Source organism: Oncorhynchus nerka, linkage group LG15, assembly GCF_034236695.1.
Source record: "Oncorhynchus nerka isolate Pitt River linkage group LG15, Oner_Uvic_2.0, whole genome shotgun sequence".
Classification (NCBI taxonomy): domain Eukaryota; kingdom Metazoa; phylum Chordata; class Actinopteri; order Salmoniformes; family Salmonidae; genus Oncorhynchus; species Oncorhynchus nerka.
The window spans coordinates 31,108,533-31,252,711 of NC_088410.1; the positions used below are offsets into that span (position 1 = coordinate 31,108,533).

Sequence of the window (144,179 nt, forward strand, 5' to 3'; positions counted from 1 at the left end):
ATCCGAGTAGGGGCAGTGTGGGAAGTGTTGGATGAGAGCGAGAGGGAAAAGGATACAAGGTAGTGGTCGGAGACTTGGAGGGGAGTTGCAATGAGGTTTGTGGAAGAACAGCATCTAGTAAAGATGAGGTCGAGCGTATTTCCTGCCTTGTGAGTAGGGGGGGAAGGTGAGAGGGTGAGGTCAAAAGAGGAGAGGAGTGGAAAGAAGGAGGCAGAGAGGAATGAGTCAAAGGTAGACGTGGGGAGGTTAAAGTCGCCCAGAACTGTGAGAGGTGAGCCGTCCTCAGGAAAGGAGCTTATCAAGGCATCAAGCTCATTGATGAACTCTCCGAGGGAACCTGGAGGGCGATAAATGATAAGGATGTTAAGCTTGAAAGGGCTGGTAACTGTGACAGCATGGAATTCAAAGGAGGCGATAGACAGATGGGTAAGGGGAGAAAGAGAGAATGACCACTTGGGAGAGATGAGGATCCCGGTGCCACCACCCCGCTGACCAGAAGCTCTCGAGGAACTTAAAGCCGAACTTAAAGCCAAATTTCTTCTGCCTCCTGAGGTTGAAGAGGCGCTGCTGCGCCTTCTTCACGATGCTGTCTGTGTGAGTGGACCAATTCAGTTTTTCTGTGATGTGTATGCCGAGGAACTTAAAACTTGCTACCCTCTCCACTACTGTTCCATCGATGTGGATAGGGGGGTGTTCCCTCTGCTGTTTCCTGAAGTCCACAATCATTTACATTTAAGTCATTTAGCAGACGCTCTTATCCAGAGCGACTTACAAATTGGTGCATTCACCTTATGACATCCAGTGGAACAGTAGTGCATCTAAATATTTTAAGGGGGGTGGTGAATGGGATTACTTTATCCATATCAATCATCTCCTTAGTTTTGTTGACGTTGAGTGTGAGGTTATTTTCCTGACACCACACTCCGAGGGCCCTCACCTCCTCCCTGTAGGCCGTCTCGTCGTTGTTGGTAATCAAGCCTACCACTGTTGTGTCGTCCGCAAACTTGATGATTGAGTTGGAGGCGTGCGTGGCCACGCAGTCGTGGGTGAACAGGGAGTACAGGAGAGGGCTCAGAACGCACCCTTGTGGGGCCCCAGTGTTGAGGATCAGCGGGGAGGAGATGTTGTTGCCTACCCTCACCACCTGGGGGCGGCCCGTCAGGAAGTCCAGTACCCAGTTGCACAGGGCGGGGTCGAGACCCAGGGTCTCGAGCTTGATGACGAGCTTGGAGGGTACTATGGTGTTGAATGCCGAGCTGTAGTCGATGAACAGCATTCCCACATAGGTATTCCTCTTGTCCAGATGGGTTAGGGCAGTGTGCAGTGTGGTTGAGATTGCATCGTCTGTGGACCTATATGGGCGGTAAGCAAATTGGAGTGGGTCTAGTGTGTCAGGTAGGGTGGAGGTGATATGGTCCTTGACTAGTCTCTCAAAGCACTTCATGATGACGGAAGTGAGTGCTACGGGGCGGTAGTCGTTTAGCTCAGTTACCTTAGCTTTCTTGGGAACAGGAACAATGGTGGCCCTCTTGAAGCATGTGGGAACAGCAGACTGGTATAGGGATTGATTGAATATGTCCGTAAACACACCGGCCAGCTGGTCTGCGCATGCTCTGAGGGCGCGGCTGGGGATGCCGTCTGGGCCTGCAGCCTTGCGAGGGTTAACACGTTTAAATGTCTTACTCACCTCGGCTGCAGTGAAGGAGAGACCGCATGTTTTCGTTGCAGGCCTTGTCAGTGGCACTGTATTGTCCTCAAAGCGGGCAAAAAAGTTATTTAGTCTGCCTGGGAGCAAGACATCCTGGTCCGTGACTGGGCTGGATTTCTTCTTGTAGTCCGTGAGTGACTGTAGACCCTGCCACATACCTCTTGTGTCTGAGCCGTTGAATTGAGATTCTACTTTGTCTCTGTACTGACGCTTAGCTTGTTTGATAGCCTTGCGGAGGTAATAGCTGCACTGTTTGTATTCGGTCATGTTACCAGACACCTTGCCCTGATTAAAAGCAGTGGTTCGTGCTTTCAGTTACACGCGAATGCTGCCATCAATCCACGGTTTCTGTTTAGGGAATGTTTTAATCGTTGCTATGGGAACGACATCTTCAACGCACGTTCTATGGAACTCGCACACCAAATCAGCGTATTCGTCAATATTGTTATCTGACGCAATACGAAACATATCCCAGTCCACGTGATGGAAGCACTCTTGTAGTGTGGAGTCAGCTTGGTCGGACCAGCGTTGGACAGACCTCAGCGTGGGAGCCTCTTGTTTTAGTTTCTGTCTGTAGGCAGGGATCAACAAAATGGAGTCGTGGTCAGCTTTTCCGAAAGGGGGGCCTTATATGCGTCGCGGAAGTTAGAGTAACAATGATCCAAGGTTTTTCCACCCCTGGTTGCGCAATCGATATACTGATCAAATTTAGGGAGTCTTCTTTTCAGTGTGCACAAGCATGTGTCTGTGATATCATGTACTGTATCTATGTACAGCAACTAAAAGAGACCATGTTGAAGGTTTGGCTGTCAAGATTTACCACATACTGTATACAGTAGTACAGCTTTTATACAGGTTCACTTTGGCCAAGACACTGTCATTGTGTCCTAGACACTGTCAGACTGGTGAAAACCCTATCAGACTGGCCAATACAATTTCAGACTTGCCAAGACACTGTCATATTGGCCAAGGCAATGTCTTGACTGGCCAAGAGACTGTCAGACTTGCCAAGACACTGCCAAACTGGCCAATAGACTGTCATTCGCTCTGTGCTAAGAGGTGATGAACTTTACCTTGTGGATACATGACTTAGTGCTTTTGATGTATCAGTCACAGAAATATGCTCATGTTCACTCAAAATAAAATCACCTCCAGATATGACATTGAATATTTTTATCTAAAAGATATCAGTCATATGGACAATGATAAAATAAAGCCCATTTATTATTTCCCTTAATGACAAAGGCATAAGATTTAAGATGGCGCTGGAGAGGATGGCTGACGTTCTAAATACTTCTAACCAACTGTGCTATTTTGTTATTTTTTTGCATTGTTTGTAACTTATTTTTTTACTTATTTTGAACACAATGACCGAAAATAACTTCTGGACATCAGAATAACGATTACTCACCTCGTACTGGAAGAAGCTATTTCCTTTTATGAGTCTGGCGAGAAGGATATACTGCTTTCCCAGGAACAGGCCCAAATCTCTGTCATTTGCGTGAATAAAAGACGGAGAAAAAGGGGGTGGAGGTCGGGCTGCTTCTGAGAATCCGTAGGCGAGCGAGTAAACTCCCATTGCCATCTGTTCTATTGACCAACGTGCAATCATTGACCTACGATCAAGATTATCCTACCAACGGGACATTCCACCATAATTTGCAAATAAATTCATAAAAAATCCTACAATGTGATTTTCTGGATTTTTTTACTCATTTTGTCTGTCATAGTTGAAGTGTACCTATGATGAAAATTACAGGCCTCTCTCATCTTTTTAAGTGGGAGAACTTGCACAATTGGTGGCTGACTAAATACTTTTTTGCCCCACTGTATATTATTCGTAGCCGTCTATTTACCACCACAGACCGATGCTGGCACTAAGACCGCACTCAAACAACTGTATACAGCCATAAGCAAACAAGAAAATGCTCATCCAGAAGCGGCGCTGCTAGTGGACGGGGACTTTAATGCAGGCAAACTTAAATACGTTTTATCAAAATTCTGTGCAACCAGAGGGGAAAAAAACTCTCGACCACCTTTACTCCACACACAGAGATGCATACAAAGCTCTCCCCCGCCATCCATTTGGCAAATCTGATTCCTGCTTACAAGCAAAAACTAAAGCAGGAAGTACCAGTGACTCAATACGGAAGTAGTCAGATGACGCGGACGCTACGCTACAGGACTGTTTTGCTAGCACAGACTGGAATATGTTCTGGGATTCATCCCATGGCATTGAGGAGTATACCACCTCAGTCATTGGCTTCATCAATAAGTGTGTCGATGACGTCATCCCCACAGTGACCGTGCGTACATATCCCAACCAGAAGCCATGGAGTACAGGTAACATCCGCATCGAGCTAAAGGCTAGAGATGCCACTTTCAAGGAGCTGGACACTAATCCAGACAATTATAAGAAATCCTGCTATGCCCTCAGACGAACCATCAAACAAGCAAAGCGTCAATACAGGATTAGGATTGAATCCTATTACACCGGCTCTGACGCTCGTCAGATGTGGCAGGGCTTGAAAACTATTACAGACTACAAAGGGAAACCCAGACACAAGCTGCCCAGTGACGCAAGCCTAACAGACGAGCTAAATGTCTATTATGCTCACTTCGAGGCAAGCAACACTGAAGCATGCACAAGAGCAGCAGCTGTTCTGGCTGAATGTGTGATGATTCTCTCAGTAGCCGATGTGAGCAAGACCTTTAAACAAGTCAACATGTACTCAAAGTATGCGCTGACCAACTGGAAAGTGTCTACACTGTCACTGATATTTTCAACCTCTCCCTGACCGTGTCTGTAATACCTACATTTTTCAAGCAGACCACCATAGTCCCTGTGCCTAAGGAAGTGAAGGTAACCTGCCTAAATGATTACCGCCCCGTAGCACTCATGTCAGTAGCCATGAAGTGCTTTGAAAAGCTGGTCTTAGCTCACATCAACAGCATCTTCCTGGACACCCTAAACCCACTCCAATTCGCATACCGCCCCAACAGATCCACAGATGGCGCAATCTCAATCACACTTCACACGGCCCTTTTCCACCTGGACAAAGGGAACACCTATGTGAGAATGCTGTCCATGTGACTACAGCTCAGCATTCAACACCATAGTATCCACGAAGCTCATCACTAAACTAAGGACTAAACACCTCCTAAACACCTCCCTCTGCAACTGGATCCTGGACTTCTTGACGGGCCACCCCCACAACAGTGGTAGGCTTAATTACCAACAACGACGAGACGGCCTACAGGGAGGAGGTGAGGGCCCTCGGATTGTGGTGCCAGGAAAATAACCTCACACTCAACGTCAACAAAACTAAGGAGATGATTGTGGACTTCAGGAAACAGCAGAGGGAACACCCCCCTATCCACATCGATGGAACAGTAGTGGAGAGGGTAGCAAGTTTTAAGTTCCTCGGCATACACATCACAGACAAACTGAATTGGTCCACTCACACTGACAGCGTCGTGAAGAAGGCGCAGCAGCGCCTCTTCAACCTCAGGAGGCTGAAGAAATTCGGCTTGTCACCAAAAGCACTCACAAACTTCTACAGATGCACAATCGAGAGCATCCTGGCGGGCTGTATCACCGCCTGGTACGGCAACTGCTCCACCCTCAACCGTAAGGCTCTCCAGAGGGTAGTGAGGTCTGCACAACGCATCACCGGGGGCAAACTACCTGCCCTCCAGGACACCTACACCACCCGATGTTAGAGGAAGGCCATAAAGATCATCAAGGACATCAACCACCCGAACCACTGCCTGTTCACCCCGCTATCATCCAGAAGGCGAGGTCAGTACAGGTGCATCAAAGCTGGGACCGAGAGACTGAAAAACAGCTTCTATCTCAAGGCCATCAGACTGTTAAACAGCCACCACTAACATTGAGTGGCTGCTGCCAACACACTGTCATTGACACTGACCCAACTCCAGCCACTTTAATAATGGGAATTGATGGGAAATGTTGTAAATATATCACTAGCCACTTTAAACAATGCTACCTTATATAATGTTACTTACCCTACATTATTCATCTCATATGCATACGTATATACTGTACTCTACATCATCGACTGCATCCTTATGTAATACATGTATCACTAGCCACTTTAACTATGCCACTTTGTTTACTTTGTCTACATTCTCATCTCATATGTATATACTGTACTCGATATCATCTACTGTATGCTGCTCTGTACCATCACTCATTCATATATCCTTATGTACATATTCTTTATCCCCTTACACTGTGTATAAGACAGTAGTTTTGGAATTGTTAGTTAGATTACTTGTTGGTTATCACTGCATTGTCGGAACTAGAAGCACAAGCATTTCGCTACACTCGCATTAACATCTGCTAACCATGTGTATGTGACAAATACAATTTGATTTGATTTGATTTGCTAAGGGTAGGCAACAACACGTCTGCCACGCTGATCCTCAACACTGGGGCCCCTCAGGGGTGTGTACTTAGTCCCATCCTGTACTCCCTGTTCACCCACGACTGCATGCCAAACACAGTTCCAACACCATCATTAAGTTTGCTGATGACACACTGACAACGATGAGACAGCCTATAGAGAGGAGGTCAGCGACCTGACAGTGTGGTGCCAGGACAACAACCTCTCCCTCAGTGTGAGCATTACAAAGGAACTGATCGTGGACTGTAGGAAGGGCGCGATGAACAGTCCCCCATTAACATCGACGGGGCTGTAGTGGATCGGGTCGAGAGTTTCAAGTTCCTAGGTGTCCACATCACCAATGAACTATCATGGTCCAAACACACCAAGACAGATGTGAAGAGGGCATGACAATACATTTTACAGCTCAGGAGACTTGGCATGGGTCTCCAGATCTACAGCTCTACAGCTCTCCAGTTCTACAGCTGCACCATCGAGAGCATCCTGACCGGTTGCATTATCAACTTATGTCAGAGGAAAGCCCAAAACATTGTCAGAGACTCCAGTCACAAACTCCATGATAATGTTCTGCCTTTATCAGAGCGGAAATCTGACATTCAACTTCGAGGCCAACAATCATCAAACAGACCAGATACAACTTATCCATATGTGCTACATGCAAACCAATTGTTATGCACACACACAATAGTAACTGGCATCATCATGATCATCCTGTTATTTATCACTGGCTTGGTACCAGATCTGATCCTATAGTTAAACCATCAGTAAATAAATAGTGGTCCCAAGTCATGTTCCACCTTATTAGGATCCTGCATGTGGCAGGCAGGCGGAGCCATGTTCCTCCCAATAGCAGTCTGTGGTGGCAGGCAGGCTGAGCCAGGCAGCTGGTAGTTAGGCCGGGCAAGTCTCTTATCACTCCGGACAGTGACATAAAATGCCACTGGGTGAGCTCAAGCTGCACCCATTCATCAGGCCAATGACATTTTTATTCTAAAACTCAGAGCTGTCACAAAGTGAGCTTCATAGTTTTCCACTCACGTCAATAAATCAAAACACCTGCCCGGATCCAGAGTCACTGATGAGGCCTGCCCGGCGATAGCCAAGAGACTGAGAGAGGAAGAGCTGTGCTGGGAAACCTGTCTAAATGGTGGTTGAAGGATTGAGGATAACATTCGTTGGTTCCACTCATCTATTCATGTTGACGGATGATTTCAATTTAAATCTATATGGCGGGACGTATGTCATTGTGTTATGAGGCTTGTTTAGCTGTGTACTTTAGAATGCAAAATGCTGACACGCTCTGCTGAATTTTAAAAGTAGAACATGTGGTTTACCAGGAAAGAGAGACGGAAAAAGAGAGTCATGATTGTGCCTAAACTAGGTAGGTAAATAATGCAAGCTTTTGAGAACATGTCAAGCAGACTACCGAAAACATCTGATTATGTACAAGAACAAAAACATCACAGGGCATGAGGGCGTCGCACAGCATGTGTTGTGTCTTCATCTAAAGAAGAATTTATTCTAATGTAGATTAAGGGAAAACACAGAACCTTATGTACAAACATTATAGCTGATGCATATGGTGCGTTGCGGCCCCAAAGTGTGGGCATCCAGCAGTCTGAATCACAGTCAAGGCTCAAAGATCTTATACAGGCCTTTTTTCCAGACAACAGCTTTTATATTGTCTGAAGCCAGCCAGTGAGAACGTTTACAGCTATCAAATCATATCAAACTTTATTTGTCACATGCGCCAAATACAACAAGTGTAGACCTAGCTGTGAAATGCTTAACCCTTCTTTGAACTGCACTGTTGGTTAAGAAAACATTTACCAAATAAACTAAAGTAAAAAATAAGATAAAGTAACACGATGAAATCACAATAACAAGGCTGTATACGGTGGGTACCAGTACCGAGTCAATGTGCGGGGGTACAGGTTAGTCAAGGGAATTTGTACATGTAGGTAGGGTGAAGTTACAAAAAAAATAAATAGCGAGTAGCAGCAGTGTACAAAACAAATGGAGGGGGGGGGGGGTGTCAATGTAAATAGTTCGGTGGCCATTTGATTAATAGTTCAGCAGTCTTATGGCTTGGGTGTAGAAGCTGTTCAGGAGCCTTTTAGTCCTGTGCGATATCAGAGAAAACGGTCTAGGACTTGGGTGACTGGGGCCACTGACTCTGTCTGTAGGACTAAAATAACAATACAAACAGCCAGCAGGAAGCAACATCAGTAGCATCAATTAGTGTAATGGAACAAAATGCATCCTGTCATTATGCACCCAGGAAGTGGAAAATATAATTAGACCAATTAAATTAGGCCTTTTGCAGTACTACACCTGATCGTCAACAGGGCAATATATTTATTTTTGGACAAGTATGTTCTTAATTTACAGTAGCATTCTGGATTTGTATTCTTCCTCTATAGGCGTTGGTTTCCATTTGTTTGATACAAAACTTGATATACTGTATAAGCACTCCACTTCATTTGGTCACCAAGAATCCACCAAAGGTTTTGATGTTCGAGGAAAAGCAAACAATAATGTTGAACCTATTTTGCAGCGAACATATTGGACTTGAAGTGCTTTATCTATACCTCGTGCTAATTTACAATGGGAAAAGGAAACAGGATAGGGCATATATGTAATTTGGGAGCCTATATGTTAACATGAATGGTCTGAGTTATAATGATGATGTCAGTTTAAGGTAATGTCAGCCTATCTAAAGTGTCACGCTTTATTGCCCTGGGTACGCTCTTCCCTAGCATTATCCTGCCATGACTCAAGCCCACTGTCACTTTACTTCCTGTCTTGTTTTAAGTAGACTGATATGTTCTCTATCCACTCACGTCTTTTCTTTCTCTTTTTTATGTTCTTCATCACAGTTGTACGCCTCCATGGACTTTGGGAGAAAATGGCAGCTGGTTCATGAGCATGTGAACAGGTTCTACTGGTGAGTCATTCGCTTGTCTTCTTTCTTCTCATCATCTTTCGCTTCCTCTCGTCCTCTCTGTTGTCCTGATCTTTTCCTTTGTTTACTCAGACTCTCCTCACAAACTGTATTGGAGCATCACTAGCAGTGTGTGGAACATGTTGTTTGCTTTCTGCAATGCAAGAGTCTGTGAAGGATATTGATAATACGTTTCAACAAGATATCTGGATGACTGAGTGTTGCTGGTGGGAAATTCTGTGTACCATTCGGCTCATTTCCACTGTTGATATGATTGGACTGTGATAAATCTACATCCACAGTGTCACCATTTCACATTCTGTCTCTCACATGTCACATTCTGGTTCATCTTAACAATCCTTACTTTTTCATTAGGGGTTATCCATACGTGCTGTACATTCATAAAATAGGAAGATACTGTGTAATAAGTTGCCTCTCATCTAATCACGTCGGCCATCCCCATTCTGCGGAAGTACACACTCATCACAAATGTAGCTCTGAATTTATTCTGCCTCATTGCTTTCCTTCCTAGAGATGTGTGTGTGTGTGTGTGTGTAAATGTCGAGCTGCTTGACAGCTTTGCCCACAGCAACTTGCATAAATCATCTAGGTAGCCTAGTGGTTTGAGCTTTGGGCCAGTAACTGAAAGGTTGCGAGATCGAATCCCCGAATAGAACAAGGTAAAAATCTGTCATTCTGAACAAGGCAGTTCCTAGGCTGTCATTGTAAATAAGAATTTGTTCTAAACTGACTTGCCTACTTAACAAAAACAATATTTTCTATTTAGTCCACTATACCCAATACAATTATATAATACAGTTCGGTGATTCTAACTTTAATTATGGGGCACATCCTTGCCGGTGTACAGTGCCAGACAATATAAATACCATATGTAGGTTGTTGTGTATTTACACTTTTGTGACAGATACCACTTTTTGGTAAAATAACAAACCCACAGCGTCTGGTTGTTGCTGTGCGGGTTGCTAAGGGTAATGTGACATTTTGTCACACATCCCTGGGGAGAACGTCCTCACATGGGATTGTATTGCTATTTTATTGCCATCAATGTTGAGACAACGCTTACACGAGACGACTATATCTGGAGTGGAATACCTCTGCTGAGACTCATCTTCTGTTGTCTTTTTCCCTCCTTCTCTTCCCTCCTCCTCTCCTCTTCATCCCTCCTCCTCTCCTCTTCATCCCTCCTTCTCTTCCCTCCTCCTCTCCTCTCCTCCTCCTCTCCTCCTCTCCTCCTCTTCCCTCCTCTCCACTTCTTTCCTCCTCTCCTCTTCTTCCCTCCTTCATTTCCCATCTGCTCTTCTTCCCTCCTCCTCTCCTCTCCTCTCCTTCCCTCCTTAACTTCTCACCTCATCTTCTCCTCTCTTCTTCCCTCCTCCTCCTCTCCTCCTTCCTCTTTACTTCACCCAATCTTCTCCCATCCTGTTCTTCCCTGCTTCTCTTCTCCTCTTCTTCTCTGTCTTCCCTCCTCTTCTTCCCTTTACTTTACCCCTCCATCCTCTTCCTCCTTCCTTCTCTCCTCTTCTTTAATCCAGGTCTGTAACGGGTCTAGACAAGGAGTCAGATCTGGTTCACATGGAGGCACACACCCCCAATGGACGTGAGTAGCACTACACACACACCCACCCACACACACACACACACACACACACACACCTCTCTTTTTCTTTCTCTCTCTATGTAACACACTGCAGAGAAATGCTCCCACATTTGCAGTCCAATTATCAGCCCTCAAACGATAGAAGAGAGTGAGAGTCTGTCAAGGAATAAATTCCACCCTGGGTTTAGAGCGTTGTGTCCCAGGGGAGAGACAGTGGATTTACCCCACTGATAAATGCAGTGCATGATACTTGATTAATGTGGCCTTTCCCTCTCATCCCTCTCACCCTGGGAGGGTCAGCTCTATAACTCGCCACGGCAACGCCACCCAAGGTCATCCATAGGGGAAATTGTGAGATTATTTATTCTAGCTATCTGCTGCTGCTGTTGTTCGACCCCCGGAATCAGAGACAGTTTTGTTTTCTGTACACAGAGAACGATCATAGTTGATCATGTTGAATAGTGACAAATCTACAACTTCACATATTGCATGTATGAACCAATCACCATTATAGAATGCAAATCACAACATACTGGTCAAATTACAATTATATACATACACAGTCAGTATATTGTCACAAGTGTAATGCTGTCTCCTCTATTGCATGTCAATCACAAACCATGCAAAAGTTCCCTCGAGTTCAATTCATACAGACATATAGCCTCGGTTTCCAGGCATCCTCACCTTCCCGAGAATAGTTGGCCTGATCCTGTGGTGGAAATTCTAACCAAAAGGAGAGAGACTCTGTATTCTTCAAAACAACCTTACTATAAGATCTGCAACAATGGAGCAGTTCATTATGCACTTCAACAGTTGTTGCAGTTGAGGCCCAACGAACAGTGTCCGGTCCCAGCTTTTATACAGAGGTACATCCTTTTTGTACACGTGGCAGTCAGCAGATAGTGTGTAAAAAGGCAATTAGTTGTCTGTGCAGATTTAGATAGCACGAGGTTGACAGCCCGAGGGCTCAACCGTCTAACTGCATTCACAACAACAAACACTATAATGTGCTCCTCTCTGCAAGTTTCTGTACAAGTGACTTCCTGTAGATAGTAAACCCACAGGATGCCACATGCTGTGTTCGCACCCATATGGATCTTACGTTATACGCCCAGTCTTATGGCGAAGTCACACAAAGACAAGTTTGTATCAGGTTAGAAAAACACTAGCATGTAAAAAGAGACTATTCTTATGCACTTAAACACAGGATAGAATGACTAATTATGTAATTTTCCACGATAATCCACAGCTGGATGAATCCAGATCTCCAGTAATCTCTATCTCCTCATCTGGCAGGTATACAGTATGTAACATGCCAGGCTCTCACTTGCTCAGAGGCCAACAGAAACTACCCCTTCCCTGGGTACATCGACATCAGCTCACTGGTGGTCCAAGATGACTATATGTTTATTCAGGTAATGCTCTGTCTGAGAATAATATATTGTACCATATTGTATGTAGACCATGATGCATTGCATAGGATAAGCATCGTTAGCCTTCAATATTATGGGCATTTGTTATGTGTTACGCACAACTTGGTTTAGCTAGGACTGGGAGGGGATTTGCATATTTTACAGCACCACATGCAACAACTGGTTGATCCGCAGGTTTGAGAAAATGGTATGATAAATATTAATATTTATGATTAATTGTTATGTTGACACATTGTATTAACGGCAGTATGTTCTTGATTAGGATAGATATGGGGAACATTGATAATTGTTGATTTTGCAATCAGACCCATTGACTTTTTTTTCCCACATGTTGGTACGTTACAGCATTATCCTAAAATGTATTAAATCATTTTTTCCCTCATCAATCTACACACCATAACCCATAATCACAAAGCGAAAACAGGTTTTAAATTGTATTTGCAAATGTATAAAAATAAAAAAAACAGATAACTTAAACACATAAGTATTCAGACCCTTTGCCATGAGACTCGACATCGGCTCAGGTGCATCCTGTTTTTATTGATCATCCTTGAGATGTTTCTACAACTTGATTGGACTCCACCTGTCGTAAATTCAATTGATTGGACATGATTTGGAAAGGCACACACCTGTCTATATAAGGTCCTACAGTTGACATTGCATGTCAGAGCAAAAAAGAATAAGTGAGGTCAGTTATCCGTAGAGCTCCGAGACAGGATTGTGTTGAGGCACAGGTCTGGGGAAAAGTACCAAAAAATGTCTGCAGCATTGAAGGTCCCCAAGAACACAGTGGCCTCCATCATCCTTAAATGGAGGAAGTTTGGAACCACCAAACTCTTCTTAGAGCTGGCCGCCTGGCCAAACTGAGCAATCGGGGGAGAAAGACCTTGGTGAGGGAGGTGACCAAGAACCTGATGGTCACTCTGACAGAGCCCCAGTGTTCCTCTGTGGAGATGGGAGAACCTTCCAGAAGGACAACCATCTATACAGCACTCCACCAACCAGGCCTTTATATTAGTGTGGCCAGATGGAAGCCACTCCACAGTAAAAGGCACATGGCAGCCCGCTTTGAGTTTGCCAGAATACACCTAAAGGACTCTCAGAACATGAGAAACAAGAAAATCTGGCCTGATGAAACCAAGATTTAACTTTTTGGCCTGAATGCCAAGCGTCACGTCTCGAGGAAACCTGGCACGTCCCTATGGTGAAGCATGGAGGCGGCAGCATCATTCTGTGGGGATGTTTCTCAGCGGCAGGTATTGGGAGACTAGTCAGGATAGAGGGAAAACCTGCTCCAGAGCCTCAGAAGGGGGGCGAAGGTTCACCTCCAATAGGACAAAAACCTTAAGCACACAGCCAAGACAATGCAGGAGTATGAATAATTATCCTTCCAATCCAGTCAAGTACAAAAAACTTTTCCATCCAAATTTAACTCCAAAGGCTGTATTTCTATTAGAACATGAGTTAGGGCCAGAAGGTTTTCCAGGTCAGGTCACATGGTCAGGGAAAATTCCTGTTCCTAACTATTTCAATTAGAGCCAAGAGTTTCCCCTTGAGAAAGGGGCTTGGCCAGGAAAATTCTAGGCTCTAGTATTCTATGTCAGGAGTTCCGGAAGAACTCCCAGCCCTAATCCTGATGCCTTTGAAAAACTCTGGCGTCTTGTTACAGCCTACGCAGGGCCAAGACCTCTTCAAAGTCAAGTCACATTTTCAGGTAAAATACAGGTTCTACACATGATTGGCTTCATTCTGCCAGAATAATGGAAATTAAGATTTCTGGTGTCTTGCAGTGCTTGAGGCGTCACTACAGACACGGGTTCGATCCCGGGCTGTGTCACTCCCGGCTCTTTCCGAGAGAACCATGAGGCGGATTTCCTTGTCCCATCGCGCTCTAGCAACTCCTGGAGGTGGGCCAGGTGCCTGCACGCTGACTTAAGCCGCCAGTTGTGCGGCGTTTCCAGAAACAGTGGTGTGGCTGGCTTCCGGGTTAAGCTGCAGTGTGTCAAGAAGCAGTGCGGCTTGGCAGGGTCATGTTTCGGAGGACGCATGGCTGTCAACCTTCGCATCTCCTTCGCATCTCCTGAGTCTGTACAGGAGTTGTAGCGATAGGACAAGACTGAACTACCAAAAAATAAGTTCTGTGGTCTAAGAGATCCCTCAACTATGTTTGACCACACTCATACGTTTCCCTAATTAAACCCACAAATACTCAACCTAAACCTCCGACCGCATCTTCAATTCAGGGAAACTACAATGTTTTCTCGCGTTGCGTCACAATTGAATGAATTCTATGAAAGTGGGTAAGGAAAAATCAATCATCCAAATATCTTTTTCAGTTCAAAACTCCCTCCCTCCCTCCCTCCCTCCAATTGAAGTGCACTTAGAAGCACACTAAGAGGCCTGATTAGTTCTGTATTATAATAATGATCCTATTTCACCTCCCCCATTTCCAACCCAGAAAGCCAGCAGCTTGTTTTGTGGATGAATTCTTGATTAAAGACAGTACTGTGCAGCCGTCTTCATCTGGCCAAGGCTTTCGACTCTGTCAATCACCGTAGTCTTATCGGCAGACTCAACAGCCTTGGTTACTCTAATGACTGCCTTGCCTGGTTCACTAACTACTTCTCAAATAGAGTTCAGTGTGTCAAATCGGATGGCCTGTTGCCCGGACCTCTGGCAGTCTCTATGGGGGTGCCACAGGGTTTAATTCTCGGGCTGACTCTTTTCTCTGTATGTATCAATGATGAAGCTCTTGCTGCTGGTGATTCTTTGGTCCACCTCTATGCAGACGACAACATTCTGTATACTTCTGGCCCTCCTTCCTTGGCCTCCAACTGCTCTTAAATGCTAGTAAAACTAAATGCATGCTCTTCAACCGATCGCTTCCCGCACCCTCCCGTCCGACTAGCATCACTACTCTGAGCAGTTCTGACTTAGAATATGTGGACAACTACAAAAACATAGGTGTCTGGCTCGACTGTAAATTGTCCATCTAGACTCATATTAAGTATCTCCAATCCAAAATGTAATCTAGAATCGGCTTCCTATTTCTCAACAAAGCCTCCTTCACTCATGCTGTCAAATATACCCTCGTAAAACGGACTATCCCTCCGATCCTTGAATTCGGCAAAGTAATTTACAAAATAGCCTCCAACACTCTACTCAGAAAATTGGATGCTGTCTATCACATTGCCCTCAGTTTTTTCACCAAAGCCTCATATACTACCCCACCACTGCAAGCTGAATGCTCTTGTTGGCTGGTCCTCACTACATATTCATCGCCAAACCCACTGACCACAGGTCATCTATAAGTCTTTGCTAGGTAAAGCTCTGCCTTATCTCAGCTCACTGGCCTTTGGCCACCTTTCCTTCCAGTTCTCTGCTGCCAATGCCTGGAACAAATTGAAAAAAAAACTTCCACAAGACGGTTGAGCTAACGTAGGCTAATGCGATTAGCAGGAGGTTGTAAGTAACAAGACAATTTCCCACGACATAGACATATCTAATATTGTCAGAAAGCTTAATTTCTTGTTAATCTAACTGCACTGTTCATTTTACAGTAGCTATTTCAGAGCTCTAATTCCAGGTTTCTAGGACTTTCTTCCCTGCTCGTGGTGTTTGTACTGCATAGGCTAACAGCAGCTAACAGCTCGAGTGTTTGCTTGCCGAGGCCCTGCTATCATTAAGGATGACTTTCCTAAGACAGGCCACTGAGCATTGCTTGGGAGAGTTAAAGATTTCTCTTGACAGAGAATAATGAGGCTATTGATTGTCCTTACCAGATATTTACCCAAGTCTAACTCCAAAACCACAAAAAGCATCGACAACAGGAGAGGATGTAAGAGGAGCAGTTTCTGCTGTATGCTAGCCAAGAGATTTTATTGTTATTTTCTCAATAGAAACAACTGTAAATAGGCATTTAAATACCTCATGCTTCAATGTTCCTCTCTGACAATAAAGTATACAGTGGGACAAAAAATTATTTAGTCAGCCACCAATTGTACAAGTTCTCCCACTTAAAAAGATGAGAGAGGCCTGTAATTTTCATCATAGGTACACTTCAACTATGACAGACAAAATGAGAAGAAAGAAATCCAGAAAATCACATTGTAGGATTTTTAATGAATTTATTTGCAAATTATGGTGGAAAATAAGTGTTTGGTCAAACTTTGTTATATACCCTTTGTTGGCAATGACAGAGGTCAAACGTTTTCTGTAAGTCTTCACAAGATTTTCACACACTGTTGCTGGTATTTTGGCCCATTCCTCCATGCAGATCTCCTCTAGAGCAGTGATGTTTTGGGGCTGTTGCTGGGAAACACGGACTTTCAAGATTTTCTATGGGATTGAGATTTGGAGACTGGTTAGGCCACTCCAGGACCTTTAAATGCTTCTTACGAAGCGACTCCTTCGTTGCCCGGGCGGTGTGTTTGGGATCATTGTCATGCTGAAAGACCCAGCCCCGTTTCATCTTCAATGCCCTTGCTGATGGAAGGAGGTTTTCACTAGAAAATCTCACGATACATGGCCCCATTCATTCTTTCCTTTACACTGATCAGTCGTCCTGGTCCCTTTGCAGAAAAACAGCCCCAAAGCATGATGTTTCCACCCCCATGCTTCACAGTAGGTATGGTGTTCTTTGGATGCAACTTAGCATTCTTTGTCCTCCAAACACGACGAGTTGAGTTTTTACCAAAAAGTTATATTTTGGTTTCATCTGACCATATGACATTCTCCCAATCTTCTTCTTGATCATCCAAATGCTCTCTAGAAAACTTCAGACGGGCCTGGACATGTACTAGCTTAAGCAGGGGGACACGTCTGGCACTGCAGGATTTGAATCCCTGGCGGCGTAGTGTGTTACTGATGGTAGGCTTTGTTACTTTGGTCCCAGCTCTCTGCAGGTCATTCACTAGGTCCCCCCGTGTGGTTCTGGGATTTTTGCTCACCGTTCTTGTGATCATTTTGACCCCCACGGGGTGAGATCTTGCGTGGAGCCCCAGATCGAGGGAGATTATCAGTGGTCGCTCTGGATAAGAGCGTCTGCTAAATGACTTAAATGTAAATGTAAATGTCTTGTTGTCTTCCATTTCCTAATAATTGCTCCCACAGTTGATTTCTTCAAACCAAACTGCTTATTCAGTCTTCCCAGCCTGGTGTCCTTTGACAGCTCTTTGGTCTTGGCCATAGTGGAGTTTGGAGTGTGACTGTTTGAGGTTGTGGACAGGTGTCTTTTTTTACTGATAACAAGTTCAAACAGGTGCCATTAATACAGGTAACGAGTGGAGGACAGAGGAGCCTCTTAAAGAAGAAATTACAGGTCTGTGAGAGCCAGAAATCTTGCTTGTTTGTAGGTGACCAAATACTTATTTTCCACCATAATTTGCAAATAAATTCATTAAAAATCCTACAATGTGATTTTCTGGATTTTTTTTCTAATTTTGTCTGTCATAGTTGAAGTGTACCTATGATGAAAATTACAGGCCTCTCATCTTTTTAAGTCGGAGAACTTGCACAATTGGTGGCTGACTAAATACTTTTTTGCCCCACTGTATATCTTTACATCATAAACAAAGGCATGCATGTTCACTTGGGTGAGGGTTGCAGCATGAGTAATGATCGATAAATCTATGAAGGTTTTACATTCATCCAAGTAGTTAATTCATGTGATGTGTACTGTAGCATGGACAAATTATACACTTGGAACAAAAAGGGAATACTCAGTGTCTTGGCTCAATGTGTTCCAGGTTACTACAGCAGGACAGGCCAGCTACTATGTGTCCTACCAGAGGGATCCATTCCTCAAAATCAAACTGCCGAAATATTCTCTGCCTAAAGTAAGCAACATTCACTTTTACAGTGATAAACACATGCCTCCGGATACACAGTTCATGCAGTAGATCAATTATTCAGATGGAATACTTTTTTTATTCTTACTTTTCAACTCTGCATTGTTGGGAAAGGGCTCGTAGGTAAGCATTTCACGGTAAAGTCTACACCTGTGGTATACATAGAATGCGACAAATCCAATTTCATTTGAAGTAACTAACAATTTCCCCCCTTGTTTTCTCCCTTCAACAAAAGGATTTAGCTCTCAAAATATCTGTAGCACTACTACACAACGATGTGTAGTCTCATAGTGTGTATTCTCACTCTTCTATTGCAGCTGTTAAAAGACACTATATGTTGTGTGGAGAACATTGGCAGCTATAGTGTTAAATATTCAATACGCACACCAGACCTGATCTTGTGACACCCAACACGTACTCAGCGGCATGTTACAACCCCAACCCATAAGATCCGTTATCTCTTTATAAATCCTCGAACCTCTCCAACCATCCCATCTGCTGTCACCAGGACCTCCACATTGTCAGCACAGACGAGCACCAGGTGTTCGCGGCAGTACAGGAGTGGAACCAGAACGACACATACAACCTGTACCTCTCCGACACCCGGGGCATCCTCTTCACCCTGGCCATGGAGAATGTCAAGACCACCCGTGGCCTGGGGGCAACCAGATGCTGGACCTGTATGAGGTAGGTGTCCTCAGCGTTCTTGTGTGTGTGTGTGTGGGGGGGGGGGGGGGTGTTGTTATAGCCTTGTTAGTAGGTCTCTATGTCATTAAGATTTGTTGCGGATCGTCCCCCCTCCTTTTTCTCCTTCTTTCTCAGGATGAATTCCCGATTTATCACCCAGACACTGGCAGGTGTGATGGAGGGAGGCAGGGGAGTGAGATATGGGTCTGATCTTCAGAGTCAGCAGTCATTAACAATGTTACTACTACTGCTGTTCCTTCTAACATGTGTGTTAATGGTTTACAAAAACGGAATTAGTATTCAAATGAATGGTCATACCCAGTGGGTAAAACTGGTTAAAGTTACACCAATCCAGTTTTGTATGATGTTGTTTTAACTATTTTTTATACTTTTATACATGCATGTTCTAGTCACAAACTATTGTAAACTGAAGTTATGCTGTATGTATCACTTTAAAGTTTCTCTTCTTTTTTTTTTTTTGAAGAGGCAGACTTTTGCTCTGAGTTCCTCTGAAAAAGACTGTAGATATAACTATGACCAAAGTACTTTGTAGGAGTCCCAAGTAATGTTGTAACAAACCCTGGAGTGTTGGGTTTGAAGGCCAATGGCCTCAAAGACTTGAGTGAGGAATCATTCACTAAGTACTTTGAGCTCAACAGGGAACAGAGAGACTGAGTGAACGCAACAGGCTTTTACTCTTCTCCTTGGATTGTCAAATAATGAATTGCCTTTCGTCAGTATTCTCTCACTTTCTCTTTCTCAGTCTTTCTCTCTCACAAATCAATTATTTTATTCACTTGAATAAAACAATTTTTTTTCCCACTTTAGACTGATGGGAGTAACTTGAGTGTCAGTTGGATTCAATCTGGACAGTCTTCCCTTCAATCAAAAAGTTTTCCTCTAACTCCCAGTCGAGTTAATCAGCCATTTAGTGTTAGGTTTTTTGATTCAATCCATCTCCCAGAGGAATGAACTTCCACATTGAATATTACAGAATATCCTAACTTGCCTAACACAATTAATACTCAGAGTGGTAGGCCTACAAATCAACAACAGCCCAATTATGAACTCCCTGATTCCCACCTTACTCAGAGCTATACATACCTGTAGCTTTTGAATGAGTGACTGGTACAGTAGGAGGGAGAGAAGAAGAGACAGAGGGCTGGAGGGAGGGAAGGATAGCTAGATGATTTAGGTAATGTAATGGTTATGATGATGATGCTCCTTTCTGTTAGCCTAGCATTGTGTGAGTGTGTGTATTAGCTCTCTGACAACTCTCTTAATCCCTCCCTCCATTTCCCCCCTATTCGGAGCCTCTGATTCTCTGATTCAGCAGTGGATCCATATTTCTAATATATTGCAGAAAGCTTCATTAATCCATATTGAGAGATTGTAAAAGGCTGTCTGCAGGGAGACCGAGTGCATGTACTGGGGGAAGTCTGGTATCTCAGTGATCGTTTATCATACTAGTCTCTACTGTGCTGAAAGTTGTTGTGTTGTTTGTTTTGTCTTTGTAGATGGATCCACATGCATTCATCAGTCTATATTTAATATTACTGTCGTGGACGATAGATAACTACCGCTGTGATTGACATGTCTGGTCAGGGGAGGGAGGGGCCCCGTCCTGCCTCACTAGCCGTGTCCATCCCGGGTGGACGTTTTTCTATGACCATGTCAAATGTGGCGCCTATTAGTGCCACTTATACTGGTAAGGTGATACAACTGAGGGCCCTCAATGTCTGCTGCAGTATGGGTCTTATTTAAAGCACAGTCGTCAGGTTTACCCCCATCACACTTCCATCCTGGATGGGTTATCACAGGAAGACAGTTTGACTAAGGAGGCAAGGAGCCATGACACTCTCTCTCTCTCTCTCTCTCACTTTGTGAGTGGGTGTCTCGTGGATGTGAAAGTTTATCAGTTTTAACGTCCAGCGTTGTAATGTAGTCACAACAGTGGTGGGCAGTTGATCGGGACGCAATTCAAGGGAGATAATTGAAGGAAAAGGAGACTGGTTTGTGACCAGTCTGATGTCTGTCAGCATAGCCGTGGCAAGATATATGGGGTTTGGAGGTGCTGAGAACTTTTTGTCGACTGTGGGGTTGCGGGGATTATTTTTGCCTGCGCTACAGACAGTTATAGCAGCCAGCTAATACAGTACTATTAAAGGCCCAGTGCACTACTTTTGTGAGAATAAAAAACAATATATATAATTATAATTTGCCCGCGCTACAGACAGCTACCTCAGTCCGCTAATACAGGACTACTAAAGGCTCAGTGCACTACTTTTGTGGAAAAATCCAATTTTATATATATATACAGTATATATACACTACCGGTCAAAAGTTTTAGAACATCTACTCATTCAAGGGTTTTTCTTTATTTTTACTATTTTCTACATTATAGAATAATAGTGAAGACATCAAAACTATGAAATAGCACATATGGAATGCAGAGGGTAATTTCATTTCAGATACCAGCCTCAGAAATTCCAGCAGAAATAAATGCTTCACAGAGTTCAAGTAACAGACACATCTCAACATCAACTGTTCAGAGGAGACTGTGTGAATCAAGCCATCATGGTTGAATTGCTGCAAAGAAACCCCTACTAAAGGACACCAATAAGAAGAAAAGACTTGCTTGGGCCAAGTAAAATGAGCAGTGGACATTAAACTGGTGAAAATTTGTCCTTTGGCCTGGAGTCCAAATTGGCGATTTTTGGTTCCAACCACCGTGTCTTTGTGAGTCGCGGTGTGTGTGAACGGATGATCTCTGTATGTGTATTTCCCACCATACAGCATGGAGGAGGAGGTGTGATGGTGCTTTGCCGGTGACACTGTGATTTATTTAGAATTCAAGGCTCACTTAACGAGCATGGCTACCACAGTATTGCATGCAGCAATACACCATCCTATCTGGTTTGGGCTTAGTGGGACTATCATTTGTTTTTCAACAGGACAGTGACCCAGCACACCTCCAGGCTGAGTAAGAGCTATTTTACCAAGAAGGAGTGTGATGGAGTGCTGCATCAAATGACCTTGCGTCCACAATCCCCCAACCTCAACCAAATTGAGATGGTTTGGGATGAATCGGACTGCAGCGTTAAGGAAAAGCAGCCAACAAGTGCTCAGCATATGTGGGAACTCCTTCAAGACTGTTGGAAAATAATTCCAGGTGAAGCTGGTTGAGAGAATACCAAGATTGTGCAAAGCTGTCATCAAGGCAAATGGTGGCTTTTTGAAGAATATATTTTATTTGTTTAACACTTTTTTTCTTACTACGTGATTCCATATGTGTTATTTCATAGTTTTGATGCCTTCACTATTATTCTACAATGTAGAAAATAGTAAAAAATAAAGAAAAACCCTTGAATCAGTACATGTTCTAAAGCTTTTGACGGGTAGTATATATATTTGTATTAGTATATATATATTTTTTTTCTGGGTTGTTGCAGCACCCTCAACACCCCTACTTCCCGTAGCTATGTTGGTCAGGGGGCATTTTGGGTACTGTTTAGTGCTTGAAAAATAAATTTAAGAAAATCATGTAATCTGTTTTGGTGGTTGGATTTGGCTAGTTTTAGTGTCTGTTTTCGAATTTCTTCTCTATTTCTCCCTAGGTAGCAGGTATCAAAGGCATGCTGATCGCAAACAGGAGGCTAGACAACCAGGTGAAGACCTACATCACCTACAACAAGGGTCGTGATTGGCGGTTACTACAGGCCCCGGCGACAGACCTGGCTGGCAACGACATCCACTGTATACTGGTGAGTTATACTGAAGCTAACAGGGAAGGCTCATCGTTGTGGTGATCATACATGATCTAAGACTGCCTGAACTCTTTGATGTGCTTTCCTAGACCCAGATTAAGCCTTGTCCAGGAGATTTAAAAAAACATACCCAATAGATAATCTCCAATGACAGTTTATTTTAATCTAGGAATATTTGTTCAGTTCCCTTCAAGTTATGTACATCAATGATAACAGTCGTGTTACGTCACACACTCAAGGGAGTTTGCTTACTCATCTTAACTGAAAGGGAATTACTTTACGTAATCACATTTAAGCTATGATATCAAGATGAACTGTGTACACACTCCTTGTCATCTACAGTTCTTATTATTTTAGGTGCCCTATCTCTCCTTTCATCCCACGTAAAGGATGACTATGTAGACAAATAACTGTGAGACATTAGCAGTAAGTGTTCGTACTGTTTCAAAGCCAAGGGAGGCAATTGTGGGGGCTGCACGCTGTGCGCTGAGTGGGCTACAGGTTGAATACGATTGTGCATTTATGTGATATTTTAATTACAGATTCTATTTGATTACCATGTTAAATCCCATTGCCCTTGGTGTCCTTACAGCAATGTCATACTATGAATTGGCAAAGATGAAAGAGCAGATTTCTTTGGGGGGGGGGTTCTGTGAACAGATATAATTGACTTTTGTTGTCGGCCCCTGAGACTTGTTTCATTACTTTCTTTTTTGTTTAACCTTTTTTTTAACTAAGAAAGTCAGTTAAGAACAAATTCTTATTTACAATGACGGGGGCTGGGTACATTAAAAAAAAATATATATAAGACAAAACACACATCACGACAAGAGAGACACCACAACGCTACAGAAAGAGACACCTAAGACAACAATATAGCATGGCAGCAACACATGACAACACAGGATGGTAGAAACACAACATGACAACAACATGGTAGCTACACATGGCAGCAGCACTACATGGATGCAGCACAAAACATGTTGCAAACATTATTGGGCACAGACAGCAGCATAAAGGGCAGGAAGGTAGAGACAGCAATCCATCACACAAAGCAGCGACAACTGTCAATAAGAGTGTCCATGACTGATTCTTTGAATGAAGAGATTGAGATAAAACTGTCCAGTTTGCGTGTTTGTTGCAGCTCGTTCCAGTCGCTAGCTGCAGCGAACTGAAAAGACAAGTGATATGTGTGCTTTGGGGACCTTTAACAGAGTGTGACTGGCGGAACGGGTGTTGTATGTGGAGGATGAGGGCTGCAGTAAATATCTCAGATAGGGGGAGTGAGGCCTAAGAGGGTTTTATAAATAAGCATCAACCAGTAGGTCTTGCGACGGGTATACAGAGATGACCAGTTTACAGAGGAGTATAGAGTGCAGTGATGTGTTCTATAAAGGGCATTGGTGGCAAATCTGATGAGAGCACCCTTACCTGCCGATCTATAAATTATGTCTCCGTAATCTAGCAAAGGTAGGATGGTAATATGAATCAGGGTTATTTTGCAGCTGGGGTGAAGAGGAGCGATTATGATAGAGGAAACCAAGTCTAGATTTAACTTTAGCCTGCAGCTTTCATATGTGCCGAGATATTCTCTCAAGTACTTGTATGAGGTGACTACCTCAAGCTCTAAACCCTCAGAGGTAGTAATCACAACTGTGGGGAGAGGGGCATCCTTCTAACAAAAACACATGACCTTCGTTTTGGAGGTGTTCAGAACAAGATTAAGGTTAGAGAAAGCTTGTTGGACACTAAGAAAGGTTTTTTGTCTAGTGTTTCACACAAAATCCGGTGAGGGGGCAGGTGAGCATAAGACTGTATCATCTGCATATAAATGGGTGAGAGAGCTTGCTACTGCCTGAGCTATGTTGTTATTGTAAATTGAGAAGAGCGTGGGGCCTAGGATCGAGCATTGGTGTGCTCCCTTGGTGACAGGCAGTGGCTGAGACAGCTAACTGTATACACTGCACTCCTTGAGAGAGGTAGTTAGCAAAACAGGCCAAAGACCTTCAGAGACACCAATACTCCTTAGCCGGCCCACAAGAATGGAATAGTCTACCGTATCAATAGCTTTGTCCAAGTCAATAAAAATAGCAGCACAGCATTGCTTAGAATCAAGGGCAATAGTGACATCATTGAGGACCTTTAAGGTTGCAAGTGACACATTCATAACCTGAGCGGAAACCAGATTGCATACCCGAGAGAGTACTATAGACATCAAAAAAGCCAGTCAGTGGATTATTGTCAAGTTTTTCCAACACTTTTGATAAACAGGGCAAAATAGAAATACGCATAAAATAGTTAGGATCAGCTTGATCAACCCCTTTAAATAAAGGACTCGCTGTGGCTGCCTTCCAAGCAATGGGAACCTCCCGCGAGAGGAGAGACAGGTTAAAACGGTCAGAGATGGGCTTGGCGATTATAAGGTAGAAAGATAAAAATAGAAAGGGTCTAAACCATCTGACTCGGATGTGTTTTTGGGGTCAAGTTTTTAAGGAGTTCCTTTAGCACCTTGGACTCAGTGACAGCCTGCAGGGAGAAACTTTGTGGTGGGGCCGGGGAGAAAGAGGAAGGAGTATCGGGCCTAGTCGCATTAGTTGGGGTGGGAGATGTGGAAATGTTGGACGGGCAGGGAGGCATGGCTGAGTCAAATCGGAATCCTGACTTAATGAAGTGGTGATTAAAGAGCCATGTGCTTCTTGTCAGTAACAACCACATCATCTGCAATAAGGGAGAAGGCAGCTGTGAGGAGGAGGGTTTATTCTGCAGGTCATTTTCTTTATGGGGGCGTGTTTGTTAACAATACCACTGAAAATATCTAAAATGAAGGTCCAAGTGTCTTCAACAGAGGGGGATCAAGCTGATTCTATTCCAATTTACAGAGGTCAGGTCAGGTCATGAAGTAAGGCTTGCTTATTACATTTTTTTAGCAAGTGTACAGTGCCTTGCGAAAGTATTCGGCCCCCTTGAACTTTGAACTTTTGCCACATTTCAGGCTTCAAACATAAGATATAAAACTGTATTTTTTTGTGAAGAATCAACAACAAGTGGGACACAATCATGAAGTGGAACGACATTTATTGGATATTTCAAACTTTTTAACAAATCAAAAACTGAAAAATTGGGCGTGCAAAATTATTCAGCCATTTTACATTTACATTTAAGTCATTTAGCAGACGCTCTTATCCAGAGCGACTTACAAATTGGTGCTTTCACCTTATGACATCCAGTGGAACAGCCACTTTACAATAGTGCATCTAGGTCTTTTAAGGGGGGAGGGGGTGAGAAGGATTACTTTATCCTATCCTAGGTATTCCTTAAAGAGGTGGGGTTTCAGGTGTCTCCGGAAGGTGGTGATTGACTCCACTGTCCTGGAGTCGTGAGGGAGTTTGTTCCACCATTGGGGGGCCAGAGCAGCGAACAGTTTTGACTGGGCTGAGCGGGAACTGTACTTCCTCAGTGGTAGGGAGGCGAGCAGGCCAGAGCTGGATGAACGCAGTGCCCTTGTTTGGGTGTAGGGCCTGATCAGAGCCTGGAGGTACTGAGGTGCCGTTCCCCTCACAGCTCCGTAGGCAAGCACCATGGTCTTGTAGCGGATGCGAGCTTCAACTGGAAGCCAGTGGAGAGAGCGGAGGAGCGGGGTGACGTGAGAGAACTTGGGAAGGTTGAACACCAGACGGGCTGCGGCGTTCTGGATGAGTTGTAGGGTTTAATGGCACAGGCAGGGAGCCCAGCCAACAGCGAGTTGCAGTAATCCAGACGGGAGATGACAAGTGCCTGGATTAGGACCTGCGCCGCTTCCTGTGTGAGGCAGGGTCGTACTCTGCGGATGTTGTAGAGCATGAACCTACAGGAACGGGCCACCGCCTTGATGTTATTTGAGAACGACAGGGTGTTGTCCAGGATCACGCCAAGGTTCTTAGCGCTCTGGGACGAGGACACAATGGAGTTGTCAACCGTGATGGCGAGATCATGGAACGGGCAGTCCTTCCCCGGGAGGAAGAGCAGCTCCGTCTTGCCGAGGTTCAGCTTGAGGTGATGATCCGTCATCCACACTGATATGTCTGCCAGACATGCAGAGATGCGATTCGCCACCTGGTCGTCAGAAGGGGTAAAGGAGAAGATTAATTGTGTGTCGTCTGCATAGCAATGATAGGAGAGACCATGTGAGGTTATGACAGAGCCAAGTGACTTGGTGTATAGCGAGAATAGGAGAGGGCCTAGAACAGAGCCCTGGGGGACACCAGTGGTGAGAGCACGTGGTGAGGAGACGGATTCTCGCCACGCCACCTGGTAGGAGCGACCTGTCAGGTAGGACGCAATCCAAGCGTGGGCCGCGCCGGAGATGCCCAACTCGGAGAGGGTGGAGAGGAGGATCTGATGGTTCACAGTATCGAAGGCAGCCGATAGGTCTAGAAGGATGAGAGCAGAGGAGAGAGAGTTAGCTTTAGCAGTGCGGAGCGCCTCCGTGATACAGAGAAGAGCAGTCTCAGTTGAATGACTAGTCTTGAAACCTGACTGATTTGGATCAAGAAGGTCATTCTGAGAGAGATAGCGGGAGAGCTGGCCAAGGACGGCACGTTCAAGAGTTTTGGAGAGAAAAGAAAGAAGGGATACTGGTCTGTAGTTGTTGACATCGGAGGGATCGAGTGTAGGTTTTTTCAGAAGGGGTGCAACTCTCGCTCTCTTGAAGACGGGAGGGACGTAGCCAGCGGTCAGGGATGAGTTGATGAGCGAGGTGAGGTAAGGGAGAAGGTCACCGGAGATGGTCTGGAGAAGAGAGGAGGGGATAGGGTCAAGCGGGCAGGTTGTTGGGCGGCCGGCCGTCACAAGACGCGAGATGTCATCTGGAGAGAGAGGGGAGAAAGAGGTCAGAGCACAGGGTAGGGCAGTGTGAGCAGAACCAGCGGTGTCGTTTGACTTAGCAAACGAGGATCGGATGTCGTCGACCTTCTTTTCAAAATGGTTGACGAAGTCATCTGCAGAGAGGGAGGAGGGGGGGAGGGGGAGGAGGATTCAAGAGGGAGGAGAAGGTGGCAAAGAGCTTCCTAGGGTTAGAGGCAGATGCTTGGAATTTAGCGTGGTAGAAAGTGGCTTTAGCAGCAGAGACAGAGGAGGAAAATGTAGAGAGGAGGGAGTGAAAGGATGCCAGGTCCGCAGGGAGGCGAGTTTTCCTCCATTTCCGCTCGGCTGCCCGGAGCCCTGTTCTGTGAGCTCGCAATGAGTCGTCGAGCCACGGAGCGGGAGGGGAGGACCGAGCCGGCCTGGAGGATAGGGGACATAGAGAGTCAAAGGATGCAGAAAGGGAGGAGAGGAGGGTTGAGGAGGCAGAATCAGGAGATAGGTTGGAGAAGGTTTGAGCAGAGGGAAGAGATGATAGGATGGAAGAGGAGAGAGTAGCGGGGAGAGAGAGCGAAGGTTGGGACGGCGCGATACCATCCGAGTAGGGGCAGTGTGGGAAGTGTTGGATGAGAGCGAGAGGGAAAAGGATACAAGGTAGTGGTCGGAGACTTGGAGGGGAGTTGCAATGAGGTTAGTGGAGGAACAGCATCTAGTAAAGATGAGGTCGAGCGTATTGCCTGCCTTGTGAGTAGGGGGAAGGTGAGAGGGTGAGGTCAAAGAGGAGAGGAGTGGAAAGAAGGAGGCAGAGAGGAATGAGTCAAAGGTAGACGTGGGGAGGTTAAAGTCGCCCAGAACTGTGAGAGGTGAGCCGTCCTCAGGAAAGGAGCTTATCAAGGCATCAAGCTCATTGATGAACTCTCCGAGGGAACCTGGAGGGCGATAAATGATAAGGATGTTAAGCTTGAAAGGGCTGGTAACTGTGACAGCATGGAATTCAAAGGAGGCGATAGACAGATGGGTAAGGGGAGAAAGAGAGAATGACCACTTGGGAGAGATGAGGATCCCGGTGCCACCACCCCGCTGACCAGAAGCTCTCGGGGTGTGCGAGAGCACGTGGGCGGACGAAGAGAGAGCAGTAGGAGTAGCGGTGTTGTCTGTGGTGATCCATGTTTCCGTCAGAGCCAAGAAGTCGAGGGACTGGAGGGAGGCATAGGCTGAGATGAACTCTGCCTTGTTGGCCGCAGATCGGCAGTTCCAGAGGCTACCGGAGACCTGGAACTCCACGTGGGTCGTGCGCGCTGGGACCACCAGATTAGGGTGGCCGCGGCCATGCGGTGTGGAGCGTTTGTATGGTCTGTGCAGAGAGGAGAGAACAGGGATAGACAGACACATATTTGACAGGCTAGAGAAGAGGCTACGCTAATGCAGAGGAGATTGGAATGACAAGTGGACTACACGTCTCGAATGTTCAGAAAGTTAAGCTTACGTAACAAGAATCTAATTGACTAAAATGATTAAAATGATACAGTACTGCTGAGGTAGGCTAGCTGCGTTGTTGACACTACCCTAATCAAGTCGTTCCGTTGAGTGTGAAGTTTCTACAATGCTGCTTTTCGGGGGCAAGCTGGCTAGCTAGCAGTGTTGGTTACGTTACGTTGCGTTAGGAGAACGACAATAGCTGGCTAGCTAACCTAGAAAATCGCTCTAGACTACACAATTATCTTTGAAACAAAGACGGCTATGTAGCTAGCTACGATCAAACAAATCACACCGTTGGGACTGTAATGAAATGAAATGAAAATATGATACTACCTGTGGAGCGAAGCGGAATGCGACCGGAATGCGAAAGTTCTATTCAGTAGACGTTGGCTGGCTATTGGCTAGCTAGGAGTGTCTCCTACGTTAAGGACGACAAAATAGCTGGCTAGCTAACCTCGGTAAATTAAGATAATCACTCTAAGACTACACACTCTAACTACACAATTATCTTGGATACGAAGACAGCAAAGACAACTATGTAGCTAGCTAACACTACACTAATCAAGTCGTTCAGTTGAGTGTGATAGTTACTACAGTGCTACGGTAGACGGTGAACGTGTTGGGCAGATAGGAGACGACGAAATACGATAATTACGCAATTATCTTTGATACAACTACGACTATGTAGCTAGCTAAGAAGAAATTGCTAAGATTAGACAAATCAGACCGTTGTACTATAATGAAATGTAATGAAAAAGTTATACAACCTGCAGACCGAAGCGCGGATGCGACCGGCTCGCTCCAACCCGGAAATAGAAGTGCCCCCTTAAGTTAATACTTTGTAGCGCCACCTTTTGCTGCGATTACAGCTGTAAGTCGCTTGGGGTATGTCTCTATCAGTTTTGCACATCGAGAGACTGACATTTTTCCCCATTCCTCCTCGCAAAATAGCTCGAGCTCAGTGAAGTTGGATGGAGAGCATTTGTGAACAGCAGTTTTCAGTTCTTTCCACAGATTCTCGATTGGATTCAGGTCTGGACTTTGACTTGGCCATTCTAACACCTGGATATGTTTATTTTTGAACCATTCCATTGTAGATTTTGCTTTATGTTTTGGATCATTGTCTTGTTGGAAGACAAATCTCCGTCCCAGTCTCAGGTCTTTTGCAGACTCCATCAGGTTTTCTTCCAGAATGGTCCTGTATTTGGCTCCATCCATCTTCCCATCAATTTTAACCATCTTCCCTGTCCCTGCTGAAGAAAAGCAGGCCCAAACCATGATGCTGCCACCACCATGTTTGACAGTGGGGATGGTGTGTTCAGGGTGATGAGCTGTGTTGCTTTTACGCCAAACATAACGTTTTGCATTGTTGCCAAAAAGTTCAATTTTGGTTTCATCTGACCAGAGCACCTTCTTCCACATGTTTGGTGTGTCTCCCAGGTGGCTTGTGGCAAACTTTAAACAACACTTTTTATGGATATCTTTAACAAATGGCTTTCTTCTTGCCACTCTTCCATAAAGGCCAGATTTGTGCAATATACGACTAATTGTTGTCCTATGGACAGAGTCTCCCACCTCAGCTGTAGATCTCTGCAGTTCATCCAGAGTGATCATGGGCCTCTTGGCTGCATCTCTGATCAGTCTTCTCCTTGTATGAGCTGAAAGTTTAGAGGGACGTTCCACTTCATGATTGTGTCCCACTTGTTGTTGATTCTTCACAAAAAAATACAGTTTTATATCTTTATGTTTGAAGCCTGAAATGTGGCAAAAGGTCGAAAAGTTCAAGGGGGCCGAATACTTTCGCAAGGCACTGTATATGCCCTTGATTCTAAGAACATATTGTACAGCAATTTCAATCAGGTAACATGAATAGAAAGCCGACGAGAGGTGGTCAGAAGAGGACAAGAGGCCAAAAGTCTGTGTAACCAATAGAGAGTCAGAGTCCTGAGTGTGGGAACAAACATAGTCTGTCCCACGGTTGGGCAAACAAGAAAGTTCACAGTCAACAAAGCATGCAGGAGGAGTCATGAGGCAAATAGAAAAATAGCTAAATGCACAAGAAAAAAAATATAACAACTTGGGGCTAGCCATTGTAAGTTCAGAGTCATTTGCCCCAACAGTACGTGTGAGGTGGGGGTACCTGTACCAGACAGGGGAGACAGGCCAGGGCAGACGGCGAACAGATCGCCAGGTAGAATCCAGGCAGCAGTGCAGCAGGTAGTGGGAGTAGATGTCACACCCACTTGGGAGAAGCCTTCATTTCTGGAGGCAGATTTCTTGTAGAAAATACCAGTGGATGATCTCTGAACAGCGGGAGGGGGCTTCAAAGGCATCTGGATGTAGGTGGGATAACCTGTGAGACTCCTGACATTTATTGGGCTTAAAGGCTTTGACACCTCTCACTTCACACCTCAGTGCTCATTGAAGTTGTTTCTGGTCCGTCTCAGTCCCAGGGCAGATGGTCTCTGCTGTTTGTTTGCCAGGGCACTCTCTGTACAGCTTGGAAAGATGAATCATTGGTTGTAATAATCCTTCCAGGAAATGTTGTCCAAAATTAGGTTGTAGGTTTGGAGTTTTGCATCTGGAGTGAAGGTTATGCTGTGGAGGGTAGCATCCTGTATAGGTCCCTGAGAAATAATCCACGTTTGTGTAACTCCAAATCGATCTTTTTTTGTAAAAAACATGTTGACAAATGTGAGCGCTCACATGCAGCCGTCTCCTTCTCTCTCCCTCTCTCTCCCTCTCTCTCCCTCTCTCTCCTTCTCTCTCCTTCTCTCTCCTTCTCTCTCCCTCTCTCTCCTTCTCTCTCCCTCTCTCTCCTTCTCTCTCCCTCTCTCTCCTTCTCTCTCCCTCTCTCTCCCTCTCTCTCCCTCTCTCCTTCTCTCTCCCTCTCTCTCCCTCTCTCTCCCTCTCTCTCCCTCTCTCTCCCTCTCTCTCCTTCTCTCTCTCTCCCTCTCTCTCCTTCTCTCTCCCTCTCTCTCCTTCTCTCTCCTCTCTCTCCTTCTCTCTCCCTCTCTCTCCCTCTCTCTCCCTCTCTCTCCCTCTCTCTCCCTCTCTCCCTCTCTCTCCCTCTCTCTCCCTCTCTCTCCTTCTCTCTCCTTCTCTCTCCTTCTCTCTCTCTCCCTCTCTCTCCAGCTCTCTCCTTCTCTCTCCCTCTCTCTCCTTCTCTCTCCTTCTCTCTCCCTCGACTTAATGATTTTATGTCAAGTCCCTCCCTGTATTAATGACTGATAACGACAATTAAGATAAACTATGGAGAGGCAGTACGTTTTTTTTCAGAGTGAGGCTGTGGGAATTGTCTTACTTGTGTTTAGTTTGATTCATGTTTTGTTAACCAAATAGAGTTTGTTGTATAGTTGACTGCCTATGTTAGCGTTGCTATTAGAATTTGGTGTTAATGTAACTCACTGGAAGACTTCAGAATTCAAAAAGATTCTATTAAGCTCTATCTTCAGGCTTTCTGAGATGAAAGCTTAATAAAGACCGCATGGCAGCTTTTCTTTTCCTTATCTAAAGGACCTTCTCTTGAAATCAAAAGCACATGCTTTGTGTACCTTTTAAAGATCAACTCTGTAGTGTTCTATGTAACACTGGGGATTTGATTGACCAGTGTATAATGGCTCCGTCAAATATAATGGACTGTCTGTCATTTCTCAGCCCTTCTGTTCGCTCCATCTCCAACTGCAGACGTCTGAAAACCCCTACCTGTCAGGCAGCATATCAACCAAGGCCTCAGCACCGGGAATCATAGTGGCCACAGGTGAGAGAATACAGAACGAACATTTGATAGATAACATTAGATTAGATTACCTTATTGTCCACTTATGTGAAAATGTATTTGGCTGAATAGAGAGACATCTGTTCAATTTAGGTAATGGTACAAAAGGAGAATAGCTGTCTATCCTTTCCAGGTCAGTTCTAAAATTGCATTTGATTGTGAATATTATGATGGCTATCCAATCCCTAACATTACTGATAGGAATATGCAAGCCCTGCTATAAACAACTCATCTGCAACTGTGTGGGAAAATATTGTATCTTAGCAAAAACCACAAAAATGGCCTACATCCATGAATCTGCTTTCTTCATCTCTGTCCTCAAACAATATTTGCTCTGTCACCAAAACAATAGTTTGTCCCCTCCATGAAACTCTAATCTCTTACTGAATCTGTGAGATCCCTAAGCCACTGGGAGCCTGTATAAATGTACTGAATCTGTCCAGAGACACACTATAGCACTTTTGATGTTGTCCTTACTGACATTTTGGTGATACAAAGTCACCCGGTTTATTTAAGTGGGCCAGTGCAGACCGAGGACACAACATATTATGTTTGGTGACCCTGACAAACACGATGCAGCTCAAAACTCACGCCTGACACTGAACAGTTGATGGGAGATATCACAAGGCATCAACAAAGTGGAGAGATATGCTCAGAGATTAACATGTTACATCATTGCTTAAGAAAAACTGAGCAACATCCATCTAAGCATGAATGGTTGTTCTTCTCTGCTCTGCATCTATTCTTCATTGTAATTGACACCATCTTCACATTTTCAGCATCATTTGAATATTTAACTAATGCTTTGTTGCATTTTTATCACAGGGAATATTGGGTCTGACCTGTCGTACAATAACGTTGGAATGTTCATCTCATCTGATGCTGGTAACAACTGGAGACAGGTGAGTTTAGGCTGAATTTGGGGGTAAAAGCTAAGGTATTCTCTTCTAAGGCATTCTAATATTTTTATTTATTTGTTACCTTTATTTTACTAGTCAAGTCAGTTAAGAACACATTCTTATTTTCAATGACGGCCTAGGAACAGTGGGTTAACTGCCTGTTCAGGGGCAGAACGACAGATTTGTACCTTGTCAGCTCGGGGATTTGAACTTGCAACCTTTCGGTTACTAGTCCAACACTCTAACCACTAGGCTACCCTATATTTGAATATTGTAGTTTGGAGAATAAGTATTTTGTACTGCTGTCTCTGCCTTTTGATCAAAAGGTGTTTTGAGACTCAGTATTCAGCTAGATGTGTACAAGGTAACTGTATGTAAATCATATATTATATTGAATTGCCTGTGTGTCCTCTTTCAGATATTCGAGGAGGAACACAACGTCTGGTTTCTGGATAAAGGAGGGGCCCTTGTCGCTGTGAAACAACCAACAGTCCCCACTAGACATTTACAGTAGGTTTAAATCTAATTCAGTGTTTGTATCTCTGTAAACTGGTTGCTATAACATGTTGGTACTTCTATTGATGTCAAGAGAACTTTTTAAATTTATATATGATTAAAGGCAGTATTCAAGGTTTGAACAACTTGCAAAGCACACAAATATGCAATAAAGATACAAACATGCTGTCAAAAAAACTAAATTGGGGGAAAGTGTTTTTCTTCACCAAGTCCCCCTGTTAGTACTTTTAAGACTGACCATTCTATTGTAAATTGGAGCACCCACGTTTTGCGTCAGTTTAGACCAACACAACTGAAACCACATCTCTATTCTTATATCACTTTAGAAAAACATTTAGAAGGTACTTTTAGCACCAAGGTGTGCAGGATTCCTTCCTGCCTGGTTGTGTCTCCTAGATGATTTAAGTGCACCATTGGAGGAAAGGAACACAGTAGAAGCCCTCATATCAAACCAGGTTTCAAATAGTATTGTTTTCTTTCAGCATTTAATTGAAACATTTAATTGTCTCAGACGGATGGGGTTTGCACTTTTGGGCCAATTTCATTGGAACCATTAGGCCAGGTAACGGGCAGCTAAAGTATTTGAAAGATGGCAAATGCTATTTGAACCCAGGCAAGCGCTGTAGGAACCAATCCCCCCTCTCTCTCTCTCTATCTCTCTCTGTCTCTCTCTGTGTCTCTGTCCTCTCGCTCTCCTCCCAGCTAGTGTAACATTTCCTGACCCTGGTATCCTCCTAATAGAGGCGTATAAATGCTTTGTCTGTTGTCTGAGTTTACAGCCAGATGAAGGCATGCTGACTGACGGAGGTTTAGATGGAAGCTGCAACAAGCGGGCTGCTGCTTCTTGCATCTTAGAGCAAGACTGTGCGTTGTTGAGTGTTGTTCCCAACCTTGTCACACACAGTACTCCAGTGTTCTCACATCTGAAGTGATGTTGATGAGATGTCAGAATCAATAGAGAAGAGGCCTGGAGGATGAAAGTTGCCCAATCTCTTTTTTTATTTTTTTATTTGTCTCCCCACACCTGTTTTGTAGTCGTTAGAACATGAAACAGTTCTATTCTGTTTTGTTTTGTGTGTTGTGTTTTTTCTTCTACATCACTTCACTGTAGACTGTAAGTAAACTCAAGACCTATGACGTTGTTGTTTTCTCTTCAAGTTGTTATACCTCCACGCTTTGATAGTCAAACACAGTTCTGTTGTTTTCTTCTTCTTCTATTCAACAGAACGTTTGTTAACTGTAGTCAATTAGACCCAACCTGAGATTCAGCGGCTGACTGTCTATGGAGACGACTCACTCCAATGATCTTCCATGAACCCAGTTGACACACTGTAATTGAGAGCATCAGGGCTCGTATTCAGGGTAGCTATACTGATTCAGGATCAGATCCCACCGGTCTGTATAATCTCATTCCTTATGATCTAAAAGGTCAAATTGATCCTAGATCAGCACTCCAAGTCAGAATTACGAATATGGGCCTTGTTGTTACTGCCAGTCTGAGATGTGAATGGTTGCATTACAAATGACACCCTTTTTCCTAGTAGGCTTCAGTACTATAGACCAGAGCCCTATAGGCCCTGGATGCCATTTGTGATTCATTCAATGTGTTATTGTGTTGTGACTCTGTTACAGGATCAGTTTTGATGAGGGGCGGCAGTGGACCAGACACAGCTTCTCCTTGGTGCCTCTGTTTGTGGACGGGATGCTGGTGGAGGCCGGGACAGAGAACCAGATCATGACGTGAGTCGGGACAATAGAGTAATCGAGGGAAGACGCGCAGTGATGAATGATCTATAGACGGGGGATGGCATTCTTTTGCCCTCTGTAGGAAGTCTTAGAGAGATGGAGAAAAGGAGGGATTTAATTTTTCTGTCTTCCATTGCTTTGGGACTCTGTTCCTTTTGGTGAAGGGGATGAGATGGGTGAGATGAATTTGTCTCCTTCTCGTTCTCTTGGGAACCCTGTTCCTCTTGGAGGGAAGATATGAGGGGATGGGGAGGAATTTTAATTCAACGAATGCTGATGTCTCGTCTTTATTAACAGACGTTTAAATGGGAGAAAATATTTGATTCATAAGGGTTGTCAGTTTGTTAGCTTAGGACTGATTTCCACATTTGATTGACATATTTAACTATGAAAATGTAATTACTCATAGACTTAACGTAATTGGTGAAAACTTGAAGCGCTGAAAACCCTTGTCGAGTTATATTAACTTGTGTATCCATCCTTTGGTTTCTCAAGGTTTTTTGGACATTTCAGCCATAGGTCTGAGTGGCAGCTTATCAAGATAGACTACAAGTCCATCTTCAACAGGAAATGTACAGAAGGAGACTATCAGACGTGGCACCTTCACAACAAGGTAAGAGCTCTTAAACAGGAGTCGGTCCAACTTATCAATATGTGACCTTGTTACCAAATAACAATGAATTTACATGGTAGTTAGGGACTGTACATTATTTATAATGACAATACCTGGAGAAAATCAGACCTCTCTGAAATGAAAATGGATGGCCCTTCCTTCAGTAAAATATATTTTTACCTGACCCTCCCTTAATGGTAAAAATAAAAAACGAGGCCCTCCCCTATACCCAAAATAATAATAAAAACATAAAGTGGACAGCAGAGAACATGACAACCATTTAACATCACTCATAGGACAGAACAGAGCCTTTGTATTGCAGTTTTAGAAACCGTTCTTCATTTTATTAGATGGCAAAGTAGCTAGAAAGTTGTGCGTTCAAAGACTACCGCGGACAAGGGTAGTGGTGAAAATATATCAATTAAATTAACAAAAGCACTGAATGAATCTATCAACTTATTTGCTTTCCCCCAAAAAAACCTTTTTATTAACACATTTCATGCAATTCTACATACTTTTACATGACTGGAGATGATTAAGGTCTTTTTAAATAGTAAAATAGAGCATGACAGCGAATGAGCGCATGCTGCAGCACCACAGATGTTTTGATTTCTCTACAGGCTATTGTTAAAAACAGAGGATAGTCCATGTCTGCAACAGTGCTAAAGTTGTCTATCAACTGTCAAAATTGAGCACAACAGAACCAGTTACAACTGAAGTACATGATCATCAATTCATTTGAGAAAAAGCCGTTAGTTGTTTAACACAGCAAAAAAATACATATATTTTGGGAAACAATCATTTTCTATTTCATTCCATGATATTATCAGGAATCTTGGTAAGACCTAAGTGCAGACTGTGTGAGGGAACAATGTTCATTGTAACAACAGGGGCAGGCAGACGACAGGTCAAGGCAGGCAGGGGTCGATAATCCAGAGTAGAGGCCAAGGTACAGGACGGCAGGCAGGCTCAGGGTCAGAGACAGGCAGTGGTCAGGCGGGCGCGTACAGGGTCAGGACAGACAAGGGTCAAAAACCAGGAGGATGAGAAAAAGAGAGACTTGGGAATAACAGGAGCTGAGACAAAATGCTGGTAGGCTTGAACAAACAAGATGAACTGGCACAGACAGACAGAAAACTTAGGTATAAATAACCAGAGGATAACTGGGGAAGGTGGGCGACACCTGGAGGGGGTGGAGACAAGCACAAGGACAGGTGAAACAGATCAGGGAGTGACAGATATTGTTGCTGCAAAATAGATTTGTGTAGACTGTGATTAGGGCATGGGAGTATAAGAGCATCTGCTGGGCTAAATTAACAAACTAGGCATGCATACTGTAGCTCACCTCATGATCCTCAAACCACAGACTAGTCAAACTCGTGTTTCTATTTCATTTATTTTATTTCATTTTATACAGCCTAAATCAAAATGTACTATATAGGCATTTTGGTGAAGTGCTGTTGTTGATGTGTTGTTAAAATGCTGTGCACCTGCCAGCGTGTAGCGTGTCACAAATGTTTCTCAAATAATTTCTTAAATGGCAGGCTAAAGCCTGGAAATAATAATAATTTAACAATAATACATTATTGATCCTTCTTAGGCTGCCTGGCTTGCTGCTGACTGATTTTAGAGTTAGTATGTTGTAGCCTGTTGGAATGTAGAACGTCAATTGATGGACACAATCACACATTACTTCCCAAAGAAAGTACATTTTTGGTCTCCACGGTTGTAGAAGGTAGCAGGCTCTACATGTCATAGAGACAAACCAAAGATATCCCATATGCATCATGCATATGCATGTCTCTTCTTTCCCCAGCATTTTACAGCTTGTTTCTAGCATAAAGAATTGTGGATTAAAGTGTCCTGACAATATCACTTTATATAATCAGGTCCATACACGTTTATTTCCAAAGTAACAAGCTAACAAGGGGGTAGGCCTATGCTTTTAGCCATTTTCTTTAATTAACAAACGCCACAATACCCTCAAATACCTCCTGAATTCGAGCCCTGGTTTTAACTTAACATACCAAGCTCTCCACTGACATATTTTAAAGAGTGTAATGGTGTCTGAAGGAAATGGCTGACAAAGTCTATGGAAGGTAGACTATAATTTCATCTGTCAGGCCTACCTCTTATTTCTTGAATAGGAAGAAATAGGCTCCAACACAAAACCCTCTTGTTGTTAGAAGCCTAAAGTCAAATTAAACTGCTGCTGCATCATAGTAATGTAAGTTACGTAAATGACTTGAATATGGCTTATTGTGAGGTCAATAACTCTGATAAATAGCTTCATTATGGGCAACAACATGTTTTTTTATTAAAATCAAATCTATCAGTAGCAAGTTCACCTCGGGTCTTCCTTTTCATCGTCGTTCTCTCCCTCTCAAACTGAACAGGGCATCAGTAGACCTAGTCTGCAGGCACATATATATACTCTTTTGGACAAAAAATAAAAATAAATGGAATAAGTCTTTGACTCGCCTCCTGAAGTGCCACCTTACACAGCACAGTCATTTGTTAGGCAGCACAAAAGTGTTTACATCAGCAAGAGCAGGGCAGGCCGGGGCTCATGATTGGGAACGCCTATCCATTGCAGTGTGTAATGCAGTCTAACCTAGTTTTTTTATACACCATCCCAGCAGCTCAAAAACTCAGGAGGGAAGTACATTTTCTAAGAAATATAACTTTGCCCTGTGCTTCTCCTAGCATACTCTTCATATAGCCTAGGCTTATAGCATAGAGTATAGTCTGTGGATCATTTTATTGAGACCACAGTAGTGCCACTTGATATTGCCCGCCTAGCAGAGAATCAGGGACGAGGGGCATCATTGGGCACACATTGAGATAGTATAATAAGCAACTAATTCTCAAAACCTGAGCAATTTGACATTTAATCAATTACAAATTACCTGACCCTCCCCTGGCCAAAATTTAAAAAAAACACAAGAAACCCTCCCCCTGACTGATATTAAAAAATGACCCTCCCCCATGACCCTCCCCCATTTTCCTCCAGGTACCAATGTTTTTACAAGGTAGATGCAGTGTACTTACAGTGTTTGGGTAGTTCCAATAAGCTCAATAGGTTAACATAATAATGGTTTGACTTGCTGTTCTATGTTAATTTGACATTTGAAAATGATATAATGTAATGCCATGTGCGTTCACTATATGGATTAATATCCTGTATGTGTTTCACAGGGCGAGCCGTGTGTGATGGGCCAGAAACAGATCTATATGAAACGCAGACCAGGAAACTATTGCATGCTGGGAAAAGACTACGCCAAAGTCCTCTCTGCTGAGTCGTGTATCTGTCGGGCCCACGACTTTGAATGGTAATTATAGTATACTAGTATAATAACTAACAATTGCAGTAAAATAGAAGACATGAAAACATGTCCTTTTATCTCAAAACTAAACATGAGTAGATCAACAGATGTTTCATTGTCCATAAAAGAGAGATACATGTTGTATGTTGTCCCATTTAAGTCATTTTTGGATTTATTACACTATTTCAGGATCCCATTAATTTGGTTCATTTTCTGTGTCGGTGCTCCAATTATCAGATATTTTGGGGAATCATTTTCTCCCAACGTCTGTCTCTCTGGCTGAGCTCGTTTTGCTATGTTTATAATAAAGTAGAGAAGATGAGGGGTGTTAATAGGACTGTCGGTTGCTGTTGTTTTTTGTCTTCTAAAGGCAGGGAAGAGAACAGGAAAGATACAAATGTATATAAATGCCAGCGGTGTCAGGTAAAACTGTATGAGTTTTAATTAGAATCCATTCATCTCCAGGGATAGTTGTTTTTAATTATTTTATGATACAGTTCACAAATGTCCTGACCACGTGGCCCCTCTCTCTCTCTCTCTCTCTCTCTCTCTCTCTCTCTCTCTCTCTCTCTCTCTCTCTCTCTCTCTCTCTCTCTCTCTCTCTCTCTCTCTCTCTCTCTCTCTCTCTCTCTCTCTCTCTCTCTCTCTCTCTCTCTCTATATATATATATATATATATATATATATATATATATATATATATATATATATATATATATATATATATTTCTACAGCTGGTGACAGAGACAGTGAAATGCAAAAATTAAAAAACAATCTCTTTAAGAAACGTCAACGTTCAGAGTGAACAACAATAAAACATTTCATTAACTTTGAAGTGTACACAAAAGTCAAGGTCTGAAATGTTTACTGATTCCCTATTGCATAACAGGGTGACACTGCACCGGCGTGTTGTTCTGTTGGGCTGTGAACAAAAGGTCCAGGGGTTGATTCCAAAGTGGGACAATGACGAGACTGAAATCAGAAGTTATAAACAGCAAAAATATGAACGCAACATGCAACAATGTCAAATAATTTACTGAGTTGTAGTTCAAATGAGGAAATCAGTCAGTTGAAATAAATTCATTAGGCCCGAATCTATAGATTTCACATGAAGCATCTGTTGGTCAGATAACTTAAAATAAATTGCCCTCACAGTGGGCCTCAGGATCTCATCACGGTATTCACTTGTCAGGTGGATGGATTATCTTGGCAGGAGAAATTCTCACTAACAGCGAAATAGTATTGTTGTACCTATGGAACATTTCTGGGGATCCTTTATTTCAGTTCATGAAACATTGGACCTACACTTAATGTGTTGTATTTGTATTTTGTTCAGGGTAGATACATAGATATAACACTTGATATGTTATATTAATAATAAGTGAGGAGAGATTAGTATTAATGTGTAACCAAAACACGCTGGGAGTCTCCACGACTATAATGTACTAAACTGGACACCATACTTTTCTGTGACTTACTGGAAAGAAATTTGATCTTTGCATTACCAAAGCTGTGATTCAGTGGTGCTGTAATGTCCTTAACTGGATACTGTACCCTCATTGGACTCACTTGGTCCCTTATAACTATTATCCCGACCAACCATAACACCATAATTTCACTTGACAGCCTGTCAATAAATTGGGGGAGGTTCCTAATCACACTGAGGCCAGACCAGGCCATAGGGAGTCCTAGACGGACCTCAGGCTTTGTTGCATCCTATTAGTTCTGGCTAGGTAATTAATTGATAAATCAATGACAGCGTCATTATTAGAATGGGCACTTGCCTAACCTGCTTTGCCCGATGTAAATCACTTGATTGTGATTGGGAGGTAGCTAACATCAGCCGTTGGAAGTCAGCCAACCCTGACCTGGCTGGCTGTGTTGACATGGAGTCCCCCAGGGCTCAGTCTTCCTACCTCTGCTGATCTGGAGCTTTTGTCAACCGCAGCCCAATCAATATATAATAATTATGGGTTGCAATGCAAAGAATATCTATTATATGTATCGTGCTGAGGGGATAGGAAAAATTAGCTGTAACATAACACAGTAATACCGTATATCCTTTGGATCAAAATGAAATCAAATTGTATTTATCACTTGCTTCATAAACAGCAGGTGTAGGTAGACTAACAGTGAAATGCTTACTTTACGGGCCCTTTCCAAAAATGCAGAGAGAAAAAAATAGAAAAAGAATATTAAATACACAATGAGTAACGATAACTTGGCTATATATACAGGGTACCAGTACCAAGTTGATGTGCAGATGTATGAGGTAATTGAGGTAGATATGTACATAAATGAAAAGCCAACTGACATTTATTCCTGAGGTGCTGATCTGTTGCACCCTCTACAACCACTGTGATTATTATTAGATGACCCTGCTGTTCATCTATGAACATTTGAACATCTTGGCCATGTTCTGTTATAATCTCCACCCGGCACAGCCAGAAGAGGACTGGCCTCCCCTCATAGCCTGGTTCCTGTCTAGGTTTCTTCCTAGGTTTCAGCCTTTCTAGGGAGTTCTTCCTAGCCACCGTGATTCTGCACCTGCATTGCTTACTGTTTGGGGTTTTAGGATGGGTTTCTGTGCAGCACATTATGACATCAGTTGATGTAAAAAGGGCTTTATAAATACATTTGATTGATATACAGTAGGTAGAGGTACCGTGTTGATGTTGATCACATTCTGTATGTGATTTGTTATAGTGATTATGGCTATGAACGGCGTAGAGAAGGGAACTGTCTACCAGCGTTCTGGTTCAACCCAGCTGTTGTATCAAGGAGCTGCAGCCAAGGACAGAACTACCTCAACAGCACAGGGTGAGTTGCACATAAGGACACTATTTTGTAGCGTTCCTATGTTGTCTATTCTAAGTGAAGGCAACACTTCTGTATATTTCTGCTCAATGAAAGGTCAAATATTTTTCCTTCAATGTTTGCCATTTAATTTTGTAAAACATTATGATGGTTATAATATGATCCATGTTAAAAAGCCTGAATAGGTATCACACATATCAAAAGAGAGGTACAAAAACACATTAAAACTTACAGTGGCTACAGTATCTCTCTGTATAGGTTGGCCAATGCTTATCATCTTCCCATCTTCCCACTGTAATGAAACACTGTCAGGGTGTCACACCCTCTGGCACGGCTCCTGGTGTGAATAGTGATATTGGCTTTTTAGACCTGAGTCATTCACCAGACAGTAGATCTATACTGCGTGAGATGGTGCACTTCTGAGAGCTACAAAGCACTTTCAGGAATCCTAGGACACAGATCAGGACGTCTCAGGATAGCTAAGGTCTGAGGAGAACGGTACATCCTTCATTCATGCATTCGCTTCCCCAAGGTTAAAAGTCAAGTTTTGTCTCGGAGTTAGTAAGCATGTTCGAGTTTTGTCAGTGTGAAATTAATCTTTTAATTAGGGGTCACTAAGCATTTTTAAGATTAGTCAAAGAATAGCAAGTCTTGTTTACTAGCTCGGTCACTTCCGCAATCACTTTGAGGTTAAAAATACATTTTTTGCAATTTCTTGTCAAGCCTCATTGATGAACATGACCAATACCTTAGCCTTGTTAACTAGTAGTGTCATGAAGCCATAACCTCAGTAAAACATACTAAACATGTACTAAATCATTCAAATGGTATCTTCTTAAGGTACCGAAAAGTGGTGTCCAACAACTGCATCAAGGGAGTCAAGGAAATGTACACACCCAGGAAGCAGATGTGTCCCAACAGGGCTCCAAAAGGCCTTTCTCTCTCCACCAGAGAGGGCAAGCTTACCACTGACCTGCACACCAACGTCACCTTCCTGGTGCATCTGGATGAGGTAGGACTGGGCCAAAAGCCAAAATGGCCTCCTTTTTGTATATCATTCTTATGGGCCTGTAGGAGCCCAAATGGATGCCTTTGTATGCATCACTGTTATGAGTTGCATTGATTTTCACTTTAAGCCATGAAATGAGAAATCTGTGTTTTGTATTGCTATGCATGGTTGTAAAAGTAGTCCTAGCATGTGGTGCACAACTCAGTCACTCTAGGCCTGTTACTGAGTGAAATATGGATTTTTCTCCAGACATATGCCTACAATTATTTCCCTGTTATATTATCCCATACACACCAACTGCTGAAAGTGTAATAGTAACTTGCAACACAACATCACCCACACACAGCTACAGGCCCCAAGCCCCGAGCTGACAGACAGAGTAAGACCTTAGAGAGAGAGAGATGCACCCCTGGAGACCCTGTTATAGAGTGATAAACTCAGAGTAGCCTCCTTCTAGGGCCAGGGCCTTACCTCGCTCCCCTCACTCCCTAGACACCGTTCAACCACCTCACATTAAATTCAGGTGGAAAAGGTGCGGTAGTGCACTGCTTGGTGCGGCAGTGCATTCCCCCTGCACTGCAGCTAAGAAGTAAGTGTCTCTCCCACAAGGTCTCCCCCGGGCCCAGCTGTCATATTACAGTGTGATGAGTTGAGGAAATTATAATTGATTTATTTAGTTAAGAGTGTCACGGCCGTCGTTAGGAAATGACCAAGGTGCAGAGTGGTGAGCGTACATATATTTTTATTTTATATAATGACGCCAACAAAACAAGAAATAAAGAAACCACCGTAAAGCTTAACAGGGCTTTAGAGCCCCTAACAAAGATAACTACCCACAAAGACAGGTGGGAAAAGGAGCTGCCTAAGTATGGTTCCAAATCAGAGACAACGATAGACAGCTGTCCCTGACTGAGAACCATACCTGACCAAAACAAAGAAATACAAAACATAGAAAATAGAATGACCACCCCACATCACACCCTGACCTAACCAAATAGAGAAATAAAACAACTCTCTAAGGTCAGGGCGTGACAAAGAGAGGCCTCCTATTATAAGAGAGACATATGCCATGTGGTCAAAAAGTTTATGAAATGTATTTTATAAAAATTTCAGTCCCAAAATAATTAAAAACAACCATCACAGGAGACTAATGGAGGTGAAGAATCTTCATGGTGTCGGGTCTTATGCATTAAGAAACTCCTTCGCTCCTGTTGAATTCAGACTTTAATTTATTTTCATGAAGCCCAAGATGGTAGAATTTCTTGGGGAGAGCAAATGGGCCTAAATATTTAATTTGTGGTACTGCTGGGTAGTAAACATGGCGGTTCAGAAAAATAAAAATTAAGGAGGGAGGTGGAAGAAAGTTTGATGTTTTGAGAGAGGGATGAGATCTGTAGTGTCACACGTCAAGGTTTCATTATCACAAAGTGACCTTATAGCATGTCATGTGTACACCAACCAGATTTACTCAACATTAGCATGTCATGTTTACACCAAACATATTTACCCAACATTAGCTACATTATAGCATGTAATGTGTACACCAACCAGAACCAATGGAATAGTCCCAAAGGAGCAAATCCATCCATCTAGCTCTCCAGGCAGGCTCAATCAAACGCGCAAAGCATTTTATAGAAAGCGAAAACTATTTGAACCCAGGTATGACACACCATCAGCATGACGGCACTGACTTCACACCGTTTATACCATCCTTTGTGTGTTGACATTCACCTGAACAAGACTCCTTTACACAGTCCTGCTGTGTTTGGACCTGAACTAACACAACCCCTTATTGTCAACCAGCACTGCTGTCCAGACCATGACACTTACCCTATTATGCATTTTGGATTTGGAGGCCCTCTGAGTCACACATGGAGCCACGGACACAAAGCTTGACATTTAGCCAGCAGGCCAGCATCAGTCTCATGCAGATTTGCTAGCGATCCCAGGACACCTCGATAGAGAACTAGAAGTGTCCAGAGAAAGTGAACAGAGGACACAAACAGAATCCTGAATGACATCGGCGCCACTACAGTTCCACACAATAGCTGCCACTGTTATCCCTTTTCTTCCATTCTATTCTGCCTTTCTTTATTTTGCTTATCCATAGTTTATCAATTTCAGTGTACAATGGTGTGAAATATACCCCCAGAAACCTTCTCCGGTTTTCATACTCTGCTGTGCTTGAAAATAAATAAAACGGATAGTGAATAAGGAGAGAGAGAGAGACACACACACCTCATTTTAGGTAACAGGCAAACACACTGCTCTCACAGTGGGGTAGAATATGATGCAACCCCAATGGTGGGCTTGTGCTGACTGCGAATGTAGCCCAGCAGTCTGTTGACTAGTGTACCTGCCACCCTACTGTCTCTTGATTACAACACTGCCCTGACCTCCCTGTGGTTCTCTCTCCATCACACACACACTCACCACAGGGACTCATTTCAGACTCAGGATGCACACTGATGTAGAGGTGTCACAACACAATCTGTTGGACTTCTGACAGAAACAGACAATGATGTCCTGCCTGGGCACATGCATGCTTACTGAATGGTACTGTGGATTTGAGGCATTGTATTGAACCCCATTAAGAAAAATAATCTTATTTATAATGACGGCCTACCAGGGAACAGTGGTTTAACTGCCTTATTCAGGGCCAGACTGACATCATTTTACTTTGTCAGCTCGGGATTCGATCCAGCAAACTTTTGGTTACTGGCCCAACACTCTAACAACTAGGCTACCTGCCGCCACAAAACAATGACATGTATTTAAGTCTAGAATAAACAAAAGTACAACTATCTAGCTGGGCTCTGAAATACAATGGAATTGTTACATATATTTTTTTTTATAATGATGAACTATATCTTTATTTTTTATTTTTTTTGTCTTTATTTCTGTCTTTTCTGTCTTTCTTTCATCTGTCGTCCTCACTTGAGACTTTACTTGTTTTCCAGGGGGACTCAATGAGAACCAACATCCAACTGGATTTCGGAGATGGCACGGCAGTCTCCTACTCCAACCTGAGCTGGATCGAAGAGGGTATCAGACATGTTTACAAGACGGCTGGAATATTCCGTGTCTCAGCCTTGGCGGAAAACACCCTGGGATTTGATACTACCACATTGTACCTTCATGTTACGTGTACGTCACCTCTATACATTCATCTATTTTGACAGGAACATTCCATTCCCGCCATCGAGAAATGAAGTACTTCTGGTTTTAGTTTGTACTGTACCTGGTAGATAACTGGTCAGTTACTGTGACGTCGGCCATTGATTGGCCAGAGTGGTCGCTCACCTGGTGACCCAGGTCTGAATCAGTCCCTGATTGGAGGGAAAGAATGGAAAACAACAGTGCTGTGGTTCTCAATGATCATAATTGAATAGCTCTGCCTCATATTCCTCTGTAAATAACCACCTTACTAAATATACAGCAGTGTACCATGGGAGCCAGTTAAAGGCAAAGTACCAGAATGCTTTCAACATAGTACAGCACTTTGATGCCCTCTCTCTTTTCATCTTGTAATGAACAAGCCAGCCAAATGTCAAGTAAATAATAGTGACAAATATAACATGCTTATGTCTAAAAGGCTTCAAGAATTATCCAGCTCTTTGAGGTGCAGTGTTTGAATTGCCCCCTTGTCTCTTGTTTTGAAAAGCGAGGCTTTCGTCAATTAGTGAAGGTGCCATTTAAATGTTGTCTCTGGTCACCACGTCACTTTCAATCAGTGTACTTTGATATTATTGATGTCATTGATTCTGCTGGTGTTTTTTCCTGGTTTGGTACATATTATTAATTATTATTTTTTGTACTTTTACCCTTTTTTCTCCCCAATTTCATGATATCCAATTGGTAGTTACAGTCTTGTCTCACCGCTGCAACTCCCATACGGACTCGGGAGAGGTGAAGGTGGTGAGCCATGCGTTCTTCGAAATATGACCCTGCCAAGCCGCACTGCTTCTTGACACACTTCTCACTTAACCTGGAAGCCAACCGCACCAATGTGTCGGAGGAAACAAAACACCTTGCGATTGCAGTCAGATTGTAGACACCCGGTATGCCCCAAGGAGTCTCTAGAGCCCGATGGGACAAGGATATCCTTGTCAGCCAAACCTTCCCCTAACCCGAACAACTCTGTGCCAATTGTGCGGCACCTCATGGTCTCCCTTACCCGGCCGGCTGTGATAAAGTCTGGATCGAATCCGGGTCTGTAGTGACGCATCAAGCACTGCGATGCAGTGCCTTAGACCATTGCGCCACTCGGGAGGCTGTTTGGCACATTTTGAGGGAATTTACAGGGGAGAGAGTGTGCAGATAATGCTTTTAGCAATGTGCCAATCACGATGCAAACACATATTTCAAATTGGAATATGTTTAACACTAGACACAGTTTAGGGAGCCTGACCAAATGACTCACATCACACACACAACACACACACACATGCACATCCGCATAGACACAAACTTAAAAGGGGAAGACACACAGATACGCACACTTTCTCTCTCTGTCACACACATCACACACACACACACAATCATACACAGACACTAACACACACACATACATACACTGCATGCGTTTGAAAGCTAGGATAAAGATTAGTCTCAGTTAAAGAGGATAAGAGTTAACAGAAGCCCAGGCGGAGACGTACAGTACACACCAGAACGCCAAGTCACACCACTGTCAGCCTGAGTTTTACTGTTAAAATAGCGTGTTATATCTCCACTATAGGAAACTTCACCGCTTAGATCACGGTAATGCCACATACACCCACGTCAACTCCCATTACGGTCTCAGCATGGCAGACCACAGTATTACTCACAAGGTATCACGTCAAAAACATGATAACGTCAACGTGTTTTAAGTCTAGAATAAATCTTGTTCTTCAACTAAATTCCATCAAACTATAAAACATTATGATAGTTATGATAATTGTAGAGTAAGATTTCATTCACCTTCCCTTTTCAGCTAAAGTAGTCTTATTGAAAAGAAGGTCCCACACATTACCCCAGTGATAATGATAAATGATACTGGAAAGCGCGGTGTGGGAGATCTTGTTTTCTCTAATTCTTCATTTCAGAAGGTTTCTATTTCTTTTTTTCCCCACACAGCTGTAAAAAATGATCTTCGGATGTGCCAGTGCTATTCATATTTAAACAAAGAATTATCTTAAAATAATATTTTGATGTGCGAGTGATTTTCATATTGTGTAGTTATGCAGTCTCAAGCAATGTCCATGTAATTACAATCATTTATGGAGTCTGAATCATCCAATAGTGAGTCTGAATCATCCAATAGTGAGTCTGAATCATTCAATACTGAGTCTGAATCATCCAATACTGAGTCTGAATCACTCAATACTGAGTCTGAATCATCCACTTCTGAGTCTGTATTATCCAATACTGACTCTGTATTATCCAGTACTGAGTCTGAATCATCCCATACTGAATATGAATCATCCTCTGTGTTTGTATCAGGTCCTGTGGAACATGTCCAGTTGCTGGCTCCATTTGTGGCCATCAAGAACAAGGAAGTAAACCTAACAGCAGTGGTCTGGCCCATCCACTCAAGGACCCTCACCTACTTCTGGTGGCTGGGGAACAGCACTGAGGTAAACTAGACTTAAACACTTGGTCTACAGGGAAGAGGGCCTATAACCTGAGCCCTGTGGGACTCCAGTGTTGTGGATAGTATTCCGTATATGTGGGTTACCTGCTCAACAACATTAGTAGAGGTAAACTTACACTATTCAAAAGGGGTCTTACCCTATAATGCCATATAGTGTACATGTACTGCAGTGGTGGCTGGTGTAACTGTAACTAAATCAGAGGACAGGCTTATTGTAATGGCTGGAGCAGAATAAATGGAAAAGCATCGAACACTTCAAAGACATGGTTTCCATTCCAGTTCCATTCCACTTCAGCCATTATTATGAGCTGTCCTCCCTTCAGTAGCCTCCACTGATGTATATATGGGTTATACATGATGTATATGGTATTACACACATTGACCACTTCTATTACTGAAGATGACAGTGATAGAGGCGGAGCAGACTCTGATCTTATTAGTTTGTCATGAGTTATTACCTTAGCTGCATTGGTTCTAGGTCTTATGGGGAGGATGTTTTTTGTAGGGTTTTACTCAAGTCAGAAGCTCCAACTACTCTTAGTGAGAAGTTGAAGGAGAAGTTGTTATCATCTGAAATGGGTTTCTTTCATGTTCCGGGGTTTTAGGTAAATGTTTTAGGTGAAGGGATTATTACCTGATCAAAGTGTGATCATCCATTTTGTCCATGTTCCTTCTTCCTCCAGCCGGCGATCAGCTTAGATGGGAGCATCTCGTATACCTTCACCAGCGAGGGAATGAACACTGTTACGGTCCAAGTGTCTTCAGCCAACGCCATATTGCAAGACACTAAGACGATAGCAGTCCAAGGTAAGGATCAGTACTCTCTCTCTCTGATCACCTTATTCAAATTATTCAGCTTGATGCAATGCCAATTAGCACATCTAGCAGGCATCTGGCTTGGTATGCAACGTTTGAGGATACTTTACATTTGGATATGTCAGGATATGCGAAAGGGGACATTTCCCCAATTATCTAAGAAATCACTTGTGCAAGCAATCAACTCCTCTTGTCAAAACATGAGCACATGCATACTGTACACACCAAAATCTCTGTCAGCTTTCCCACCCATCAGAAAGCAGTTAGAGGGACACAACCAGAACGAATGACAGTGGGGAATGGACAGGATACCTTAAGAATAATGCACCGAGATCAGGAGTTGAATTAACGGTCTGTTTCTGTTTCTCCCCTGGGTGTCTCTCTCTTTCTGACAGAGTTCTTCAAATCTCTGCTTTTATCTTTCTCCCCTAACCTGGACGAGTACAACCCTGATGTCCCCGAGTGGAGACAGGATGTGGGGAGAGTCATTAAGAAGGCTCTGCTCCAAGTAAGTGTGAATTCCTTCCATCTCTCTTTTTCTCTCTCTCTCTCTTGTCTCTTCCTATCCTCTCAGACGCTTTGGCATTCACCCTCGGGCTGTCCTATGATTCGTTATCACACAGGTGCGAGAGTCTCGGCTTCTTCTTCCCCCCTCGAGGCAGCTTTATTAGCACAAACAGAAGTTGGAGCAATGAAATGCATTCTTCGGGAATTAGCCTGGAATGAAGGAGATCTAGGCATTATCGTGACATTGGATGTGCGTAGTATCTGTGGAGGAGAGCTAGCGCTGATATGTCATATTTAAGTGTGTTGTTCTTCCACTTTGTGTGTTGGTTTAGGCCTTTAGTGTGAGAATTGTGGTCTCTCTGTGTTTTCACCAACTCCACAGTTGATTTGACATGAGAGGCGCCTCAGGCGAGTTAGTCTGAGAGCCAGTGGAGGGAGCTACTGTGATGGAGGACAGGGTGAAGCTTTGTGAGGGATAAAGTGCACCTTATCACCTGGCATTCTGGGAGCCACATACTATGTTCATGGCAGTATAGTATAGCACCAGCCAATTGAATTGTGTTAAACAGAGGGGCACACTCAGTTAAATGTATATATCTAGCTTGGGCTATTAATTGCTAGCCTCAATCTGGATTTACAGCAATAGGGGGTTACAGCACCACTTTTCATACAGAAGGTTTTGTTATGCAACCTTTTAGGACCAACATACATTTTACGGTATCTAATGAGTTTATGAACACTAACTAGTCCATGTGTCATGTGCTCCTCCATATACAGTTTAATCCTAATTTCATCTCTTTCACCCTTTCTCTAAAAGAAAATCATATTAAGGCCTATTGGTCCATGTACTGCTAGCGTTGACATAGGGTTCTTAGCCGAGATATTGTGCAGAAATCGTCATACAAAGTATTATTAGAATTTTTACCTTCATTTATTTTTTGGAATTTTCTGCGGTTCACGTTCAGTTCACCCTCAAAATGAAACATATTCTGTCGTGTCAAGGTAAACAACTCCTCACAATGAGGAAAAGGAGAAGGTTCAGCAAAATTGCAATTAAAGTCAGGGTCCATTAAACTGCAGTGTTGCCGTACTACAGTACAGCTCTATGGCTGACAATAGTGAGAGTCAGGCAGGGATGCACTTTTGCTCCTCAGCTGATTCCAACCTAATGCCTAATAGAGGTTTGAATGGGGAGTTCAGTAATAGAGGCTATTTTCAAGTTATTTTCCAGAATCATTCCATCTCCGCTTTCTCTGGCGTCTTCTTTCCTCCCCTGCGGAACATGGAAGATGTCGATGGCTCACTCTCAAGTTCCAGACAGTGACTGTCGGCAAATTCATATAATTTTCTATGTTTCGCGGAATCCCCCCCTGGTTTCACCACCAGCTGTTAATGCATCTATCAGTGTGGTGAAAGAGTTTAACATGTCCTCTTTTTTTCCCTAAGAGAGGGCACCCCCCCCCCCCCCCCCCGGGGTAACGACTGTACTTGACTTCACAGAATAAAATAATAGATATAGGTGAATCATCACAACATATTTTTAACAACACTGTTGGAAATAATGAACTATGGTAGGGGTTATGAGAATAGTATAACCCAATATTGTCAAGTTCATGACGAATGAGAAACAGAATCCACGTCTTGGTGTGTTTACAATAGTAATTAGTAATCAACCACTGTTTCATCTTATTTATTTAGCTTTGCATACAGTAAGATTGTGAGGAAGCCGCTCCAAATGTGTTTGCTGTTAAAATATTAAAGCGACAAGATACAGTCTTGAAAAGGTGGTTTTTCAGCCAAATTCCCTCCAAAACACTCACTCATCTGACTCAGTCTGACTCACCCACTCTCCTCCCTTAACCCAGATCAGATTTTTCACTCCAGAAAATGAGTTTTGGGGGCACAAAATGCCAGCGCTACCTAAGCACACAGAGCCCGAAGGCTTTTTAGAGTAATGAGTGATCGCAAAAAGAACATTTGTGCTGAGTGTATTGATTTTTACAGGTGCTATTGTATCCTATCCCCTTCCATCTCCCATTCCCTCTGCCATTCCATACCTCTTTCCCCTCATTGCATGTCATACCTTTGCTCTATATTTGTCCACTACTTTTCTACTCAAATAGTGATTTTAAGGCCTGATAATTGATGTGCATCAAGTGTATGTGACTCACCGACTACGCCTCTCCATTGTCCGCCAGTAGCCAAATAGAGGACCCATACAAACATGAGTGGCTTTTTAAATGAACACTGATTTCTGGTTGGAACCCTGTGCCTAGCTGGAAATCTAAAGTGGATAAAGGACATTATGAAGAAAAACATTTAGTAGTAGCTATTTTGAAGTCATGGAAAAACAGTTGTTTTGCAAGACATACTCTTCTCATCAAGAAAGAAATAGACTTTTTGCAAAAACATGGAGGTTGAAATTGGATTGAAAAAAGTTCAACACTTTATTTAACACCTAGGATCATATCATGTTATGTCACAGTCATAGTCATGTCATAGTTTGTCATTAAAGCTAAAACAACGTGTCTTAAACTGTTGTGACATTGTGTTATTTTAAGGCTGGTTATGACATCTACACAAGAGTGTCAAAACCCACAAAACCCACCACACAAAGCAAACCATATATTTATGTTATATTGCATTTTCTAAAATTGCCCACACATTGACGTCAGACATGTACCTACCCCAATGCACTGTTGCTCTGGACTGGGATGAATGCAGGATCAGATTTCAGAAGTAGGCCAAGACACCCTCTTTGTGACTGATGTCTGACATAAGGGCATGTACATGATAGACCTATCTGACTTATATCATTATGATGGTCATAATGCTTCTTGAGTATCAAAGTACATTTTCTTAGTCCAAGTAAAGTGACAAAGGATGGTCATAATGCTTCTTGACAGTGTCATAAAGTGTATTTTCTTAGTCCAAGTAGAGTAACACAGGATGTATAATGTGTATTTGCCATAAGTTATATGAGGAAAAAATACATGATCGTAAAGAATTCAGTACAACAAACAACATCAAAGGATTTACAGTGGGGCAAAAAAGTATTTAGTCAGTCACCAATTGTGCAAGTTCTCCCACTTAAAAAGATGAGAGAGGCCTGTAATTTTCATCCTAGGTACACTTCAACTATGACACACAAAATGAGAAAAAACAATCCAGAAAATCACATTGTAGGATTTTTAATGAATTTATTTGCAAATTATGGTGGAAAATAAGTATTTGGTCACCTTCAAACAAGCAAGATTTCTGGCTCTCACAGACCTGTAACTTCTTCTTTAAGAGGCTCCTCTGTCCTCCACTCGTTACCTGTATTAATGGCACCTGTTTGAACTTGTTATCAGTATAAAAGACACCTGTCCACAACCTCAAACAGTCACTCTCCAAACTCCACTATGGCCAAGATCAAAGAGCTGTCAAAGGACACCAGAAACAAAATTGTAGACCTGCACCAGGCTGGGAAGACTGCATCTGCAATAGGTAAGCAGCTTGGTTTGAAGAAATCAACTGTGGGAGCAATTATTAGGAAATGGAAGAGATACAAGACCACTGATAATCTCCCTCGATCTGGGGCTCCACGCAAGATCTCACCCCGTGGGGTCAAAATGATCACAAGAACGGTGAGCAAAAATCCCAGAACCACACAGGGGGACCTAGTGAATTACCTGCAGAGAGCTGGGACCAAAGTAACAAAGCCTACCATCAGTAACCGCCAGGGACTCAATTCCTGCAGTGCCAGACGTGTCCCCCTGCTTAAAGCCAGTACATGTCCAGGCCTGTCTGAAGTTTTCTAGAGAGCATTTGGATGATCCAGAAGAAGATTGGGAGAATGTCATATGGTCAGGTGAAACCAAAATATAACTTTTTGGTAAAAACTCAACTCGTCATGTTTGGAGGACAAAGAATGCTGAGTTGCATCCAAAGAACACAATACCTACTGTGAAGCATGGGGGTGTAAACATCATGCTTTGGGGCTGTTTTTCTGCAAAGGGACCAAGACGTCTGATCCGTGTAAAGGAAAGAATGAATGGGGCCATGTATCGTGAGATTTTGAGTGAAAACCCCCTTCCATCAGCAAGGGCATTGAAGATGAAACGTGGCTGGGTCCTTCAGCATGACAATGATCCCAAACACACCGCCCGGACAACGAAGGAGTGGCTTCGTAAGAAGCATTTCAAGGTCCTGGAGTGGCCTAGCCAGTCTCCAGATCTCAACCCCATAGAAAATCTTTGGAGGGAGTTGAAAGTCCGTGTTGCCCAGCAACAGCCCCAAAACATCACTGCTCTAGAGGGGATCTGCATTGAGGAATGGGCCAAAATACCAGCAACAGTGTGTGAAAACCTTGTGAAGACTTACAGAAAACGTTTGACCTCTGTCATTGTCAACATAGGGTATATAACAAAGTATTGAGATAAACTTTTGTTATTGACCAAATACTTATTTTCCACCATAATTTGCAAATAAATTCATTAAAAATCCTACAATGTGATTTTCTGGAAGAAGAAAATCTCATTTTTGTCGGTCATAGTTGAAGTGTACCTATGATGAAAATTACAGGTCTCTCTCATCTTTTTAAGTGGGAGAACTTGCACAATTGGTGGCTGACTAAATTATTTTTTGCCCCACTGTATCTCTAAATTGTATTATTTATTTTGTATTTTTCCCTGCCAAGAAGCTTCCTTTTTCCTTTCTCCATGTTTCCACTGGGCTTCCCTTCCTGCTTCTCTTCTTCCAACGTATGAGGCTCGCACTGCAGTTAACAGTTTGAATGTCTCCCCCTAATGGTACCGCGACATATACATGTATATAATGTTGTGAACAAACTAAGTTTGATTCCAAAATCTGGAACATTTCTGTTGTTGTAAGGGTAATAATATAAGCCAGATAGGCCTATTACATACATAACCGCCAGTAATAAGTTCCAAAGAGGGTGTTTTGTCCTTCTCCTGTTTTCATCCCAGTCATCAGTGACAGAGCATTGGGCTAGGCACATGTTTGGCATCAATGTCTGTACAATTAATAAAATGGACAATTTAAGAATTGTTATATAACATACTATTTACAAGTAGAATGGATTGGTCTGCCTTGTGTGGTAGTTTTTGTGTGTGCTCTTTAACACTCTTACATAGATGTCATAACCAACCATAAAATATTGTAATATACAATACCAGTCAAAAATGTGGACACAGTTTTTCTTTATTTGTACTATTTTCTACATTGTAGAATAATAGTGAAGACATCAAAACTATGAAATAGCACATATGGAATCATGTAGTGACCAAAAAAGTGTTAAACAAATCAAAATATATTTGAGATTTGAGATTTTGTTAAGTAGCCACCCTTTGCCTTGATGACAGGGCTATCTTCTGTACACCACCCCTCCCTTGGCACAACACAACGTATTGACTCGAACGCATTAGGAAGGAAAGAAATTCCACAAATTAACTTTAAACAAGGCACACCTGTTAATTGAAATGCATTCCATGTGACTACCTCATGACGCTGGTTGAGAGAATGCCAAAAATGTGCAAAGCTGTCATCAATGCAAAGGGTGGCTACTTTGAAGCATCTAAAATGTAAATATATTTTAATTTGATTAACACTTTTTTGGTTACTACATGATTCCATATGTGTTATTTCATAGTGTTGATGTATTCACTACTGTTCTACAATGAAAAACCCTTGAATGAGTAGGTGTGTCCAAACATTTGACTAGCACTGTGTCACAACTTGTCTAAATATATGTGTCATAACAGTGACAATGTTATGTCAACTGTTATGACATATGGTTAAAACCGTGTCATAACGTGTTATGATGCTAGGTGTCAAATAAAGTGTTACCAAAAAAATAAAGTAGTATTTATGCTGACTTGTAATCTATTGGTTTGGTGACAGATTGTAGCATTGTTTACATGGAGGTTGTATTGGTTATTAACACATCTTGGTCAAGCCCAAATCTTTTTCATTGTCACCTCCCTCTCCTTTGATTTCAAAATATGTTAAATATGTATATAATCTAAGGGCAGTTTTTTAACTGTAGACTAAGAATACCATACAAGTATGAACATATTGCAACAGTTTTTTCCATTGTCAACAGGTGTCAGACTTTCCAGAGGATCAGCTATTGGTTGCAGTGTTTCCAGGTGTGCCAACGGCCGCTGAGCTCTTCCTGTTACCACACAAGAACCAATCAGAGGGCCGGAAAAAGAGCGAGAAGGAGCTAGAGCAGGTATGGGATAGTTAGATTGGACAATGACATTGTGAGTGTCATTGTAATTCTGTCATGGCATGTATGACAAATTGTTTCCAATCCTTCATGCCAATTCACACAATAGGATAAATGCATTGTCATGGCTGAAATGACACACACATGCAGACATTAATTTTATACTTCTAGTCCGACAATTGATACAACTGTACCAATGTGGTGGGTGTCATGACGAAACAACAAATGCTATTTAATTATGCCTTGTGTGTGAATTGAAAGAGCTGAAAAGTGTGAGAATTGTTTGACTAAATGATGCTTCTTTCATCTCCTTCAACAGATCTCTGAGATACTTGCCAGTGCTCTGAACCAGAATCTGGTGGAGTTTGAGCTAAAGCCAGGAGCAAGAGTAATCGTTTACATCACACAGCTAACTTTGGGTAAGGAAAGAAGTTAGTATCAAGATAATTACACATATGAACTGTATGTACTTGCACGAAAAATCATTATTTTCTCTACATATTCTCCTGTTTTTCAGCTGTGTTTGTTTATTTTTGTGATGTCATAAATGCAATGTCATTTACTGGAGCTAACGTCTGCATATTTGTATAGCATAAACCAAACACATTTTTTGTTCTGTATTTAGAATGCCTTATATGTTTGTCACCATCTTGGATGTACAAAGATCGGAGGAGAACGTGGGAGAAAAGGGAGAATGGATTTTATTTGAAGTGGAACTCCTTGAGACAATTGATATTTTATATCTACCATCAAGTCGCCCAACATCTGTTCACTGTCTTGAACAACCATCCAACCACAAAATGAGTGTTGCAACTGAGTAGAATTTTGTTGAGTATTTTTCAGTCCTTGAGAAAATGACAAAAAAAGAAGTTTGTTTCACAATGCATGCAAAAATCAGAATGTCCTAAAAATTATAAACAACATTACACCAGTTTGAGTATTGGCTCAAAATGAGACAAACAAATAACTACTCTTGGCTGCAATTAAAATGCTTTACCAGCGTCCACCCAAAAACAACACAAATCCTCTTTCACAATGGAAAAAGAGTCTCAGTTGAGAGTATTGAATGGATAGAGACCAGTAGTCCAGCCTTCTACTACAGTATATACTCATACAACACCACACTTACGACAGCAGCTGGGTCCACATGGAAGAGTTGAGGGTTAATAGTTGTGAGTGCCCTTAAGGAAAGTCCACGTTATTTCATGTGTGGAAAATTAGATAATTTCACGTAAAATGTAACTTCTTGGAACTCTTCACATGTTATTTTCTCTGTAAGGGTGGAGGTTGGAGAGAGGATTTGCCAGGTTTGACAGGTCTAATAGTACATATTATGACGGTTCTATTAGACACATAATCCCAGTGAGAACACATAGCCTTGAGCTGGCAGTCTGTGGCTTAAAGGACTAGGTATACACAAGCAGGTCTGCGGGTGCTGGACCGTAAAGTGTGTGTGTGTGTGTGTGTGTGTGTGTCAAGGGTGTGTAATACCACAGAGAGAGGTGTTAAATAGTATAATCAGCACCACATACTCCCAGTTTATTCCACAGTAAGTGTTGCTGTGTTGCACTCCATTTGTGACAGTTGTAAAAGGCATGTTTTAACCACAATTTAGCATTTACATCTAAATATAAATGCTGCTGTGCTTGTTTAAAGCCAATGTCTTTTAGTTGTAGAAAAGGTAATTACACGCAATCACAGCCTTTTAAATTTGGGATATTAAAAATGCACTATCATTGCCTTGGATCGACCCATAATACATAGCCGGATTCATTTACTTGAATCAACAAATTGATTCAAGTAAAGCATATTCATTGACTGTATGTAGCCCTACTGTAGCAGACTATTTTGAAGCCAAATATATATCTCAACTGTACTCCATGGGTGTTATTAGTGATACAATATTATACGGTATAGGATCAATATTGGCAATGAAGCAAGTAAATCTCCGAGGCATTCCCAGATTAGCCTTTATTGTGTTGGTCTGTTCTTGTTATGTTTAACGTTCATCTTCCACCACCCTCTGTTACAGCACCATTGGTGGATTCCATCCCGAGACACAGCAGTTCAGCCATGCTGATGCTCCTGTCAGTAGTATTCCTTGGTTTAGCAGTGTTTCTCATCTACAAATTCAAGAGGTATGTACAGTACTTTATGATTATATCTTTGAACACTGCAGCACTGCTTGAATAACCTGCTATCATCATTAATAATGCACAGATTGGTAGGGCCTGCATCAACCAACAATTAACTAATGACGTTTCTTTGAAGTAACTTTTCAAATTGCCTTTATACTGTAGATGCAGTAAACAGATTTAGAGTGATTTGGATGCATGAGGCACATGTGTGAATCAGTGATGTTATGTTAAGAAAACTATCATTCAATTGCTTAATATGCTGTTGCCATACTTTGGCTATTAGTAGCTGAATTATTAAAATGATTCTCATGGAAAAGTCTGCTGAAAACGCATCAATTATGGATATGGAAATTCCCGCATTAATCTAAATAAAAGACAGATTTATTGAAATGTCACACACGACAAAGCAAAACAATTAAGTAACAAAATGACTTGTAACTGGAAAGAAATTGAAGTACGAGTGGATGAAACAAATTTCTATTCATAAATATAAATGGGGAAATATTTTTCTGAGATTAGGCAAAATGTATATGCATCAGGGTTACAGTCTTATATCACTACATTGATGTCAAATGGGGATTTAATGATGTAAAGATTAAGATTTTCTTAGTTAGATATCTAGTGGCTTCATGATAATAGGGGGATTAATATACACTGCTCCAAAAAATTAAGGGAACACAATGTAAATTCAAGTCAATCACACTTCTGTGAAATCAAACTGTCTACTTAGGAAGCAACACTGATTGACAATACATTTCACATGCTGTTGTGCAAGACACCCAAAATAAAGGAGTGGTTCTGCAGGTGGTGACCACAGACCACTTCTCAGTTCCTATGCTTCCTGGCTGATGTTTTGGTCACTTTTGAATGCTGGCAGTGCTTTCACTCTAGTGGTAGCATGAGACGGAGTCTACAACCCACACAAGTGGCTCAGGTAGTGCAGCTCATCCAGGATGACACATCAATGCGAGCTGTGGCAAGAAGGTTTGCTGTGTCTGTCAGCGTAGTGTCCAGAGCATGGAGGCGCTACCAGGAGACAGGCCAGTACATCAGGAGATGTGGAGGAGGCCGTAGGAGGGAAACAACCCAGCAGCAGGACCGCTACCTCTGCAAGGTAGGAGAAGCAGGAGGAGCACTGCCAGAGCCCTGTAAAATGACCTCCAGCAGGCCACAAATGTGCATGTGTCTGCTCAAACGGTAAGAAACAGACTCCATGAGGGTGGTATGAGGGCCCGACATCCACAGGTGGGGGTTGTGCTCACAGCCCAACACCGTGCAGGACGTTTGGCATTTGCCAGAGAACACCAAGATTGGAAAATTCGCCACTGGCGCCCTGTGCTCTTCACAGATGAAAGCAGGTTCACACTGAGCACATTTTTTTATTTAAATTTTTAATTTATTTTACCTTTTATTTAACTAGGCAAGTCAGTTAAGAACAAATTCTTATTTTCAATGACGGCCTAGGAACAGTGGGTTAACTGCCTGTTCAGGGGCAGAATGACAGATTTGTACCTTGTCAGCTCGGGGATTTGAACTTGCAACTAGTCCAACACTCTAACCACTAGGCTACCCTGCCGCCACATGTGACAGACGTGACAGTTTAGTCCAGGTCTGGGAGGAGATCCCTCAGGAGACCATCCGCCACCTCATCAGGAGCATGCCCAGGCATTGTAGGGAGGTCATACAGGCACGTGGAGGCCACACACACTACTGAGCCTCATTTTTACTTGTTTTAAGGACATTACATCAAAGTTGGATCAGCCTGTAGTGTGGTTTTCCACTTTAATTTTGAGTGTGACTCCAAATCCAGACCTCCATGGGTTGATACATCTGATTTCCATTGATAATTTTTGTGTGATTTTCTTGTCAGCACATTCAACTATGTAAAGAAAAAAGTAGTTAAGAAGAATATTTCATTCATTCGGATCTAGGATGTGTTATTTTAGTGTTCCCTTTATTTTTTAAGCAGTTTAGTTTTGTCAACATACCAACTCTGAACAAAAAGTGTAATATACATGCTGCCAATGGGAAGGACCATCATTGAATAGTCATTCCCTGTATCATGGCTGATGTCTGTCTACATTTACCAATCTGTAGAAAAATCCCCTGGATGAACATATACGCGGAGGTGAACCAGGAGAAAGAGCAGGAGATGATCGGTTCGGTCAGCCAGAGTGACAGCACGCCCAAGACCACCCTCAGTGAGTTCTCTACGCCCAAAGAAGTCATGGAGAAGGAGATGGATGCCAGGGTTAAACGTAAGATACATACATAGTCTGATAAATCATTTTTGAATAGCAAATTGCTACTTTGGTGACTATGAACTTCCAACAATATTTCACATACTTTGTCCAAATTAATTTTATTGGACTAAAACACATATGGGTCATATCTGGAGGTATAAAATGTTGACCTTTGACCTGCAGTGTATACACTACATTGTGTTATAAAGTCTACATTGTTTCTTCACATGGAATTAACTGTTAGGAAAAAGGAGGAGTAGAGAATCTTCAGAAGAAAACAAGGAAACAAACGAACCAATGGGTCAGCCACTAATGTCCCACATATGAAACAACAGCTTAAGAGCTTTTGATAAGACATCATAATGAAACCCCAGTAATTAACAGGCAGTATCAGTGTCAAGGTAGGTATTTGTTTCACAGACATCAAAGCCTCTACTACCAGTGGACTAACCTATGTTGTTCTTATGTTGTGTTTTTTTCTCTCTACCCCAGGGCGAATTGGAAATGCCTGCGAGAGCACAAGGGAGATTCCTAACTGTACTAGCGTGTAAAGCCAGGGAAGGAATGCAACAAATCTGTACAGACTTAAAGTATTGCCATTTTGAGGGTTCACTCTTTTCTGGTTTCTTTTGTAATTTCTCAAACATAACCCCAATGTTAATAGTTTTCTAAGGACCTCATTTATACTGAAGTGCATGGGTGTCTTGTCTGATAGCATCTATGCGGCAAATTGGAACTCAATCCACTAAATAAGACAAGTTTTAATAACAAGTATAAGCTACATAGGCCTACTGTAACACAATTTGGATTATGAAGAAATGTTTAATTTTCAGTCGGTATTTGTCTTATTTCATTGACTTTTCTCAAAGCCTTTATCAAAACCTATGAAGAGAGTTATGTACATTTCTTAACATTTTAGTTTTCATGAGGTAGAAGAGTTTTTGTCTGTATGGGTCTCCGATCTAACAGGGAATATTATTGAAATTGTACCATATTATCTTTAGATATCTGTTATCGCTCTGTATATAATATATGTATATTTACTTTTCACACGCTTGTAGTAAACGTACAATGCCGAACACAGGAGATCTAGTCATGGCCTGTTATCAGTTCTTAAAAGTTTGTTAAAAAGAAAGATGTTACTTATAGAAAGAGTCCAACTTTGTTTTTAATGAGGTCCTTGACTTGTGCATGTTATTATTAAGTACGAGGTGTGTGTGTTGTAGATAAGCAAGTGTTGTAAATAGTTATTTTCTATTAATTAAAAGAGCTCAGTCATTTTTAAATACAGTATATATAAAGACTTGCATATTATTAATTTAATTTATGGCTATATAATTTATCTGTCTTGTACAAAGGGTTTAACTGTTGAGATGGGCATCATTTTCTAAATATCAAACCAGGTTTACACAACGCCTCCCCTGCTTGAAATTAAAAATAAAAAAAACACAGAATTGGTGGTCATTTTTACCTGCATCTCAACAGTTAAACTCTTTGTAAAACACAAAACTTGCCATAAACATTATGGGATTATTTCTAATGTTTGCCCTTTGAATGTAACGAGAAAAGTGGAATCGACCATTTATGGTCCATGGATATAATTTGTGTCTGACTCATCAAGATTATCCCACATTGTTGTACATGTCAGTTGTTATTACTGATGAGTATATTGTATAAGGCCCATCAGCGTGACAAGGACAAGTAGTTTCGGGTACTTTGCAGCGATATAGTTTGTCATGTCCTTTGCTGGCATCTATTCACAGAGTCTTCTGTCTCTGTAAAGCATATCAACTCTCATAGAGTTTCATGGTAATATCCTCAAACATTATCTCTCAAACAATATTTCCATACAAGAAGGGAACAAAACAACGTTGTGGTGACTTTCCACTAGAATAAAAACTACACAAGAATGATTTTAAACCACCACCCCATCCATATGAGTCTTATCAAATCATCCCACTATCAACACATTTAATCAGCTTCATTTAGAAGTTAGAAACCAACTGTTGAGTAAAGTTCCACCACTTGAACTCCCTACTGTAATGAAATACTGTACACACAATAGTGTGCATGCTATCTAGTACCTCGTTTCCTCCACTCCACTGCTGTGCACTGCAGTCATTTGAAAGCTGTCACTAGCAGGAGTAGCAGGTAGATCCAGTCACGCACAGGTCCCTGGCAGCAGGTGTAGCCAGTCTGGCAGTAAGCGGAGATGGGTGGATGATTAAGCAGCGAATTCACCATGCCGAGCTATCCCACACTGCCGTGCCTGGAGTCAGCACGTGATGACACACAGGAGAGTGAGACGAGAGAAGGGCGGGAATGTTTAGAGAATGTTGCACAAGCAAAGTGATTCCCGTGATCGTGTATATAAGTGTGTTCAGTAGTAAAGGGAAGAGCATGAGCTTCTGTATCTATAGTCCCTTGTTACATTGTAACAAGAGTGGTGTTACATTCTAATAAGAGTGTTATAGCAGTTGTCATAGCAAACTGTTGCTGTAGCGACATGCTAACATTGTTATGATTTGTCAAACTCCATCTGCAGAGGCATTCTTCCTGACAGGACATAACAAAGCAACACATTGTTTTGTGGTACGTACGATAATTGCATCATCCTCACACATCTGACTGTCCCTGTTGTGTTTGTTGTTGACAACTCATTTTAATGTTCTCAATGTCACGCCGGCTTTGTTCAAATACTTATTAAAAAGAAAGATTAACGTAGTGACAGATAACGGGAACATTAAAGTGTTTTTTCTTTGTGTCATCTCTGCCACCTCCAGTTCTTACGGCAACTCCTCCACTGCCTCCACTGGCAGACAAAGCTGAACGAGCTGAGGTAAAAGGTCACTCAGAGTTCATCCACATGTATAATTCCTTCGGAAAGACTTTCCTTTGGCACGTAAGGCCATTAGAACGGTGGATTACAACCATTCATCCCATGAGCCTCGAAGCTCCTTTTGCCCTATGAGCGGGAAACATGCGTTGACATTTTAGCCTTGGTCGTCGATCATTCAACAGTGCTGTTCTTCAGACATCCTTCAGAGGCAAGACCTGTTCTGTACTGCTGCAGGTTTGTAGGGAAAGTAATAGGGTTTTGTTACATTTGTTACAGTTTGTGTGGTTATTTATTGGTGTAGATATTTTGTTCTGCAACATTCGTTTGAATAGTTTTCTCTTGTGTGTTCGTTGCTTTACATACGATTCTATTGAGCTGGTTTGATTATTTTTTTGCTGCAAATGTTGAATAAGATTATCTATGAAATCTGAAAGGGAAACAAGATTGTGGGAAAGGGAAATCTTAGTGTACATAGATGCATTAATGAGGTCAGTGGAATTTGTCTACATTTAGGCTATTGTTTGTATGTGTATTTCACACTATGTTGAGGTGGAAATCAGAGTATAATGCTTGTATGGATGTCATCGTGACCCATCAAATGCATAACAGTTAAAAACGACTTTGAGTACCACCACTGATTTCTGTATAATAGCTATGCTACCAGCTTATACGAACGGGAGTTAGCATTTAGCAGTCACTTCTTCAAACCTGAAAAGGGAAAACTTCTAATTGTTATGCGGCCAAACATACGCAAATCTCACTTTAGTAACCACTTAGTGGGCCTGTTACAGTATATCAATCATGGCAGGTTTGACTATCTACTTTGTTAGGTCAGATTTGCTGAATGTGCGCTAATCCCCACGGTCTGCGTTCCATTGACCTCTTTACCATATGCATTATGGTTCTAAGGGCAGACCATTGTAATACTCTTCATTGCACAAATGCATGCATCATCAGTACTGTTCCGTTTCATCTTTATTTCAATATTTCTACTGTTAAGAAACTGTCATTTTGAAATTGTTTCAAATAAATGTATTTTTCTACATTAAAGCATTTCTCTCTGTGTCATGGAATTCTTAAAACTCTGAGAAGGGTAATAGGAGGTGGTCTGTACTGCACAATCAACTGACTTTCTTATTGCTATATCCCACACGTTACTGTGTGTGTGTGCATGTGTGTTTCAATCCTCTGTTTCTCTCACTCTCTCTCTCTCTTTCACGCACTTGCTGTCTCGACCTCTGAACGTTCGGCTATGAAAAGCCAACTGACATTTACTCCTAAGGTGCTGAGCGGTTGCACCCTCTATAACCACTGTTTATATTATTTGACCCTGCTGGTCATCTATGAACATTTGAACAGCTTGAAGAATGATCTAGCCTTTGTGGCCATGTACTCTTATAATCTCCAACCGGCATAGCCAGAGGAGGAGCCACTGTGCTTCCACATCTGCATTGTTTGCTCTTTGGGGTTTTAGGCTGGCTATGTATAAGCACATAGTGACAACTGCTGATGTAAAAAGGGCTTTAAAAAAATAAATGTGATTGATTGATGGGTGTTAAAATGACGTTTTGCAGGTCATTCCTGCAAAACATTACAGTTGTCCAAGTGTTACAGTGCTAAAACAGTGTAATGAAAAATACAGTTTTGGGAAAACCAGTGTTGAAAAAAACATTGTCAACCATGTTGTGGAAAAAGTGTTTAAAAAGCCAAACTTCAGCACAAACCTTTACTCAAAGTCTAACAACTCCAGTTTCTCCTAGTTTATCAGCACTGAAGTCGTTAAGGAGCCAGCAAACCACATCACTGTACACTGTCTGACAAACCTTGATACATTACACCTGCTTCAGCCAGCTACAGAAGCTACAGACGGGAGCTAAAGTGTACACAATGCTCTCCCTAGCACCAACACTGCAGATCAAAATCAGCCATCACTTACTTTCACTGCTGCAGGCATTTAGACAATATACTGCTGTATTCCTGTCTGTCACGATGTTACTGTGTGGAAAATGCATTATCTGAAGCTATTAGGTGGATATGTATGTGTCTCTAGTGATGGGCATGTCATTAACAAATAGCAGCTACAACAGTGTGTGTAAAATACTTATGGTAAATGCAAAGGCTGCAAGACAAAGGTCGAGCATGAATAATGTTAATATGATTAATATGATAGTTTGTGAATTGCTGTCACCGACACTTGTTCAGAAATGATAAAAGCAGTTTTGTGTATTCCAAGTTAATCCTACGATACTGCAGTCATGTTATACAGTAAGTCCCTGTTAAAGCTACTGTATCTTGTTACTGTAGATACTATACTGTATCTTGTTGTTGTAGATACTATACTGTATCCTGTTTTTGCCGATACTACACTGTATGTTGTTGTTATAGATACTATACTGTGTCTTGTTATTTTATTTCTTTGGAATATTTTCCCAATTTCCTCTATGGTAGCGAGGTCACTGAGTGTCTCCTTCCTGAACCCAAACAGGTGAGAGGTATTCTTAAGAGGCACTGATTCAATTGTCAGCACGGCGTCAGAATGACTTCACGGTATTATGGGATGCCACCTCCCTTTCTGATCTGTTCTACCGCCATTCTTTTGACACTGACAGGTAAATCGTCTTTAATTTGGCGTCGGTGCCATGTGACACCCGCTACCACTCGAACATCAGCAATGAGCGTTGTTTAAGAGGCCACCTTTTTTCATTATCCTCGACCCGACCCGCCTGTAGACGGTAAGAGCGGACGAAGCGGTGAAGAATTGATTGGAGGCAGAATATTTGCACTTGATAAAATACCCTTTGTCAAGAAAGATGGCAGCATTGTCATCTGCGAAGCCACCGTCCCGTCAAGGGATTGGGCCTTCACCAGACAGTAAAAGTACTCTGTCACTTAATGGCGAATAAAGGCTCTCCTTCGATTACAGTTTATTTCACTTTCGCAGTTTTCTGTCGTAGTTAGTTAGCAGATGGACCGACTTGGACATGAAATGGTTACCGCTGGACGGCAAGCCTGGCATAAACAAGGGCTATTTGTCCCTTGTCCCTTGTCCCTTTGAAAGCCTTCAAAGCAGCCTCATTATACCTAGGGTTAGATTAATAGTGGGGCCTTTCTCCCTCTTTCACTTTTGGACCCATCACAATGTCTTACAGGTATCTAGTCTGTGTTTACACAGGCAGTCCAAATCTGGTATTTTTCCCAGTAATTGGTCTTTTGACCAATCAGATCAGATCTAAAAAAGATCTGATGTGATTGATCAAAAGATCAATAAGTGGACAAAAGATCAGAATTTGGCTGCCTATTGTAAACACAGCCTTAGAGTATGTGTTTGGGGTTCTAACGGTTGGCGAGGGTTGCTGATAGACCTGTGGGTTGGGTAATATAATCTTGGTTCTAGTCTAAAGTGTATTTACACATTGTTTTAATGTGAGCTGGGCTGCCATGCATGTGCAAAGCTCCCACACATAGGTTAAAACACTGATATTGGTTAGGATGGCACTCCTGTGAAGAGGTGGTTTGATCATAAAGATGTACATTTTGTCAAGACCACCCAGGTCTCGAGACTGTGTTTTATGGTGCTTAGGATAGATGATTATGAGTAAACATAATTATATTTTCAACAGCTAGTTTTTCTGTAATAAATTATTTGATGATTACTCCATATCTCCCACAAAAAAATTACTTGCGTTTCCGTGTAATCACTCAAACATTGACATCAGAGAAAATGGTGCCAGAAGAAATGGCAGCAGTTTTAACGGCGCCCAACCAATATTGCAATTCAATTTTTTTTGCGTTATTTGTAACTTATTTTATACATAACGTTTCTGCCACCGTATCGGCAAAAAAAGAGCTTCTGGATATCAGGACAGGGATCACTCACCTCAGATTAGATTGATTTTCTTCTTCAACAAGCAAGACGCACAGGACATTCTCCAAACACCCGACAGGGCCAACATCCCCGTTATATGCAAGAGGAAGGAACGCAGGTACAGAGGACACAGAGCGGGATGCCTCATGTGGACCTGCAGAAGGCGAGTGGGAAAGCTGCCGTTATATTTTACTCACCAACGTGCAATTATTGGACGAGGTACGATCACGAATATCCTACCAACGGGACATCAAAACTGTATTATCCTATCTTTCACGCAAAAGTGGCTGAATGATGACATGCATATTCAGCTGGCGGTATTTACTCTGCACCCGCAAAATAGAACAGCACACTCCGGTAAGACGAGGGGAGGGGGTCTGGGCATATTTGTAAACAACAGCTTGTGCACGAAATCTGAGGAAGTCTCTAGATTTTGCTGACCTGAAGTAGAGTATATTGTGATAAATTGCAGGCCACACTACTTGCCTAGAGAGTTTTCAGCTATACTTTTTGTGGTTGTTTACGTACCACCACAGACAGATGCTGGCACTAAGACTGCACTCAGTCAGCTATATAAGGAAATAAGCAAACATGAAACCACTCACCATAGAGGCGGTGCTCCTAGTGGCCGGAGACTTTAATGCAGGAAAACTTAAATCAGTTCTACCAAATATCTATCAACATGTTAAATGTGCAACCAGAGGGAAAACAATTCTAGATCACCTGTACTACACACACAGAGATGCATACAAAGCTCTCCCTCGCCCTCAATTTGGTAAATCCGACCACAACACTATCCTCCTGACTACTGCTTACAAGCAAAAATTAAGTCAGGAAGTACCAGTGACTTGGTCGATAAAAAAGTGGTTAGATGAAGCAGATGCTAAAGTACAGGACTGTTTTGCTATCACAGACTGGAACATGTTCCGTGATTCTGCCAATGTCATTGAGGAGTACACCGCATCAGTCACTGGCTTTATCAATAAGTGCATTGGAAACTGGAAACACTTATCTCCCTCACTAGCTTTAAGCACCAACTGTCAGAGCAGCTCACATATTACTGCACCTGTGCATAGCCCACCTATAATTTAGCCCAAACAACTATCTCTTTCCCTACTGTATTTTATTTATTTATTTATTTTGCTCCTTTGCACCCCATTATTTTTATTTCTACTTTGCACATTCTTCCATTACAAAAATCTACCATTCCAGTGTTTTACTTGCTATATTGTATTTACTTTGCCACCATGGCCTTTTTTTGCCTTTACCTCCCTTATCTCACCTCATTTGCTCACATCGTATATAGACTTGTTTATACTATATTATTGACTGTATGTTTGTTTTACTCCATGTGTAACTCTGTGTCGTTGTATGTGTCGAACTGCTTTGCTTTATCTTGGCCAGGTCGCAATTGTAAATGAGAACTTGTTCTCAACTTGCCTACCTGGTTAAATAAAGGTGAAATAAAATAAATAAAATAAATAAAATTGAGGACGTCGTCATCACAATGACTGTACGTACATAACTCAACCAGAAGCCATGGATTACAGGCAACATTCGCACTGAACTAAAGGGCAGAGCTGCCGATTTTAAAGTGCAGGACTCTAACCCGGAAGCTTACAAGAAATCCTGTTATGCCCTGCGATGAACCATCAAACAGGCAAAGCTTCAATACAGGGCTAAGATTGAATCATATTACACCGGCTCCGACACTCGTGTTATGTGGCAGGGCTTGCAAACTATTACAGACTACAAAGGGAAGCACAGCCATGAGCTGCCCAGTGACACGAGCCTACCAGACGAACTAAATCACTTCTATGCTCGCTTCGAGGCAAGCAACACTGAGGCATGCATGAGAGCATCAGCTGTTCCGGACGACTCTGTGATCACGCTCTCCGTAGCCGATGTGAGTAAGACCTTCAAACAGGTCAACATACACAAGGCTGCGGGGCCAGACGGATTACCAGGACATGATTACCAACAACATGCTCAAGCAGTAATCAAGTGGATTTCCGGTCACAACTTGCAGACTTGTTTACGTGTTGCTGTGCGTTTTGTTGCCAACCTTACTTTGCTACCTGACAACTTTACGGTTTTTACTTTTTAATTACCGTTGATATTTTTAGTTTTTCACTCACTCAACTTTTTTTTCTTTCAACTTTTTCACTCCGGACGCTTTATCTGGACATAGTTCGTCAGGACCTCCAACGGCTGAAGCTAAATAGTAATAGATGATGCCTTCTAATTGCAGTCACTCAACTCATAATACACAGGAGAACAATCGCCTTATGGCGAGGATAGCTGTGCTGCAAGACCAGCTTCAGACGCAATCGTTAGGCAAGGATAATTTCAGTGTAGGAAAGGATGAAACAGCATCTGTGCCACCAGTAAGTACAGATAGTAACATTAGTATAAATCCCCTTGCACGGGCCCTGCAGCCGGACAACTTTCTCATGGCTTCTGGATGGAAATGCTGTAGGAATGCTCAACCAGTGTCGCTCATTCAGCCGACAGAAACTTTCAACCGGTTTTACCCATTAAGCAGCGAGTCGGAGTCTGAGGCAGAGCCTTCTCTTGTCTCTCCACCTCCCGTTACGGGGTCTGAGACGCCGAAGCTTCCCACCATTAGCTCTGTCAAATTGAAAACCCTAGTCATTGGCGACTCCATTACCCGCAGCATTACCCGCAGACTTAAAACGAATCATCCAGCGATCATACACTGTTTACCAGGGCGCAGGGCTACTGACGTTAAGGCTAATCTGAAGATGGTGCTGGCTAAAGCTAAAACTGGCAAGTGTAGAGAGTATAGAGATATTGTTATTCACATCGGCACCAACGATGTTAGGATAAAACAGTCAGAGGTCACCATAGCTTCAGCGTGTAAATCAGCTAGAAAGACGTGTCGGCATCGAGTAATTGTCTCTGGCCCCCTCCCAGTTAGGGGGAGTGATGAGCTCTACAGCAGAGTCTCACAACTCAATCGCTGGTTGAAAACTGTTTTCTGCCCCTCCCAAAAGATAGAATTTGTAGATAATTGGCCCTCTTTCTGGGACTCACCCACAAACAGGACGGCTCAGCTCAGCTATCCCCATTGAGACAGTGTCTGTGCCGTGACCTAGGTTGGGCAAAACTAAACATGGCGGTGTTCGCCTTAGCAATCTCACGAGGATAAAGACCTCCTCCATTCCTGCCATTATTGAAATAGATCGTGATACCTCACATCTCAAAATAGGGCTACTTAATGTTAGATCCCTCTCTTCAAAGACAGTTATAGTCAATGAACTAATCACTGGTCATAATCTTGATGTGATTGGTCTGACTGAAACATGGCTTAAGCCTGATGAATTTACTGTGTTAAATGAGGCCTCACCTGATTACACTAGTGACCATATCCCCCGTCATCCCGCAAAGGCGGAGGTGTTGCTAACATTTACGATAGCAAATTTCAATTTACAAAAAAATTAATATGTTTTCATCTTTTGAGCTTCTAGTCATGAAATCTATGCAGCTTACTCAATCACTTTTTATAGCTACTGTTTACAGGCCTGCTGGGCCATACACAGCGTTCCTCACTGAGTTCCCTGAATTCTTATCGGACCTTGTAGTCATAGCAGATAATATTCTAATTTTTGGTGATTCTAATATTCACATAGAAAAGTCCATAGACCCACTCCAAAAGGCTTTGGGAGCCATCATCGACTCAGTGGGTTTTGTCCAACATGTCTCTGGACCTACTCACTGTCACAGTCATACTCTGGACCTAGTTTTCTCCCATGGAATAAATGTTGTGGATCTTAATGTTTTTCCTCATAATCCTGGACTATCGGACCACCATTTTATTACGTTTGCAATTGCAACAAATAATCTGCTCAGACCCCAACCAAGGAACATCAAAAGTCGTGCTATAAATTCACAGACAACCCAAAGATTCCTTGATGCCCTTCCAGACTCCCTCTGCCTACCCAAGGACGCCAGAGGACAAAAATCAGTTAGCCACCTAACTGAGGAACTCAATTTGACCTTGCGCAATACTAGATGCTGTTGCACCCCTAAAAACTAAAAACAATTGTCATAAGAAACTAGCTCCCTGGTATACAGAAAATACCCAAGCTCTGAAGCAAGCTTCTAGAAAACTGGAACGAAAATGGCGCCACACCAAACTGTAAGTCTCCCGACTAGTTTGGAAAGACAGTACCATGCAGTATCGAAGAGCCTTCACTGCAGCTCGATTATCCTATTTTCAAACTTAATTGAGGAAAATAAGAACAATCCGAATTTTATTTTTGACACTGTCGCAAAGCTAACTAAAAAGCAGCATTCCCCAAGAGATGATGGCTTTCACTTCAGCAGTAATAAATTCATGAACTTCTTTAAGGAAAAGATCATGATCATTAGAAAGCAAATTACGGACTCCTCTTTAAATCTGTGTATTCCTCCAAAGCTCAGTTGTCCTGAGTCTGCACAACTCTGCCAGAACCTAGGATCAAGAGAGACACTCAAGTATTTTAGGATTATATCTCTTGGCACAATGATGAAAATATTTGTGGCCTCTAAACCTTCAAGCTGCATACTGGACCCTATTCCAACTAAACTACTGAAAGAGCTGCTTCCTGTGCTTGGCCCTCCTATGTTGAACATAGTAAAAGGCTCTCTATCCACCGGATGTGTACCAATTTCACTAAAAGTGGCAGTAATAAAGCCTCTCTTGAAAAAGCCAAACCTTGACCCAGAAAATATAAAAAACTATCGGCATAATGTTAACTTTCACTGCTATGCGGATGACACACAGCTGTACCTTTCAATGAAACATGGTGAAGCCCCAAAATTGCCCTCGCTAGAAGCCTGTGTTTCAGACATAAGGAAGTGGATGGCTGCCAACTTTCTACTTTTAATCTCGGACAAAACAGAGATGCTTGTTCTAGGTCCCAAGAAACAAAGAGATCTTCCGTTGAATCTGACAATTAATCTTGATGGTTGTACAGTCATCTCAAATAAAACTGTGAAGGACCTCAGCGTTACTCTGGACCCTGATCTCTCTTTTGACGAACATATCAAGACTGTTTCAAGGACAGCTTTTTTCCATCTACGTAACATTGCAAAAATCAGAAACTCTCTGTCCAAAAATTATGCAGAAAAATGTATCCATGCTTTTGTTACTTCTAGGTTAGACTACTGCAATGCTCTACTTTCCGGCTACCCAGATAAAGCACTAAATGAACTTCAGTTAGTGCTAAATACAGCTGCTAGAATCCTGACTAGAACCAAAATATTTGATCATATTACTCCAGTGCTAGCCTCCCTACACTGGCTTCCTGTTAAGGCAAGGGCTGATTTCAAGGTTTTACTGCTATCCTACAAAGCATTACATGAGCTTGCTCCTACCTATCTTTCTGATTTGGTCCTGCCGTACATACCTACACGTATGCTACGGTCACAAGACGCAGGCCTCCTAATTGTCCCTAGAATTTCTAAGCAAACAGCTGGAGGCAGGGCTTTCTCCTGTGGAGCTCAATTTTTATGGAATGGTCTGGCTACCCATGTGAGAGACGCAGACTCTGTCTCAACCTTTAAGTCTTTACTAAAGACTCATCTCCTCAGTGGGTCCTATGATTGAGTGTAGTCTGGCCCAGGAGTGTGAAGGTGAACAGAAAGGCTCTGGAGCAACGAACCGCCCATGTTGTGTCTGCCTGGCCGGTTCCCCTCTTTCCACTGGGATTCTCTGCCACTAACCCTATTACAGGGGCTGAGTCACTGGCTTACTGTTGCTCTTCCATGCCGTCACAAGGAGGGGTGCGTCACTTGAGTGGGTTGAGTCACTGACGTGATCTTCCTGTCTGGGTTGGTGCCCCCCCTTGGGTTGTGCCATGGCGGAGATCTTTGTGGGCTATACTCGGCCTTGTCTCAGGATGGTAAATTGGTGATTGAAGCTATCCCTCTACAGGTGTGGGGGCTGTGCTTTGGCAAAGTGGATGGGGTTATTTCCTGCCTGTCTGGCCGTGTCCGGGGGTATCATCGGATGGGGCCACAGTGTTTCCTGACCCCTCGTGTCTCAGCCTCCAGTATTTATGCTGCAGTAGTTTATGTGTCGGGGGGCTAGGGTCAGTCTGTTATATCTGGAGTACTTCTCATGTCTTTTCCGGTGTCCTGTGTGAATTTAAGTATGTTCTCTAATTCTCTCTTTCTCTCTCTCGGAGGACCTGAGCCCTAGGACCATGCCTCAGGACTACCTGGCATGATGACTCCTTGCTGTCCCCAGTCCACCTGGCCATGCTGCTGCTCCAGTATCAACTGTTCTGCCTACGGCTATGGAACCCTGACCTGTTCACCGGATGTGCTACCTCTCCCAGACCTGCTGTTTTCAACTCTCTAGATACAACAGGAGCGGTAGAGATATGCTTAATGATCGGCTATGAAAAGCCAACTGACATTTACTCCTGAGGTGCTGACTTGCTGCACCCTCGACAACTACTGTGATTATTATTATTTGACCATGCTGGTCATTTATGAACATTTGAACATCTTGATTTGATTTGATGTGCTTCGGGCATGTGCTGACCAACTGGCAGGTGTCTTCACTGACATTTTCAACATGTCCCTGATTGAGTCTGTAATACCAACATGTTTCAAGCAGACCACCATAGTCCCTGTGCCCAAGAATACAAAGGCAACCTGCCTAAATGACTAAAGACCCGTAGCACTCATGTCCATAGCCATGTCGTGCTTTGAAAGGCTGGTAATGGCTCACACCAACACCATTATCCCAGAAACCCTAGACCCACTCCAATTTGCATAACACCCAAACAGATCCACAGATGATGCAATCTCTATTGCACTCCACACTGCCCTTCCCCACCTGGACAAAAGGAACGCTTATGTGAGAATGCTATTCATTGACTACAGCTTAGCGTTCAACACCATAGTACCCTCAAAGTTCATCACTAAGCTAAGGATCCTGGGACTAAACACCTCCCTCTACAACTGGATCCTGTACTTCCTGACGGGCCGCCCCCCAGGTGGTGAGGGTAGGGGTGCGTGCTCAGTCCCTTCCTGTACCATCATTAAGTTTGCAGACAACACAACAGTGGTAGGCCTGATCACCGACAATGACGAGACAGCCTGTATGGAGGTCAGATACCTGGTGCCAGAATAACAACCTCTCCCTCAACGTAACCAAGACTAAGGAGATGATTGTGGACTGCAGGCAAAGGAGGAATGCGTAAGCCCCCATTCTCATCGACAGGGCTGTAGTGGAGCATGTTGAGAGTTTCAAGTTCCTTGGTTTCCACCAACAAACTAGCATGGTCCAACCAGACCAAGACTGTCATGAAGAGGGCACGACAAAGCCAATTCCCCCTAAAGAAACTAAAAGGATTTGTGCATGGGGTCCTGAGATCCTTAAAAGGTTCTACAGCTGAGAGCATCCTGACTCTTTGCATTACTGCCTGGTACAACAATTGCTCGGCCTCCGAACGCAAGGCACTACAGAGGGCAGTGCGTACGGCCCAGTACATCACTGGGGCTAAGCTGTCTGCCATCCAGGACCTCTACACCAGGCGGTGTCAGAGGAAAGCCCTAAAAATTGTCAAAGATCCCAGCCACCCCAGTCATTGACTGTTCTATCTACTACTGCATGGCAAGCGGTACCGGAGTGCCAAGTCTAGGACAAAAAGGCTTCTCAACAGTTTTACCCCCAAGCCATAAGATTCCTGAACAGGTAATCAAATGGCTACCCGGACTATTTGGATTGTGAGCCCCCTCCACCCCCCAACCCCTCTTTTACGCTGCTGCTACTCTCTGTTATCATGTGTGCACAGTCACTTTAACTATACATTCATGTACATATGTACATACTACCTCAATTGGCCCGACCAACCAGTGCTCCCACACATTGGCTAACCGGGCTATCTGCATTGTGTCCCGCCACCCACCATCACCTCTTTATGCTACTGCTACTCTCTATTCATCATATACGCATAGTCACTTTATCCATATCTACAGGTACATACTACCTCAATCAGCCTGACTAACCGGTGTCTGTATGTTGCCTCGCTACTTCTATAGCCTCGCTACTGTATATAGCCTCCCTACTGTTTTCTTTACTTACCCATTGTTCACCTAATACCTTTTTTGCACTATTGGTTAGAGCCTGTAAGTAAGCATATTGCTGTAAGGTCTACAGCTGTTGTATTCGGTGCACATGACAAATAAACTTTGATTTGATTTGATTCATCCAAATACGTATCAATATAGGCCCACTGTGGTATTGCAGGGATGTCATGTGATGTGCAACGGTGTGGTCTTGCTTGAAATCTGCAATATCATCATCTTGTGTCTCCCATTGAGCATAACGTAGAGGAAAACATCCTCCATAAGCATCTATTGCCTCTGACTTGGGGTTATTTTCCTCTGCTAACAACACGCAGGCTAGAGGACAGCTTTCCATTGTCTTACATCCCACAGGGACCGGAAGAGGACATGAAGCCATTACAGGGGTGGCTTATGCATATTGTAATAATAATAATCCATTTATTAAATCTACCACCCCTCATAGCCTGCCTGAAGCCTATTACATAAACAGAGGCACTTAGCTAGATGAAAAGCTCAAGAGAATAGACATCAACCTCTAGACTATCATACGAAAATCGGTTTGATATCAAATCCCCTTAAATTAGCTCAGAAACCTTTTGACTCTTCAAGTGGGAGTAAGCTTGTACATTTAACATTAGAGATTATATTGATGAAAAATGTGATATGAGTGTTAGCCCATAACAACAACATACTGTATTTAGTATTCCTTCTTGGGTCCTACTACGGACTGAAGAATCTGAGGAGACGTACTGCTGTCCACAATATTTGAACAATATCTCTCAGAGTTTAGCATAAATAAATTCACAAAATCACGTAAAATGAGTAATGAAACATTAATTGTATAATGGTTTTTTTTTAAACAAGGGAATAACTCATTTACTTATTGGTGATTTCACACGCTCAGCAGATGATACAAAAACGATGCATTATCTACCTCTCGTCAAAAGGGAGCTGTCAGATATGCAGGCGTTTTTCATCAGTTAGCACAACAAACTCGGAGGCTATTTGCTGTAATTCAAAGGCTGAAAATGTATCATCGTACCCATATCTAGGTAAACTTTAGTATGAAAAATCATCTGCACTTACGCATTTGGACATGAGCTCCATCTAAAGCAAAAAATGAAATACACTATGTTCTAGTTTAACTTTAATTTATGAAGGTAATATAATTGGCTAAGCCTGATAGCAACTCTATGACCTCATGATACCAGGGTCATGGAGGAGCATGGGTGAGCAGAAGGTCCAGCTTCACTGCAGAGATTTAGAAAATAGATAAATAAGGTAGATATGGAGAATCCGTTAGGTAGATAATGAGCTTATTGTCAATGTTATTATATTGATCATACTGTAGATATTTGGATTAGCAAGAACCATTAAAAGATAAGGGTATGCAAGGCACATGCATAAACTTTTGTTTGTAATATTCTCTCATGTATGTCTTTGAGAGAGAGAGAGAGAGAGAGAGAGAGAGAGAGATAGAGGGAGAGAGAGAGAGTGTGAGAGAAAGAGAGAGAGAGAGAGAGAGAGTGAGAGAGAGTGAGAGAGAGAGAGAGAGAGAGAGAGAGAGAGAGAGAGAGAGTGAGAGAGAGAGAGAGAGAGAGAGTGAGAGAGAGAGAGAGAGAGAGTGAGAGACAACCAACTCGCTCGGGGGCCCTCCGTTGTCACGCGTTGTGGACAAAACTCTGAGGGTGACTTCCAAAGATTGGCAATGGGATCAATAAACCCATCAACTTCGGGACACACTCCTGACTTGAATAATGAAATTCCTGTTCCACTTTTAAATAATAAAACTAGCATGAAATTCTAACGAACAAATCCCCCCTGTCGTTTAATATTTCATTTGGGAAGAATTTCATCTGTTACATGTCAAGTCTCAAAATCAATATTTGTATGATATTGCGCAAACTTCAAACATGGCATTGTCTGCTGGGATAGCACTTCACACTGAGTCCGGCAGCCTTTCTGGTTTGGTTGAGGTGGCTATCTGAGGGTCTAGTTAACCCCTACACCCTCTATAATTTAACATGGAATAGCTACTTTTCATTATTGGGCCAACTAGATAGTTGGTTCATTGCTAGTTCAAGGACAAATCCCTGTACATTTGTGTGAAAGAACCAGCACACACTAATGCTGCACATTACACTCTAACATTGGACTGTGGAGACAAGATAACATAACCTGTTTTCAATTGCTTTCCTCCGATGATATGAATTGACTCACCTTAGAGAGAAAAGATAACTGATATCTTATGTAAGTGGGATTGTCAGCCCTCGCCTGCACTGAACAACATACACACAATGGTTTGGTATTTCGTGACACTTTTTAAACTATTTGAGGAAGAGTGATCGCCGAACGTACTAAGACAGCATCTGTGCTTTCATTTTCAATTTCGCCGCCACCAAAGGACCATACTGAATGTGTCTAAAGCTATTGTGTCTGAAGCTATTTTGTATTCAGATCATCGATCTTCTTACACAATGCCGCAAGGTTTCACCTCTGAGTTTTAGCATGGCACCTTCTTAGTGCGCCAGACACATAACCAATTCAGCGAGGCTCATAAATACAAATGAATATCAGTTGAGCTTTTGTTTTTGCTTTTTATCTGTGAGTCTCAAGAGTGGAGGCAATTTTAGTGGAGGAAGATACAGGTAACTGACAAAATAAAGGAAACACCAACATGGAGTGTCTTAATAGGGGCGTTGGGTCACCACGAACTAGAACAGGTTCAATGCACCTTGGCATAGATCCTACAAGTGTCTGAAACTCTATTGGAGGGATGCATTACCATTCTTTCACAAGAAATTCCATCATTTGGTATTTTATTGATGGTAGAAAACGCTATTTCAACCGCCACTCCAGAATCTACCATAGGTGTTCAATTAGGCTGAGATCTGGTGACTGAGATGGCATATGGTTTACATTGGTGTTGTGCACCTCAAACAATTCAGTGACCACTTATGTCCTGTGGATGTGGGCAATGTCATCCTTTGGGGGCATAGCCATGGTAGCCAAAATAGTGGCATGCCCAGCAATTGCTTCATTAAGTCAGGTACCACACCTGAACCCATCCACCTGTGCTGCTGAAGATATACACTCAACGGGCTCTATTCAACCTGTGGTGCTGAAGATACTCTTTAAAGGACGATTGACAATTAAAGATCCCCCTGTGTGCTGGTGTCTATAATTGATGTGATGCCACAAATGCCATCACATCTCCCCAATTGACACATATCTCTGTTTTTGGTTTGAAATGACAAAACAACTTCTGTGGGTGGAACACTTTTAATACCCTTTGATATACATATGAACATACTAATGTCTTCTTTTGACCTATTGCTACTGATTCAAGTTTCAAATATGGCCTGCTGGCCTGTTGATTATTTTACATTATCTGTCGATTTCAGATGTCATAATAAAAAGTGTTTATTTATTTCAAATTATGCAAAAGTCATTAACATCAAACATCAGGGATCAGGGAAATTAATTACAATTCCAGCATCTTTGGTCTTTTTTTTTATTTCATAAATGAGATCATAGTCCTCTTTCCCCATCCATTGTTGATGGAAAAAAAGCTTGTTTGTTCCTAAAGATCAAAGCCGCATCAAGATGACAACATCTTGAGACCAAGTGACGTTCAGTGGAGAGACTCTACTCAGCGCCTCAAGTACACAGGTGAACTGTGCTTGACAGGTGACTTAAAATGCTAAGGGACTCAAGAAGTGAGACTTACATTTACATTTTACATTTAAGTCACTTAGCAGACGCTCTTATCCAGAGACTTGAAAAAGCCACACTCATTGTTATGCCGACTGGCTCGTCCCATTCAACAGGGCTCATTTCTTACTAATTGTGTATCGTGCCACACAATACCCACTCACTTTTATGGATCTATTGCTTTTGGGGAAGGGGATAGCCAGTTCTTAAAAACAACAACTATACTCCATTTTTTCTCTGAATGTATTTTTGTTGACACAGCTAAGCTTCAACTTTGTTGGTAACTAAACTTTAAGATGAGTCTTTGGTTGTCTATCTTCAACAGCACAGGTGGATGGGTTTATAATGTATTTCACATATATTCCACCACTAAAATTGTCTCCACTCCTGAGACAGAGATGCAGCATAATGACAGGTTACAGACCTGTTATAGAACGATCCACTGTTATAGAACCATCCACTGTTGTAGACCCATCCACTGTTATGGACTCATCCACTGTTATGGACTCATCCACTGTTGTAGACCCATCCACTGTTATAGAACCATCCACTGTTATGGACTCATCCACTGTTGTAGACCCATCCACTGTTATAGAACCATCCACTGTTATGGACTCATCCACTGTTGTAGACTCATCCACTGTTGTAGACCCTTCCACTGTTGTAGATCCATCCACTGTTGTAGACCCTTCCACTGTTATAGATCCATCCACTGTTGTAGACCCTTCCACTGTTATGGACTCATCCACTGTTGTAAACCCATCCACTGTTATGGACTCATCCACTGTCGTAGACCCATCCACGGTTATAGAACCATCCACTGTTATGGACTCATCCACTGTTGTAGACCCATCCACTGTTATAGAACCATCCACTGTTATGGACTCATCCACTGTTGTAGACCCATCCACTGTTATAGACCCTTCCACTGTTATAGATCCATCCACTGTTGTAGACCCTTCCACTGTTATGGACTCATCCACTGTTATAGACCCATCCACTGTTATGGACTCATCCACTGTCGTAGACCCTTCCACTGTTATGGACTCATCCACTGTTGTAGACCCATCCACTGTTATGGACTCATCCACTGTCGTAGACCCATCCACGGTTATAGAACCATCCACTGTTATGGACTCATCCACTGTTGTAGACCCATCCACTGTTATAGACCCTTCCACTGTTATAGATCCATCCACTGTTGTAGACCCTTCCACTGTTATAGAACCATCCACTGTTATGGACTCATCCACTGTTGTAGACCCATCCACTGTTATAGACCCTTCCACTGTTATAGATCCATCCACTGTTGTAGACCCTTCCACTGTTATGGACTCATCCACTGTTGTAGACCCATCCACAGTTAAAGAACCATCCACTGTTATGGACTCATCCACTGTTGTAGACCCATCCACTGTTATAGACCCTTCCACTGTTATAGATCCATCCACTGTTATAGACCCTTCCACTGTTATAGATCCATCCACTGTTGTAGACCCATCCACTGTTAAAAACAGTGGATAATCCGAGAGTCAGGCTTCCAAAAACATATGCGAGCTTTGACTTTGTTGGTAAATATACCTTAAGGCGAGTCTTTGGGCTGGATTCAATTCGTATTGCTGAAGTATCGCGGAAGATCTGCGTAAGAATGTCAAGGACATATGCAGAGTTTAGGTCTACCGTGAATGCAGTCCCCGCAACAGTGGAAACATCGCCTTTAATGCAGGTATAACTGTGTTTAACGGTGTGTGCGCAAGCACATGAATGTGTGTGTTGAGAGGGTGGACAGTTATTTCAACCTTCTTCCCTTATTTATGCCTGTAAGTAAATTGACACAAAACAACAGGACAAGGCTAGGACAGCTTACCCCACAAGGTTCAAATATCTGTTTAAAGGTGAATTAACTTTGATTTCCTCTCTGACTCGTCACAAAATGATGTATCGCGGGAGCTTCCCGGGCGGTTGAATTAATTACAAAAAAGGGTTCACAGATGGAACTGTTCTTGGGATTGACCGGAAACGGACTATAAAACTCTGGCCACTTAAAGGGGCACTTTGGAGTTCATTGGATAAAATACTACTTGTATTTGGCAAATAAAAATATTTGGCCAAACAATTGATGTGAGACAGTGATTATTATTATTTTTCAGAAGCCTGGAGGTTGGTTTTATTAATGTAATATTTCACCTCAGAATGGCGATAACTGGAATGAAAGTAAATGCAGAGGTATTCATGAGTAATGTAAATGGTCAATTTCTTCAATGGCAAACCCCAATGTCCACACTGACACTGGGGTTTGGGGTTTGCGATATTTACTTATTAAACAGTTCTATTGAGTATGGCAGTGCTTACCAACCCTGATCCTCAAGTACCCCCAACAGTACACAGTTTCGGTTTAGCTCTTGATAAACACACCTCATTGAGGGCTTTATGATTAGTTGACAAGTGGAATCAGGTGTGCTTGTCCAGGGTTCTGTTGGGGGTACTTATTGGCAGACTCAACAGCCTTGGTTATTCTAATGACTGCCTCGCCTGGTTCACTAACTACTTCTCAGAATGAGTTCAGTATGTCAAATCGGAGGGCCTGTTGCCCGGACCTCTGGCCGTCTCTATGGGGGTGCTACAGGGTTCAATTCTCGGGCTGACTCTTTTCTCTGTATATATCAATGATGAAGCTCTTGCTGCGGGTGATTCTTTGATCCACCTCTATGCAGACGACAGCATTCTGTATACGTCTGGCCTTTCTTTGGACACTGTGTTAACAAACATCCAAACGAGCTTCAATGCAATACAACACTCCTTCTGTGGCCTCCAACTGCTCTTAAATGCTAGTAAAACTAAATGCATGCTCTTCAACCGATCGCTGTCCGCACCCTCCCGTCCGACTAGCATCACTACTCTGGACGGTTCTGACCATATGGACAACTACAAATACCTAGGTGGCTAGACTGTAAACTCTCCTTCCAGACTCATATTAAGCATCTCCAATCCAAAATTAAATCTAGAATCGGCTTCCTATTTTGCATCAAAGCCTCCTTCAGTCATGCTGCCAAACATACCCTCGTAAAACTGACCATTCTACCGATCCTTGGCTTCGGGGATGTCATTTACAAAATAGCCCCCAACACTCTACTCAGCAAATTGGATGCAGTCTATCACATTGCCATCCGTTTTTTCACCAAAGCCCCATAAACCACTCACCACTGCGACCTGAATGCTCTCGTTGTTGACTGGTCCTCGCTACATATTTGTCGCCAAACCCACTGGGAATGCGTTACATATTTTACAGAAATATAGGAAAGGAGTTTAGTATTTCATTGGCCACAGTCTCACAGTTCCATTTTCAGAGTTTCTGTGGAAGTGCCTGAACATGTATAGCCTGAAATACCAACCTCGCGACTCATAATAACTACATCATGATATAGGATCAAATGAAAGCGCGTTCTGTTCCGTACTGTTTGTTTAGTCACTACAGTATTGTAGGGCCCTCTGTTATTTGCAATCATATGAATAGCTATAAAAACAAATCTATCTTCACTCCTCAAATTTTGTCAGGCTCAATCAGAATCTCTGGAATGGATACTCCACAAACCGTTGCATTTCCTATTTCTCTAGAATGTCCCTCTTAGCTAGACGAGAGGAGATATTTCCGATATGGCAACTGTCAAATCTGAGAAAAAATAATGAGTCCCTCTCACCGCCACTTCACCCTCACCTACCTCGACACACAATCCTCCAATGAGAAGTTTTTAATAGTTTAGCATTAGCCTTTGTCTGTGTACTAATACTACCTCTTGTATCCTCCAAGTCCAGTGTTCTCCATGCAACAGCAGGGACAGTAGCCCTCGTTCACAGCTCATTTGCTTCTGCTTGTCTTCTGTGTATGAATAATAACTCTGCTGAGACCTACTGCTTTTGTCCTTCTACATAGTGCCATCGTTATCAGCTGTCAGGTATTTCTGTCAATAGCCTCGTGAAAGGAACACCGTAATTTGCGGAGTCACACAGTTGGACATATTTGTAGACATTTGAGAGTTTATTAACCTCTATCAATTTACTGAAGTCAGTATTGATTTCATTGAACCACTATCAAAAAATGTTTTCCCTATTGCATTATCATATTTTATTGAATTACTAGACCAATGTATTCAGAAATTATTCACACCACTTGACTTTTTCCACATTTGGTTGTGTTACAGCCTAAAACAAATGTGCCTACACAAAATACAACCGTAATGTCAAAATGTAATTATGTTCCCCTCCCCCCAAAAAATACTAATGAAAAGCTGAAATGTCTTGAGTCAATAAGTATTCAACCCCTTTGTTATGGCAAGTTCAGGAGTACAAAATAGCTTAACAAGTCACATTAAAATGTGCATTGAATAATAGTATTTATCATGATTTTTTAATGACTACCTCATCTCTGTACCCCACATATACAACTACATGTAAGGTCCATAATGAATTTCAAACACAGATTCAACAATAATGACAGGGGAGGTTTTCAAATGCCTCGCAAAGAAGAGCACCTATTGGTAGATGGGTAAAAAATAAAAAAGCAGACATTGAATATCCCTTTGAGCATGGTGAAGTTATTAATTACACTTTGGATGGTCTATCAATACACCCAGTCACTAAAAAATGCAGGTGTCCTTCCTAACTCAGTTGCTGGAGAGGAAGGAAACCGCTCAGGAATTTCACCATGAGGCCAATGGGGACTTTGACACAGTATAATGGTTGTGGTAGGAGAAAACTGAGGATGGATCAACAACATTGTAGTTTCTCCACAATACTAGCCTAATTGAGAGAGTGAAAAGAAGGAAGCCTGTACAGAATAAAAATATTCTAAAACATGAATCCTTTTTGCAACAAGGCACTAAAGTAATACGGCAAAAATTGTACTTTTCTTCCAGAATAATAAGTGTTATGTTTCAGGTAAATTCACTCAAATATATTACTGAGTACTACTCTCCATACTTTCAAGCATAGTGGTGGGTTCATCATGTTATGGTTATGCTTTTAACTGGTGAGTTTTTCAGGATAAAAAATAAAAGGAATGGAGTTAATCACAGGCAAAGGACAACCTGGTTCAGTCTGCTTTCTACCAGAGATGGCTTTCTACCAGAGATGAACTCACATTTCAGAAGGACAATAACCCAAAGCACAAGGCCAAATATACACTGCAGTTGCTTACCAAGAAGACAGCGAATGTTCCTGAGCGGCCGGGTTACAGATTTGACTTAAATCTTCTTGACAATCTATGGCAAGACCTGAAAATGGTTTTCAAGCAATGATCTACAAGCAATTTGACAGAGCTTGAAAAATGTTGAAAAGAATAATGAGCAAATGTTTCACAATTCAGCTGTGGAGTGCACATTGAGCACTCTTTGATCATTTACCCAGAAAGACAGTTGATCAGCTGTAATCACTGCCAAAGGTGTATTGACATGCTCAGGGGGTTGAATACTTATCTAATCAAGACATATTAGTGTTTTATTTTTCACTTTATTTGTAAAAAACATTTTAGCATTTTTCTTTCACTTTCACATTTCAAGTATTTTGTGTAGATCATTGACAAACAATTACAGTTAATTCAATTTTTATCCAACTTTGTAACACAACAATACTTGGAAGAAGTCAAGCGTTGTGAATACTTTCTGAAGGCACTGTATCAATACTTTTCATATATAATATAAAATATCCCACTGCTGCATGATGTCTTTGATAAATATATTCATCCTATAAATATCTTCATCTTTTGACCATCTACTTCACAGCACATTGTTTTGAAGATTAAGTTATTTTTCACCTCAACCACATCTCCAATAAACTTCATTGGTGAGAAAAAGAAAAGGAAAACTGGCATCAGTGATAATTCTCTGTGTTTAAAAAGTATTTTAATTTAAATTGATTATATAATCAAGGAAAGACTGATAAGGGGGACACGGGGGCTCAAATTGGTAATTATTCTCAGAGGTGATTGATGCCTGCTGGGTCAGCATTCCAATTTCCATCTTGTCAATAGTGTGCCTCCCAAATTTCATTCATTAAGATGGAGAACGAGCGACCAAGCCTTTTAAAGGTAAGTACCGACTTCAAAAAGAGTCAGGAGACTTAAATTACCATGCAGGGAAGATAAACATAAAACGTCTATGGATATTTTAAATGTGTGTGAGGGAAAATGAGAGGCAACATGTTTGCAGTGAGTGGTAGGGTCTTCTCACTGGTGCTCTGAGACGTTTGTCAGATAGAACTATACCACATGTGTTTGGTATGTATGTTTGCAACCTGTAACATTTGTGGGAAGAGGGAATAGCATTCAATGGCATCCTACTTACTTACCATATTCACAGGGGTATCCTCCTGGATAACTGGGGATGTAAGAATTTGTGCCACACCCTTGCAGTTCCTTGTTAAAAGAATTTGTCAGACATATTGTCAGCAACTTTGTATACATTGTGCAACATCAAAACCACACTATTTCCATATTTTTGCGACATTCACACATCTTGATAATCGTGTCTTGCCCTCTGCTCTGCAGTGCTGACTGAATAATGGTTTATTGAGTAAATAATCAACTTCTAACGAGTAGACAGCAGATTTCCAAATGGGGGCTGAAATGAGTCTGAACGGCACGCTTAAAAATGCACTATGACTGGACGTTCGGGACACTGCAATCTCCTCCAATGACTCTGGGTTGTGTCCTTGCGAAGAACAAACAAAACTAGGCAATATCTAAAAGGATACTTGCCTTTCTTCTTATTTACAACAAAAACATTAATACAACTATGATGACATGGCAAAACTTACTCTAGTGTATGTCCAGCATCAATTGGAGAGATAAACATAAGTAGCTGAGAGAAAAGGGCACAGAAAACGTGCATTTTTTTTGGCTTCAACTACTGGTCGTCCACATCTGAACATAGAAATATAATTACTGGCATGGGTACACTCAATATGGCCGCCGGCCTATCTATCACAGAACATTGACTTCTAGTAATCACATTTCTATGGATGTGATTTCACAAGGTGGGCCAAACATGGCCGCCCCCTGTGGGGCTTCGACAATGCAGCTGTGGAGTGTGACAGTTGGCAGTGTCATTGGAACACTGGTTTCCCGCTTGGAAGCCGTTTGAATAGAGAAACAACTGATGCTTTCGTTCCAGTGTGGTACAAAATGTGTTGGTACAAAATTGTTATTGGGTTTTCACTTCTACCATTTATGACCTTCAACTTCAGCTTTGTCTTGTTTATTTCAGAGAGAGTATTAATTGGGTGCAGCCAAATGTGTGTTTTGGTTTACAATGTCATGAATGACTGTATTTAGCAGGTTGTTGGACAAGGGATGTTCTGACATAAGTGGTGGAGCACAGTGTGCGTTCACAGATGAGACCTTGGCATCCCATACGTATGGTACTCAGGCTGAACTACCTGGTGACAAAGTACCATAAAGGTACTAAACCCTTACTTTACCAGGTAAGTTGATATACCAGCAAAGCTAGAGGTACTGTACAAGTCAGACTCAGAAATCAGAATTCTAAGATGTTTATTCAAGTCAGCTTCCCATCCATATAGATCGATAGACCAGGGGGTATGGACTCATTCCTGTTAGGATGAACTTAATAAGGGATCAAGTTAAGGATAACCCCCTATACGTGGCAGCAAACCCACCCATAGTGTGTTGTTCTCTGTCTGCAACCTCCATGCCCCTGATTCATCTCTACACTAAGGCCCACTCTGCCCTAGTCCTCTTCCCTGTTCACACCTTCTGGGCACCGGGTGTGAAACTGAGGAAAGGGTGAGGTCAGGGAACATAGCACAATGCTGTCAACAAACACAACAAGCATGGCGTGCTGACCACCATGGGTGTAAAAGAGAGAAAAGGGAAGACAGGTGAGAGGGCAGAAGAAGTTATTTTGTCGTGGCAGCAGACTACGATTAATACCTTTCTATTCTATTTCTTTCAAGATTTGTTAATACCTTTCACAAAGCTGTTTTATACTGCAAATAAACAATTGAATTATCTTTAAATGCAAACCTAACTAAATTAATGATGATTGCGTTTAATATTTACTTCAAAAATGGCATTAAATCTAACAAATGAAATGAAGTGTTTACAAAAATAATCTATTTTGAAGAGGAAACCTGGTGAGACGTCTAAGAGCATCATGTCATGCAGTATCTATCCTGTAATTAGACTGAGGGGTCCAACAAGATCTTTTAGATCATCCTATTGAGCTCCATTTCACTTTATGGATGTTGATGCTGAGAATAAACAGTACATACTGTAATCATACATGAATACCCGTGATTCTTACAGCTACCATTTCGCAATGGCCTACGATCTGAGAATATGATCAGTGTATAACCTCTCAGTAATAATAATATTAACACTACATACTGTTAATACTTCTCTTCCTATAGCTTGTACATGACAAATTACTCTCCACAATTATAGTAAATTGGCTCCTGAGACAATGCGTCTTCTCACAGCCATTGTACCTATTTATGTAATTCATGCAATCGGGTAGCTATACCGAGGCCATTTTTAGCTGGTGAGTGTGGAGTATCAAGGCTGATACTTGAGACTTTGTTTTCCATCCACATTTTAGATATACATGATCACACATTACAAATTTCACACTGAGTAGCTAGTCAAGAGCTCCTAACCGCATTAATCATTGGAGATAAAACAATGCTACAATATTAGACATGACTTTGTTTATTTCCATTGACACGCATGAAACGATAGTCTAATTCAGCCCCATTTCCACAATGATTCTAAGAAAGGACAGGATGGAACCATTAAAATAGTCAACTGGGACACAACGTAAATGACTATAAGAAGTCACAGCTCGTTCCTGGTGACAATAACGCATTGTCTTCCACCACCTCCAGCTGTTATGGTCTACAAACACATCCACATTTCATGTTTCAACGTGAATAACATCTCATGCGGATTTCCTTTTTTCCGTGCCTTTCCATACATCAACATCATGCGTCTCTATTCAGTTAATGCAAGTGTAAAGGGCAACAACCTCCTCGGCAATGTGATTGTGATGAAGAGGAGTAGGACGGTTTGTGTCTACAAAGATTAAATCAGAGTAATTAATGTGGCTTTCAAATTCAAACATTAGAACCATTTTTAAAACTGAGACACTGAATCCATGATTTCCCCTGGGTTGGGCCACGGACTCTGATCACAGAGCTCAAGGTGAAGGAAAAAAAGAAGAAAAACAAAAGGCCTTATGAAAATCCCCTTATAGCTTGATACTATTCTTTTCTGTTCAAGTCTGTGAAGTCTAACAAATGGTGAATGGTAATTATGTGGTAATAGAACATAAAAGGGAGTCTGGGGTGTGCTGTTGTTGTGAGAATGGCTTTACCTTGAGATGACCTTGTTGAGTTCTCTCTTTGATTCTCAACCCCTTGCTGCATATTGGAGAGTATGGCTATTAGCTACACAGAAAATATCAGGAGTAATTGCATTATTTACAAGGGAATAGTTGGTCTCATAATGCAAATGAAACAGTTCTGTAATATAGTTACAAAGTAAAAAGCAGTCACCACAAGCAGTCATACAGGTCACACAACAAAAAGCTTTTTTATATACAGTGCCTTGTATAAGTATTCACCCACCTTGGTATTTTACCTATTTTGTTGCATTACAACCTGTAATTTAAATGGATTTTTATTTGGATTTCATGTAATGGGCATTCACAAAATAGTCCAAATTGGTAAAGTGAAATGAAAAAAATTACTTGTTTAAAAAAATTGAAAAAAATTTTAAACGGAAAAGTGGTGCGTGCATTTGTCTTCACCCCCTTTGCTATGAAGGCCCTAAATAAGATCTGGTGGAACCAATTACCTTCAGAAGTCACATCATTAATTAAATAAAGTCCACCTGTGTGCAATCTAAGTGTCACATGTTCTGTCACATGATCTCAATATATTTACACCTGTTATGAAAGGCCCCAGATTCTGCAACACCACTAAGCAAGGGGCACCACCAAGCAAGCGGCACCATGAAGACCAAGGAGCTCTCCAAACAGGTCAGGGACAAAGTTGTGGAGAAGTACAGATCAGGGTTGGGTTATAAGAAAATATCAGAAACTTTGAACATCCCACGGAGCACGATTAAATCCATCATTAAAAAATGGAAAGAATATGGCACCATAACAAACCTGCCAAGAGAGGGCTGCAAACCAAATCTCACGGACCAGACAAGGAAGGTATTAATCAGAGAGGCGACAAAGAGACCAAGATAACCCTGAAGGAGCTGCAAAACTCCACAGCAGAGATTAGAGTATATGTCCATAGGACCACTTTAAGCAGTACACTCCACAGAGCTGGGCTTTACAGAAGACTGTCCAGAAAAAAGCCATTGCTTAACCTCTTGAAACTAGGGGGCACTATTTTTATTTTTGGAAAAATAACGTTCCCAAAGTAAACGAGCTATTTCTCAGGACCAGATGCTAAGTCACTTCCTGATTAGATTTTTCTCAGGATTTCGCCTGCAATATCAGTTCTGTTATACTCACAGACAATATTTTTACAGTTTTGGAAACTTTAGAGTGGTTTCTATTCTAAGCTGTCAATATATGCATATTATATGCATATTCTAGCATCTGGTCCTGAGAAATAGGCAGTTTACTTTGGGAACATTATTTCCCCCACCCCAAAAAATTGTGCCCCCTAGCTTCAAGAGGTTAAACTACTACTTAAGTACTTTACTTTACTATTTATATTGTTTTACTTTTACTTCACTACATTCCAGAAAAAAAATGTTTTTTTACTCCATACATTTTCCCTGACACCCAAAAGTACTCGTTACACTTTGATTGCTTAGCAGGAAATGGAAATGGTTGGCCACATTGCTACTGAGTAGGTTCACGCACTTAAAGAGAAAATCCCTGGTCATCCTTAATGCATCTGATGTGGCAGACTCACTAAACACAAATGCTTTTTTGCTTGTAAACCAGATGGCAGAATTGTCTTATTTTTTAAATGTACTCATAGCCACACTCAGACATAATAATTATGGCTATCTGTAAATTTTTAAAACAAGAAAATCATGCCATCTGGTTTGCTTAATAAAATGAATTTGAAATTATTTATACTTTTACTTTGGATACTTAAGTATATTTTAGCAATTACATTTACTTTTGATTCTTAAGTATATTTAAAACCAAATACTTTTTTTTACTTTTACTCAGGTAGGATTTTACTGGGGGACTTTCACTTGAGTAATTTTCTATTAATTAAGGTATCTATACGTCTACTCAAGTATGGCATTGGGTACTTTTTCCACCACTCCACCTTAAAAAAAATGTCCACTTGTACACTTTGATTGAGGGGATTGTCCGGATGTACTCTCTCATTTTTTATGATTGCCGGGTCCAAGACAAATGATCTAGAATTGGTCAGTTCTGGGTACTCTGACCAATTGGAAAGAAATAACATTTTTAGAGCGATTCCAATGCAAGGACCTACATCTGTCACTGTCTGTTGTACAATACAATCCTCACATCTGCCTGACTCCACTAATGTGGGTAGTAAAGTTCAACTTGCATATTCTTAATTGCAAGAGATACATTTGTACAACATTACGTAGCACATGAAGGTAATTGTGAATGACGTGTCATCTTAACATTTGAAAACCCTATCTTTGGATCACTCACCCATCGATCTTGCCATCCCATCAATGAGATGGGTAGCAACTCTGTGGCAGTAAATAAAGCTCAGTATTTGGTGCACTGTTTTTGTCATCTCATGCATAAAACATGAGTCTTTACTCTTCTGTTGCATCTTTAAATTCCTCATCTGGTACCTCATCATAAATGGTCCAAGGAGAGATTTATCATTTCACCTCCTGTCAGATGAGGAACATATTAGAAGTGGACCATCCATGGAGGTTCAGCTTCACGATAAATACCATATTTATAATGCCTGGGGAAAGATTATGGCGGCTGATAATTTGCTCTCTTGATGTCTGACCCTATGTTGACTCCTGGTTGGGGGAAGTGATAGATGTTTGCAAAATCCATGAGGGAGAATGTAGTGATTATTAATGTGTGAAATACTATGGAGATGAGTAGTGTTACTGCGATAGCTAAAATAAGGTTGGGTTTGGAATAGCTTTCCTTTTTTCTGCTGATGTGGAACAGGTCTTTGCTGGCTTACCTCATACAAAATGTATTAATTGTCTAGTCTATGATTGATGACTTCAGCTTTAGCTTCCTCGCTCCCATTCATCACCAGCAATGTAGGAGGATGGGATTCAAAATATTTTATTTATTTTTTCCACTCCCTTCCTCTTTCCTCTGTGACATGAACAAAGTCAGAGTGACGTTATGTGCCAGAGCTTTGTGAGGTAGTCACAAAAACGCTTGTTGATGCTTTTGTTGATTTGATCGAGTCGGGCTTGTTGGTTAACATACTGTTGTTGTCCTGCAGAGGCAGTGTATAAATCACCGTCAATTAATCATGTGCTGTCATATTATTTATGGTATGAATAATGTAGAATTAATGTATCTGCTGTAGTAGTATTTTTGGGGGCTGACAGAGGAATGCAGGGATACACTTGTCACATTATACGCACTTTAATAGGTATAATACAAGTGTTTACAAATTATTAATAACAGTTGCAGAATCAAATCATACCAAGTCGTGATATTACTGAAGTTATTCAATTGTGTGGATTGGCAGTTCAGTATATATTAACCTGGACTCAGCGATAGACGTAACATAGTACAGCTAAATTTGCCTCTCTCCATTTTGTTTGATATGTATGATATTTATTCATTTGTAGATGTGCATCATACACTTTGTATAATATGTTACGAATTACAATATGTATGATATATTATGAATTACAATTTGCTGTTGCAAATGTTAGCTAGATGGCTAGGTGGCTAACGTTAAGCTAGGCTAGGGGTTAGGAGTTCGGGTTAAGGTTAGGGTTAGGAGAAGGGTTAGCAAACATGCTAAGTAGTTGAAAAGTAGATAAAATAGAGTATGTAGTTGTGAATTTGCTAATTAGACTAAATGTCTGTGATGAGATTCGAACATGCAACCTTTGGGTTACTAGACATTTACATTATATGTCTACCCATACACCCTAACCCACCACCCTCCTTCTGTTTTATGTAACCGTACAGAATTTAACCTATTATTCTCATTTGAGCGTTCTGGATATATAGGTTTCATATGTTACGTCTAGTCTACAAGATCAGGCTGCATATACAGACCAAAAGGGAGGTAGTTAGCCCAGTGACCTTTAGTCAAAAGGTGGCCGGTTCGATTCCCGGGCAGAGTGCTGGAAAAAGGCTGGAATTGATCTGGCAACTGGAGTTCTGCTGGGATCACATCCTCAAGACATTACCCTACTGTTGGGAACCTTGAGAGAGGCCCTTAACCCCACAATATGCTCTCATTCAGGGGCAGTGCAGCTTGACCCTGTGCTCGTGTCAACTGTATGTGTTCTGTCTGGGGATGGAGGGTTGAGAACAGAGCAGACGATTTCTGTTGTTCGCTGTAACATATGGACAATAAAGTTGTATTGTGTTGTATTCCACATGAAACTGTTAAACTGTTCCATACAACCATGCATGGTGTAATTTTAATGGTGTTGAGTTTCGAATGCCATCTGCTACCAATCTCTGAGAATAGAATAACCATAGTGATGGATTCTGTTCAAAAAGACCCCCTACCAGCTCAGTGTCACTCACTCAAATGCTTGACTGACGCACTATCATTCCTATTTGGCATAAACCCCAGGGCGCCGCATTGATCATATTTTTTTGAGAACAAAGAAACATGGTGTTACAATTATTAATTCCCATAAAAAAACTACTTAATCCAGTCTGTTTATTATTCCAACAGGTAATCTGGATTTCTTGTAGCCAAAATACTGCAGTCTTCAGATTTATGTTAATTACTAGTACATGATCTCCTTTGATCATCACTTCTGTTTTCTATACTGACTTTAGTTTAGACTGGTGAATCAAAGTTGGTGAAAACTCATCCTGACTGTTCAATTGAGGTCAATGAGGATTTAAAAAATTCCATGTTTACTTCACGATTCCACTCCTTTCAGATATGGCGATTTAGGAATAGCTAAAACGAGAGAGATGCAGCTACTTAAGTTATGGCAAGGCGTTCCCCTAGGGGAACCCCCCCCCCCCAATCAGCTGAAAAGGTGGCGCGGGGAATTCAAAAATATTCTTTAGAAATATTTAACTTTCACACATTAACAAGTCCAATACAGCAAATGAAAGATAAACATCTTGTTCATCTACCCATCATGTCCGATTTTTAAAATGTTTTACAGCGAAAACACAACATATATTTATGTTAAACCATCACAAAATCAAAAATAAAACACATCCATTTTTCCCAGCCAAAGATAGTCACAAGAGCAGAATTAGAGATAAAATGAATCACTAACCTTTTGATAATCTTCATCAGATGACACTCATATGACATGTAACACAATACATTTATGTTTTGTTCGATAATATGCATATTTATATCCACAAATCTCGGTTTACATTGACGCCATGTTCAGAAATGCCTCCAAAATATCCCGAGGAATTACAAAGAGCTTCGCCAGATAACAGAAATACTCATCATAAACTTTGACGAAAGATACATGTTCTACATATAATTAAAGATACACTGGTTCTTAATGCAACCGCTGTGTCAGATTTTTTTTAAACGTTACGAAAAAAGCCTACCATGCAATAATCTGAGACAGCGCTCAGACATAAATATATTTCTCCGCCATGTTGGAGTCAACAGAAATAAGAAATTATATCATCAATATTCCCTTACCTTTGATGATCTTTCATCAGAATGCAGTGCAAGGAGTCCTAGTTCCACAATAAATCGTTGTTTTGTTCCATAATGTCCAATTAGCTGCATTTGCTAGCACTTTCAACTCACATGCCCAAGGAGAACTCGGACGAAAACAAAAAATATATATATTCCATGTCGAATAAACTGCTGAAACTAAGTAGAGAATCAACCTCCAGGATGTTATTTTCATATATATCCAATAACGTTCCAACCGGAGCATACGTTTTCATCTGCAGCCAAATGGAACGATGGTGACATCCACAGACAAATGCGCCACAGGGAAATTGCATTCTGCCAGGACAATGACTATTTTCCCTCCCATTCGGTCAAAGTTCACACCAGAGGCTCCATTCCACGTTCTACTGAATGAGGACATCTAGTGGAAGGCGTAGGAAGTGCCAACAGATCCATATCTTATTTGGAAGTGAATAGGCGATGACTTGAAATTAGACACGCATTCAGAATTTCACTTCCTGTTTGGAAGATTGCCTGCCCTATGAGTTCTGTTATACTCACAGACATAATTCAAACAGTTTCAGAAACGTCAGAATGTTTTCTATCCAATAGTAATAATAATATGCATATATTAGCAATCTAGGACAGAGTAGGATGCAGTTCACTATGGGCACGCAATTCATCCAAATTGAAAATACTGCCCCCTATCCCCAACAAGTTTTATGAGTGACTGTCCAATGGGTGTCAAGGTGGATTTAAAATGTTTTTTACCCCCTGCTTCCACTACCTCAGATGTGTCCACTTACCGTAGCAGTCCCTCCAGGATTTCACAACATTCTTTGGTGATTTCTGCTGCCAAAAATGCTTGATATTGCGTGAGCTTTTCTGAAATTCTGCGATACATTCTGAGAAAACAAATTGACGTTAATTTCTTATAAAGCAATAAAGTCATATGTACTCCGTCTTAGGACGATTTTTAAGCAGAATGCATCATTCAAAAAAAATTGAAACGACTAAAGTACTCAATTTTGTTTATTTTCCTGAACAAACAGCTCTGTCCTAATTCACTCACACAAACCTCTCCTCTCCATCAGGCTTGGGGCGTGTTATCAACATGAGATGCACCTCCCATTCCCACTCCCAGGCTCTCTCTCAAAAAACAAATAGATTCAAAGCTGATCAATCGCTTTCAATTTGAGGACTGATATTCCTTTCGCATAAATTGTCTTCAAAATACTTGAGATTGTGATTTTTTTCTGAAAGGGTCGTAAGGGAGATAAAGAACAGAAAACAAAAGGAGAGTGTTTTGGTTGATATGCACTTTTAAAACAATATAACCATTTCTAAAAAAAATCCAGAAAGATTGTGTTTTTGTGATCCGTATTAAGCTTTACAGAGTGTTTAAAACAGCAAAGCTAACAAATTGCACTCGGTGCTTTGAGTAGTGCTCTCCATAGACAGACTGGGGAGAGCAGAGTGCCGACCACCCTGCTGAAGCCAAGATTAGCGGAGTAAAAGTTTGAATAAAACGCCACTCACCTTGATTCTTTCAGCGCTTGCCACAGTCTTCTCTGCTACCACTTCAGTCACGGTGATCTGCCGCTGCTGTGGGAACTGTTCTGACATTCCCATATGCTTTGCTGATCCTAAGTGACTGTTGATTGTGGACTTTGTCTTGTTTCCAAAAACATTTGGAAATTGTTTTGCACAGTCTTAGCTGTTATTTTTGTTGGCAAATGAGATTGATTTCTGTTCACTGTACTACCTGTCAGCCATCAACAATCCCCCATCATCTTCGCATGTGAATAAGCTGACAGCCAGGGGGAAATAACTTTCTTCACTTGTGGTTGGATTGGGCCATTTTCCACGATAACAGTGCAGTAATTGGTCATAATTACGAACCAACTTTTGATTGGATCCTTTTATGCACTAAAAGTGTGGGGATTGGTCAAAATGGCAAGCTCTCGCATAATATGCGCTGATTTGTTGATTTTGCATTGAATTATGTGATCGCAGAATCGCGGAATCCTGGAGGGACTGACTTAGGAAAAGCTAAAAAGGGAAATAGAATGAGATGCAGCTATTTAAGAGTATTGGGGCATAGCTGCTCTAGTTCAATGACAACTAGCGTGAACTCCACAGTAAAATGAAGTTTTAATTATGGCGTTTGGATGACACGGCTAATGATTATCTGTTAACGCTGCCAATGTGATATAGATTGAGTTAACCCCAGACACAGGGCGATAATGCATCTGTCTGATGACTGTGGAGATGTGGAGAGGGCTAGCGGCCACCTCGGTAGCAACGGGGGGAACAGAAAAACACATACATCTGATACAATGAACATGCAAAGACCTATGTCACTGCAGACAATATTGTATTGGCTTCTGTATGTCAGTTGTTGATATGAATCAGCTCTGGGATAAAACTAGAAGGAGTTGAATGATATGAAGATGTTGGTAGGGTTGGGAATTAGTAAAAAATAATGAACTAAACATGAAAGCTGACTTCATTGCGTGGTTCACGTTGTTTTACAGTGACAACAAAACAATACACCTGGGTCGCTAGCGTGAAAGGCAAACGCTCTGCACATCACCCCAATAGTGTTAACCCAATTGGTGTGAATTCTGACTTGGCTCATATAGCAAGGACCGAAACAATACGTTAGATGACAGGTATTATTTTTTATTATTTGCATTCAATTAATTGAATAATGCTTAAAAAACAAGTTATGGTATGATTTTAAATCATCTTTAAGAAAGCTGTTCTATGATGGAATATGACAGAAGCACGTTTGTTTTTCGAGCTGTGCAATCCAAGACCTGTTGACTTTAGCCACTTTCAGTCTGAGTTTTGACCGCTTGTATAGAATATTCGGACATTTTCTTCTCTGGGTGTCAAAACAAGATTAATAACTTTTCTCTAACCTTTGCTTTCCGGCAGCCTACCAAATTGACTTCACCCTACTTGGGGATGTATGCTCAAAGTGAAACTTATGTTGGTGCATTTTTATTGATAGTAATTATCTAATAGTAATTATCTAATCCAAAGCACTGTAGGCAATTTGGTCTACTGCTACACCAATTAGGTTTTCCTTTTAATAAATGGGGAAGCCAAAACGACTGCAGATTAGCTGGCCAACCCTCTTTGTACCCTCCACTGCCAAATTCATGTGTAAAGGTGACTAACTCTAACTACAACAATTACTTCATAGAGTGTAAGAAAATGTGTACCATTGAACATTTCTAAAGGAAACCCTGAGTAGACGGTAGCTAGATACAAATCCTTCCTTTTGTCTTGTTGCAAAGGGGGTGCAAGGAAGGTGGATAGCTAGCTACACTCATTACTTCCCTGCTTTAGTCTTAGACAATGTGTACCATTCAAAAGGAGGAAACACGGTATCCCACTCGTGGTCAGTTTCCATGTTCAAAGGGAAAGTCGATGCAGCTAAAAGATCATGAGGCGGTGAGACTTTAATGGTGGTACAGGTTGTATTATCCACCGCTATCTTAGCCTGCGCTTTCATTTGACATGTATATGTAATAATGTGGGGTTTTAGCCGGAACGAAAGACTCCCCACCAAAGCGAGTTCGATTTGGGACGTGATAGGCTACATGGGAACTTCCACCAATTAGGCTCCCTCATTCTTCTCTCTGACCTTCTGTCCTCTGTGCCAATTAACATATCTCCATCTCCCTTCACCTGCCTTACTGGGGCCTTAATTGGAACTTGGCAATGGGAGAAAACGCCTGGTCCATTATTTCTCTCCACACTGGTAAAAGAGATGACACCTCGATTTCACATCTTTCATTAGATTAGATGTCAATCATGTATAGTAGTTTCTGTCCTCATATATTTGGGGTGTACAGTATGTTATAATGATCTAGTGCCAGCTACTGGGACGATATGTTCAGGTTAATGGTAGACATGGTTCTGTATTCTGAATGTGAGGGTGTTAATTGAGGACCTTGTAGCTGAGGACTGTAAATATGTTGTATTTGTATTGTGTTTTGTATTAATTGCTGTTTTGTTTTACATTGTATTGGTTGTTTTATTGCTGTGACTAAGGCACCCTTGGGAATGAGACCATGGTCTCATTGGGTTTTCTCTGAATAATTAAATAAAAATAAATAAAACTAGCAATATTGTTTTCTGAAATTATTATATTTTTCAGTACTGCTGCCTGTGACACAAAATACATTGAAACTAATGGTTACATGCTGAAGTCATAATGACATGCTTTGGTGCCGGGTGGTAAAGGCGTACAAAGCCTTTATTTAGCTCAGTCTCTGTTGTCTGTGATGGACCCTGTACCATCAACCATCAATAACCTTAAAGACAGATGAGGGAAAAGGGAAGAATAATCATACATATCTAAAACATGGTCACATTTGTAGAAGAATGTTGCCATTATAGTGCCCAGCGTTTGACTCCCGGTGAGAGAGATAATTACTCTAGACTGCACGGTGCAAGGACATGTGCAAATAGCCTGTTAGTCGCCTCTCCTGTGGCAGCATCTCACCTTGCTACTGTCATTGTAGCCTCGCTAATGCAAATAAGGAGACGTTTGAAGTTATCACCGCTTCTCAAGGTAAGATCAAATAGCTAATATCCAATCACAGAAGACACCGGTAGAATAGCTTTAGAAAGGGAAATAGACAGAAAGTGTGTGAAGGATGAAGAGAGAGAGAGAGAGAGAGAGAGTGAGAGAGAGAGAGAGAGAGAGAGAGAGAGAGAGAGAGATTTTCAACTCTTGGTATACACTACAATGTAAAACGCTGTCACAAACTACAAACACCACACAGTTGCCACTGACTAGTTGGATATTAATTTCACACTGAGCAAACAATTTCTGTACTTACAGCATTCATAGAAATTCTTTGGCTGATCATTGTTTGGTGTTGTACTTGTCCTGAAAAGAATGGTAAAACCCCTAACATTGTAAGGCTACACATAAGTCAGATAAATGAAAAGCTGATTTTTGCTGGAGTCTCGGGACTAATAGTGTTAAAGGGAGAAGCTTTTTTCATCCCCTAAATCAGCCTTGTTCATAATAATGAATAGTCATTACAAGTGCTGCATGTGGGTGCCTTTATCTGCATTTCCAAAAACAACCCTTCTGGTTTCCAGGCTACGTAGTGTGTGTAATGTGTGGAAGTACACATTAAAATGCTATCTAATTGGGACAGAGAAACCCTGAGTTGAAGCTATAACTGAGTCAACATTTAGTTGTGCGTCTATGTGTGGAATGAATTTGACATGTTCTCTGAACTTTTGATGGGAGTCATTTTGTAATTGATTGGCCCAGTTTGGTTAGCACATGATTTTCTACCTTGCTGTCTGTTTATGGGCAAAACACATATTAAAGTACAGATTTAAGATCTTAATTTGAGCCAGTTTTCCGCAGCAGAAATATAATCTTATTATTGAGATTATAATTCATGGACATTTTTGCAGGGGGTGATGCATCATATTTCAACATTTCTAAACTCAAATAAACTACAAGTTTTACATTTCCTGCATTACAGGAAAGTTCTCCTTTGACAGGGTGATCACATTAAGATCCCACATCTGTATTAGCCTTATCAAAGTATAGGTCAGAAAACATACTGTACTGTATTGCATCCATTCTGAGGGACTCTAGTGAAATATTTTCTTTATAGATAGTCAGCAAACCTGGGTTTAAATACAATTTGAAATCAAATAGCTGGGCTTAATTGAGCTTGTCTGTTGCAGTGGAACAATTAAAGTAATTGCAAAGGTGTAAATCCCACCCATCTTGCACTGCTGGTAGGCTAAAATAAACAATATATGTAATTGAAAGCTTTCAAATAGTATTTGAACCCAGATCTCACAGTCAGGAAGCATTGGGCCAATGACAACACCCTAGACTAGGACCACACGAGAGAGAGAGAGAGAGAGAGAGAGAGAGAGAGAGAGAGAGATCTGGGATTCCCTTTGCGTCTCTAAATTATCTGAACACATGATACTGTCCCTGTTGATGTTTGTCCTGATTCAAGCTTATGGAGTCGGCCTAGCCTATCATGGGTGTTGAGCTAAGGTTGGCATTTGTTTCACTGCTACCAGACTGTACTATGTAACTTCAATGGGGTTGTCATAATCGAATACAAATTCACTGTTATTAAGGATCCGCCCCTTTCTTCAATTTTCACCTAAAATGACATACCCAAATCTAACTGCCTGTAGCTCAGGACCTGAAGCAAGGATATGCATATTCTTGATGCCATTTGAAATGAAACACTTTGAAGTTTGTGGAAATGTGAAATTAACCTGTTGCGACGAGCAATCCCGTATCCGGGGTCGTAATTATAGCCTCAAGCTCATTACCATAACGCAACGTTAACCTGTTGCTTCTACTCGGGACGCTTGCGTCCCAACTAGAGCTCTGGAAATGCAAATGCGCTACGCTAAATGCTAATAGTATTAGTTAAAACTCAAAAGTTCATTAAAATACACATGCAGGGTATCGAATTAAAGCTACACTCGTTGTGAATCCAGGCAACAAGTCAGATTTTTAAAATGCTTTTCGGCGAAAGCATGAGAAGCTATTATCTGATAGCATGCAACACCCCAAAAGACCCACAGGGGACGTAAACAAAATAATTAGCATTTCGGCGTTACACAAACCGCACAATAAAATAGAAAACAGTCATTACCTTTCACCATCTTCTTTGTTGGCACTCCTAGATGTCCCATAAACACTATTTGGGTCTTTATTTCGATTAAATCGGTCCATATAAAGCCTAGATATCGTTATATGTAGACTGTGTGATAAACGAAAAAAACATAGTTTCAAAACGTAACGTCATTTTTTAAAATTCAAAAAGTCGACGATAAACTTTCACAAAACACTTCGAAATACGTTTGTAATGCAACTTTAGGTATTAGTAAACGTTAATAAGCGATAAAATTCATCAGGAGGCGATGTAAAGATCATTAGCTGTCCGTCTGGAAAAATGTCCGGCTAGAAACTCAACGAAAATATCCGGTCCTAGACCGGATTAGATACGGTGTCCTGCATGTGTTTGACCAAGAAAAAACTCGAAGGGAAATAACAAGACTCTAGACACCGTGTGGAAGCTGTAGGTACTGCAACCTCAGTCAATTAATTGTGGTTCACCTTTATCAATGGGATCAAGTAGCGCATGGATATATTTTCCCATTTTCAGTGATCAGTTTTTCCTGTGCTTTTCGATGTAAATGCCGTTCTGGTAAAGCCACAGCAGTGATTTAACCAGTTTTTTAAACGTCTGAGTGTTTTCTATCCACACAGACTAAGCAAATGCATATACTATATTCCTGGCATGAGTAGCAGGGCGCTGAAATGTTGCGCGATTTTTAACAGAATGTTCAAAAAAGTAGAGGGTCGACTGAAGAGGTTAACTATTCATGAAAATCACAAATGAAATGAAATAAATATATTGGCTCTCAAGCTTAGCCTTTTGTTAACAACACTGTCATCTCAGATTTTCAAAATATGCTTTTCAACCATAGCAAAACAAGCATTTGTGTAAGAGTATTGATAGCTAGCATAGCATTAAGCCTAGCATTCAGCAGGCAACATTTTCACAAAAACAAGAAAAGCATTCAAATAAAATCATTTACCTTTGAAGAACTTTGGATGTTTTCACTGAGGAGACTCTCAGTTAGATAGCAAATGTTCAGTTTTTCCAAAAAGATTATTTGTGTAGGAGAAATCGCTCCGTTTTGTTCATCACGTTTGGCTAAGAAAACCCGCAAAAATTCAGTCATCAAAACGCCAAACTTTTTTCCAAATTAACTCCATAATATCGACAGAAACATGGCAAACGTTGTTTAGAATCAATCCTCAAGGTGTTTTTCACATATCTATTCGATGATAAGTCATTCGTGGCAGTTTGGTTTCTCCTCTGAATCACATGGAAAAATACATGCAGCTGGAGATTACGCACCAATTTCGACGGAGGACACCAGGCGGACACCTGGTAAATGTAGTCTCTTATGGTCAATCTTCCAATGATATGCCTACAAATACGTCACAATGCTGCAGACACCTTGGGGAAACGACAGAAAGTGTAGGCTCGTTCCTGGCGCATTCACAGCCATATAAGGAGACATTGGAACACAGCGCCTCAAAAATCTGGCTCACTTCCTGTTTGAAGTTTCATCTTGGTTTCGCCTGTAGCATTAGTTCTGTGGCACTCACAGACAATATTTTGCAGTTTTGGAAACGTCAGTGTTTTCTTTCCAAAGCTGTCAATTATATGCATAATTATATGCATAGACAAAATATCTTGTTTAAAACGGGAACGTTTTTCATCCAAAAATGAAATACTGCCCCCAGAGGTTCAAGAGGTTAATGTAGGACAATATAACACATTAGATCTGGTAAAAGATGATACAAAGAAAAGACATGCGTTTTTTAGTATTTTTTTGTACCATCCGTTTTGAAATGCAAGAGAAAGGCAATAGTGTATTATTCCAGCCCAGGCCAAATTTATATTTTGGCCACTAGATGGCAACAGTGTATGTGCAAAGTTTTAGACTGATCCATTGAACCATTCCATTTCTGTTCAAACTTTTGTGTCAAGATTGCTCAAATGTGCCTAATTGGTTTATTAATACATTTTCAAGTTCATAACTGTGCACTCTCCTCAAACAGTAGCTTGGTGTTCTTTCACTGTAATAGCTACTGTAAATTGGACGGTGGAGTTAGATTAACAAGAATTTAAGCTTTCGCCAATATCAGATATGTCTTTGTCCTGGGAAATTGTCTTGTTACTTACAACCTCATGCTAATCTCATTAGCCTACATTAGGTCAACCGTCCCGCGGGGGGCCAACCGATCCTGTAGCTGCCAGAACTTCTGATTGTATGAGAATGTTGAATGTATGAATAACCCAAATGGGGAATGGTGATACAGAATTCTTGATGAGCGCTCATTTTGAGCATATACATTCCAGGGGTATATTACAGATGTATTTACTGCGTATCAGTCACAGCTTTTGTTATTCAGAAGGGGGCAATAATTCAATGGCGTCCATTGAACCTAAACCACCTGTTTTAAATCATTTGGAATGTCTATTAGTTATATTCTGGAAGGGCTACAGAATGAAAAAAACCTGCATAGCTAGATCAACACTTATAGTCAGGTCCATAATTATTGGCACCCTTGATAAAGATGACCAAAAAAGAATATATAAAATAAATAATACAAATACTGAGCTATATTCTATGCTAAAATACAATTGGGAAATTATATTATTTTAGACTAATACAATTTCTATAAAAATAAATAAGGACAGTCACTCAATATATATATACAAGCTACCAATAATTTATTGGGAATACCTCCAACGTTTCAGCATCACTGTGCCTTCTTCAGGGTAATGTCATGAATATGGTTCGTCTTCATCTTCCTCAGCGTTATAGCTGCCTGTAAATTAATTATCACCGCAACATTGGGTTTATTTGTCACGTGCGCCGAATACAACAGGTTCACCTTACAGTGAAATGCAAACTCTGACCAACAATGCAATTTTTAAGTAAAAAAAAGGTATAATGGTGAAGATTAGATAAGTATAGAATTAAAAACAGCAGTAAAAAATACAGTGAAAAATAACAGTAGAGAGGCTATATACAGGAACTGGTTAGTCGGCCTGATTGAGGTAGTATGTACATGTAGGTATGGTTAAATTGACTATTCATATACAGTGGGGCAAAAAAGTATTTAGTCAGCCACCAATTGTGCAAGTTCTCCCACTTAAAAAGATGAGAGAGGCCTGTAGGTACACTTCAACTATGACAGACAAAATTAGAAAACAAAATGCAGAAAATCACATTGTAGGATTTTTATGAATTTATTTGCAAATTATGGTGGAAAATAAGTATTTGGTCAATAACAAAAGTTTATCTCAATACTTTGTTATATACCCTTTGTTGGCAATGACAGAGGTCAAACGTTTTCTGTAAGTCTTCACAAGGTTTTCACACACTGTTGCTGGTATTTTGGAAAATTACAGGCCTGTCTGACTAAATACTTTTTGCCCCACTGTATGATAAACAGAGAGTAGCACTAGCGAAAGAAAGGGGTTGGCGGGTGGTGGGTGGTGGGTGGCGGGACACAATGCAGATATTGTGGGTAGCCAATGTGAGAGGGCATCCGTTAGTCGGGCTAATTGAGGTATTATGTACATGAATGTATAGTTAAAGTGACATTGCATATATGATAAACAGAGAGTAGCAGCAGAGTAGCAGCAGCGTTGGGGGGAGCACACATTGCAAATAGTTCGGGTAGCCATTTGATTACCTGTTCGGGAGTCTTTTGGTCCTAGACTTGGCACTCCGATACTTGCTATGCAGTAGTAGAAAGAACCGTTTATGACTGGGGTGGTTGGGGTCTTTGACAATATGTATGGCCTTCCTCTATAGAGGTCCTGGATGGTGGGCAGCTTAGCCCTAGTGATGTACTGGGCCATACGCACTACCCTCTGTAGTGCCTTGTGGTCGGAGGCTGAGCAGTAGCTGTACCAGGCAGTGATTCAACCATGTTCTCGGTGTTGCAGATGTATAACATTTTGAGGATCTGAGGACCCATGCACAAATCTTTTTAGTTTCCTGAGGGGGAATAGGCTTTGTCGTGCCCTCTTCACAGCTGCCTTGGTGTGTTTGGACGTTTCTAGTTTGTTGGTGATGTGGACACCAAGGAACTTGAAGCTCTCAACGTGCTCCACTACAGCCACGTCAATAGGAATGGGGGCATGCTCGGTCCTTCTTTTCCAGTAGTCCAAATTCATCTCCTTAGTCTTGGTTAGGCTGTTATTCTGGCACTACCCGGACAGGTCTCTGACCTCCTCCCTATAGGCTGTCTCATCGTTGTCTGTGATCAGTCCTGCCACTGTTGTGTCATCTGCAAACTTAATGATGGTGTTGGAGTCGTGCCTGGGCACGCAGTCGTGGGTGAAAAGGGAATACAGGAAGGGACTGAGCATGCACCCCTGTGGGGCTCCAGTGTTGAGGATCAGCATGGCAGATGTGTTGCTACCTACCCTCACCACCTGGGGGTCTAGGATCCAGTTGCAGAGGGAGGTGTTTGGTCCAGGATTAGCTTAGTGATGAGCTGTGATGTAACTATGTTGTTGAACGCTGAGCTGTAGTCAATGAATAGCATTCTCACATAGGTGTTCCTTTTGTCCAGGTGAGAAAGGGCAGTGTGGAGTGCAATAGAGATTGTGTCATCTGTGGATCTGTTTGTGTTGATGTGAGCCATTACCAGCCTTTCAAATCACTTCATGGCTGCGGATGTGAGTGCTACGGGTCTGTAGTAATTTAGACAGCTTGCCTTCGTGTTCTTGGGCACAGGGACTATGGTGGCCTGCTGAAATATTTGCTATTACAGACTCAATCGGGGACATGTCAAAATGTCAGTAAAGACACCTGCCAGTTGGTCAGCACATGCCCGGAGCACAATTCCTGGTAATCCGTCTGGCCCCGCAGCCTTGTGAATGTTGACCTGTTTAAATGTCTTACTCACGTCGGATACGCCTCAGTGTTGCTTGCATCGAAGTGAGCATAGAAGTGATTTAGCTCATCTGGTAGGCTCGTGTCACTGGGCAGCCCGCAGCTGTGCTTCCCTTTGTAGTCTGTAATAGATTGCAAGCCCTGCCACATAAGACAAGCGTCAGAGCCGGTGTAGTACGATTCGATCTTAGCCCTGTATTGACGCTTTGCCTGTTTGATGGTTTGTCGGAGGGCATAGCATGATTTCTTAGAAGCTTCTGGATTAGAGTCCAGCACCTTAAAAGCAGCAGGTCTGCCCTTTAGTTCAGTGCGAATATTGCCTGTAATCCATGGCTTCTGGTTGAGGTATGTACGTACAGTCATTGTGGGGACGACGTCCTCAATGCACTTATTGATAAAGCCAGTGACTGATGTGGTGTACTCCTCAATGCCTTCACGATTCTGTGAAACATAAGATGTTACAGTTTGTGATGTCCCGTTGGTAGGATATTCGTGATCGTACCTTGTCTAATTTATTGTCCAATGATTGCACGTTGGCGAGTAATATTGACGGTAACGGCAGCTTTCCCACTCGCCTTCTGTGGATCCTTACAAGGCACCCCGCTCTGTGTCCTCTGTACCTGCGTCTCTTCCTCTTGCAAATAACTGGGATGTTGTCCTTTTCGGGTGTTCGAAGTATGTCCTCTGTGTCCTGCTCGTTGAAGAAAAAATTGATCTGATCTGAGGTGAGTGATCGCTGTACTGATATCCAGAAGCTCTTTTGTCTGTGGAACAAACAGTGTGTACAATGACAACCACTACTCAACCTTATCATCAATTGACTAATTTACTTGTGGAACAGGGCATGCAATCAGTGCAATGGGAAATAGATGCATAATAAACACTATCAAGTCACAAGACCAATTTGAAATGCCGCCACTGAACGTGCTCACAGTCTCAAGTCAGAATTAGACTTTCATCTATGTTTCTTAAATGTCAAATATAGTATTTTTAAGGATACGGTTAGGGTTAAGTTCATGCACTAACTCCGATATCTTAAGGTAAGGCATTAACTCTGAATGGTTAAGGTAAGGGTTAAGGTTTGGGACAGGCCAAAAACTAAAATTCTAAAGACAACTTTCGATCGCTGGATTCAACCATGCAACCTTTAGCACCAGAAACAGAAACCAACTTGAAGGTAAAAACGTTCACTATTGCCCCTAGTGGCCAGTTTCTACATCATTTCCCGAAGTCCTCGGACATGGATAGACATCTAACACTGACTTGTATCATGGGTGACCTGGCTGGACATCCATAAGCATAGCATGAGTTCTAAGTTTGGGGAACCTATTTTTTTCACCACCAAATTGCAACTTGATAAAAAAGGATTGCATGCATCTATCATCTCATTTGCAGGCTAATGTAAGATAGGCTACTAATCCCAATGTAATAACTGGATTGCGTAGTCATATTTGACTCTAATAATATAACTGCATCACTGTTAGCAAAACAGACCATTCTGAACAATGAATGCCTGAGCATGTAGTGACATACAGTGCATTGGAAAGTATTCAAAGCCCTTTACTTTTTTCACATTTTATTACGTTTCGCCTTATTCTGTAATTGATTAAATTGTTTTTTTCCCCTCAACATTCTACAAACAATACCCCACAATGACAAAGCATAAACATTTTTTAATTTTTTATTATTTTGCAAAATTATTTAAAAAAAATGAAATATCACATTCACATAAGTATTCAGACCCTTTACTCAGTACTTTATTAAATGCTCTTTGGCAGCAATTACAGCCTCGAGTCTTCTTTGGGTTTGTCACTGCAAGCTCCTCTTTCCCTCGATCCTGACTAGTCTCCCAGTCCCTACCACTGAAAAACATCCCCAGAGCAAGATGCTGCCACCACCATGCTTCACCATAGGGATGGTGCCAGGTTTCCTCCAGGCGTGACACTTGGCATTCAGGCCAAAAAGGTTAATATTGGTTTCATCAGACCAGAGAATCTTGTTTCTCATGGCCTGAGAGTCCTTTGGCAAACTCCAAGTGGGATGTCATGTGCCTTTTGCTGAGGGGTGGCTTTTGTCTGGCCACTCTACCATAAAGGCCTGATTCATGGAGTGCTGCAGAGATGGTTGTCCTTCTGGAAGGTTCTCCCATCTCCACAGAGGAACTCTGGAGCTCTGTCAGAGTGACCATCGGGTTATTGGTCACCTCCCTGACCAATGCCCTTCTCCCCCGATTGCTCACTTTGGCCGGGCAGACAGCTCTAGGAAGAGTCTTGGTGGTTCCAAACTTCTTCCATTTAAGAATGATGGAGGCCACTGTGTTCTTGGGGACCTTCAATACTGCAGACATTTTTTTGTACCCTTCCCCAAATCTGTGCCTCGACAAAATTCCTTCGACCTCATGACTTGGTTTTTTCTCTGACATGAACTGTTAACTGTGGGACCTTCGATAGACAGGTGTGTGCCTTTCCAAATCACGTCCAATCAATTGAATTTACCACAGGTGGACTCCAATCAAGTTGTAGAAACATCTCAACGATGATCAATGGAAACAGGATACACCTGAGCTCAATTTCAAGTCTCATAGCAAAGGGTCTGAATACTTATATAAATAAGGTATTTCTGTTTTTGATTTTTTTATACATTTGCAAAACAATTCAATCTACACACAATATGTGGTATTGTGTGTAGATTGATAATTAACTTTTTTATTTAATCCATTTTAGAATAAGGCTGTAACGTAACAAAATGTGGAAAAAGTCAATGGGTCTGATTAGAGCAATATCTTCTCCTTTCTTTGCACAGGAAAAATGTGGAATTTTAGAAATACATTTCATGCAATTCTACTACACTTTATGTGACTGGGAAAAAAAGCAATATACTTTTTCAGAAGATACAAATTAGTAGCCTACTATGCTGATACTGACAAACAGATCAGTAAAAGTAAAAGCGACCTTGTCTTGAATGCAACCATTTAATCTAGTCCTCGAAAAGGGGAGAAACAAAATGTGCTATATGATCACCATCTAGACAGGAAGAGGACATTATTGTCATTCAAAAAGTTTTCCAGTGGTACTGGTCTAATGATAAGGACTGTGATTATGTGCGCACTCAAAAGAGATATGGCCTGCGGGCATTTACCAGGAATATGGCCTGCTGACACTCACCAGGGATATGGCCTGCTGGCACTCACCAGGGATATGGCCTGCGGGCATTTACCAGGAATATGGCCTGCTGACACTCACCAGGGATATGGCCTGCTGGCACTCACCAGGGATATGGCCTGCTGGCACTCACCAGGGATATGGCCTGCTGGTACTCACCAGGAATATGGCCTGCTGGCACTCACCAGGAATATGGCCTGCTGGCACTCACCAGGTGCCAATATAATAGGCTACTGTTCCAGACAGATTAGAGTTATTTCTTTGTCTTTTCTTTGCTTTCTAAACTATGTTTTTCCTATGATCGTATTTTGAAATATTGCAATAGGCCTGGGGCTATTTAACTGAGAACTATGACTTAACAATCAGCTATTTGGTAGGCTATTTGTCAGGCATGCTGGGCAAATTGCACTCATAAAACAATCCACAACTAATTTTTAAAAACCTAATGATCCTCTGTGGCCAAATCATGCTCTCTGGTGCAGTAATTACAATTGAAGTCGGAAGTTTACGTACAGCTTAGCCAAGTACATTTAAACTCAGTTTTCACAACTCCTGACATTTAATCCTAGTAAAAATTCCCTGTCTTAGGTCAGTTAGCATCACCACTTTATTTTAAGAATGTGAAATGTCAGAATAATATTAGAGAGAATTATTTATTTCAGCTTTTATTTCTTTCATCACATTCCCAGTGGGTCAGAAGTTTACATACCCACAATTAATGTTTCGGTAACCTTCCACAACCTTCCCACAATAAATTTGGTGAATTTTGGCCCATTCATCCTGACAGAGCTGGTGTAACTGATTCAGGTTGTAGGCCTCCTTACTCACACACACTTTTTCAGTTCTGCCCACAACTTTTCTATGGGATTGAGGTCAGGGCTTTGTGATGGCCACTCCAATACCTTGATTTTGTTGTCCTTAAGCAATTTTTCCACAACATCGGAAGTATGCTTGTGGTCATTGTCCATTTGGAAGACCCATTTGCAACCAAGCTTCAACTTCCTGACTGATGTCTTGAGATGTTGCTTCAATATATTCACTTAATTTTCCTCCTCATGATGCCACATATTTAGTGAAGTACACCAGTCCCTCCTGCAGCAAAGCACCCCCACAAAATGATGCTGCCACCCCTGTGCTTCACGGTTGGGATGGTGTTCTTCAGCTTGCAAGCCTCCCCCTTTCTCCGCCAAATATAACGATGGTGATTATGGGCAAACAGCTATATTTTTGTTTCGTCAGACCAGAGGACATTTCTCCAAAAAGTACGATCTTTGTCCCCAAGTGCAGTTGCAAAACATAGTCTGGCTTTTTTTATGGCGGTTTTGTAGCAGTGGCTTCTTCCTTGCTGAGCGGTCTTTCAGGTTATGTCGATACAGGATTCGTTTTACTGTGGATATAGATAATTTTGTACCTGTTTCCTCCAGCGTCTTCAAAAGGTGCTTTGCTGTTGTTCTGGGATTGATTTGCACTTTTCGCACAAAAGTACGTTCATCTCTAGGACACAGAACTCGTCTCCTTCCTGAGCAGTATCACGGCTGCGTGGTCCCATGGTGTTTATACTTGCGTACTATTGTTTGTACAGTTGAACGTGGTACCTTCAGGCGTTTGGAAATTGCTCCCAAGGACTTGTGAAGGTCTGCAATTTTTTTCTGAAGTCTTGGCTGGTTTCTTTTGATTTTCCCATGATGTCAAGCAATAGCCACTGGGTTTGAAGGTAGGCCTTGAAATGCATCCACAGGTAACCTCCAATTGACTAAAATTATGTTAATTAGCCTATCAGAAGCTTCTAATTTTCTGGAATTTTTCAAGCTGTTTAAAGGCACAGTCAATTTAGTGTATGTTAACTTCTGACCCACTGGAATTGTGATACAGTGAGTTTAAAGTGAAATAATCTCTCTGTAAACAATTGTTGGAAAAATTACTTATGTCATGCACAATGTAGAAGGAATTAAACCCTAAACAGCGGTGGCATTTTATTAGAGATTGAAATGAAAGTAAATTATTACTTTTTGTAGATTACTTTTACAATGTTGGTCTGGATCTGAGATTGGCATGGCCAACTGACGCCCCTGCTTGCACTTAACTCTGTGTACCTGGCTTCCGATCTCCGCTCATACCCAGATAATTTGCGCATTGTGCCCGTCACCAGTCCAGCTACACCTGGAGGAATTGCAACAGGATACCGGTACGCGCGCAGCTATGTCCGAGCCAGGCGGCCAAAGCTCTGGAACACGTCCGGCTGGAGTACTAACCAAATACTGAAGTACTAAGCGACACCCAACGTGTAGGTGTTTACGAGGATGAACCCAGGTTCCGACGTTTAGCGAGTCTGAGGACCGGTGGCCACGATTTGGAAAGAGAGATCTCGGATGAGAGAAGGAGTCCTGGTCCGTTACTGGATGAAAAGATTGGGCTGATCCGAATTCAAGTGGAACACGGAAGAGAGAGGGACTTCCAGAGGAGAAGCCTAAGCCAGCAGAGGAGATGATCCCAAACTAACCAGCACTAATTTAGTCTTGACAGGGGACACAACCATGCAGTAGTTTGCTGTTTGGGACAAAACAGCAGCGTAAGTGATGATTATTCACCAAGTTTGTGTGGTTTTATATGATGACTAAAGCACTACGTTTCGTGAAGCAATGTAAAGGCTTATCATATCCTGATGTGTTACGCACAGAAATCTCGCATGTTTTAGGTAGTTCTTCGTCCACTGTAACAGGTACATTTGTTCAGTTGGGCACAGCAGGGCACCTACCCCAAATACTGGGTTTCACCACCTCCAGAATAAAGCATTCGGGACTACGTTGGACTGACATTGCTATTGCGCACGAAGGGATGCTTGCTTGATGCAGACTCCGTGCCCGTGCCATACCGATAGCAGCATTGCTTCGCATAGCGGTTGAAAAACACTCACTATGGGTTGCGCGTAGGCTAGTCTACTCTGACAGGTGAATTCCAATATTAGTTGCAGTGTATTTATATTTAATGAAAACGACTGCAATAAATGTTCATAATTAACTTGTCTTATGTTTAGCAATATATATTTTTGGCAATAGACTACATCAAGTAAACCTCGCTTCCTACCCGAAACCATTCATCCAATTTAATTGACTGGGCAGGGTTGTACATTTATTTGTCGGGGATATACATTCTTCGAACGCTTTACTTGTAATGACATTTCATTGGGAAGGAAAGCCTATATGGTCATCTGAATTTCTGGCTAGTTCTTGCCACTTTTACCTTCACAATTCCTTTACAAAAGCTATAGATTAGGCCTAATTGAATTATTCGATTCTATGCCAATGAATAATGTGGACTTTTTATGAGAGTGTCATTAGGTTTCCTTAATGCAGCATCTGCCATGGTGTATTATTGTAGGGAGACAGGGCCTGAGACAATGGTCTCTAATGGAATCAGAGGCAATGAAATCTTCTAGTGAAAGATCCAGTCTTAACTTGATTAGCAAAACATCAACAGCACTTATAACACTGTTGCACCTATGCTTTCATAGGCCTAAATGATCGATATCTGATGGTCAAGAGTGCAATTAAGTTGATTTGCAGGCTATAAGTCTGTAGTAGTATGCTTACACATTCAAACGGAAGCATTGTTAGGTCATATTTGATTCTGGTCCGTAACTGTTCTGACACCAAAGTCTGTCCGTCTACAAAAGGGTATTCATTGGTGATGCAATACAACCTGTCTCATCCTCTGTGAGTGAAGACAGCTTCTACTTTCTCACAATGGAACGTGTAGGTCATGTTAATGATAAGACATGTCCTTGTTCTGGCTAATACCTCAGGCTACTAATACATGAATGGCTGTTATGACACAGATTAATCATTTTCATGTAGCAGCCAGATCATTCCATCCCAATTTTATTCGGAATACTGAAATGATACTGAAATTATTTCATCCCCCAAAATGGGATAGAGGGCTTCGTTTAAAAAGAGAGTAATGAGGCAAAATTACTAAAAGTCATTTCCACAACCATGTAAAGCCACTGGACCCTTTTATCATTCTTACATGTTAATTTGTTGTTGTGGCTGCCTCTTTTTGCTTGATTTCATTTGGATGAAGGAGGAAAAAAGCGATTCCAGCAGTTTAAATCCTCTTTTCTGAAATTATGACATGCTGCATGAACTTGTTTTTTTTACTGTCTAGCTCAGTCTACCTCCCGGCCTCCGTTTCCCCTTAGCTGTAAATCTTGAAAAATGATCTTAAAGACGCAAACTGGCATCCATTTTGAGATATTTTCTTATTGCCAGGTAAGGGGGACTGACTGCCTACTCAAGCATGTTTTCTCCAGCTCTCAGACACTAGTACTGGGCTACTTTATCTTCATTGGGCTTTAGATCCTGATTGTATGGGTGATGAATTAAGCCCTCAAGGATGGCCTGATGGAGTCTGAAGTGATCTAACTATAACTTAACCACAGCAGTTGGTGCTGGTGTGTGTGTGCGTGTGCGTGTGTGTGTGTGTGTGTGTGTGGCTGAACGGGAGACTGAGTCTACTCTGGCCTCACAGATGCATTCACTCACTTGTCATTTTGCCATCATTGCTTTTCACTCCTTTTCTCTTCTATTCCCTACTTTTCCCAGAATGCCCTGCTGTGCTTGTGCTGCCCGAGCTGTGTTTTACCACTATTCCCTCTAGGATGACCTGGGTAGTAGTGGTGTTACGTTCCCTAAGGCAGGTCGTGTCCTCTGAGGCATGAAGGCAAGGCTAATGTGGTCTCTTCTTTGTCTGTCTGTCTGTGTACCTGAGCCCTGGGTGGATACTAGTCCTGCCTAGACTCCCTATGGGGAGAGAGATGGGCTGAGTGTTGAGTCTCTCATTCTCAGTGGTGTTTATGAATTTAATGGCAAGGTTCCTTCTTCCTGCCAGTGTGGATCCAAAATGGCCGCCATGATTGTGCCTCATGCTGATTGTTATTATCATAAAAGTCACTTTCCTAAGTGATTTTCCACCTTGATCATTTATTTCATCCATCAACTCGCTTTTTAAGTTGATGCTTTCAGTAATACACTTCGTTGGTAGTGAATATCTACATATCAACAATATTGCATGAAAATCTGCCAGCCTTGGTGTGATCAATGTCAATTATTTTCTCTTGGTGTAATTTTTTCTCTTTGTTCTTCATACATCCAGTGGGGAAATTCTAAATATGTATTTGCATAAGATGCAGAGTGAGACTCTGTGAGTGGTCTTTAATGTGAGGGACGTCACAGAGAGAGTTCATTATATATCAGGCAGGTTATCAATGTAGTGAGCTGGTCTTTTGAAATACCTACATCTCTTTCAGAGAGATAATAGGCAAACACACACACACACACACACACACACATGCGCACCCACACAAGCACACACACGCCGGTGTGCGCACACACACACAAAGTGGAATAAGAGGCCAACTTTGTAAGGCTACAGTAATGTATGAGTCTACTAAATGTACTTGATAGACCTTAATTGAAGACATTTTATTTCTTCAATAATTTCAGTACATTTAGTAGACTCATGCACGTGGCTCCTCAACCTGAACAAAGGAATTTCCTGGTTCAAATAGATTCTTTCCCTTAAAATAAACTGAACTTTATTTATCATGAACTGAAATTAATTGCACTGAACTGAATTGAACTGAAATAAACTGAACTAATGTAACGACTTCCGCCGAAGTCGGTTCCTCTCCTTGTTCGGGCGGTGTTCGGCGGTCGACGTCACCGGTCTTCTAGCCATCGACCTTTCATTTTCCATTTGTTTTATCTTGTTTTCCCACACACCTGGTTTACATTCCCTCATTACATGACGTGTATATAACCCTCTGTTCCCCCCCATGTCTGTGTGGAATTGTTTGTTTTATAGTTTGTTGTTTCTGGGTGCAGTTTGTTTTGCCTAATTTAAAAAATATATATATATATATTATTTCACCTTTATTTAACTAGGCAAGTAAGTTAAGAACAAATTCTTATTTTCAATGACAGATTTGTACCTTGTCAGCTTGAACTTGCAACCTTCCGGTTACTAGTCCAACGCTCTAACCACTAGGCTACCCTGCGCCCCTGTTAATGTACAGTTGAAGTCGGAAGTTTACATACACTTAGGTTGGAGTCATTAAAAATCTGTTATGGCAAGGCGATAAGGGGAACCCCCCCCCTCCCATTCAGCTGAAAAGGTGGCGTAGGGAATTCAAAAATATTCTTTAGAAATATTTAACTTTCACACATTAACAAGTCCAATACAGCAAATGAAAGATAAACATCTTGTTCATCTACCCATCATGTCTGATTTTTAAAATGTTTTACAGTGAAAACACAACATATATTCATGTTAGACCACCACCAAATAAAAAAAAACACAGCCATAGATAGTCACAAAAGCAGGATTAGAGATAAAATGAATCACTAACCTTTTGAAAATCTTCATCAGATAACACTCATATGGCATGTTACACAATACATTTATGTTTTGTTCGATAATATGCATATTTATATCCACAAATCTCGGTTTACATTGACGCCATGTTCAGAAATGCCTCCAAAATATCAGGGAGGAATTATAGAAAGCTACGCCAGATAACATAAATACTCATCATAAACTTTGACTAAAGATACATGTTCTACATATAATTAAAGATACACTGGTTCTTAATGCAACCGCTGTGTCAGACTTTTTTTAAACGTTACGAAAAAAGCTTACCATGCAATAATCTGAGACAGCGCTCAGACGTAAATATATTTCTCCGCCATGTTGGAGTCAACAGAAATACGAAATTACATCATAAACATTCCCTTACCCTTGATGATCTTTCATCAGAATGCAGTGCAAGGAGTCCTAGTTCCACAATAAATCATTGTTTTGTTCCATAATGTCCAATACTAGTTTCCAATTAGCTGCATTTGCTAGCACTTTCAGCTCACGTGCCCAAAAGCTGATGCTGGTCCAGAAGAACTCAGACGAAAACTTCAAAAAGATATATTCCAGGTCGAATAAACTGGTCAAACTAAGTAAAGAATCAATCTTCAGGATGTTATTTTCATATATATCCAATAACGTTCCAACCGGATCATACGTTTTCATCTGCAGCCAAATGGAACGACGATGACATCAACAGACAAATGCGCCACATGGAAATTGCATTCTGCTAAGACAGTGACTATTTCCCCTCTGATTCGGTCAAAGTTCACACCATTCCACGTTCTACTAAATGAGGACATCGAGTGGAAGGCGTAGGAAGTGCTAACATATCCATATCTTATTTGAAAGGGAAGGGGCGATGATGTCAAATTTGACCCACATTCAGAATTTCACTTCTTGTTTGGAAGATTGCCTGCCCTATGAGTTCGGTTATATTCACATACATAATTCAAACAGTTTTAGAAACTTCAGAGTGTTTTCTATCCAATAGTAATAATAATATGCATATATTCGCAATCTAGGACAGAGTAGGATGCAGTTCACTATGGGCACGCAATTCATCCAAAGTGAAAGTACTGCCCCCTATCCCCAACAAGTTTTAAAACTCGTTTTTCAACCACTCCACACATTTCTTGTTAACAAACTATAGTTTTGGCAAGTCGGTTAGGACATCTACTTTGTGCATGACACAAGTCATTTTTCCTACAAATGTTTACAGACAGATTATTTCACTGTATCACAATTCCGGTGGGTCAGAAGTTTACATACACTAACTTGACTGTGCCTTTAGACAGCTTGGAAAATTCCAGAAAATTATGTCATGCTGTAGAAGCTTCTGATAGGCTAATTGACATCATTTGAGTCAATTGGAGGTGTACCTGTGGATGTATTTAAAGGCCTACTTTCAAACTCAGTGCCCCTTTGCTTGACATCATGGGAAAATCAAAAGAAATCAGCCAAGACCTCAGAATTGTTTTAGACCTCCACAAGTCTGGTTCATCCTTGGGAGCAATTTGCAAATGCCTGAAAGTACCACGTTCATCTGTACAAACAATAGTACCCAAATATAAACATCATGGGACCACTCAACCGTCATACCTCTCAGGAAGGAGATGCGTTCTGTCTCCTAGAGATAAACGTACTTTGGTGCGAAAAGTGCAAATCAATCCCAAAACAACTGCAAAGGACCATGTGGAGATTCTGGAGGAAACAGGTACAAAAGTAACTATATCTACAGTAAAAACGAGTCCTACATCGACATAACCTGAAAGGTCATTCAGCAAGGAAGAAGTCACTACTCCAAAACCGCCATAAAAAAGCCAGACTACGATTTGCAACTGCACATGGGGACAAAGATCAAACTTTTTGGAGAAATGTCCTCTGGTCTGATATGGTAAAATATAACTGTTTGGCCATAATGACCATCATTTTGTTCGGAGGAAAAAGGGGGAGGCTTGCAAGCCGAAGAACATCATCCCAACCATGAAGCACTGGTGCACTTCACAAAATAGATGGCATCACGAGGGAGGAAAATTATGTGGATATATTGAAGCAACATCTCAAAACATCAGTCAGGAAGTTCAAGCTTCGTCACAAATGGGTCTTCCAAAGGGACAATGACCCCAAGCTCACTTCCAAAGTTGTGGCAAAATTGCTTAAGGACAACAAAGTCAAGGTATTGGAGTGGCCATCACAAAGCCCTGACCTCAATCCCATAGAACATTTGTGGGCAGAACTGAAAAAGTGTGTGCGAGCAAATAGGCCTACAACCATGACTCAGTTACACCAGTTCTGTCAGGAGGAATGGGCCAAAATGCACCCAACTTATTGTGGGAAGCTTGTGGAAGGCTACCCAAAACATTAGACCTGTTAAACAATGTAAAGGCAATGCTAACAAATACTAATTGAGGGTATGTAAACTTCTGACCCATTTTGGATGAAACGTGTGCCCAAAGTAAACTGCCTGCTCCTCAGGCCAGAAGCCAGGATATGCAAGTAATTGGTAGATTTGGATGGGAAATACTCTAATGTTTCCAAAACTGTTAGAATAATGTCTGTGAGTATAACAGAACAGATATGGCAGGCAAAAACCTGTGAAAAATCCATCCAGGAAGTACTATTATTCTGAAAGGCTGTTTTTCCATTGAAAGCCTATCCACCATACAAAGACCCATTTCACAATCTCTATGGCTCCCTCAACATGTGGCCAGTCTTTCGGCATTGTTTCGTGGTTTTACTCAGAAAAAGTAGGGAGATACACCACTTTCAATGAGAGGACAGTGGAAATTTCCAGACATGAGTCCAGTGCGCGATCGGGGGCGCGCCTTTCTTGTTTTTCCTTTTCTATTGACGAAGCTTTTGTCTGGTTGAAATATTGTTTATTATTTATGACAAAACAACCTGAGAATTGATTTTAAACATCGTTTGACAAGTTTCTAAGAACTTTTACGGTACTTTTTAGATTTTCCGTTTGTCTGTTGTGACCACGCTTTGTTCCAATGGATTGCTGAACAAAACGCACACACAAACAGAGGTTTTTTGGACATAAAGAAGGACATTATCGACCAAAACAAACATGTATTGTGTAACATGGAGTCTTTGGAGTGCAACCATATGAAGATCATCAAAGGTAAGTGATACATTTTATCGCTATTTCTGACTTTTGTTACTCATCTTCTTGGCTGCTAACTGTTTGTAATGATTTGTCTGCTGGGTGCTGTTCTCAGATAATCGCATGGTTTGCTTTCACCGTAAACCTTTTTTGAAATCTAAAACAGCGGTTAGATTAACAAGAAGTTGATCCTTAAGCTGGTGTATAACATTTGTATCTTTAATATATGTTTATTATGAGAATTTCTGTTTTGTTGAGTTTTACGCGCTGCAATTTCACCAGATTTGGTTTGAGACAGTGGATTATTGAATAAAACATGCTAACAAACCGGAGGTTTTTGGATATAAACATGGACTTTATCGAAGAAAACAAACCTTTATTGAGTAAATGGGAGTCTTGTTAGTGCAAACATATGAAGAGCATTAAAGGTAAGTGATTAATTTTATCACTATATTTGACTTGTGTTACTCCTCTACTTGGCGTGTTACTGTTTGTAATGATTTGTCTGCTGGGCACTGTTCTCCGATAATCGCATGGTATGCTTTCACCGTATAGCCTTTTTGAAATCTGACACCGTGGTAGGATTAACAAAAAGTCCATCTTTAAACCCATGTATAACACTTGTATGTTTCATGAATTGAGTATTTCTGTTTTTGAATTTGGTGCTCTGTAATTTCACTGGATGTTGGCCAGGTGGGTACCGTCCCACACCCCCTAGTGAGGTTAAAGGCAATGCTACCAAATACTAATTGAGTGTATATAAACTTCTGACCCACTGGGATAGTGATGAAAGAAATAAAAGCTGAAATAAATAATTCTCTCTACTATTATTCTGACATTTCACATTCATAAAATAATGTGGTGATCCTAACTGACCCAAGACAGTGAATTCTTACTAGGATTAAATGTCAGGAATTGTGAAAAACTGAGTTTAAATGTATTTGGCTAAGGTGTATGTAAACTTTAGACTTCAATTGTAACTACAGTTGGCTTATCAGCATTTGATAGCCACACATTTACCCAGTATGCCAGCATTGATGCTTCATTACAACACATTCAGGGTCAGTTACATTACCTGCTGTTGGAACAGAGCAACATCTAAGACGACAGAAGTCACTAACAACCTTGAGACTCACGTCTCTTGCATGGCTCGGAGGTTACCCATTTTAAGGCAGCCCATCATCAAGCTAATGGTCTCATTACGTTTCCTGCACCATCACCACGGTAGCAGTACTAGACTAGGCCTTGGTGGAAGGATACGTTAAGACTGTTTGACTCGAGTGTAATAATACTCTTGGCCACTGATCCCTTTCTGCAGTGTGTGTTTGTGTGTGTGTGTGACAAAAGTCTCTGTGTGAGTGTGTGTGTGTGACAAAAGTCTGTGTGTGAGTGTGTGTGTATTAAAGAGAGAGTGTCAGTGTGTCAGTGTGTGGGTGTTAATTACATTGATATACCAGAGTGTCAAATGTGATTTGGTTTCATCTTCATTCTATTAAATCTCTTTTCCCCAGGAGGTATCTCAGGATAAAGTAGCGGCTGATAGTGACATTGTCTCTGGATCTCAAACAGATGATCCCAGTAAAGTTTGGATGGTAATAGTTGGACTGACGAGGTTTAACTGTCTCTAATTCTCTAACAGCTGATCTCAGACCAGTTTTGCATGGTAGTGGTTGGACTGCATGATCCAGTGTAGTAGGTAGATCAATGTAGGTGGTATATGCAGCATGCTCTTGACCTTTACCACCTGCTTCTTGAGGCAAAGTGGGATACAGTGCCTTGTGAAAGTATTCACCCCCCATTTTTCCTATTTTGTTGCCTTAGAATCTGGAATTAGTAGATTTTTGGGGGGGTTTGTATCATTTGATTTACACAACATGCTTACCACTTTGAAGATGCAAAATATTTTTTAGTGTGAAACAAACAAGAAATAAGCCAAAAAAACTGAAAACATGAACGTGCATAGCTATTTAACCCCCCCCCCCCAAATTCAATACTTTGTAGAGCCCCCTTTTGCAGCAATTACAGATGTATTTTGGGATTTGTCTCTATAAGCTTGGCACATCTAGCCACTGGGATTTTTGCCCATTCTTCAAGGAAAAACTGCTCCAGCTCCATCAAGTTGGATGGGTTCCTCCTGGTATACAGCAATATTTAAGTCATACCACAGATTCTCAATTGGATTGAGGTCTGGGCTTTGACTAGACCATTCCAAGACATTTAAATGTTTCCCGTTAAATCACTCGAGTGTTGCTTTAGCGGTTATTGTCCTGCTGGAAGGTGAACCTCCGCCCCAGTCTCAAATCTCTGGAAGACTGAAACAGGTTTCTCTCAAGAATATCACTGTATTTAGCGCCATCCATAATTCTTTCAATTCTGACCAGTTTCCAAGTCCCTGCCAATGAAAAACACAAAGCATGATGGTGCCACCACCATGCTTCACTGTGGGGATGATGTTCTCCGGTGATGAGAGGTGTTGGATTTGTGCCAGACATAGCATTTTCCTTGATGGCCAAAAAGCTCAAATTTAGTCTCATCTGACCAGAGTACCTTCTTCCATATGTTTGGGGAGTCTCCCACATGCCGTTTGGCGAACACCAAACGTGTTTGCTTATCTCTTTCTATAAGCAATGGCCACTCTTCCGTAAAGCCCAGCTCTGTGGAGTGTATGGCTTAATGTGGTCCTATGGACAGATACTCCAATCTCCACTGTGGAGCTTTGCAACTCCTTCAGGGTTATCTTTGGTCTCTTTGTTGCCTCTCTGATTAATGCACTCCTTACCTGGTCCGTACGTTTTGGTGGGTGGCCCTCTCTTGGCAGGTTTGTTGCGGTGCCATATTCTTTCCAGTTTTTAATGATGGATTTATTGGTGCTCCGTGGCATGTTCAACATTTCTGATATTTGTCTAGAACCCAACCCTGATCTGTACTTCTCCACAACTTTGTCCCTGACCTGTTTGGAGAGATCCCTGGTCTCCATGGTATCGCCTACTTGGTGGTGCCCCTTGCTTAGTGGTGTTGCAGACTCTGAGGCCTTTCAGAACAGGTGTTTATATACTGAGATCATGTGACAGATCATGTGACACTTAGATAACACACAAGTGGACTTTAACCTCTTACCTCTACCTGGGACGCTTGCGTCCCAACTAGAGCTCTGGAAATGCAAATGCGCTACGCTAAATGCTAATAGTATTAGTTAAAACTCAAAAGTTCATTAAAATACACATGCAGGGTATCAAATTAAAGCTACACTCGTTGTGAATCCAGGCAACAAGTCAGATTTTTAAAATGCTTTTCGGCGACAGCATGAGAAGCTATTATCTGATAGCATGCACCAATACACTACAACAGAAAAGCACAGCAGGGGACGTAAACAAAATAATTAGCATTTCGGCGTTACACAAACCGCACAATAAAATAGAAAACAGTCATTACCTTTCACCATCTTCTTTGTTGGCACTCCTAGATGTCCCATAAACACTATTGGGTCTTTATTTCGATTAAATCGGGCCATATAAAGCCAAGATATCGTTATATGTAGACTGTGTGATAAACGAAAAAAACAGCGATTTCACAACGTAACGTCATTTTTAAAATTCAAAAAGTAGACGATAAACTTTCACAAAACACTTCGAAATACGTTTGTAATGCTACTTTAGGTATTAGTAAACGTTAATAAGCGATAAAAATCATCCGTAGGCGATGTACATATCATTAGCTGTCGTCTTGGAAAAAATTTCAGGAGAGAGCTCTTCCGGAATGATCTGGGCGGAGACCGGAGGTACGTCGTGCCCCTCTTTCGGTTCAACCAAGAATCAAAGAGGATTAAATTCACAAGATACTCGACTGCATGGGGATGCTGTGGGAGTTGAATGCTCGGTCTTATCTAATTCGGCTCACTGTTAACAATTGCTGGAAGTGGCGCAAGGATATTTATTTCCATTTTCTGTGATCAGGTTTTCCTGCGCTTTCCGATGTAACGCACGTTATGTAATAGCCACAGTCGTGATTTAACCAGTTTTAAAAACGTCCGAGGGTTTCCTATACACACATTCTAACCATATGAACGTACTATATTCCTGGCATGAGTAGCAGGGCGCTGAAATGTTGCGCGATTTTTAACAAAATGTTCAAAAAAGTAGAGGGTAGGAGCAACTAGTTAATTAATTATGTGACTTCTGAAGGTAATTGGTTGCACCAGATCTTATTTAGGGCCTTCATAGCAAAGGGGGTGAATCCACATGCAGGCACCACTTTTCCTTTTATTTTATTTTTGAGAATGTTATTTTTTTCATTTCACTTTACCAATTTGGACTATTTTATGTATGTCCATTACATGAAATCCAAATAAAAATCTATTTAAATTACAGGTTGTAATGCAACAAAGTGGGGTGAATACTTTTGCAAGGCACTGTACCTTGTAACGTCGATCTCTCTTGGCATTTCCTGAACATTAGCACACTAGGTAGAACGCGATGAGTAAGTAATGATGTCAGAGAGGATGTTGAGGGGGAGATCACCTGCCTCTCTCTCTCTCTCTCTCTCTCCTACTCTCTCTCTCTCTCGTGCTTTCTCTATTGCTCTCTCACTCCCCCCGCTCTCTTTCTCTCTCACACATGCAAAAACTCTTTCCCTCCCCCTTCCTCTTTCTGTCACTCTCTCCCTCTCTTTCTCACTTGGTCGGGGTGAATGGTGTCACTCTCGTGAGGGGTTGTCGCTGATGAAGACTAATAATGACATACTGTATTATACCCCAGGACCCATACTCAATTAACACACTGTCAAATTAAAATAATCTAACGGTTTATCTATGAAAAAGACTGCGAGTGGTTGTAAAACGGTGCCACGCCACATTAACTTCACTATCCCCTTCTCCTTCCCTTTTTATTCCCATTTTGATTTTAATGATAATAACCTGTTTAAACATTGGCCATTACCAAACATATTGCGTAGGCATCTTTCATTTAGTGGAGGGAAATAGATGTGGCTGGATGTTAGGAGATTTGCTAACAGAGTCAGTTTGGGGAAGCAAGCAGTACGTGACTTTGAACTCCTGTCTCTCCATTGTATTTTGAAAAAGAAGACTCTCTCTCTCTCTCTCTCTCCTGACTATCCTCATGAAAGTAGCCTCTAAATTAAATTGATGGTAGTCAAACAACCTTGTTTTTCTCCTTCTCCCGAGCCTGCTTTAAACTCATGGAAATAGATCACTCTGTATTTATATCGTTTATTTTACACTAGTATTATATCTTTATTTTCTCCACCCCCTCTTTGCATTCATACATTTCCATTTGTAATAACTCTTTAAGAGAAGTAAAGACGAGCTTGGTTTAAAACCTAATAATACAACTGTGCTCAGTAAAACAGAGAGAGTGAGTGTTCATAGATATCAATGCATTATTCATTTGCCTTCTCTTTAAAGGAATTTTGCTGAGTCGGAGGGGCATCAGAACATGAGTCAGCTGGGTTTACTGTTTTGGTGTTGTTTCTACACAGTGTGTGATTGTTATGAATGAAAAGGGCATGGAGTTATCTCTGACTGCGTTTCCCAATAAGGAGATACTCTGGGCCCATGTGATAGCCTATACTTAGTGCCTAAGGTAATACTCTGGGCCCTTGTGATAGCCAATACATAGGGCCTGATGTAAAACTCTCGACACTGTATACTTGAAAAGGACCTTAAGTTTATCCCTGAACACGTGACCCGACCAGGACATACTCTGGGCCCTTGTGATAGCCTACACTCAGCACCTGCGGTAAAAGTCTTGGCCCTATATACATCTATCTATCTGAGTATTGTTTTTTTTGTTTATTTTTGACACTCTTGAAAACTAAATCATGCATCTCAAGAGATTTCAACCCACAAAATGTAAAATAAATACATCGCTCTATCTTGCTATAGCTTTTATTGTTTCCCTCTCTTTATGTCTCTACTATATCCATTTTATCACCCTCCCTTTGGAATGGTTGTAACAGTCTGCTTTTTTCATTGTTATAACAGAAAATAATGAAATACTGAAATCTGCAGGTATTGTCTGTAGCTACCACTCCAGGGCAGTACAAATAAAAACCACACAACATATGTTGTCTGCCACTAAAGCCTCTCTGTGTCTTTTCCCCACTGGAGTATAGCTAGCTAGGGTTATGAGTACAATTGTCTGCTAGGGATCCAGGCTAATGCTATTTTAAGCCTCAAACAACAGGGGAACCATACTTAATGTTTCTGCATGCCTTTGTATAACATTGTATCATTTTAAATCCAAAGTGCTGGAGTACTGAGACAAAACAACAAATACTTTTGGACTTCACTGTACATAAACACATTACGTCTCCAAATGAGAGACGACAGCTAAGGTCCTAGTGTGTTCAGGGATTCCCCTGCACTCTGTTTAACAGTGAATACATTGTTTTGTAATGCCACTACACTGAAAGTAAGTTGGTTACATTAAACATATGAATTATAAATACAGTGTCTCCTTTTCCTGCTGAGAGTTCCTCTGTACAGGTTCTGTGTTCTTTTTCCCATCTTAATCTTTTCTTTTTATTGGCCAGTCTGAGATATGGCTTTTTCTACCTAGAAGGCCAGCATCCCGGAGTTGCCTCTTCACTGTTGACGTTGAGACTGGTGTTTTGTATGTACTATTTAATGAAGTTGCCAGTTGAGGACTTGTGAGGCCTCTGTTTCTCAAACTAGACACTCTAATGTACTTGTTCTCTTGCTCAGTTGTGCACCGGGGCCTCCCACTCCTCTTTCTATTATGGTTAGAGCCAGTTTGCACTGTTCTGTGAGAAGTACACAGCGTTGTATGAGATCTTCAGTTTCTTGGCAATTTCTCACATGGAATAGCCTTCATTTCTCAGAACAAGAATAGACTGATGTGTTTCAGAAGAAAGGTCTTTGTTTCTAGCCATTTTGAGACTGTAATCGAACCCACAAATGCTGATGCTCCAGATACATAACTAGTCAAAAGAAGGCCGGTTTTATTGCTTCTTTCATCAGAACAACAGGTTTCAGCTGTGCTAACATAATTGCAAAATTATTTTCTAATGATCAATTAGCCTTTTAAAATGATACATTTGGATTTGCTAACACAACGTCCCATTGGAACACAGGAGTGATAGTTGCTGATAATGGGCCTCTGTACGCCAATGTAGATATTCCATAAAAAATCTGCTGTTTCCAGCTACAATACTCATTTATAACATTAACAATGTCTACACTGTATTTCTGTTTTATCAATTTTATGTTATTTTAACGGACAAAAAAATTGCTTTTCTTTCAAAAACAAGGAAATATCTAAGTGACCCCAAACTTTTGAACGGAAGTGTAAATATTGGGTATTTAATAATATACTATATTATTATATTTATTATATTAAATATAATATACATTCATGTTGGGTATTTATACAATATATATTGGGTATTTAATCAAAGTCCAGGTTATGAATTAATTCAATACTGTAATACTTGATAATGCAATCAGTATGCTCTTACTGCTGCTCTCTAATTATTTGTTATTCTTATCTGAAACTTTTTTTTACATTTGGGGGGTATTTTCTTAAAACTGCATGTTTGGTTAAGGGCTTGCGAAACTATTCAACCCCTTTGGCATTTTTCCTATTTTGTTGCCTTACAACCTGGAATTAAAATATATTTTGGGGGGGTTTGTATCATTTGATTTACACAACATGCCTTCCACATTGAAGATGAAAAATATTTTTTTATTGTGAAACAAACAAGAAATTAGACAAAGAAATTGAAAACATGAGCCTGCATAACTATTCACCCCCCCAAAGTCAATACTTTGTAGTGCCACCTTTTGCAGCAATTACAGCTGCAAGTCTCTTGGGTATGTCTCTATAAGCTTGGCACATCTAGCCACTGGGATTTTTGCCCATTCTCCAAGGTAAAACTGCTTCAGCTCCTTCAAGTTGGATGTGTTCCGCTGGTGTACAGCAATCTTTAAGTCATACCACAGATCCTCAATTGGATTGAGGTCTGGGCTTTCACCAGGTCATTCCAAGACATTTAAATGATTCCCCTTCTTATGGATAGGGGGCAGTATTCGGAGGTTTGGATGACTGAGGTGCCCAAAGTAAACTGCCTGTTACTAAGGCCCAGACGCAAAGATATGCATGTAATTGGTGGTATTGGATAGAAAACACTCAAAGGTTTCTAAAACTGTTAATATAATGTCTGTGAGTATAACAGAACTGATATGGCAGGCGAAACCCCGAGGTCACCACTCATTGAAATGGCTGTCTATGGGACAATCAAAGGAATACCTTCCAGATTGAGGTTCCTAGGGCTTCCAGTAGATGTCAACAGTCTTTAGAAAGAGATTCAGGCTTGTTTTTTGAAAAATGGGTGGGTCCCATTTTGGCTGTAATATTGTGGTGCGCGTACATGAGGGCGAGCACTTCGTTATTTATCTCCGGGAATAAACATACTATTCTCCGTCTTAAATTCGATTGTTTATTTACATATTAGGGTACCTGAGGATTGATTAGAAACGTTGTTTGACTTGTTGGACTAAGTTTATTGGTAACTTTTGGGATCCCTTTCTATGCATTTTAAATGAGGAAAACCGGTGGATTAGTGAATCAAGTGTGCCAACTAAACTGACTTTTTTGGGATATAAAGAAGGACTTTATCGAACAAAACGACCATGTGTTATGTAGCTGGGACACTTGGGATTGCCAACAGAGGAAGATCTTCAAAGGTAAGTGATTTATTTTATCGCTATTTCTGACTTTCGTGTTGCCTCTGCTTACATTTACATTACATTTAAGTCATTTAGCAGACGCTCTTATCCAGAGCGACTTACAACTTGGTGCATTCACCTTATGACATCCAGTGGAACAGTAGTGCATCTAAATCTTTTAAGGGGGGTGGGTGAGAGGGATTACTTTATCCTATCCTAGGTATTCCTTAAAGAGGTGGGGTTTCAGGTGTCTCCGGAAGGTGGTGATTGACTCCGCTGTCCTGGCGTCGTGAGGGAGTTTGTTCCACCATTGGGGGGCCAGAGCAGCGAACAGTTTTGACTGGGCTGAGCGGGAACTGTACTTCCTCAGTGGTAGGGAGGCGAGCAGGCCAGAGGTGGATGAACGCAGTGCCCTTGTTTGGGTGTAGGGCCTGATCAGAGCCTGGAGGTACTGAGGTGCCGTTCCCCTCACAGCTCCGTAGGCAAGCACCATGGTCTTGTAGCGGATGCGAGCTTCAACTGGAAGCCAGTCGAGAGAGCGGAGGAGCGGGGTGACGTGAGAGAACTTGGGAAGGTTGAACACCAGACGGGCTGCAGCGTTCTGGATGAGTTGTAGGGGTTTAATGGCACAGGCAGGAGCCCAGCCAACAGCGAGTTGCAGTAATCCAGACGGGAGATGACAAGTGCCTGGATTAGGACCTGCGCCGCTTCCTGTGTGAGGCAGGGTCGTACTCTGCGGATGTTGTAGAGCATGAACCTACAGGAACGGGCCACCGCCTTGATGTTAGTTGAGAACGACAGGGTGTTGTCCAGGATCACGCCAAGGTTCTTAGCGCTCTGGGAGGAGGACACAATGGAGTTGTCAACCGTGATGGCGAGATCATGGAACGGGCAGTCCTTCCCCGGGAGGAAGAGCAGCTCCGTCTTGCCGAGGTTCAGCTTGAGGTGGTGATCCGTCATCCACACTGATATGTCTGCCAGACATGCAGAGATGCGATTCGCCACCTGGTCATCAGAAGGGGAAAGGAGAAGATTAATTGTGTGTCGTCTGCATAGCAATGATAGGAGAGACCATGTGAGGTTATGACAGAGCCAAGTGACTTGGTGTATAGCGAGAATAGGAGAGGGCCTAGAACAGAGCCCTGGGGACACCAGTGGTGAGAGCACGTGGTGCGGAGACGGATTCTCGCCACGCCACCTGGTAGGAGCGACCTGTCAGGTAGGATGCAATCAAGCGTGGGCCGCGCCGGAGATGCCCAACTCGGAGAGGGTGGAGAGGAGGATCTGATGGTTCACAGTATCGAAGGCAGCCGATAGGTCTAGAAGGATGAGAGCAGAGGAGAGAGAGTTAGCTTTAGCAGTGCGGAGCGCCTCCGTGATACAGAGAAGAGCAGTCTCAGTTGAATGACTAGTCTTGAAACCTGACTGATATGGATCAAGAAGGTCATTCTGAGAGAGATAGCGGGAGAGCTGGCCAAGGACGGCACGTTCAAGAGTTTTGGAGAGAAAAGAAAGAAGGGATACTGGTCTGTAGTTGTTGACATCGGAGGGATCGAGTGTAGGTTTTTTCAGAAGGGGTGCAACTCTCGCTCTCTTGAAGACGGGAGGGACGTAGCCAGCGGTCAGGGATGAGTTGATGAGCGAGGTGAGGTAAGGGAGAAGGTCTCCGGAAATGGTCTGGAGAAGAGAGGAGGGGATAGGGTCAAGCGGGCAGGTTGTTGGGCGGCCGGCCGTCACAAGACGCGAGATTTCATCTGGAGAGAGAGGGGAGAAAGAGGTCAGAGCACAGGGTAGGGCAGTGTGAGCAGAACCAGCGGTGTCGTTTGACTTAGCAAACGAGGATCGGATGTCGTCGACCTTCTTTTCAAAATGGTTGACGAAGTCATCTGCAGAGAGGGAGGAGGGGGGGAGGATTCAGGAGGGAGGAGAAGGTGGCAAAGAGCTTCCTAGGGTTAGAGGCAGATGCTTGGAATTTAGAGTGGTAGAAAGTGGCTTTAGCAGCAGAGAGAGAAGAGGAAAATGTAGAGAGGAGGGAGTGAAAGGATGCCAGGTCCGCAGGGAGGCGAGTTTTCCTCCATTTCCGCTCGGCTGCCCGGAGCCCTGTTCTGTGAGCTCGCAATGAGTCGTCGAGCCACGGAGCGGGAGGGGAGGACCGAGCCGGCCTGGAGGATAGGGGACATAGAGAGTCAAAGGATGCAGAAAGGGAGGAGAGGAGGGTTGAGGAGGCAGAATCAGGAGATAGGTTGGAGAAGGTTTGAGCAGAGGGAAGAGATGATAGGATGGAAGAGGAGAGAGTAGCGGGGGGAGAGAGAGCGAAGGTTGGGACGGCGCGATACCATCCGAGTAGGGGCAGTGTGGGAAGTGTTGGATGAGAGCGAGAGGGAAAAGGATACAAGGTAGTGGTCGGAGACTTGGAGGGGAGTTGCAATGAGGTTAGTGGAAGAACAGCATCTAGTAAAGATGAGGTCGAGCGTATTTCCTGCCTTGTGAGTAGGGGGAAGGTGAGAGGGTGAGGTCAAAGAGGAGAGGAGTGGAAAGAAGGAGGCAGAGAGGAATGAGTCAAGGTAGACGTGGGGAGGTTAAAGTCGCCCAGAACTGTGAGAGGTGAGTCGTCCTCAGGAAAGGAGCTTATCAAGGCATCAAGCTCATTGATGAACTCTCCGAGGGAACCTGGAGGGCGATAAATGATAAGTATGTTAAGCTTGAAAGGGCTGGTAACTGTGACAGCATGGAATTCAAAGGAGGCGATAGACAGATGGGTAAGGGGAGAAAGAGAGAATGACCACTTGGGAGAGATGAGGATCCCGGTGCCACCACCCCGCTGACCAGAAGCTCTCGGGGTGTGCGAGAACACGTGGGCAGACGATGAGAGAGCAGTAGGAGTAGCAGTGTTGTCTGTGGTGATCCATGTTTCCGTCAGTGCCAAGAAGTCGAGGGACTGGAGGGAGGCATAGGCTGAGATGAACTCTGCCTTGTTGGCCGCAGATCGGCAGTTCCAGAGGCTACCGGAGACCTGGAACTCCACGTGGGTCGTGCGCGCTGGGACCACCAGATTAGGGTGGCCGCGGCCACGCGGTGTGGAGCGTTTGTATGGTGTGTGCAGAGAGGAGAGAACAGGGATAGACAGACACATAGTTGACAGGCTACACAAGAGGCTATGCTAATGCAAAGGAGATTGGAATGACAAGTGGACTACACGTCTCGAGTGTTCAGAAAGTTAAGCTTACGTAGCAAGAATCTTATTGACTAAAATGATTAAAATGATACAGTACTGCTGAAGTAGGCTAGCTGGCAGAGGCTGCGTTGTTGACTATGTAGGCTAGCTGGCAGTGGCTGCGTTGTTGACACTACACTAATCAAGTCGTTCCGTTGAGTGTAATAGTTTCTACTGTGCTGCTATTCGGGGCTAGCTGGCTAGCTAGCAGTGTTGATTACGTTACGTTGCGTTAAAAGAACGACAATAGCTGGCTAGCTAACCTAGGAAATCGCTCTAGACTACACAATTATCTTTGATACAAAGACGGCTATGTAGCTAGCTATGTAGCTAGCTACGATCAAACAAATCAAGCCGTTGTACTGTACTGTAATGAAATGAAATGAAAAATGTGATACTACCTGTGGAGCGAAGCGAAATGCGACCGGGTTGTTGAGTGCTTGTTAGGACAATGTTTAATGCTTTTGTATGCGGGGCACTGTCCTCAGATAATCGCATGGCATGCTTTCGCCGTAAAGCATTTATGAAATCTGACAAAGCGGCTGGATTAACAAAAAGTTAAGCGATGTAGGACACGTGTATTTTTCTGCGGTCACGACAACGCAGATGAAAATTTCAAATTATATCCATAATGTCCACAGAAACATGTCAAACGTTTTTTTTATAATCAATCCTCAGGTTGTTTTTAAAATATATATTCCATAATATATCAACCGGGTGTGTAGGTTTTTCAATAACACCAGGAGAAACAATGGCCGCTTTACTCTGTAGCGCAAAACTCACTCTGAGAGCCCCCACCTATCCACTTACGCAATTTAATTTTACCTTTATTTTTATTTTACTAAGCAAGTCAGTTAAGAACAAATTCTTATTTTCAATGACGGCCTAGGAACAGTGGGTTAACTGCCTGTTCAGGGGCAGAACGACAGATGTGTACCTTGTCAGCTCGGGGATTCTGGGATTCAATCTAGCAACCTTTACGGATACTGGCCCAACGATCTAACCACTAGGCTACCTGCCACCCCGAGCATGTCTTGGGGGTATGATCTTTGACCCTCAATAACTTTAATTTCTATTAAAATGGTTAGTATAGTTATTTCATTTCATGACAGTCCTCATCCATAATCTGCAGTTACACATTATACAATTAGCTTGCCAGTCCAAGGCGTTATGATGCTGCTGTAGGCCTACTGTAGGACTACATAGAGATAGATGTATTCTAGTTTTTATGGAATAGATTGGGAAACAATTCAGGGGTTTTATGTTTTATTTCCACAAAAATGTAAAGCTGAACACAGTCGATACAGAAGGCTAACTAGCAAACATTTATAGTCAAGCCAGATGAACTGAAACTGAAAAACAAACTATTTCAAACCAACAACAGCCTCCTCTCATAGAGCTCACAGAGGATCCGATGCTTACATTTGATCACAAAAGCTTGAAAAAAACAGTCAGAGAGAACTCATATTTTCTATCAAATGCTTATTTGAGAGGGTAGTCTTTGAATCAAAAAGCTACTAGTGATCCTTAGGAAGGCTGTGTGGGGCTGCCTTGCAAGGAGACAGATGACTACACACACAGAAACGCATACAGAGATACCGACACACGCTAGCACACACAAACACATACACACATATGCACACACACATGCACACACACACACACACACACACACACACACACACATACATTTGAAGGATCTGAATACAAAGTGGCTCTGGGAAGAATCGTTTCCTGCTTCGCTGCACTGTGGCATCATGGGACGGCTAATTCAGTGGAGTGGAAAGCAAACAAAGAGGAGCACAAACGCTAGTATTCCATTTCACACACACACACACACACACACACACACACACACACACACACACACACACACAGGAAAACATATGAACACATACACACAAATACAAAAGCAAGTGCACGCACACACATACACACTCCACAAGGCCTCAACCATAATCTACAATTAGATAATAAGCGCTTAGAAATGACTCTGATTGGGAAGTCAAGGGAACTAAGGAAGAACCTTAGGGGTTGCATCTAGAAGTAGAATCTCTGTCTTAATCATCTCCATCTCCTGTACCAGCATGTCAAACCCATGCGTTATCTATCTGATCCATCATACGCGTCTGTCAGTACATGTGTAGCCTACAGAGTGTGGAGGAATTCAATTCACAACTCCATATCTAGTGTAGTGTTTTGGTTCTGAACACTATAGAGTCCCTATATGTTAAAGAGGATCCCACTGTTCAACCCTACATACAGTATTCCTCTTCCATGTGTACTGTCTGTTTCCCTGTAGCACTGCCACTACACTCAGTCTCTGAAACTTCTGTCACATGGAGTTTACTTTCACAGAGATAATTACAGTGCAGTTTTGGGTAGACAGTATAGTGAGCCACAAATTGTCCAGAATCTGTGTTGGCAGAACGAGCGGTGGAGAGTATTAAAATGCTACCAACAGCAAAGTTAGCAATTGACGACACCACCATAGCAGGGACGTTGGTGACCCCGACGTGAATTCTTGTAATCATGTTTATTCAAATAGGGTGGAGTGGTGGTGGTGTGCGTGTGTGTGTTGTGTTTTGTGAGTGTGTGAGTGTGTGTGGTGGTAGCTCAGTGTGTGTGTGTGTGGCTGTAGATCAACGTAGCTTCTAGTCTGAAGTCATTCACTGCCTTCTATCTCTCATTTCAGTGTGGTTCCTGTTGTTTTAATCCTCAACAGACTGTTTTATCAAACTGACTGTCTTTATACCAGATTGTTGAGGGTGGATAGGGAGTTGCAGGCAGTGAAGCTATTTGGATTTACTACATTTGAATTGTTCATATGCTGTAACATTTTCAAGGTTGTTGGGTAATTTGTTCATTGCATGTTTATTAGATAGCTATTTGTATAGGTGTAGAATAATACTGTGCCGTCTGTATTTGACACAAGGGACCAATATGATACTCCTGAATACATAACTTTAATACCTTTTAGTGAGATCTGCTGAATTAAGTCAATGATGTCTTCTTGGGAGTAAACATTACGATTAACATTCGTCATGCACAGTCTTCTAACTCTTTCACAAATGCTTGCCAGTATAACTCAGTAGTCTGCCATATGACAGCAATCCAGGAACGTTAAGCAGCTGCACATGGTGCCTGAAGGAGAGAATCTGTGTGAATTGTCTGTACTCTCCAAGTCCCCAGATGGATCCAAGTCTCCCCAAGGTCAAGGAACTCAGGCAATAAACTTGTCTGTGGATTATTGAATTCCATCTAATGCCCCCTTTCCTTCCTCTCTCCTCCAAGTGTCCTTCTATCAAATCAAGCAACTCGTCTGAGGGATTCCATCTTTTTCCTGTTTTTCTCTCTCCTTTTATCCTTTTCTTCACTTCTTCTATAATTTTCTCTAATTTTCTTTGCTTCTATTAATTTCTTTCTCTCCTTCCTCTCCTCCTATTCCTTTTCCTCTCTTTTTCATTCTCTCCTCCAAGTGTCCATCAATTTCTGCTTTAGACATCAAGAGTGTCTGTCTTGTTCATTGGAATGACCTTGAGTACGATGTCTATTTCACATTAACGATAAACTGCTCTAGAAATCCTCCTCATTTCTCCTTCCCTAGAAAGCCATAGGCTACAGTCGAGGGAACGTGACTTTCCACCCTCATCGTTAAAAATAAATTGACAGGTTTTTTTATGTCAGACTGGTGGCCATTTTCTCTCAGGGGATAATGGGTAATTTAGCTATTTCAAAACAATGACGTATATAACCACAAATGAAGTATAACAGAAGCCCCTAACAGCAAATCTATTCAGCACCTTGCCTGAGGCTTGCCTGCTTTGTGTTTGACTGTCAAGCTTGTCCTACCGTTTGGCTCACTTTACCTCACAATCAACCGCAAAGTTGTCTGATATTATCAATAGCCTTGAAGCAATTGGAATATAGATAATTCAGCTTATGAATTTGGCCCATATTGTAAAATGTGAGGGAAAATAGTGCCAGAGAGAAAGAACGTGAGAGAGAGCGAGAGAGAAACCTGTAAGACAAAATTGTGCCTCCAGATCTTGTTTCGGTTCCAGTCTAACCACATCCATACATGCGAAACAAATATTGCATGCATCATAAAGTTAGTGTTCAGAGCCTCCTCCAGTTCAAAAAGTAATACATCTAGTAATTTATCTTCAGGCCTTTTGCAGCTTTGTCATCATAAATCCACTATGGGGATGAGAGATGAATGGTGAGTAATTATAATACCGAATTAGGGAGCCAAAATGGAGGAGGCTTTGCAGTCATCCCCCACTACATGATACAAGCCAATGCATGGGCCATGGGTCCTAAAACTTAAGTTCCAATGAACGTTCTAGTTTACAATACACTTATAGAGAAAGCGAGAGAGAGAGAGAGAGGGAGAGAGAGGGGGACAGAGAAGGGTAGAAAGAGAAAGTCAGGTCACAGTAGAAACGCTCCTCAATGGCTGCGTTTAGACAGGCAGCCCAATTCTGATATTTTTTTCCATTGATTGGTCATTCAGCCAAACATATCAGATCTTTTCACATCAGATCTTTTTCAGAGCTGATCTCTGACCAATTTGTGAAAAATGATCAGAATTGGGCTGCCTGTCTAAACGCAGCCAATGGGGGGGATCAAATCAAATCAAATGTTATTTATCACATGCTTCGTAAACAACAGGTGTAGACTAACAGTGAATTGCTTACTTACGGGACATTACACAACAATGCAGAGCATTTCTTGTTGTTGAAATACTATAAAAATATAGAAAAAATAACACAATGACGATAATTTGGCTACATATACAGGGTACGAGTACCGAGTCGAGGTAATTGAGGTACAGTAGATATGTACATATAGGTAGGGAATAAGTGACTAGGCAACAGGATAGATAATAAACAGTAACAGGACGCTGTGTACAGTCTGTCTCCGCCCCGGGAGGCTGTAGTGGCATAGGATACTGTCTCTCATTCCTCTCTCCCTCTCTTTTTCTAAGTGGGGAAAGAAAAGGAGGCCAAACAAAGGATATTAATCTGGCTTTGTAATTAACGAGGGCTTTCAGGTTTTCGCTGATATATTTTACAAGTCTTCAAATTCTATAAAACTCCTGCTTTTGCATAAAGGTACCTTGCAGTTAATTAGTGCAGGTTAATTATTTTGAAGTTAAACTTCACAATTTTTAGATCAATGTCAGTGATTGATATATTGGGGTTACAAGTGACTTAATTGCCACCACGGATTATAATATTGCAGTAATACCTGTTTGATCTACACACTGGTGTGCTGTAGTCAGGGGCGGACTGGGACAATAATTCTGCCCTGGCATTTTATCCACACCAGCCTACATGACTGTTTGCGCTGCCAACTCACAATGAGTGAGGTGACATTGTAGAATGTCGGAGTTGGAGAAGGTCTCATTACTGATGCCATGTCACATTTTGTTTTGACATCATTTATTTTCAACCAGCTCACCCAACTAAAAAATGATCCAGCCCATCTGGCATTTGCCAGAATTGCCAGATGGCCAATCCACGACTGGCTGTGGTGCGTCTAATGTGGTGTCTTGATAATATTGATGAGGTATTCAGTTATAGAGTACTGCATGATATCCACATATTTCATGCTTGTCTTCTCTGCCTACAACTGACTCTAACAAGACCCATGAAAATAAGAATCTATTCTGAGTGTAGGCCTAGATTCTCATGTTTCGGGCCATAGCTAACGGTATGATAGTACAGTTTCATGGTATCAATCCAACGTGGGGAAAAACTGGCATTACGGTGATATAGACTGGATCCAGTGATGTTCCCTCTTTGATACCATAGCAGTACAAGGCTGTTGGCACTCAGAACTTCTTAAACTGTATTTATGAAGGAGGGAGAGAGAGGGAAGGAGTAGGAGAGTCCTGTGGGAAGTAGCGAGGGAGGTTGTAGCTGGTAGTTCCTCTACCCCCCTCGGCTAGCTAGCTAAAGGTCTTCCTGCGGTCAAAGAGAACTCTGACGCACAATCAAACTCCTCTCATCTCCTTTCATGTACCTACTGCTGCCTGCAGTACAGTTACAATGTTGGCAATGTGGCTTTTCACTTCTGTTGTAAACTGTACTGGTCCACATATAACAACTTGGATAAAGGATGATATTACAGTAGATCTTACATTCTGTAAGGGTTTCAATCTGTCTCACTGTTATATAATCCTGGTAATTGGGACCCACAGTATGTGCAGGGTTTTGGTCCAGCCTAGCACAGACACACATGATTGCACTAATATTCTAATCATCAAACCCTTGTAAAGTTGAATCAGGTGACAATGCAGGGCTGGAATAATAGTCTGTGTGTCACCATGGCCAGAATGGGACAACATTGATCTAGATAGTACACCATGATATTATAATCATACATGGAAAGACATTCTGTGATTTGTTCAAAACACCTGGCAGACACTATTGCAGTTTAAACCACACAGACATTGCATATTTATGACATTTGAACCACTGTTAGATTCAGAATATAGCATTCCCTCTCTCCCCTATGCCTTGTTTTCGCCTCCTACGCTGTAGAACCATGGGTCTCAGTCAGCACAGTGCTGACCTAGGTCACATGGTCCGCAAAACCTGGCCAATGGCTAGTAGGGGGAGAACAGGGTGCTTGTTTTTACAAGGGAGTTATGGAATAATGCTAGAAGTAAGGAGTGTGTTGAGTGGAATGAAAATGCATGGATTGTGTATAGTCTGGATAAGGAGGCCTGGAAGTCATTTTAGAGGATTTTCACTATCTTCATTCTTGATTTTATAATGTGCAGTATGTTTCATTTATCTTAATGTCATGCTACAGTTTCAGAATGAATTGATCAAGATTCCCTCAGTGAAAAACTGTATCTGTTGGATTTCATATCGTCCTTTGCTTTCCCATGGTTATTTTTGTATAAATCTAACACTGTTAGAAAATAGTTTTGTCCTCACTTGTCAGTCTGCTCCTCATAATTCACACCTTATCCTCCCTCAATTACTCCCATGTGTCATTTTGTCACCGACGGTCACCTTTCTGAAATGACTGCACTCATTTCACACTAATAACTGAGCACTCATTTCACACTAATAACTGAGCACTCATTTCACACTAATAACTGAGCACTCATTTCACACTAATAACTGAGCACTCATTTCACACTAATGACTGAGCACTCATTTCACATGGGCTTCAAAAGGCTTCAAAAAGCCCCAATCTACCAGAGAAGTCATGTACACACAGGCTGAATCCCTGATAGCATCGTATTCCCTATATAGTACACTATTTTTCACCAGGGCCCATAGGGTTCTGGTCAAAAATAACTCACTATGGAATAGGGTGCCATTGGGGATGCAGCCACAGTGTGAAAAGTTCACCTCTTTCTGAATCTGTGGGCTGATTCATGTGTTTTAGTTGGCAATTTGAATTGGTTGATGCTGTTATGTGAAAATAATAAATTAAAAGCCTATGGTCTTCTAACTGGCAGTAGGGCAAGGATTATGCTTGGTGTTTGATGTAAATGCATATAGGTGTTGGGCAAGGGCATATGAATGGACTTGCCCACAGCTACAATAATGATATGTTAATAATTATTGTAACGACCATCTGGTCATTTTTTGTTATTAAACACACACACACACGCACACACGCACACACACACACACACACACACACACACACACAAAATATATATCATTTTTACCAGTACTATGCTTCCTAAACAATGTCTACTGTCATTACTCTTGCTCAGCACAACATGACAGCTTGTGGAGCAAAATTACACTCAACATGCTTTTTAACGTTAAACCGTTGTTCCTTTGAAACAATAGCCAACTATAGCCAACCTCTTAATACATAGAATAATGCTTTTGCCTGTAGCTTTTTAGTTTCTTATCCCTGTCATTTAATTAATCCATAACCAACTTTCCTCAAGCATTCATCCTACATGTTTACAGACACAAACCCCAGCAATAGAAACTGCATGCAGGCTTTTCTGAAAAAAGGCTGGTTTGGTAGCTTTTCATTTTTCTCCCTTTGTTATCTAGACCAAATAAAATGAATGCTCCCTGGAGAACTCGCTAGCAACAACAGGAGGATGTCGGCCCTTGGTGGCAAAATCTTAATGACTTGGAAATAAATATATAATATAAATGTATATACAGTGAGGCAAAAAAGTATTTAGTAAGCCACCAATTGTGCAAGCTCTCCCACTTAAAAAGATGAGAGAGACCTGTAATTTTCATCATAGGTACACTTCAACAATGACAGACAAAATGAGAAAAAAAATCCAGAAAATCACATTGTAGGATTTTTAATGAATTTATTTGCAAATTATGGTGGAAAATAAGTATTTGGTCACCTACAAACAAGCAAGATTTCTGGCTCTCATAGACCTGTAACTTCTTATTTAAGAGGCTACTCTGTCCTCCACTCGTTAACTGTATTATTGGCACCTGTTTGAACTTGTTATCAGTATAAAAGACACCTGTCCACAATCTCAAACAGTCACACTCCAAACTCCACTATGGTCAAGACCAAAGAGCTGTCAAAGGACACCAGAAACACAATTGTAGACCTGCACCAGGCTGGGAAGACTAAATCTGCAATAGGTAAGCAGGTTGGTTTGAAGAAATCAACTGTGGGAGCAATTATTAGGAAATGGAAGACATACAAGACCACTGATAATCTCCCTCGATCTGGGGCTCCACGCAAGATCTCACCCCGCGGGGTCAAAATGATCACAAGAACGGTGAGCAAAAATCCCAGAACCACACGGGGGGACCTAGTGAATGACCTGCAGAGAGCTGGGACCAAAGTAACAAAGCCTACCATCAGTAACACACTACGCCGCCAGGGACTCAAATCCTGCAGTGCCAGACTTGTCCCCCTGCTTAAGCCAGTACATGTCCAGGGCCGTCTGAAGTTTGCTAGAGAGCATTTGGATGATCCAGAAGAAGATTGGGAGAATGTCATATGGTCAGATCAAACCAAAATATAACTTTTTGGTAAAAACTCAACTCGTCGTGTTTGGAGAACAAAGAATTCTGAGTTGCATCCAAAGAACACCATACCTACTGTGAAGCATGGGGGTAGAAACATCATGCTTTGGGACTGTTTTTCTGCAAAGGGACCAGGACGACTGATCCGTGTAAAGGAAAGAATGAATGGGGCCATATATCATGAGATTTTGAGTGAAAACCTCCTTCCATCAGCAAGGGCATTGAATATGAAACGTGTCTGGGTCTTTCAGCATGACAATGATCCCAAACACACCACCCGGGCAACGAAGGAGTGGCTTCGTAAGAAGCATTTCAAGGTCCTGGAGTGGCCTAGCCAGTCTCCAGATCTCAACCCCATAGAAAATCTTTGGAGGGAGTTGAAAGTCCATGTTGCCCAGCAACAGCCTCAAAACATCACTACTCTAGAGGAGATCTGCATGGAGGAATGGGCCAAAATACCAGCAACAGTGTGTGAAAACCTTGTGAAGACTAACAGAAAATGTTTGACCTCTGTCATTGCCAACAAAGGGTATATAACAAAGTATTGACATAAACTTTTGTTATTGACCAAATACTTTTTTTCCACAATAATTTGCAAATAAATTCATAAAAAATCCTACAATATGATTTTCTGGATTTTTTTTCTCTCATTTTGTCTGTCATAGTTGAAGTGTACCTATGATGGAAATTACAGGCCTCTCTCATCTTTTTAAGTGGGAGAACTTGCACAATTCGTGGCTGACTAAATACAATTTTGCCCCACTGTAAATATATAATGTGATCTCTTCATTAATTGTATCAGGGAGCCTTCTCAGAAGTGTGTTTCCTCTCACATCGCACCACCGCTGCCACCCTCTCTCTCATCATATGGTAGGAATTTGAGGAAAGAATGGAGGTCTGGGGGAGAGGGTGTGTGTGTCTGTGTGTGTGCGTGCGTGCGGTAAGCGGACTCATGGGCATATTGGCTCATCTCTGGAATGTTTTCCTCAAATTTCCTCAAAATAGTTACCAAACGATTGTTTACATGATATATTCATAAGGGTATTTTTACCTGTTGAAATGGTTGTTTACTTTGCTGTTATGCAGTGTAAGTGTCTGGGGTATTGATTTTAGATACTGTCTGGGATATTGATGGTGGATACTGTATGGCATTGATGTTAGATACTGTGTGGGGTACTGATGGTGGATACTGTATTGGGTATTGATGGTAGATACTGTATGGGGTATTGGTGGTGGATATTTTATGGGGTATTAATGATATATATTTTATGGGGTGTTAATGGTGGATACTGTATGGGGTATTGATGCTTGATACTGTATGGGGTATTGATGTTGGATATTGATGGTGCATAATGTATGGGGTATTGATAGAGATGGAAAACGTAGTGACAACATGGGGAAATGTACAGAGATATTCATAGATAGGTCAAACATCTGAAGAAAAAAAAGTATTGTCACATTTCATAAGCCAACCATATTCTGTGTTAGACATTGTTATCATCAATCTAACATTGTTGTCATCCGTCTGACATTGTTGCCATCACAAAGTGCTTTAAGTTCAGTTGGTGCCCACTATCTACAGCTAAAGCAGACCATAACACTATAAGTCTGATATAATCTAGGTCTCACATTCAAAAAGAACCTCAGCACAATGCTGATCTAGGATCAGGTGTCCCCCTCCTTTAAAATACTAATTAGTATTCTTGGCGTGGGTGTAAGACAAGGCTGGCAGTGCTTTGCTCTCAGTCTGGCATAGTGGGCCTCCATTCTGGGGCAGATCCACTCAGTTTCCCTAGGTGGTGCAGCAATTAATCATACAAAGTTAAACTGGCAGGCGTGCTCTTTATTTACAATTCTTGTAGACAAACTGTTACTTTGAAGTGAAGATGTGAGGGAAAACTTAATGTGCGAATAAGGTAGATAGACATGTAGATTGACATTATGGAGGCAATGAATATCATGACACTAGGCGAGACCCAAATGCAGACACAGGAGGCAGATGGTTGGAGTTTAAGATGTTTAATAAATCCAAAGGGAATTGTCAAGAGAATGGTCGTGGACAGGGAAAAGGCCATAACCAGATCAGAGTCCAGGAGGTACAGAGTGGCAGGCAGGCTCGAGGTCAAGGCAGGCAGTATGGTTAGGCAGGCAGGTACAGAGACCAGAACAGGCATGGGTCAAAACCGGGAGGACTAGAAAAAGGAGTAATGGCAAAGCAGGGGAACGGGAAAAAACGCTGGTAGGCTTGGACATACAAGGCAAACTGGCACAGAGAGACAGGAAACATAGGGATAAATACAGTACACTTCAAGTGACCGTTGTTCAAGATGGCCCTCGTTCAAGATGACCGTACTTCTTCATTACACAAAGGAATAACCTCAACCAATTTCTAAAGACTGTTGACATCCAGTGGAAGCGATAGGAACTGCAAGAAGGTCCGTTAGAAATCTGGATTCCCAAAAAATGAATGTTTTGTCCTCGGAGTTTCGCCTGCTAAATAAGTTCTGTTATACTCACAGACATGATTCAAACAGTTTTAGAAACTTCAGTGTTTTCTATCCAAAACTACTAATATATACACATCTACAAATCTACTAATATTGCATATCTTATCTTCTGGGGATGAGTAGCAGGCAGTTGAACTTGGGCATGCATTTCATCCGGATGTGAAAATACCGCCCCCTGTCACCAAGAAGTTAAGGAGTGTATGCTAGCATACAAAAGCTGTCCTCGATCTTCATCTCGAAAGATGTTCAGTTCCATTTATGTTAATGGAAAATAATGTTCAATAGCTACATAACCACGATTGAATTTAACACAATAAAGGTTAGGACATTAGTAACGTTATCCCGCGTGTCTGTGGTTATAAGGAATACACAAATATATTATGCTCCGCACATAGTGAGTTAGAGTAGAAATTACCACACGACATACAGGAACTATGATAACATAATAAGTCACATACTTTGATAGAAAGGCACATATTTCCAAAGTTATTATCATGTAGTAAGGAAAACAATGAATGGGGGTGCGAGCACCAGACGGAAAAGGTGCGCACGTGTGCAGTTCCTGTTCTGACTGGAGATGCGCAAATGTCTGCAGACTTGATCTGTTGAAACAATTGGGAAGTGCTTGGGGAAGTTAGTCCTGGTCAGTAATGCATAAAAAATGAATTCTCCACAAAAATGAAATGGCCTAATTTTATGTGAATTAATAAGGAAGCGGAACACACCTCAATTCAAACTGTTGTTCGAAAATCATTTGAAATTGACAAAATTAAACAGCCTATAAATAAAAACAGGCAGGAAATATGTTTTGGTTTTAGGGCAGCGCGGATTAACTGTCCTGTTGCGTAACAATCACATTTTGGAACAGTGAGCGCATTCCGACATCACGTGCTTAAAAAACTCACGCCGGTGCGACCGTTAGAGGCATTTGGAACTCAGTTGTGAAAAGTATATTTATAACCAAATACTTATTGACTTTTGCTCAAGTAGTACATACTGGGTGACTTTCACTTTTACTTGAGTCATTTTCTATTAAGGTATATTTACTTTTACTCAAGTCTGAATATTTAATCATTTTTCCAGCACTTACTCTGATGCTTCGTTTATACTGTTCAATGAAACTAGTCCAACAAGTAAACACTGTTTTCCAGGATCCGTCTGTTCCTTTAAAATATCAATGCGTATTCTTGGTGTGGGTGTAAGACAAGGCTGGCAGTGCTTTGCTCTCAGTCTGGCATAGTGGGCCTCCATTCTGGGGGCAGATCCACTCATTTTCACCAGGTGGTGCAGCAATTAACCATACAGAGTGAAACTGGCAGCCTTGCTCTTTATTTTCAATCTTCTCTGTAGACAAACGGTTACTTTGGAGGGAAGAAAAAACTTCATGTGAATGAGGTAGATTGACATGTAGATTGACATTAGGAAGGCAATTAAAGCCTACTGCACAAAACAACAAAATAACGTATTTGAAAAAACCTCTGTGAATTTCCATACATACATTCCATCCATATGTATTATGGATAGTTTGCAGAAACATCACTTTCTTTCAGACTCGGGAAATAATGTATATCGCTGCATGTTGGCTTCCGATGGGCTGCATATAGGCTGCATTCAAGTTGACAAATGAGACCTATAATATAGTGAGACAAAGTTAGACTGTTGCCTTGACTGGTGGTTACCTCCAGTAGTGTTAGTGTGTTCTTGATGGGTCTCCTCAAGATCTACTGTGGACTGCCACATTGTTAGTCTTTGACTCAACTCTCCTTAGGACCCCACTGCGATTTGCAATTATTGACTAAAGTATCTCCCCACTTGAGAAATATGTCTATCTGAAAGGTCTGGCCAGCTGTGATAATGGAATGCAAATTATTCCTGTGCTCACAGACACAGAATACTGTTAATGTATTATAGGTTCTAAGGAAATTTGTTGGAATCGGAAACCGATCTTGGCACGTTATCTGCTTCTCAGTGGCAATATTGTTTTCTTTGATGTGTTCTTGTTGACCCCGGGTGTCCTTTGTACCATATTCCCTATATAGTGCAATAGTTTTGACTAGGGCCCAAATGGATCTGGTCAAATGTAGTGCACTTCATAGTGAGTCATTTTGGACAAAGACCTTTGACTGAGAACCCATTTGTATTTACTGCAACAACCTGGGGAATAGTTTCAGGGGAGAGGATGAGGACGAATGAGCC

At 41.7% G+C, this 144,179-nt stretch overlaps 1 protein-coding gene across 1 annotated transcript; it reads left to right on the forward strand.

The window, feature by feature from the left end:
• Positions 1-8,930: 8,930 nt before the first annotated feature.
• LOC115142428 (VPS10 domain-containing receptor SorCS3-like) lies at positions 8,931-64,924 on the forward strand. The gene is given in 24 exon segments (XM_029681876.2): positions 8,931-9,085; positions 10,636-10,700; positions 11,997-12,115; positions 17,881-17,970; positions 18,491-18,638; positions 18,641-18,669; positions 22,287-22,433; positions 32,412-32,514; positions 33,358-33,434; positions 33,850-33,941; positions 35,580-35,687; positions 36,189-36,306; positions 39,505-39,638; positions 42,339-42,452; positions 43,290-43,461; positions 46,419-46,605; positions 48,943-49,076; positions 49,777-49,900; positions 50,305-50,417; positions 56,523-56,654; positions 56,971-57,070; positions 58,684-58,789; positions 60,887-61,047; positions 61,525-64,924. Coding segments are annotated over 24 exon segments (2,688 nt in total). The 5' UTR covers positions 8,931-9,029; the 3' UTR covers positions 61,584-64,924.
• The last annotated feature ends 79,255 nt before the right edge of the window (positions 64,925-144,179 follow it).